Below are 129,180 nucleotides of genomic sequence, written 5' to 3'. Positions count from 1 at the left end.
TACGAGGAAAGTAATATTTAAGTCTTGTTTGACCAATAGGGGTTTTTTTTTTTATTCATTTCTACATAATAAATTCATGAAGCATATAATATTATTCAAAACAATGTTTTTTTTTCTGTTAATTTGTACATTTAAAAAAGAAAAGAAAAAAGTTAAACTGACTGTTTTTTATATGATATTTAAATATTTTACCTGCTTTTCCTAAAGTTTTAATTTTACTGTGTAATATGTATCATATTTTGATACGATTAAATAAATGTTCATAGAGTATGTAATTGTGTTATTTATTGGGCATTTCTTTGTTATTGATTTTAGATTACTATATTATGCAATTTTTATTTTTATTTTTTTCATACTTATTAACGTTAATAGTTTATACAGCCACTTAGAAATGTTTTCATAATATTATAAACCTTATGAATATCAATTTATATTTTATTATTTTTAACTTATTTATTAATAATCCTCAATATTTACATAAAAACACTTAATATAAAAATAAACAACTTAATTGCAGTCTTGTGTATATTTAATAACGTTTTTTGAAATAAAATTTCAAATTGTAAAGGAAAATTAGTTGTACAAATGAATCCATAATAAATATATTTATCTAAATTGATTGAATAATATATAATATTTATTATTTTTAGCTTAATACCATTGATTAAATAATATTATTAATATATTAATAATATTAATTAATGATAATTCTACAAAGTGTATAAGAGTATTGACAATGTAACATATTAGTGTACTAAAGCTTAAGTAAAAAGTAGCAAGTAGCTACAACTGTACTTTTACATTAAGAAATTATTTTTTTCTAGTTTAATAATTAGGCTTGAGTTTATGTTTGCAGAAACTAAAGAAATGTTATCTAATACAAAGATATTATTTTGTCTTATTATTTAGTAAAGCATTTTATTTTATTTTTTATGTGTATATTTATAGAAATAATTCCAACAGTCCCAGGGGGCGGGGGAAGATTCAGATGTTCAGACACTGCTGATAAAATTAATATTTTTTTTAAATACTTATGTATTTGTCAAATTATTATTACACAATGATATTGGAAAAATTGAAAATTATATTGTAATGATATTATTATTATTATTGGTTTAATTGTAGAAATTCAAGGTGAAGTAAATCGTAATCATTTTGTAGAAATAATTTTAGAAATTCTTTTCAAATAAACTTAAAATTACTATAAAGAACTTCTTTTCAATGCATTTAAACACCCAACAATGAAAGAGTTGATTCATTAGACATAAATTCCTGAATATTCATTGGAATATTGAAAAATCTATTGATTATAAAAATTATTGATGAATTTAGTAAAAAGCGCACAAGAAAGTTATAGTTGTATTATGTAGGGAATTCAAAATTAATAGACAATAGTTCTATAGTACTAATCAAAAGAGAATAAATATTTATTGTTGATTTTTTTTATCTTGGTATTAAATTTTGTACTCTAATTCTAAATGTATTTGTATAACAGTTCTGTTTTGAATTAGTTATAACTTATAATCTAACCAACAAATATTATTTATATGTTGATAATAAGCTATTTGAACATTACCTAATATCAAGAAAAAAATGTTTACATTAATTAAAATAGAAAAGATTATCACTTATTAGTGAAGCATTTTAAATGCATTTTTTGCATTATAAGTTACATTTTATTGCATTTTTAAGATTTTTTAGTGCATTAAATTCACATCCCTACTTATCACCAATTCACCTACCTTTTATTTTATTTGAGTCTTTTCTACGTGTATTCGCACCTATAAATCACTGTCAACAATTAAATAATCAATAGTTTTTTTGAAATATTCAATAAATTAATTTGAAATCGTTTTTTATTTTAGCTGAATATTGCCATGAAAATGTCATTGATATTTGGTATTCTGGGTCCTGGCTTAATGGCTTTATATAGTAAAACTCTAAAAATGTCCAATTTAATCGATGCATTTGATTTAAACAATCTGTTTATTATATTAATAAAATGCATTAATTGTATATTTGTATACATCAATTCAATATTTCAACATACCAAACATAATATTAAATTTAATTTGAATTAACGACAATATATTAGGTACATTCAAATATTGCTTTTCAACGTGTAAGATAGGCAACACCAACGCTGTAGTGTAAACTAAGTGGCAGACAGCTGTATATAGCTATTAGCCGGACTAAAAAAATAAATCTATACGAAATAAGTTTTATTCTATCAATAACACGTGTGGAAATTTGGAATGTATGAAACCTTAGCTATAACTAACTTAAGTCAATATCAAAAGCCATGTTTTCGTTCAATACTTAAATTTCTATAAAACATACACATGTATAATGAATGGTGATAGCCGATAGGTATCTATCTTTAAACCTTGGATACGAGGTAGTCGAAGTACCTACATATTTATAATTACCAACGTACCGAAATTCAAACAAAATAATCAGTAGGCAGTAAGCCAGTAATTACTGCGTGCTAATAACAAATTTGAAAAATATATTATTATACAAAATTATTCCGAAGAAATTTTCTGTGGCAAGCGTTCAGGTCTAGTGCACACTGTTAAGTTATGGTTGGTAGATATACGGTATATATATATACTATTAAACTGTGTACCGATATCATTTTTAAAACTACAATTAAAATAAAAATATCAAAAAAAACTCCATGGAACGCTAAATAATATTTTATTATATGTATTATCGTATATTTTATTTTAATAACTGATCAATTTATTTTAATATTAAACGCAATAGAGCAAAATTGCTAAATAATTTATATGTATATGTGCATAATGTATTCATGTAAAAACTAAAAATTGTGTTATGATTAATCTAATTAAAAAATTTTTGCCCAGAAAAATTAACTAAGACGTTTTTTAAAATATATAAGTTTCGTTTATTGTCTCCACCCTTACAGACGCCTCTCTCTTCTTAAAACTCATCGTTCAAGATTTTCCAATAGAATTTGTATTCCATGTAATTTCATGAACAATTAAACATATTCAACAGAATTGAAAAATAACATTTTTGAAGACAACTGTGTACGCTAGATGGCCATATGTCGGTAATTACTAATTTTAGATGTTAAATTAACTTAATTAATATATAAAATGTATTGTTCACACTTCGGACTTAAATCGGTTACATGTAGATTTACAAAGGAACGTACTGCAGAACTTGGCAACCAAATATGTAATTCCTTCGATAACAATGTTACTTATTATATCACTTATATCACTATTTGTTAATTACTGAAAAATTTAAGATTTGCGTTTTGGACTATGGGTCCCCCCCCCAAATTAAATCCTGGATCCACCACTGACTTCTAGAATAATATAGAAAATAAAATATACACAAAAATGCACGTAAGTGTGTGTGTGTTTGTTGGGAAAACGTTTCTCTTACACAGTTACACATACATACTAAAATAAACTTTCTCGTGTTCGAAGAGGTAAATACATATTTTTTTTTATAAAAAAAATTGTACACAAAAAGTACATACTACTGTCAAGTTTTGATATTAAAATTTAAAGCTGGCAATACTGGTAAAAACGGAACTATTTGTGAAGCATATAATATATAATATATTAATATAACAGTATACCAAATTTGTATATTATGTCGAATTGAGCTATATTTTTAACCCTCCTCATATAATCAGCCACATTGCCACCGTGTGTAAGTAATGTTCGATACAAAGGGTCGTTCCCCTCGGTATACGACACTGAGTCATGCCATTCGTTCATCGCCCTTTTGCTAACAGTAATGTCTTTTGAAAGACTCACGTCCTCACGATGTCGTCACTCGTTACATCTCGGGATCTCGAGTTTTCAGTACCCATAATATACTATATCACCGAGGCACTGAATTTCACGCATGTATCTGCATTAAAACAACTTTGTTTATAGGAATTATGGACAAAACATTTATGTTGCAAAAATTAAAACCTTGGATGCGATTTGAGAAAAAGAAATCGTAATGGAATGTTGAAAACATTCTCTGCTCATAACAGGTGTTTTCTATGTAACAACCTTGATTGTATTTTACAAATTTTTGTGGTTAAATTATTCTATGTGAACTATTTTTAACGTGCTTTTACCTTTTTGTTCAAGTTCATTGACATTTTATTATATTCACACGTAAATATGTTTACAATGAATTGGTCTAAATTTCAAAGGTATTCTACGCTAATTGTTTATTTACGTAATGATTCAATTAAAAATATGTTCAGAATCTGTTGAAAATTGCATACATTATAATATGTACGATTTAATGAATTTATACAGGTTTGTAATGTTTGTATAATACTAATGTTCAACTTTTTACGTTTTTCTTAGGGTTTATAATGTATTGTATACGCAAGTTACTTTTTATAATTAAAAAATGTTATAGTTGTGCTGAAGTCAATATCGATATTAAAATAGTAAATACAACTATACAAGCGTTGGTGCCGGGCTTGCTTCTCTGTACCGTAGAATCCTTGATTCGTACTTAGTAAGTATTTATTCATTAATCAATATATAAATAACAATGTTGTTAGAAATTTAGAATGCATAATAAAGTATTATTGTATTTTTTAATTCCAAGTAATTGCATTATTTTTGATTTGTAAAACAAATGTTAAAATGATTTCAATAATACTAATATTATTATTATTTTTAAATTATCAACAACTCTAGAATCAAGTTTTAAAAACGACAACTCAATTTTTTTATGCATATATGAATATTAAATAATGTTTATATTTACTATTTATATAGGTGCTTACAAAAGAAAGTATTTAAATTAACAGGATTGATTTTTAAATTATTAAATAAAATAGTAATAATAATATAAATTAATTAAAAAATATTATCCTTTGATATAGATGCTAATAATTCTAAAAGTCCCCGATTAGAATCATTTTTCATATGCAATGATTTATGAATGAATTCAAATTTTTAACTTGCGTTACAATTACTATGGGTACACTTGAAATCTACTAAACAGTAAATGAGTAAAACCATTTCCCCGGTTTTAATCTTGTTTTAATTAATTTACACATTTTTGTACTTACATAAATAGTTAATGCATATATTATTTGTATATCTATATAAGATTTCGTTTTCGTTTTTAAAACTTGATTCTAGAGTTTCTTATAATCTGAAAATAATATTAATATTAGAATTACTGAAACCATTTCAACGAGTTAATTTATAAACTTTTGTTTATAAATTTGTTTCACAAATCAAAAATAATAAAAACCGGTGAAATGGTTCTGCTGTTAAGAAATAGATTTCAAATGTATCTACTTATAGTCATTGCGAGTGTATCGTTGTAATGCAAGTGTAAAATTTGAGTTCATTAATAAATCATTATTGCGCATATGAAAAACGATTCTTATCGGAGACTTCGTAAAACCGTCAAACGGAGTGAATATATTTGTGCCGTTTGTGGTGTACTAATGTCTGATAAAAAATTATTTTATAAATAAATATAATTTAAAATAGTTGTTGAAGTGTACAAAAATAACAGTTCAAGTAATTTCTGAATGTTTGAAGTTTCTATATTATATAATTAATATTTTTTGAATAATAACGAAAAAAACAGAAATCGTTCGAAGATAAAACGTTATTACACATTTAAATATCCTGCCACAAAAAAACAAAAAATCATGTCTATGTATTTTTATTTCTTAAAATTATTAAATTATTATTAGGATAAATTTTAAAGAATCTCGTATAAAGTTTTCAAACCTTATACTCTATATATTTTAAAATTGATAAATGTTATGCATTTTACATTACAAAATAATAGCGCATTTTCGTGATTTTGTTGAAGTTTGTAAAATTTGAATTTAAAACGATTAAAAAATAAAAATTGTGAATATTTTTTAATTGCTGTAAGAACAACTTATGTTGAACTTTGAATCAAATTTTTAGACTTTTTTACTCGCTATCGTTATATCATACGCCATATCTAAATTAAAAAAATACTTAAAAATTAAAAATTTCAAAGTCTATGCCCTCTTAAAATAATAATAAATACAAATAATAAAATATTTATAGGTTTTAAATTGCCGTGGTGTGTCGTATTCGACAGTAACGGTCTATGGTGGAATAAATTCTGTATAGAAGATCACCTCACTGCCCATAATACTCGCGCGTATATATTATACTAGTCAACAATTGTGTATTTATGCGTTTATAGGGATGGCTAAGGGGAATACAAATTTTACTATGAAATATTTGAGAATATTTTTAATATTTTTAAAAGTAATCGAAAAAACAGAAATTAAGAAAAAAACGTGAATTGCTATATTATAAAGTTTCCAAAATATTTTCTGCTATTTTTATAGATATTTGAAATGTTTGATTTATTTGAGGTATTTTTTTCTATTCATGTTTAATTACATAATTGTGAGTTACAAGTCCGGATTTAGATAATTTTGGGCCCGGGGCCAAATAATTTTAGGGGCCCATAACCATAATCAAAATATTGGTGACCCAAAAATAAAAATATTTCAGACAAAATAAATTATAATTATAAATTTATTTCTTATACTTTTTTAAATACAAAAATAAAAATGTTACTTGTATAAATAGTTGTACATGTTTCTTTTGATATACGGAAATACCAAACATACTATTATTATTATATCCAGATATTTCTGATTTAATAATAAAAAAAAAATGTAATATTCACCAGGGGCCCACTGTTGTTTGATATCAATGAATCAGTAGTGGACCCGGGGCCATGGCGGATCTCTTAATCAGGGCTTGCGTGAGTAATAAATATTGAAAACTTAATTCGAGGTTCTTTATATGCTGTTGTTGTTCTTACTGTTTATAAAAAGAGAGATATTATTAATCGGCAGGGATAAAAAGATAGGTAAGAACGATCGAGGAAGAGGGTTATGGATTTATAATCTATGATGGTGTGACAATAAGTGAAGGAAAATGAGACAACAGTTTTCCTTGGAAGGCTTGATTGATAAGCTGAAGCATAGACCTTATATATTAGTATAAGATCCATGAGCCGAAGAGTTACGATTTTTACGGGTATTAAAAGTACACGTGTAGACAGATTCCTTTAACCGTGTATTTTTTTACGTAAGTATAATTACACGAGTTCTTCTTAATTTTGTGTGGATTTAGAAAATACAAAATTTAATTTATAATTCACAAAATATTTTAATAATCTTTTTAAACATTAATATCAGAAATTAAAAACCGCTTTACTTTCAAATGCTTTTTATCCAACATTGTAAGCGTAAGCCAAATATCATCTCTTCTCAATCCAATAAGCCCCAAGGTATAAGAATTTACACCATGAGGCATTGAGTCAAGAGATAAAATTCGTCCAAAGTTTCAAAATATACGAGTACTATAGAAACTTTACATGTATTTTTTCCAACGACTAAACAAAAACTTCACATAAAAGTGCTATGGAGATTATTCTTTTCGGCGATGAAATAATTGACGTAAACGATCCAAAAGTGCAATCTAGTAGGTACTTACTAGTTGCTACTTAACCAAGTTTTTATTAATATATCATGACTTTGAAAGTATCAAGTGTTATATACGTGTATTTAAAAATATCCGAAAAATTCGTGTATTATTAAATACACAGGTTAATAGGTTATAACACGTGTTTCATAATTACACGTAAATCTTTGTATTTAAGTACACGCGAAATAGTAAGCCTTAGAAGAGACTTCAAGAATTATATTACCCTAAATAGTTATTTTATTTTTTTATTATAAAAACACAAAAAACAATAAATTTCATAAATAATAAATATTGATGAAATATTTAAGTTAAATTGTATTAAAACAATATTTTAATTATTAAATATTCTAAATTTATTAAAATTTACAAATTTAAATAATTTTACTGTCTGAAAAATTATAATAAATACAGTTTTAAGTGTTGTTATCTATAAACATTTTTATAAAAATTATGGGTATCGAATTATTTAAGTGTTAAATTAAGCAAGTACCTATCATCTATATGGGTTTAGTGTGTACAATGTCATACTACACACTGCAGTAATTTAGTACATAATTCGTTACTATTATATTTGTTGCTGGCAACAAGCGAGCCTCGAGATTGACCTAGTTATATTTGATAATAATAATAACAACAATGGTCAAAGAGTATGGACATATTGTGGTTCCATAGCATACATAGGTAATTAGAAATAATTAACGCAACCGGATATATAAAAAAGGATTTAAGGAAGTTTTAGTTTTAAAATAAATATATATAAAACTATAAAAGATAACGATCCTGTACACTTATTATTTATGAAAAAAAATATAATTGGCTTAATAATATTAAAAAACAATTAAAAGAGCATTTTTATATTCATTATAAATTATAATTAATAATAATTATATATATATATATATATCATATATAGATGTATTTGGTCATTTTTACTAAAAACTAGTATACTAGAAAAAAGATTTTATATAGTAGATATAATATATACGAAATAGAGAAATACATTTTTCATCTTTCACCTTTCAAGGTCAAATTCCTAAATATTTATTATAATGAGCTATTGCCTATTGCTCTATTGATATATACAATACACGCAGTATAAATATAAAGTAGTATAGTACAAGACATTATATATGTATTATGCTTAAATGTGTAATACATACATAATTATACATATATACGAGTATATTATATAACTTCATTTAACAATTTATAGGTAACACTTTTTTGGTCTCAAATACTTCGAATTTTCAATACCTACGACAGTACGACATAGTGAATAGATTGTGATTTTTGTGTAATGTATATTACACACTTTTACTAATTTTACTGTATATTGTATATACATAACATACTACATACATAGTATACGACTGCTTATTATTATTATAAAGGTCATATTATATCGTGTATTAACAATAATATTTTAATAACATTATTGATGCAAGGTAATCAGTGATTTGAAAAATATTATAAATGTACATAATTATAATATTGTATCTACAATAAATTTAAATTATTGAAAATGATTCAAAAGTCAAAACTAATATAATATTAATAATATTATATAGTAATAGTCTACAGTGGTGTGTATAGAAATTAATTTCAGAGGAGGTTAAAAAAAAATTCCATTCTTAAATTCTAATTACTTATACAGTCAAAATCAATGCCCGTACCGACCATACATTTCAAGGGGGGTTTGAACCCCTCCCCCTATATACGCCACTGATAAAAGTGGTTTAATGAAAATTTAAAATATTCATCCAGGATATTTTATTGCGAAAGCTTGTACACAAAAATAAATTTATTAATATACCATTAGCAATTATTATACCCACTTTGAAAATTAAGCTATTACATTGATTCACATTATTAATATTCATGTAAGTACAATGGAATTCGTTAAATTAATAATACAAAACTATATCAACTTGCAGTAGGTATCTACATTATTTGGCGATTAATTGATTCAATGGATTTTCGATGGATATTTTTTGTTATCAGAAATAGTATGACCGTATATTAAGTTTTTGTCTGGTAAATGATAATTTATAACTAAAACATCCCATAAATAAAAAATGTAACTCAATAAATATAAATTACTTTAGCATTATTTATTACGCTATGGTTAAATACTTTAACTTGTATTTTTTATTATTTTTGTCGGAACAATGTAATGTTGAATGTAATGACTTTAAACATTAATATAATATAATATTAGTAATATTACTATACCTATACATTATGTTTGTGGGTAAAGAGTTTAATTTAGTTGGCTTTTTTTTAAATTGCTTTGTTGTTTCTTAAATTATGCGTATGAATAATGCGTGCAATCTATAGGAGCATATTGTTTCTTCTAAAATTGTATACAGCATACGAGAAAAGTTGTTGAATATGAGACGTGACGATTAACGTAATATAATCGGGATCTATTATTAATATACCTAATATTTGTGTAAATACATAAATATATCTTACTATATATCTATACTCATATACATATATATTTATTGTTTTTAAGTTTTTAACATTAACTTTTAAAAAAAATTCTTCGTTAACGTAACAGTAAGTCTGCATATACTATTGCAGTACACTGCATTATATAGTCATATTTGTATAACAGGCGGATACGGTCTTATAAAAATCCATCATTGTGAAATGTTAAAAATTTCCCGCCCGCAAATACGAGCGCGCCAACAAATTGTCGTGCGTACTGTCGGCGTTCTCTCTAAAATCCGGGTGGCATACGTATGCACTATACATATCACATACCTACATACAATATATATATATACATGATCACGTGAAGAATTTCTAGAACGCGCGACCCGATGTTGTCGTCATCGTCATCTTCGCACAAATTTCATTGACCCATTCCTTTTCATAACGTTCGTATAGTTCGTATACAATATACTACATCGTACGATCAGCCGGTCATTCTATATACTCGTGACCGCAGTAGTGGATAACTATATAGTATTATAGTCTATATTATACTATAGTCTATAACATATTAAAACCACGAGATCACATAAATTATATTACCATTATATAAAATGGTGTACAGACGGTGTTCAGTACTAAATATTTATTGCGAACGCGCGCCAATACGATATACTACGACTATATTACTGTCTGTATTGTATTTGCACTTTAAGCATGGAAATCATTTTGTATAGAAAGAAGTAGAGAGATCTCTGTGATCATATATTTAACAGTTAACTACTATATGATAACATGGTTTATAATATATTATATACTATTATACCAACTGGCAACTATATTTTATTATAATTCACCGTACTATATATAGTTTCCAAGTCGCGAACATTCAACGGAGTGCACATATTATTTTAAAATTGTAACGTACGCGCCTAGAAAAGGCACTATACGACTACGCAGCGGCACACTTATATTGGTGCTTGACTATTTGAATGACTTTATAGTTTTTAAACGTCGTGACAACTCGCGGGATCTTATCGTACATTGTACTCGGGTTTCTTTGGAACTGGAAATTTATACAGATACTACGCGGACCGTGAGTGGCACTTGATCGAAAATCAATCGACCTACCCGCAAAAGCTGAGCAGATTTCAAGTCCACCAGCTATTTTATATTCGACACGATCTCACTCCCTTCGTCTTGTTGGTCGTCACTATTTTCAATGCGATTTACGCGAATCGCCTATTGTAAAAACCAGTCGCGTCAAATCATCGATATGAGCGAAATATTATTATAGGTATCTAACTATGTGTGGCGCGAGCTTTTTGTTTATGTTTTTCGCGACGACGTTGACCGACGACCATAATAATATAGTATAAAAAAAAATAGTAGTATTATTATAGTATACGCTCGAGCGGTGGACCGATTCTCTGCGGGCGGCGAGGTGCGCGGGAGAACGGTTGTGACCTCGCCACGGTCGGCGACGGCGGTGATGTCGCGCGTATTTGCCACCAGGCAGCGCGCCGGTCGCGAGTCCCCGGCCCGACACCACCGCTGTCGAACCGTGCCGGGCGAAAACGCGTTTTTAAAAAACTCAATTCCGATCATTCCTGACATTCCGATCCGCGCTGTCGAAACCGCAGCACGCACACTCTCTCGCTCACACACACACACACACATACACACGCAAACACATACACTGACACACACACTGTCATGAGCGGATATTATACACGCAGCGTAGAGCGCGAGCGCGCGCGCGCGCGCACGTATATGCCGCAGTGACGTTCCCCAGCCCCGCGGGACACCACAACCGAATCCGTTTGAGAACAGGTAAGTCCTCTGGTCGGGATCTCGTGCTCGTCGCGTAGTTAAACCTATTCGTCAAAACTGCACTGTCGTTCGGTACAATAATTGTAGTATTGTCATTATTATTGCCACTGTCATTTGTCGCCGACATTTATTTTTTCCGCGATCGTCGTACGATCATAATATTTCTACCTATTGCGGTGTATAACGTAACCATACGATCGACTTAATATTATACCACTAGCGTCGTCGCGTTGTTCATCTCGGTCGTCTCTCTGCAGCAGACGACGAAGACTACGACACGCGGAAATGGAAAGCGAATCGCCGTTAGAAGTACTGTCCAGAGCGGCCACGATGTTGCACAGGGAGGAGACTGCGGCGGCGGCTGCTGCGGCCGTGGTGGAGTCGTCTTACGCCACCAGTGAGTAACCTAACTACCTACATACATACTCAGACCATTCTTGTCGCACATCCCTGTCGATATCGTATCATTGTTGTTATTAAGTTATTTATGTATTGATGTATGTATACAATATATATCTATATCAATATCATGTACCGGCCCGAGCGATAAATATTATGTTATTCCGATAAAAACATGACGTCCTTTCGGAGAGAAGCGACTAGACGACATGCACGCGTGCTGTGGGTTTCCCCAGTTTTCAACGCATGAGAAGCGTGCGCGCGTATTGACGGAGTTGAATGCGGCTTACGGGGTCGCTGACGTATCGAGCGAAGGTTTTTATTATTTTTATTCACGGCATCCGACGACGACGAGCGCTCGCGCCGGTATCCCCGATCGTTATCGGTCGGGTCGATTTCTCCGGCGGGCCGTCGGTTGAGTTGCCTATGCCGCGCGCCCCGGCCGACCGATTCCCCTATACGAGGCCAGTAAACTCCGACCGCCATCACCCACACCATCAGTTTTTGCGACTAGGGTGTGATCCTACACTCGCGCCTGATTCGTTTTAGCTAAGCCTATTCAGACTATCGCCATGGCGGAGAGCCCGTTATAGTATTTACTAATGGCCTGTATAGTTTTCAATATTATATACGATGTACCTACATTGTTATATAATATTATTATTATTTATTATATAATGTATAGGCAGGTACTGGCTATTAAAAGTAAATAATATGTTTAGTATTTCCATAGGAAGATAAGCAAATAACAAGTAAAAAAAGTTTTTATTGATGTGTGTTTTTTAATTTTTGTCTATGAAGATATTTTTTCTTGTAGAAAAAATTATCTAATTATTAACATAAAAGGAGGTTTTTGGTAGCAAATTGGATCTAGTTGATAATTTTTGGAGATAAAAATTGAAAATAATTAGTATTTTAAAAATAATCTGAAAAAATTAAAAAAAAAAAAAAATTGAACATTTGTAACATTTTAATGTTATTATTAAAATAATTGCTTGGTATGACTTTTTTAAATTGTATTTTCGATAAACATATACGTAACAATTTACATCTATTTAAATTCAATATTGTTGATGTCATACCTAATATAGCTGTCAATAAAAACAAATACTCTATAGCAGGTCATCGGTCAAATATTAATCAATAATGACAATAATATATTCACGTGGGAATGTATATACTTTTTATACAGGTATCTGTATGAGAATATTGACGATAACTAAATCAATTTGTTCAACATTTAGTTTAATAATATGTCATATTATGTGTTTTGTGTTTACATTACAAATACATGAAAATTATAAGTTGAATTGTTTTTCAATGCGCAACGTAAATATAATATTCAAATTTTGTTTTTAATAATTTTCGTTTTATGAAAAATAATCTATTTATAATTAATAATCTAAAAATGATTAGTTTTTACAATAACTCAATATTCATCGATATCTATATGGCGTAAGTTGAACTAATTATTGGTAAAAACACCTGATTTATTATACGTAATTATATTCTAATTTATTAAATACCTATGGATTTCCATCATAGCCCAAAGGTACATTATTGTTATTAACTTTTGAATCTGTAATACTGAAAATTTAATTGTATAGTTATAGTAAAAAACGTAAAAGTATCTATTCCTCCTCCTCTAGGCCCTCATTAATAATGTTTTTGAATTATAATAAAATAACTGAAATCGTTATTTATCGTAACTACATTTTCAAGGTACAAATATTAAAATTAAAATGTTATACATTTTTAACTATTAAATTGTTTGCAAATGTCTATGAAAAATGTTATATTTAAACCTTTAGGTTTTTATTAATTTTTAATTTAAAAAATGTATTGTATAAAAATTGTATTTTCCGAGCTTAAAAAGTTTTATCGATAAAAATTCAATAATTTAAAATGTTTACATGTAGTTTAAATTTAGTCTAAATATTTTGAAGTTCATCGTGGGTAGAAAAAAGAAATTATTTAAATAATAGTGAAATGTTTCAAGTTTCTATGATAATATTTTTTAATTCCAATAAGGAAATAAATAACTATAATAAAATTACTAAAATTGTTAAGAGGTATGAGGATAAATCATTATTACTTATTACACTTTGAATATCCAATGTAGTAAAAATGTGCATTTAAATACCTCGCACAAAATATATGTGACTACATTAAACTCTCAAGTAGTCTTGTTCTAAAGTGTTGAAATTATAAAGTATTAATGTTTTCACAACAAAATAATTTTCAAAGTTTCGTGATTTTAATGCATTTCTTGAAAATTTAAAGTTTTTACACTTTATAATAAACATGTGTTGAAATTTCAAGCAATTTATTGATGCTTAAATTATTAGTTAGATATTTTAATATATATTATATATGTTGTTTGAAAATTTACTATTTAGCATTGTTCTATTAGTGGCAACTTGTTTTTCATTATAAATAGTTGAGTATAGGTTATAAGCTTATAACTGTTATAACTGTTTTAATTTTATTAAATTATAAAATATAGATTTTTATACATACGCAGTTTCGTATAACATTAAACCTCAATTGAATAATCTTTGTATAACTAACAAACTAATAACTATATAGATATTGTAATTTAGTATACTCTTAATAACACTTAAACTGATTAGTGACTATTGTATTGTGTTGCCGTTACTATTTTACCAAAACGTATAGTTAATACTAAATAAATAATAATTAATGTTTGTTTGTACGTAATAACAGAAGGAATTATGTAATTAAAATTTTTCAAAACACAGGTTTTAAGCAATTAAGTTGTAACTATACATTTTACGCAAAACTAAATTAGCTAATTATAATCTATGTCTATCTGTTAATATTAATAGATAGAATTATTAATTTCAAAAATTGTTAAAACACTAGTGCATACATAATGGCGCATAACAATTTTAGTTTGTTCCTATAATTAATTTGATTTTTTTTAAATATTTAGGTACATTCAAGCTATAATTGATACAAATTATAATGCAAATTAATTAATCATGTATAGAATATACCTACCTATAAAGCATATAGTTCTATCAACTTTGCATTCTTATTAATCTTGATTTCATTAAAAGTATTCGTACCTCTATACCAAAAATACTTTAAGTTCTATTCATTATATTATTATTGATAAACATAAATCGCTTATAATGTTTACTTCAGTGACATATAGATTGCGTTGTGTTATTCAAAAATTAACATTAAACCGTTTTTAGAGGGGATACTGAACTTGTGTTAGATGGGACGGGGTCAGACTGTTAGAGCATTTAGCACTTATTGCAGTCGTCGAAGGACACGCTTTAATTTCGTTATTCTGTATTCAGTATTGTTTTATGTGTTGAGCAAAGATATGTTCATTACATTGAACTACTTAACCACTGTGCTTAAATTTATTTAAAAATTATAAATAAATAAAAAATGTAATTCTATTTTTTTTTATTTTTTAAATAAAATATCTTAGATATTAGTAATACTTATTACATATAAGTACACTAAACAAACATTAATTATTATGGATTTAGCCATGTAGGATACAAATATATTAATCCCATATTTATGTATTATCTACTTTATTATAAGTAAAATTGGGTGTTATAGTTTAGATTTTAAAAGTTAATTAAAATATAAATAATGCTACTATGCTAGCAACACTAAAAAAAAAATTTTTTTTGACGCTAACTTTGTCTATTTATTATAAGTTTTAATTTTCATTCTACATTTTCCTATTTTTGTGTTTGTAATTTTAATACTTAATTCAATATGTATGTAGTACGTGATATACAAATAATTTTATTCAATATAATTTATTGATAATGGTAAATTTCAATCATTGGCGCTGTTATACCAATGATTTTGTTTTATTATATAAACTTATATATTGTATACCTACTTTCTTACTGCACTATAATAAAACAATTGTTTTTAGTTGTATTTAAAAAAATATTAATATTATGGTGTATACTTACACTAAAAGTATTAAAATTACGTTAGTTAATAATAATATCTTAATAATTCAATTTTTTTTTAACTTTTATTTAGTAAAAAGAGTATTTAATAAATAATACATTTTCATAAAATTAAATAATATGATATTGACCACAAATCTGAAATAATCAAACAAATATTACGGAATATACAATATCTAAATTTATGTAAAAATGTTTAATTTGTCATATTGTTAGTAAAACTAGTACAAGTACACGATGACACGATGTAAACAATAACAGAACATACAGGGTGTGAGAACATTTGTTTTACATCATAAGTAGTTATATGTTTTTAGTGATTGTTTCTGTACAGTTTAAGAAATTCACTTCTTTGTTATAATTTTTATTTTGATACGGTGTAATACTCTATAGGCAAATCGTAATAAATATATTGGTAAGTGTCGATAATTTTCAATTAGTTGATTTTTTATTTTCAATTCAGACGCTGGTAAGTGGTAACTGGTAATACAATAATACTTTATGATTCAAATTTATTTAATTAGCCCGATTTTCCTGGAAATACAAATGATTGCAGGTACTTGTCACGTCATTAAAACATCAATTGGTCACACTTAAAAAACCAAAATTGCCAACGATTTAATAAAAATATTTAACATTAATTAAATGTGACAAATTTTTTCATTAGTTACTTTTTTTTTAATTTTATAATATTATTATAAATTTATAAATAGGCAAATGTAGTTAAACTTCTACAATATCAATGCATTAATATTGTAATATCTACTATTAATTTCGATTTTGATGAAATTAATGATGGATAAGAATAATATAATATAAAATACATTTAATATTTATACAAAAATACAAAATACGTATACATATATAAATATATAATGGATAATTAATAATTATTTGAACAATACATTTACGCAGTTACGTATATACCAACGTATTACATTTACATAAAAGTGAATTAATATGTATAACTTATTCTTAATTTCCAGTCATATTATAAATTATTTATTAATAAAATATGTAGATATTATGTATAAATGTATATGTATAATTATGTTTGTATAATGTATACGCTATACGTTATTAACACAAAATATCGTAAGAAATGAGATTATGATATTATTCGAATATCCGAGTATCACGATATAAAAATTTAATCATTTTTATATTTAAAAATAAAAAATGAATTAATGATATTAATTAGGTATATGTGATTTATTTAATTTAATTTCTAAAACATACAAATAAATCAAAACTAAATTAAAAAATGATGGTTTCTTAAGACCTCTGACCTAAGATCTATTACATAATTATATTATAACTGTATGGTGTATGGACAAATAAAACTATAATTCCTTTAAAAACAAAAAAAAAACGTGAAACTCTACAGTTTCCATTTTAGTAATATGGAAACTGTAGATATTACATATAGTATATAGGTATATACATTTTGAAAAACTTAACAAAGTTATACTTAATGTCCTAATGTTAATTCGCCCCTTTCGAATTAACTGATATCTTTACATTTCAATAACTAGAGCTAGGTAGTATAAAACTTACTATGTATAAAAGAATATTATTTGATGAAATAAATGAGATTATAATAAGCACGTCTATTATTTTAAAAAATATGTCATGTCAGTTGTTAGTTACACTTGAATATTGGTGGATGTTTTCTTTGTTTTTTTTTTTTAGTCGTTGTTTTATCTATTTTAATGATTACGAGACGGATAATAGTATTTCATCCTACAGTTTCCGATCGACCGGCTTTTCTCGGGTGAAAGCGTTAGAATATTCCGATGTAGCTGTTACGTTTTTTTATTTTTTTGTTTGCACTCCCAGTAGTTATAACTGTTTTCTCGCTGATTTCCTCGGGGAGTAGCAATTTATGTGCGCCCACCGAGTACAGATTTTTCGCTGATTAACGATGACTATAATCTGTAAGCAAAAAAAAAAAATGTAAAAATAAAGTACTCGATCGAACGAAAATTACTGATTTCTAGGTTTTTAATATATATCAATTCAACCGGCTTATTTCTAACGTGATTTTTACTCGGATATATATTATATTGTGGGTTTGTAGTTGGTACACATTTATAGCTTTCTAAAATATATATGATTTTTTTTTTTATTTTTACAAAGGGCTACAAGTATTCGAAATATTTTGAGGTCAAAGCCTCGCGTATAGATAATATAGATATATATATAAAATACAAAATAGAATGCCAAATATTTTGGTCTTTCCATTGTGGAAAATGTATTTGTTTAAAGTCTATGCCAAACTACTAAGACAATTATGTATGTAAACGCCTACCCACTAACATAATCGCCCTGTCTGTTTTCAAGTTTAAAAGTGCACACCGCTACCTCCTGTGTAATAAGTACATATTCGCGCACGACGGCAAAATTATTTTGGACAAGTTCCAAATCATCGAAGAGATGTTATAAACAAAATGTTTATACGCTGTATTACAATGCAGACAGTGTTTTGCTTAGTCACACATGCGAGGCCGTCAAGGAATATAATATTGTTTATATTATTATCATTATTAAATCAATATTAATAACGTTTATGTAATTTAACTATTAAATAGATGCACGACTTAATAGTGTGCTCCTGTTTAAAAATTTCGAAAACTATAAAGCTATGAAAATAAAATGAACCAACTTCAATTTAATCATTCAATTTCAGTATTTTGAAATGTGTTTTGTCGATCCCTTAAATTATAGTTACTGTGTACTGTGTCAAATTCAGATTTGTTAAAAATATACACATTTTTCTCACATGTGGTGGCGTTAATAGATTATACACCTATAATAATATATTTTTTTTAGCTATATACAGTTTTTAGTTAATCTTAAATCTATAGCCTATAGGTAATACCTTGCTATAGAGGTACATTTTCTATTTTTTTTAAAATATTTTATTAAAAACTACTTTTGAATTATAAAATAACACCGTTGAAGAATTGAATATATTGAACATTGAATAATGTACACAATTGATATTTATGACAACAGAATAAATTAATATCATGTAGAAATAGCACACATTTTTTTCGGACAAGAGATAAGTATTGTATGTTTGACATCTCTAATTTTAAGTTTAGCAAAATTGCTCTGTATTATGTTGCCTTTATATTCCTTTAAAATGATTCACCCATTAGTCATGTCTATTAGCGTTTTCTTCGTATTTATCTATTAGAGAATAACGATACCACAGCTTAAAATTTAAATTATACTTATTTTCATTACAAGAAATAATTAAGCCCATTATTGTAATTTTTAATTATAAAAATAATTATATTTAATAATATATAATTGTAGGTATGTATAATGTATGGATTGTATGGTTACATTTTAAGTTCTTAACCGATTACGAATAAAAGTAGTAATCATTTAAAAATATTTAGCTCTAATGATATGAAGTTAAACAAACATAACTTAAATTCCTAGTCAATAATTTAGTAAATATGAATATATCCTTGCGGGAATTCTTCCATTGATTCGATTATTTGAATATTAATATATTATCTATTTACATTATTTTCTTGAATATATAAATTGAATTAAATCCGCGTATTTTCATAATGTTGAAATTAGTAAATTGTTAAAAAAATAATACCCAACTATTAAACTTAAATAACAATTAATGAGAGTTTATTATATTTATATTTATATTATACGCATATAACACTTTCTCAGACACATACACACGCATTACATGTAACGTAGCTTATTTATTATAGGTAGATATATTCGCACATTAATTTGTAGTTCACTACACATGGATCGTGCATTAATTATTAAAATATGTATCAATTTTGGAGCTTGATCCCGATAATTTTATATTGATATACAGTACTACAGTATACCGTAATTTAGGTACGTATTTTATCTTGTGGCCTGTGGACACTTGCAATTTTGCATCAGTTATTGTATAGTTGATACATAGTATTTAATATTTATTGCTTATTGGTCGAAGTGTATTCAATACGTATAAGATTAATAATTACTTACCTATAAATTATATAGTTGATAAATAGATACATAATGAGTGGTGACCAATAGCTATAAACTTCAACTAACGACTTTGTTGTTGTTTTCTTGGAACTTGAAATTAATGAATGGATCTTATATTTACGTGATTTATTAAAAACGTTAGTCAATTAAACAATCGTTAGTTTCATATTAAGCACATCTTTGCGTTAACGAAAAAATAACTCTAATTATAGGATTTTAGAACAATATAGACAGGTATGACATTATTTGTATTAATGTATAATTATTAATTAATATTAAACTTTGCACAAATATGAAGTTCTTATATGATTCGCGCATAGAATAAAACGATCGAAAACTGATAAATATATACTATATACCTATATACATAATATTACATTACCTTAAGTCGTTTCTCGTCAATTTGCTTATTAGTTATGTCATTATGTGTATATTTATGTGACCTTATCCTATTTGTGTCTGACGTCTGTGCCGATGAACAGAATAAAAATATTTCCGTATATTATAATATATATCGTGTATAGCTGTACAGGGTGCCTAATAGGGTGTTACTGTGTCAGTGTATGTACATTATAACTCTCATTATTTTTAGTAAAATTTTATTAACATCGGACGTCGTTACAGGTCTTACGATTGCTGTTATAGACAACCGCGGAAGAATTCTTTGGTTTTTGTAAAATATGTTCGTCAAGCTTTGTTGGAAATATATGGAAATGTATCCTATTTCCATAATATTATTATTATATATTTTTCGCCCGAAGCGTTCAAAAACTACGTTTTCCGATCGTCTGTTCTTTGCGCCGAATACGTACGTATATTACGTGTACCTTTATTTTATAATGTTATATAATATATCGGACGTCCACGTCTCGATTGTAAAAATCTCTGGGCGTTGTATACCACTATAGCAGTTATATACACGCACAAAGAGCTAACAAGTACGCGTTTCCGAATTTGGTTCCCACACTGATTTACGATGACGACGCGGACCACCTTATCTTAATCGTATTTTGCTACCGTCGCTACCGCGTAACCCGTACGACTAATAAACGTACATATTATAATAACATAGTACATCGCGTGTACACGACGGTCGCCTGGGGCTCCGTGGCGCAGGTACCATCAGACTCGGTGATGGTAGTCGGTCCATTGCGCTTAGTGCTGTCCGGAGCTATTAACTCGTGGTGTGTACTGGTCATCAACACATCATTTAATTGTCTTATTTTGTGAAATGATATTACCTACAACAACAACAACAACAACAACAATAATACTAATAATAATAATAACAAGCCGCAGCGTGCGTATCTTTTATTATATTGTAATCCCGAGTGTTATTATTGTCGTCGTCGTTGCTGTTGTTGTTGTTGTTTGTCGTTCCCGTTCGAGAGGGGAGGAAGACGATTTATAATAATATATAATAACACGGTAGAATATTATAATAATATAACATTTCTATACGGTCGCGAGCGTGTGTGTGTGTCTTATAAACGCGTATACGTGTACGAGAATGATGTATGTACATAATAAATGGGTACGTTTAAGCCGGAGGCGTTGTAGTTTCCGGTGAACCCTTTTTACATTATTTATCGTGCGTGCGTGTGCGCACCTGTGGAGCACGGGTCGGGGTGCCCATTAATGAATACGGCGGAGGACGCGTTCGCGTTGTACTAGCGCGAGCCCGCGCGGGCCCTCTGCGCCTGGCCGAACGCCGCACGAACGCTTCCTGGCCGTAGCGGCGCGCAACCGGTTTCCCGCAGCCGCACCATGAATGAACCACGGCGGCGGTGGCGGCGCGGACAATCTTTAAAAGCGGCGGCGGCGGCGGCGCGACGACGACGACGCCACCGCCGGGCCGCAGCCGCCATTCATCGTTCGCGACGCGCACGGCTCTGACACGCACTGTCTACGCCAACGGATTGTCACACACTATTACTGTTTCTTGTATTATTATTCGGTTTGCCGTTTTAGTTTCTCGCGTTTTTCGGTTACGATCTATCGGTCGTCCGTTCCATAATATAATAGTATACGCGATAGATCAGGTTATGAGCCTGTGCGTCATGTTCTCAAGATATGAACAACACAATCGGCACCGGGACGGTCGGAACAACAAGGCGGACCGGACCAGACACCTTTGGCAGCCGTGGGTGGAGAGGGCTGTCGACTACTTTGACGGTGAGAAAAGGATCACGCGATTTTTTAATGATTTTGTAATTCCTATTTATTGTACTAAGTATTATTGTTTACGCGTTATGTATCATATGAAAGTGAGTATAGAACTCCACAACTTAAAATACCGAGGGAGCTAAGAAAATTCAAAGTTTTTTACGTATTAAGCTGTGTCGAAGTTCTTACTTAATTGCTGTATATGTACATATTCGATGTCGCGTGGTGCACGCGCTTTATTATTATAACGGGTGATATACCTATTTCGTTGTGCAACACAATTATGTCACATAATATCACACTATAGTGCGTGTTATTGTACCTATTATTATATTTTTGAAATTAATCGATCGCCTTAAGTAATAGTTTCGTTAATAGGGTTCTTTCTGCACACACTGGCTTTTTAATTTATTAGACGAGACTGTCATAATATAATATGATCTTTTTCGTACGTCTGCTTGTGTTTTCGATGTTGAAATCGCAATTTATTTTCAACACAGTGTCATATTATTGTAGAATGGACAATGAATGTTAGGTATATAGGTAGTTTTGGAGTCTAACAACTAACCTGGTGTCCTGGTTACGATAGTAATTTTTCATTGACGGAAAATTAATTTCTGACTGTTGAAATCTACTCATTGACGAATATCGTGTATGCTACTTCGCTACAAACAGGATAAGTAATTAATGTAATGTAACAATTCGGCCTATACTACAATGAGTAAACGCCAAGTACACATTTTGTCCTCGATTTAGTAGTTTATTTAAATTTACAAGACGTGAAAATTGAAATTATGAATATCAAATTGTCGACATTATGTCAAGTTACATCGTTATAATAATGGACTGGTGTTTGTTTCTCGGATAATATTATTTTAACTGTTGGAAAACAATAAATTTGTAAATTGTAAACACGAGTGTGTTGTACACGCACGTGAAAATATTTTCAATAATCGTACACAAAGTTCACTTTCAACTCAATTTATGCAAATTAAATTCATTGTAATTACACACTTTAACGTTTAAGTCTTTACTAATCCAATTAGGCGTTTGGTCGTACGGGTATTGTGGTGCAAACTCATATTCAATATGTTTTACGTACCTACAAATAATAAGCTATAATATTTGTAAACTGTGTGTGATTTGAGAAGAGTTAAATTATGAACCCGATTTCGATTAAAATATATTGTATATGTTGTTATTCACTTGTACCAGACAATTTTCTAATATGGTAAAATATCAAAAGGGATGATTCTATTGTATATACCAAAAATTAATTCATTCCACATCCTATGGGCGTGTACCTATCTAACTAGTTGTACTGAGAGTGTCCTTACACTATAGACGACTGTCTAATGTTGCGTGATAATCAGATTATAAAATATATTGTTATAATAACGTTTGAATATTATACATTCATCAACATTATATATGATTCAATTCTTGCATTATCGAATTGGGTAGTTAAACAATTTCAATTATACTTTACAATAAATATAGATACATGTGCCTATATCATACTCGCGTGAAATTAATGATACATTTATTGCACTTTAATACATATAAAGAAATACAAATATCTGTACTTGATTGAAGTATTAATCGTTCTTATACCAGTCGAAAAAAACGTCAATTCGCGTGTAACAATGATCGATAACTCTTAATTTAGTCCTATAAAGAAGCGTTAAAAATACAATTGGACAAAATAACGATATACAATTACGGTTATTAATTATTTGAAACGGTGAAAATTGAAATAAAATAAAATAAATTAAGTAACGCAGAAACCAAAAGGCGTGCTTGAAGTGTGGAGCTATTATATAATTTGTTTATACGATTTATATTTATTTTTCCTTGCTCACGCTATAACAATAGTGTAATATAGAAACTGGAAATTGCAATATGAGGTTAGGTTAAGTTTTTTTAAAGTTTACGTTTAATGTTGTTAATTGGTATAATATGTGTATATTTTAATAATCAATTCCGATGAATTGATGCAATGGATAATCTCCGTATGTATGTATGTGTATATATATAACTATATAAGTATTTATATAAAGTATAGTATAGCACTATGTGTGCATAACCCTTGTGTTTAATAAACGTTATCAATTATGATTTATTGCGATAGTTGTTTGAATTAATAATTGTGCTGCACAGCCGACGAATTGGTCATTCGATTTCAAAGAAATCTATTGTTTATAGCAAATTATAAACTGACGTAAAAAAAAAAAAATCCATAAATTTATTTTTATTTTCGATAATTGGTTCAATGACAGGTTGTATATACAAATTATCTAATACACGAGAGCTGTGGACTATGTATACAACTTTGAATTAAATAACAAAAGTCCTTCTTAGATTAACGCGAGTCACCTGGTGTAGCGTTCAACACGCTATGTTTGAAAGACGATGGCGTTATAGACTTATAGTATAATAACAATAATAATATTTAATATTATTGTAATATATATTTAATGTTAATCACGAACAGGAAACGTGCACTTTGTTCGTATGCCAAGTGTGCGTGTATATTATGGTCGTCGTCGTCCTTCCGTTCTCCTGCGTCGACCCGGACGGGAAAACGGATATAATATAACGACAACAACCATAATAATGTTGTAAGACTACGTGTGTATATCATATAATAGTGATGTACCTGTATACATACACACACCGGACACACAACACTCATCGGTATACCATATATTGTACATGGGCAGTATTCACGTATATAGTTTGTATTATTCATGCATAGTGGAGAACAAATATAAGGCGTATAGCTAGACCATAAGAATATTATTGAGGATTTTACGGTTGGTCGCTATTAAACCGTAATAATCAAATAAAAATATAATATTTAATCAAATCGTTAAATCCTCCACAGACTGTACACTCTGACACCTTATGTACACGGGTGTAATATGCGGGAGTGCGGGATATACCTACCAACTACACGTGACGTGTAACGATATACGTAATAATAATATATTATTATACCGTGTATGTTTAAAAAGTTGTATTGGCGCTGCAACATCAGTTGTCGTCGGCAACTCTTCTAACGTTAATTTTTTTACATCATAATTGACATTATGTCGGGTTGCATTACGTAGGTGTGAATGTATGATGTGCGGGGCGCGGCGTAACAGTGCAGGAAATCTCAAGAACGCTAGGAATTCAGCAAGAATCCGGCAGATATAATAATAATGCTATATGCATTCAAGATATTTATCGTGTATATGTAGGGTTTTGGTACGCCGTCACGTGTCGTATTACTGTGGATCGTAATGGTACATTTTGTATTTTTATTATTATTATTTACCATTATTTATAACCGGTTGGATTAAAAACGCATAAATTCTGAATACTGAATGATACGGCTACAGTTTAACAGCACACATGATATACGACTAGATTTCGTCCGGTTACGTGTAAAATTTTTCTGAATAAGATTTTTTCGTTTTGTGCAGATCATTCGAGGGCGCTGTCGCTGAGATGTTCGGCGATGGAGGGAACCGTCGGAACTGTTGGAAAATGGAAAAGAGAGAGAAGACACAGGGCCGTCTGCACATCACCCGTATCGCCCACTCCACCGCTGTAAGTATACTTAAATCTACCGATAATATAATCAAACTCATCCGGGTGACCGGATCGTAGCCACGGGATGCAGACAGGAAAACTCGAATATCCTCTATTTATGGTGAAGTGGAAGGACAAAAAGGATGAGAGCTACTATAATACTATAATAGGTTCTAAAAGTTTAAAGTAATATCTTAATAATATGCATTGTCGCATTGCAGATAAAAACCTTTAAAATATTTGTTTTATATAATTCCATTAAAACTTATAAAAAATGCTTAATCTCAAAAATATTACATATTCCTCAAAATAATATGTCAAGTATTTAATTAGTAATTACAAACAAGTTTTGGATATTTTAAATTAATAGTTTTTTATCATATGAATTTATTTTTTGTTAACAAAAAAATTCTCGAATAGCCCAAGAAATGATCAAATATAGGTTAAATATTCAGTTATCTTTAAAATATGTTCAAATATGCAAAATACATTTTTCGCTATATAAATTCTATGTATAGCTCAACAAATTTCTAACATTTCTTACCCCTGCTAAGCTGCAAAACCCAACAAATACACCTATTATTCTCTACATTTATTACAATTACATATTTACATTATTTAAATATTATCTATGAAAGCACATAATTATACTGTAGTGTAGCCCGATGATTATACAAACATAAAACAAAAATAATAAAATGTGTAGTATGTAGTAAACAAATGATAAATCGTATACAATAGTGTATAACCCAAGAATGAAAAAATAATATAAAATTCTCGACGTATCTAGTGTTACAAAGGCATTAGTTATAATAGTTATATTATCAACGTTGAAGCGGTAGCGACGTTTAAACATATAGCTTCAACTTTCCACTTTCCACAGGGTTCAGGGTTACCTATACTACAGTACAGGAGATAAAATAAAATATCTAAAATCGTTGCACTATTAAACCGGTTTATGCGGTATCTCGTGTTACTGTGTTGCCTTCAGATTATGGACAGTAAGGCACACAGGATTTTTCTTCGTAGGGGCATTTTTCAAAAATAATAATAATAATTTCATGAAGGAGACATTTTTGCTTTCACTCCCGGGTGCGCTACACGACATCGGTTAAATGACCTGCAGTGTTATATTTGACCACGATTAATATATTATATAGTTTCAGAAACTCTCAAGAACCACTGGACATGACGACGACGGCCGGTTCCAGGGCGATGCCCAAAGAACGGGCTTCGGTGATCATGGCGTCGCCGGCCACCGGACAGAGGACACTGTCAGCGGCGGCGGCGACAGGCGGAATTAGCGACCCAGTCATCGACGAACATTTCAGGCGGTCTTTGGGTAAAGACTATATAAGCGTGTTCGCGCCGGCCGTCGCGCAACGACAACAGCAACAGACTCCGGCTACAGCCGCCGCCGCACCATCGACCGACGGTGACGACGACGACGACGCGGGATTATCAGGTATACCTTAAAGTTATTATACCTACATCATGGCTATATGCCTATTGTCCACGGTACCCCGGCCCAGTTATTTCGATTATTGAGCTTACAGATTCTTATAGAGTAGATCCAGAGGTTCCCAACCTTTTTTGACTTACGGCGCCCTTATAGTCATTTTTTAAAAATCCGGTGGCACCCTATGCTTTATGGCCTACGGGTATAGACGATATAAAATTGTCATTAGATATTTATCTTTCTAATTGGTTCATTACACAGTACAATACAGCATAAGTACATCGTAGATGTGGCAGTCAATGATGAACGATGCTATCAAATAGTTACATTTATAGGTGGTACCTGAATGTACAATATGTCATTTATTTTCATTATTTTTAAAATCGTAATTTCGTAATATAAATTGTAATTTTGTGCAGTTAACTACTATAGTCTATCAACTCTAAAATGTAGTTTTGAACGCAGTTGGTGAATTTGGTGAAATTGTAACTTGTAAGTGCGATTGAGAAACTCTCCCCGCCCTCCCCACCCCTGGATCAAGATTCAGGTATTACAACCGTTGGGGATATGTATTTAAGTCGGGAGCACAGTTTGATAATAATGTATACTTAATCGGACAAAGATAGCGACGAGGAAACGACTAAATTGCGTTCTGACTACGAAATAACTCTACTACACTACTATGCACAATAATATTAAAATATATACGTTCAAAAGTGTTAAAAATTAATATTAAAAAAATATATGATTTTCAGCGGTTGACGATCATTTTGCCAAAGCTCTGGGCGACACGTGGGTAAAGCTGCAAAAAGAAGAATACCAAAAAAAGAGAAAAGAGACGGCGACCGCCGCCACTGATGGCAGGCAAAAAGTGAACGTATATGCGGCGTGAGGGAGAAAACCAACCGGAAAAACAGAACAAAATATGAGATAATTTTAGGGGATTTGTGTTATATTTATATTATAAGTGCAGCAGGAACGGCCGGATGTGCGCCCGGCTTCGGGGCGGTGGGCTAAACTGCGTAGACTATTATTTTATGTATATGATTTATTCTTTGTACACTTTAAACTTTGTAAATAATAATAATAATAATAATAAAAAAAATAGGTATTTATGAAAACGTTTTTATTGAAAAGTATCAAATGTTATTATTAATTAACAAAGGAATGTGCCCATAAACCTTTGGAAATAATCGAATCTTCGATTATTCAACAACGAAAAACATTTAAAATTATAAAACTGAAGAAAACATTAATTAATTTCAACAATATATAAATACATAAAATGTTTTTTTAAATCCTAATAAGAATTATTTGTCGATTTATATTCGTTTGATTGTCCATCGAACGACGAACCACGAGTAACAGCAGTAAATAAAAATATGTGATATTTTTATCAACAGCAAAATAAAAAAAAATTATAATAAAAACAAATATACTTATAGAGGTAATAATAAGCTGACTTTTGTTTGCAGATCACAAAATTTAAAATTACGCATGGTCTTCTTAATATAGTATATGGTTGACCTTACCATACAATACCGACCGCGAGTACTTATATTATTTTATAATATATAGCTACTACATTTCTCTGTAGGTTATATAATTTCAATAAATCAATAAAATTGTCTTTTAACTAAATCTTAATTATGTACAAACGTGCGTTTATATCGGACGAGCTACAAATTAAAAACGCATCATGCGAGAGTTAGTAATTTGGCGTCAATCAGCGGTTGGTATGCAATTTCTTCTTTGCTATTATACAACTCCACGCCGACGATGTCGTTGTCCGAATCGCTCTGTAAATCAAATGTTTTCGACTTTCGTTAATTACAATTCATAATGGATTATACGAACGGGCACGATTACGAATTTAAAAACAATATCATTAATAACGACGTACGATTCCGACGATCTTTAAATTGATACCCCTCAACGTTTTCGACAATTTATTAACGACTTCTTCGGCATCGACGTCGTCGCCCAGTCTGACATTTTCCAGTTGACAGTCGATCGTGAACATCGGGAATTGGAAAAGATCAGCGATACACGGTCTCAGACTGTCGAAAGCGTAAAGAACCAATGTCATTACACAATAATATTATATTGTTAGTCGAACAGACTTGTAATATATAATTAACTTCAATAATAATATTTAGCAGCAAACGCGGCGCTTACTTTTTTTTTATCAACTTGATGGATACGCCGAAGTCGACCAACAATACCGAGTTTCCGCCATCTCCAATGATACCACGTTTCCACAGCCCGTTGTGAATAACAGTGACAGCATGTCCTGGACAAAAAAAAACCGCACGATAATTATTATTGTTGTCGATACAACCATTAATCGGAAAATTAATATGCACTGCCTCCAATATTTTGACGAGATTGGTCGGCAACACTAGGTATAGCTATTTACAGATATACATACGGTTTTATTTCAATTTTTACATCTATAAGACGCCGATGAAGATTTAAACGCTTCCTAGGTACACACAACGATACGATAGAAACGACAGACAATCTGAATTACGGTTGTATAAAGGTAATGTAATCAAAAAATAAATTATCGACTGTCACAAGTTTAATCGTTATCGCGAAGGATTAAAAACGAATGTAATTTTTAGTGAAACTCTGTTACCTGCACTCTGCAGTGAGTTTTCAAAATTATTCGTTTAAAGAAAATGGAAATATTAATGTCGAGAGTCGGGAGTTCTCAGTCACCAACTGGTAGCAGAATTAATCGAGGCCTAGTTGCCATAGTGCGGACTAACCTTACGGGTGTGGGGAGCAATACTATGTGCGTGTCGTATTTTATCGATTTCCAAAAACAAACATTCTAAAATTTACCTGTGTGGCAGAATCTACCGGGGGGGGGATTGCCCCATTTGCCTCCTCTAGGATCTGCGCCTGCATGACGAATGGTCAATAGTCAGGGGACGACAAGGTCGTTGCTTTCGACAGATGAACTATTATAGTAATAATTTATAATTAAAAAGAAATGTATTTAAACATCCCTCACTATGAAAGACTAATGAAAAATAAGTGTTACATTTATGCATTATGCTTATGTGCCTAAATGGTTTAGAGTTATGAATATTGAGTATCGACCATCGAGGGACACCTCTGATCGGTAAATAACTTGCTAGACTTTATATTTTTGTGTTTGCTATATACTATTAAGAATGACTATAAAGAATTTTATGCTATTGTACTTCATAAATATTTTAACAGGCTTTACATAACTTATCTTAGTAAAATTTAGCGTGATTATTAAAATTAAAAAATAATAATTAATTAACATATTTTCTATCTAATATCAACTTAGGACCGTAATAGGTTTAATTTTCAATAATGGGGGTAGTTTCTGATAAAAAATAGTTGGTACTTTGAAAGATCAAAAGAAAAAAAAATTTAAGGAAAAACGGGAATATTTGCAATTTTTGATAAGACTGATTTTTTTTTTTAAAAAAACCCAAAGACGAATAGATATTTGAAATTTTCATAAAATTTTTATAAGTTCATTTTATATTTACAAAATACAATTTTCAAAATTTTTTGACTATTATTTGAACTATTTCTTGGCATAAATAATTTTCATTAATATGGTATTTATAGAAAGATTCAATGAATGTTTGAGATATAAAGTTGATATAGTATAAACATATATTATTATAATGATCAAATACTAATAATACAATAAATGCAATTTTTTCGGAAAAATAATATCAACCAACCGTAATACTAAAAGTAAAATAAATTACTTTAATAACTATACTAAAAAATCATATCACGATATAGGCTGATGGGCTGTACATTCTGTATGTTCAGAATCATTTTTCGTACACAATGATATATTATCATTGAATTCAAATTTAATACACTCATAAGACATTAACAGTGATGATCTACTCAATAATTAATACACAGCAACAGGTTACTCGCTCACCTACCTTTTTTAACACATTATTTAAATAAAAAAGGAAATATGTATATATATATATGTATACATTGATTATTTTAAGTAATTGTATTTTTTATATTAAAATTTTATTTTACGGACTCGAGTTCATTGAACTCAGCTACATTATTAAAATAATTTTAATAAAATATTTATTTTTATTATTTTTTATTTATTATCATTTTTCTTAAATAAAATAGCGCTTAATCGTTCTTGATCTTTCCTACGTCTTAAGTGAACTTCCAACTTACAGAAAGACTTTAGTTTTATACCATTATAAATCTAGTCTAGAGATGAATATAGGTATATAAATCTAATCATTCTAATCGAAAATAGTTACAAAAACCTATTACAGGCAATATGGATGTCCCTCTTATAGAAGATAATTTTTAGGTAACCGCTGATTATTTAAAAGTTATTGTAACCCGTGGCCCAATATAAAGTGTACGAATTGGTTCCCGAAAAAATTACTTTTCGGTATACAACTGTTATAAAATATGTACAAATCGATAATTTTACAATATTTTATTAAGTTTTATGATGTCTAGGAAAATTTATAAATATAATTTTATTTCTAGTTGTATTTAGTACCTGGTAAAATATTAATGACCAATACGTATGTAGCGTATAATATATGAATATATTATACTAAGCAACATTTTTAACGATACCTAGATATTCTAGATAGTGTTTGAACTGTTTAAAGTATGAAATATTTTATGGATCTATAATAATTCTATACAGTCCTAAGTTTGCATAAAATGGGAAGGAAATTTTTGCTGCTTGAATAAATCATAATAATTTTAAAACTTGACAAGATTGTATTATCATGAAAACTCGCCGAAACCAATTCGTATATATTACCTGCAGAAGACAACCCGGGAATTAATTCCACAATTAGGAACCAACTCGAAGTCATCTCCCGTACCCTAGGTCAGTGTTTCCCAACTGGTGTTCCACGGGACCTAAGGGTTCCGTGAGAAATTTGAAAAATATAAATTAATTAACAATATTTTTGATTTGAATTATGATTCTAACATAGAATAGCGCCAACAATTATATGGGGGTTCCACAAAACATTCAAGTTCCTACAAAGGTTCCGCGAGTAAAAGAAGTTGGGAAACACTGCTCTAGGTCAATCTGTCCCCCTTGTGGAGTCTAGAAGTCTTATAATATTCTATACCTAGAAATGCACATCACGAGTAAATGAGTAATATACGTGTACGTTACATACCTGGTACGATGTGGTCGAGCGGTGGCAGGGTGCCACATTTATCGTATATTATGTTGTACATCTGGTCCTTGGCGACGCTAAGGTCGGCACCGCCGATCTTCGTGATCATTAACGTGAGGCTAGTTGGTCCGGTAACGCGGCACATGGTACCCTCGACCACTTCATTGACTTCCAAACAGAATTTCGAGTAACCGGATTCCTCATCGCCGTCCGGCATCGTCGCCGAAGCGTTTTCCGCACCAACACTGCTTCTCGGCTCATCATCTACCGAATACGCTGCCATCATCCCGTTGTCATAGGTCGATTCGTACTCGTCGTAGGTCTGTCCACCGTCGTAGCAGGTCTGTTCACCGTCGTCGCAGATCTGCCTACTATCGTCGAAGGTCTGTTCATCGCTGTCGTCGTAGGTCTTTACATCGCCGTCGTTATAGATTTCAACATCGTTATCGTAGTAATAATTTTTTTCAGAAGCGTCACCGATATTTTCTTCGTCCGTCTCCACCAATTCAAGGTTCGACGGCGATACATACTCGAAGTACGCTATTTTGTTCGTCACTAGGTATTGACACACTTCCACCTGGTTTTGAACTTCTCTCATAAACTTGATCTAAGAGTTAAAAGTGCACACTATTATTACGAAAACTGTACGTGTTGGTGAATGGGAATTTTTTAAGAGGTGGAACATGTTATTTTTATAGTTTCTGTCCATGTTTGATCAATATTTTAGCGCATTTTAAAAATTCTACTAGGTATATACATATACGAATATGATATTGATTTTGTTATGGGCGATTAAAACTATAATAAGCAAATTGAGGAATAAATTATTTATTATAGGAAATTAATTATTTAAATTTATGAAAAATATCAACTATAGGTATATCGTGGTTTAATTATCAATTTATTACCACCGAAATGTTCGAACTTCGCTCGCTATTCATTTCAATAATTGTAATACAACCTTTCTTTTAAGCCAATCTAATTTTGGTTTTATCCATTTAGTGGAATTAATGCAATTTATATAATACAGTTTTTAAAGACAAACAGATTTTAATCAACACCTATTAACATATTAATATTAACATTTTTTTTATTGGAAATTATATTTATCAACATGACATATAAGTGTATAACTGATACAGATAGTTATATATAGTTTTAGAAGGAAAAGTCAAAACCAATATTAAAATTAAACACATTCAAGAAAAATAACAAAGATCATGATTTGTGAAAGACATCGGAAAACATTATGTACACACCAAAAGGAAAATCATTTTAAAAATTGGCCCGGAATGAATATTAGTATAATATAATATAAGGTGATTATTTTATAATAAATTTATCATTATTTCAGTAACTATTAAATCTATTTTAAATATTTTTTTATTGTTTCATATTCTGAGGCAAAATATTTTATCGGAATATTTCGATACATACAAATCGAAATTCGATCGAGTAGTTTTTGAGTTATAAGCATTTAAAGGTGGTACGGGGGATACTCAGCAAAACGTCTGCCTACTACTATGTATGTTGTTATCCAAAAAAGTAAAAACTTATACTTTGTTTATTTCGACTAAATTATATTCGAGAAATATTTTCAAAAATGTTAATAGTTTTTAAAATGATGAGTAGCTCATACAAAAGAATCATCGTGTATTCAATAATCAAAATTCCCTTTTCAATCTAAATAAATTTGGTTGAAATATTCCGTGTTACTATTTAAATACAACACACTGTACAGTTCATAAAACTCAAAAGTATTACGTAAAATGCACCCATTATGCCCATAATCATAATTGTTTCTATCTCATCGTTAACCGGTTCTACGATGAATTATGTCCGGTATTCCCATTTAAAACTTATCATTTGTTAATCAAATAAAGGGAAGATTCATTTTACTATAGTTCTTAGTTAATTTACCTATCTAATTATCTACATTAAAATACAAAACATATCAAAACGTACAGAAAGAACACGACTTACCGCACAGATGTCGTCGGTTGTCCGACTCTCGTCAATAACCACTACACATGTTTTTTCAACAATCATACTGTGTATAAAATCGAGTGACGATATCGGCCATTTCCTGCTTTTCGTTATCTAAATCAATCGAATAATTTAGTATGATGATTGTCTTGGACAAAGGCTTCAATTACGAATAGAAAAATCGTACACGTACCGGTAAAATAGTGCTGAAGTATCCCTTGACGCACAGTTGGGGGACGTCGGTCATGTACAAGGTTGATCTGAGTTTTTCGTGCGTACATGTCTCGACATTGCCGTAATCATAAAACTGTACGGAAAACTCTCCTTTTTCATCTTTCTGGAACATACATTTTAACAATAAGTTATTACGCAGTCGTTTATTCGTACATACTAATTAAAGATATGATTCAGATAATAACGTTAATGACAATTTACAAGGCATTAATAGTCAATATAAGTAATATCGTAAAAATTAAATATTTTGTTAATAATATAAATAAACAACCATGACTATAGGGAATATCTACTACTGGCAGATAATTTTAATAATTTTATTTAAACAAATAAATTAATTGGGTTAAAAATTTAAAATGATGCTGCACAGTGTAGAGGATTGTTTGCCAACTAAATTAGCTGAGGGACGCCCATGGCTGTATGCTCCCACCTGGAATTTATTTTGGTGATGTTTTAATCACGGTTATAGCATGTATAGGTAATAAAATAATAATTGGAAAAAATTGAATTCCTTTCGATATTTTGTGGTGTATTACAATTTTTAAATACCCCTCTCTTAGATTGAGCTCCAGCTACGCTACTGTGCGTATGTGCTATAAATATTGTAATAAATACGCTATAAATTTCGTCTCATATAAAGTTATAAATGTTCAATATTAATTGCACGTTTGAATTGCGACCAATAGTGATATCTAAAATGTTTAACAGTGTGATTATTGATTATTATCAATTATTTTTCTATTACCGATTTAGTATAAACGATTACATTTAATCTTGGTGTGTTGCGTAGTTACATTATGTAGACAAACACAATTATTGTCTCAGTTTATGTTAACGGTTCACTAATTATTACTCTATACGCATGTTACTTATTTTGAACCAAGTTTTTAACTTTTTACTATGGTGAGTGAAGTTGATGGGTACTAATTTCAATTTAAAAGTGACTTAAAAAGTAATATTGAACGATAGAACTTTGTGTTGTAAGAAAATGTGTATATTTTGAATTAAATTAAATTCTAATAATGATTAAGTAAAAAAAGTTATTGAACATAGTCACTACAAAGAAAAATAATATTAAGCCGTCAAAAATTGTGAATAATAAATTGAAAAGTTTTTACCGATATTTCTGATAAATCAAGTAAAATAATTAATAGCGAATTACTTACACATGATGTAGATACGTTAACTACATTTGATTTACAATTGATTAGAAAAAATATGTAATTAGTAGTACGTACGATCGCCCGTTTTACCTAAATGACCTACAAATTTGGAGGAATTGCATACTTCATTAGAATTAAACAATTTAAGCGATTTTTTTTTATCAACGTACCACAATGAAAACGTTTTGTTGGTAAATTATAAGGATTCAAATATTTTATTATTTTCTACTAAAACTAACTTAAGTTTTTTAAGCAATGGTGAAGTAATTTTTAATGATGGAACTTTCAAAAGTTTCCTAAATATTTTTACCCAATTCTTCACCGTTGATGGTTGACAAAATGGTAATTATATCTCACTAGTATTTTTCTACTTCCTGATAAGGAATCAAAAACCTATAAAAAACCGTTTTTGCATATTTTGAAAAGGCAATATATTTAGCTATTTTATCAATTTGGCCTTCTATAACTGAAACGATGTTGATTTGATTTGGATCAAAGTTGATGTAGGAAAATACAAGCAATTGACCCAAGTTCTGAGTATAAAATTCATAACAATATAAATAAATATTTGAACTATTGTTTTGGATTACAGTTTCTCCATCCTAAGAACGTGATCAACTGTTTCATAGACGATTTATTCATCCGTTAGATCCAACCTTCACTGATATTACAATAGCAACATATATGTATACAACTTACCGGAATCTAGTTTTCCGTCTTCGTAGGGCAGAATACACGGATACTACTACACGAAATACTAATTTTGTGAAGTTTTTCTTTCAAAGGTCAACCCAATTTTTTATAATGTCACTTTAAACATTTTTCAGTTCATTGATGCTCTGAAGAGGTTACAAACCTATCTTCATATAAGATAAAGAAGAATTCATTTAAACAACCGTAATACCATTCAAATTAATAAAGAACAATTTTATAACAAACAATAACAGATTTCCAATCAACATAAATGAACAGATTCGAATTTATTAATTTTTCCATAGTTATCATTTAAATTTTTACCGACACGGCGACACCATAATATTTTTTATTTATTAGTTTATTATAACTAGAAAATACATGCACAAAATAATACACAAATAATATAATAAGCAAAAAACATATTTTTAACCTGTAAAAATAATTTTTATTGCAGACAATCCTAAGTTGTATAAAAATGGGAAAGAAAAAATGTTTTAGTTCATATAATTTACGGGATGTAATTGGTATGTAATCAAAAAACCTTTTGGGACACAACAACTGACTAGTATGACCCAAAAAATAACTGGGACGCAATTCAAAAGAAAATATTACCACGGGACGCAATTTGTATGCAACCAACAAAAGTCATCTGTTGTTATGATTTATATTGCATAAAGGTAACCTATACTATTCAAATTCAAATGTAACCGAATTACCAGCTAACTTTTAATTAATAAAATATACTAGCGATGATAGGCATACTACTGAGATTAAACGTATGTTGTTGACAGTTGCGTATATAGATTTTCATTTCGAAGGAGGAAGATTATATATAATTGGATTTTTTTAGGGAAATAAGAGAGGAGACACTATTTTAAATAGTTGTGTTTTTAATTTTGAGGGGAGGGTCCCTCCAGAAATATGCCACTGACTGTTGATAGTACTGATTAGATACACTGATTTTATATTTTTATAACTTAAGCCTATTTTTCTAATTCAATAAATATTTTTTATCCATTATGGTTAAAAAAAAAAAGGCAGAATATCGTCATTACTCTTACTTAGAAATTATTGCTAAATGCATCATTGCCTGAAAATAATGCGAACATTAATGTTATTTCCAAATCAATATTACATACAGTCTAATAATTTGATATCAAAACGTAGATAAACTTGAGAATGGTAAATGGAATTATAATTGTTAAATTTCATTATTTACCATTTTTTAGTTTTAAATTAAAATTAGTATTATCAGTAGTAACCTTTTTAAGGTTGATTAACAAAGGATAAATATGAACAAATTTTATGGTTAATATAGTTTTAAAATATTACTTTTAGACTTGCTTTTAGATTAAAAAAAAATTTTAAAAACCAAAATAAAATTAGCTATAAAAAAAAAAAAAACTAACTAATTAAAAAAATAGTACAAACTTTTAATATTGTTCCTCGGTACCACATATTGTCTAAATGGTATTGAACTATAACTGATTGTCCTTCACTCCATTTCATATTTATTGGTTCTGGTTGGCTATTAGAAAACAATTCATTTAATTCGCTTGAAACAAGTTGTAATAATTGAGGAGTTTCTGGAACAATAGTAACAAAATTAAAATTAATATTATTTTAACTATATTTTTTATTCATACCATCATCCAAATTTTGTAAGTAGATGTGACACTCCATATCAACATATGACACAACAGCATTAAATTGAGATTTAACCAAACGGGCAGGAGGCAGCCAAGAGTTAACACATTTATCATTTTCATTAGATACAATAGAGTAATTGAATTCTGATTCTGATTGGGAGTCTGAATATTCACCATCCTGTTGGAAAACATTTTGATGGCAAGCTCTCCACAAAAGTATAAGATAAATAAGAGGTATATAAATACCTTAAAAGAAGAAAACTTATATAGGTGTAAGTTGAATAGAAGTAGGTGTAAAAAAGTAAAACATAGTGAAAAACATTTGTAACAAATAACGATTCAAAATATTTTTTCTAAGTTGTGTACTAAAACCATAATATTGTAATAAAATGGTCAATTTTGAATATTGATCTTTAATTGAGTTTGATTGTTTGTAATATTAAAGTAAATTTATTTGTTATAATTAAAAAATAACATTATCAAGATTTCAAGTTAGTTTTAATCAATATTTTAAATTATAAATATTGTATCTTCTATTGTTAATAGCTGTTAAACTAACATCAAATTGAAAATTACCAATTATAATGTTATTATAATTAAATTTACTCAAAAATATATTGAAAATATAAAATAAAAATGTTGAAAGTTAAGAATTTGTAAGATAGAGAAAACAATAAGATTCATTATTATACAATTTTTTTAAGCACCTAAGCACCTTAATTTATAATACATTTTAATTTTTGTTTTTTAATTCAGATAAGGATCTTAAGTTGAATAAAATACGCAATTCTATAAATTAAATTATAAAATATTATTTTTTTTATCATAAACTTACATGGTATAACATAAAACATAAGGTTTTTTTAAGATACATATATGAACACTTAATGAGTAACAAATATAAAACTTAATGTATTATTGTTAAAAATTTGTTAAGCTTTAATGTTTATTTTTTGGTTTTCTTAACATGAATTTTTGCTTTAAGTTTACTTACCATTTTATCTCTGAAAAATAAAGAAAATATAAAATTAAAATTTTATAGTATACTAAAAAAATATTTAAAATAATTATTTTTATATAGCAAAAAATGTCTGGTCATTATAATGATAAAATATTAATTAACTATTGAAATTATTGATACTATTTATAAAATGAACATGAACTATAAGCTAACAATTTTGTATCACATCTGCATCGAAAATGTAATTTTCAATGCCAGTTAAAGTATATAAAATGTGGACAATAAATGTTTTTTTTCAACTGACAGTAAAAGAATCTCCGAGTTGAGAATTAATTTAAACATTGATAACCAGTATTGTTAATTTTATACAACTAAAGAATGTATTATTTGAATTATAACCAACTTTTTAGATTTTTAAAATAATTATTGCTTTATGTTATTACTTTAGTTTGATGTTAAATAACTTACTGTTTATTACTTAAAGCAAAACCTTGTTCTATCATAAATCTGTTCATATTTATCCAACGTTCACGTAATGGTTCCAAAGCTCGTGGCATTGCTATTTCTTTAACCCATATATCTCCTAAAGCAATATCGTGTGTCTTTGCCTAGAAGTAAGACATAATAACAACATTAATATATATAATTAATAGTAAATATTAATTAGAGGGTTTACATTCATTCTTGAAAAATATACTACAGGATATTTTTTTAATTCTTCAATCAGACGATCACAACTAAATTTAGGCCAAATTCCATCTAAAGCACCTAATGGAACTAAATTGTTCAAACCACAATGCAAAATTCTACATTTTTCTTTAGCACAATTTTCTTCAAGTATATGTAAGGTTTTGATAGATATTTTGTCAATTGTTTCATTTAAGTCATATAAGTAAACCTGAAAAAATAATAAATAAATCAAATAATTACAAAACTAAACATTTGATTTCTACAAAATTGTAATTATAAAAAACATTTTAGTTTTAAAATTAATAATTGATTATCTTTTAGAAAAAAATAATTTCAACAGTCAATAAAAAATATTCCTAAGCAACTTTTTCTTTTTTAAATAAGCAGAAGTCATTAAGGACAGGTTGAGTCTGCACATAGTCTAGAACAGTGTTTACCAACTTCTTTTACTCGCGTAACCTTTGTAGGAGCTTGAACCTTTTGTGAAACCCCATTTAATTTTTGGAGCTATTCTATGTTAGAATTATAATTCAAATTGAAAATATTATTAATTAATTTATATTTTCCCAAATTTCTCACGGAACCCTTAGCACCGGCTGACGGAACTCTTAGGTTCCGTGGAACACCAGTTGTGGAACACCAGTTGTAGAACACCAGTTGGGAAACACTGGTCTAGAACAACTTGACAACATTCCATTTATATACTCTTCTTAAACAAGATATAAATGTTTATACTTAAAGCTACTGACATGTAATATTATTGGTTCTTCTCATAATTTCGCATACTATTTTTATCTTGAAATTTAAATTTTTTAATCTGCTACATAGTTTGAACAAGGAAATGTAATTTATGAAATTAAGTATTTGCATGAATTATTGGCATATAATATTATTTACATTTGTTTTTTTATTTTGTTAGGTTTTCATGATATTAACGTCTTTTTAACAACATTTAACTAACTTTTGAAATTAATTTTGTAAATATACCAATCTAACAACGCATTGAAACTTACTGTAACCATTTGTTTATTATATCTATGTTTTTAACTTTTCCTCTATACCAATTTCCATACTTATTAATAAATATTGCACATAAATCATTTATTTTCCAATCTAATTTTTGTGTGTTTTTTTTTTTTTTATTAGCATAAATTGTGTTCATATTTTCAGTCAATCTGAAATCAGATAAAAAAAATATATTTAAAAAGCAACTTATTTTAATATAAATTTAATACGAGTGCATTTACAGCATAATATTTTAAATCACTACCAGCAGTTATATGTGTATAATATATTTGGTTAGATTAGCTTAAATCATTTATGAACAATATTTTTTAAGAGAGAATACCTAGATGTATTGTCTTAGTCTTACAAATCAGTAACGTGCGGTGGTAAAACATTATGGGCAAGCGCTAAAATAAGAATACCTATCTATCTAAAATCCAATAAAAATGTACTCATGTTTATATTTGACTGAATATTATATTTACTACCAAACAAGTTGATTGTTAAATATAATATAATAAATAAACAAGTATCATAAGTATTGTAAATTTAAATAAAATCAAAATTAAAATTATTTATGAACAAAATCCAGTTAAAACGTCTGTTTTGATTCTAATTTGGATTTTTAGATAAGAATTAAGGCATTGCCGATGACCGGTTTTACCGATTACCACGAACCATGCCATAGTTAAGAATGCGCTGATATAATGTGACGGTGGCTAATCAAATTGCGTCAGAAGCGTTTCTCTGAGGGCCATATAAAATTGTCATGACCCCCCACCCCTCTACCACACCCAGTAATTCTAATACTAAAGCATAGGTCGAGTCTGGAAAAAACTGAGCGCTTAACTATATAATTAAGTTGCCTATACAGTAAAACATTTTCTTGATTTTTATTTTACAAATTATATTATTGTTTGTATTTATTGTATTTGTAAATTCTTCTGATTAAATCATGAGCAATGACATTTAATATTACCTAACCCTTTCTTTTTACTTTTATCTGGGCATGCGTCGCTTACTTCACTTGCCCTGATTGCACGCCACTATTACAAATTTAAAACATAATCAATTTAAGTTCAGTAAAATCAATTTTGTGTTGTTAGCTTAAATAATTGAATTAATTGATCAATTATCAAGCTTAAAAGTTAGAATATTTCTGTTTTCTTGATGCTTTGTTTACAATATTAAAATTTTTAAAAGGATATTATATACATTTTAAAGGTCAGTTGTACTGTCTCAGATTAAACTCCGAATACGCTTAATCACTGATAACAGATTTTATAACCGGCCTAATTCGGCCGATTAAACTATGATTAACTTTAATCTTTAAACTGGCCCTTAATGTACTTTACATACTCATAACTCGTTTAAATTTAAAATATCCTAAAAACAAATGAAACAACACAAAAAAATTCTTACATTTAAATTTGATTAGAAGTTAATTCACTATAATATTTTAACCTAGCAATACTAAATTGATTCTTATTGACTATTTTGTATTTTGTACATTTGTAAGACGAAGACATTACATACACAGATGTGTTGTTCTCTTATCATGTTCAAAGGTGGTGACAAATATACTTCATTATGACAATTAGCTATGTTTAGCTGAGGGCAGCAACTAATATTTGTCAAATATATTGAGTTTTTAACAATATTGGGAAGACAGTAAAAGGAAAATACCAAAATAATTTTGGTTTTAAATATATTAAACATAAAATAAAATAGAGAACAAAAATTAAAACATGAAATCTTTAAACCATCATATATATAAATATTAGCTGTAATGCAACATCAATTATTTTTAATTTAAATATAAACCAATTTTTCAATATATTGTTATATACTTACTTCTCAGTATTACAATTCACTTTTTTTAGTATTATTTCATCAGGACTGACAACTTTCAAGATTGACATTGGGACACCAGGAAATTTCTTTAACTTCTTATTTTTCCAGTCATGGTTTTCATTTTCAGTAACTGACCATGGCTTAACAAACAATAAAGGGTCATCGTTTGGTAATATAACTTCTTTCTGTAAGCAATTACATTTAATTTAATGATATAAATTAACAAAGGTTTTTTTTTTTTTTAATGTTATGTTTGCATAATATAAACCAGTATACATAGGTTAACTTGACGTCAAGACCCAGACATATGAATTTTAGTATGGACCTACTTAAATTGGGCTTTAGTCCAATTTTTTAGTGAAAAAAGTAAAGTCGGAACTATGAATATAATTCATTAATAAACAAATTTTTTAAAGAAAAGTTCTACTTGCATTTCTAGAATTTTTAGGTAAAATTGGTTGCTTTATTTTTCTTGAATTTGTTTTCTTGAATACACATGATCCAGGATCCATTGTTGTAGCATATCCTTGAGATACAAGTTTACTGTTCAAGCAAAACTCAGTTCTTGAAGTATGATTATATAAAACGATTTTATGTGTATCGCCATCAACTTCATGTATGAAAGCTATTAAGTTATCCTCAGCATAATTAACTTTTGAAAATTTTAAAAATGCAGCATAAGCATTGTCACTCCATTTAGTGCATTCTACACCATCTACAGCGGGATAAACATCTGCCAATGATGCTTTTATTGCCTATAAACAATAAGGTATTAAAACAAAATTTTAAACACATACAATTGAAAGCAACTAAAAAAACAAAAAACCATTATGAGTTTAGGATTTGTAGTTTTTTACATAAAATAGGATGAACTCAAATAAATAGTAACCATCTTATATAGAGTAATAACAGTTATATTAATTTATTTTAGTACTGAGTTATCGCCACCTACAACACGCATGCAAATTTTAATAAATATTAATGAATTTAATAACTTGATAGTCATGGAAAAAATATACAATTACTATAAAGGCATTATAGGTATTTTAGTATTTATTCCATATGGTTAGTTTAAAAACCAATAATCTATTATCAAATAAACACATTAATAAATCAAAAAATGATCAAACATTAAATGCTATAAAAAATAAGCACTTGAGTCTTAGTATGTTATTAATCATAGAAATGTATTTATTGTGTGTATGTGATGAATGTAATCAATGAAAATTTCTTATCTCATTTTAATTTATTTATTTTAATACTTTTTTATGTTGTTATAATATTAATTAATATCAAAGGATATTAATTTATAAAAAAATGTCATATTCTATTTTTTCAGTTCAAAAATAATCATACAAATAGTCACAAAATGTAATACAAAGCATTAAGATTTCGATATCAATGAAAAACAGATATTACAGTTGATAATTGACTTAAGGATTCAAGATAAATAATTTATGTTATTGTATATTTTATTAATATACTCTTAAGCTCACCAACTTTAGTAGTATACTGAAAACGTGCGAAAATATATGAATTTGTTAATATTTGTGTGTTAATGGTTAACATCGGTAAAATTTAAAACAAATATTTAAACATATTACAAATTATTAGGAGTTGTCTACGATTAAATCATCAACTGACACAGAAACCACTAACATAATTGGAAAAAATTTTACAGAAAAATTTTTTAAATGATTTAATACAAAATACTAACGCAGAACCTACAGCATGACACTATATTGATTAAGTTAAAAAGTTTGTCATAACAATTTATTTTTACTCTCATAAAGCTTACAGTTATATAAAGTATATACTATGACTAAAAATTGTAAGTAAAGTACATAATTTTCAGTAATAATTTGATTTAAAGATCTTCGATTAACATATTAAACCCTAGTGCTATTAGAAATTGGATTTCTGAATGATGACTTATTTTTTTTATTTATATGTAAAACTAAAAATATCTAATTGTTGATTAACATTATTATTATTATACATATTTGTGTCTTGAAATAAATAATAATATTAATGATAATGCTTATCAGTTAAAATTTATCAATTTACCATCTAAATGTAGTAAGAAAAATTTCTAAAAATAATTTTAAATTATATCATAGTAAGGTTATATTCTGTGGTTAAACGTACAAGTGGTGGTGTTTTAATGAGTTCTTTATCAAGTACTCTTAACTCATCCCATGGCAATGTTTCTGAATTTCCAAAATCTATATAAAAAACAGTAACTAAGCGTACTTCAGGCAAACTTGTTATCTTTGCACGATACCAATGACCGTCAATAGAATATCTAGCTGCGACTGCCATACCTAAAAATAAAATAAATATTAAGTTTATAGTAACAGTACTATAAGTTTAGTTTTAATCAAGGTGATAAAAATATTTAAGTACCAATTTGTGGCGTATATAATAAATAGCTCTTATATTTATTTTTTGCAGTAGGTACGTATATTGTTTTCAGCGTATTCATAACTTCTTCTAATTGAGCGGTATCATCATTCTATTATTTATAAAACAAAATGTAAATTAATAAAATTTTTATTTAATACAAATATGTATGTATAATTACTATTCGCATATAAAACTCTGTCGGTGAGATGACATGACACAAGACTACAGTATATCTTTTTTTTTCTTCCAGTTTTAAATTATTTGACAATGTTATCATTTTTACAAGTTGTTCATGCTAAAAATAATATAATTTTAAAACTAATAAAAATTATTTAACAATTTAATAAAATTTAAAACACTCACCAATGCTTTGTTCACATAATACTCATAAGAACCATATCCCAAAAAAAACATAGCATCACGTATGGATAGTGGATAAAGGTTTTCATTCCAAACTACATCAACTTCAATACGTTCGCCTTTTAATTCCAAAGGGTACACAAAATATGAACCAGTTTTTGCTAACATTAAATCATTGAATAATATGTATGCTTCATTTGACCATCCAGTTGTTGATTTTGGCTTCAAATCGTATAAAGCACAATTAAAGGCTAACGATGGTATTGAAACCACACTTGGTGGTACACTTCTAATTCTGGAAAGTAAAAAAATATAAGCAATTTTAATTACTATATTATCTTATTTATGAAAAAAATGACATATGTGAGATTTTTTTTGACATTTACTACTTTGTATTTTTAATTTTATTTTAATTTCAATGATTTGAAAATGTATCACATAATGTGAAAGTGCTACTATTATAGCATAAATAAAATATAATAAAATTGTTGTAAAAAGAGGGTTGGTAATTATTTCATCTTAAATTAAAAACTGTTACTTGTCTCAAGTTAGCCAATCAATATTCATGTTTAAATAACATACATTCGGTTGACATATTTTCATAGACCTTATACAGTAGTCACACTACTTCAGACTAGATGTGACAGGACTCTATCCGGACTAAACGGAATGACATTTTTTTTAACTTACTAATAAATTTACAATTTTACATTACACTTTATTATTGTTATTATTGTGATATATTATGTATTACATATGTACATATATCAATACAAATTTATAGAAAATTAAAGAAAACATTATACATGAGTACTAAAGTACAAAATATAAATTGTCCGGATTAGCATTAACCGGATTAACGAGACTCTACTGTACTAAGGTATAAGGTCTATACTCTATACATAATTTATAAAGAAACATTTTTGCATTTTTTGTTTAAGCCTCTTTCTGAATAATTTTAGTTTTTTTTTTTAAGGATTAATACAACCATGAAAATTGAATTAACCAATAAGTCATAATAAAAAGTGATTACCTGTTGGCTGTTAAGATTTCCATGAAACCATAATCAATAAAGTGAACTCTGAACAAATTGTTACCATCTTCGTTGTAGGAATGGAGAACAACACCTCGGTGCCATTCATCAGCTGATGTTTGTACAGCGTACACAGTGTTATCTGTAAAACACATACATTGTCAGTAAATCACAGTCGTCTATAATGTTATAAATTAATAAAGAGTGAATATTTTTTTGATTGAAGTCAGAAGGTTCGGTTATTAGGTAAACAATTTCAATTAATTTTATATATATATATCTAGTATGCCAATGTTTAAGTTAAACTGATAAATTTAAAGGAATTTATGTGGGTAAAACATTAGTTGTTTTACATACCTCAATCATTTAACGTTCAAATATATTCTCTACAAAATCAAAAATAGTTTGAAAATTTTTAATTTTGGGTTTTATATTTTTAAATAATACAATATAGCAATTATTAACCATTTTCCCATGAAATTTGTTATAAAAATTGTTATGACAGTGAAAGTATGAACCAACTATTTAGGGTAGCCAAAGTAACAAAACAATATAAAATGTTTTAAGGACTGGTAGTTTATATTTAATTTTGTCTAATAGGATTTAATTAATTCACAATTATTTAGTAACTTGGTAAAATTACACAATTATATTTGTTTATGTAAAATGACTATTAAAATTTTAAAATTTCCCTGGATAATCAACTAAAAGGGTAAAATATATTTAAAAAATCAAACAGCTATTAATGCAATAGTCCGTTTGAATATAAGAAAAAAAGTCTGAAAGCAAAAAGAACATTCATGACTTATAAAAGTCGTGTATATCCTAAAAAAAACCTCAATGTTTATTTGAGCTAATACTTGTGACAGGGCTTTGTATTAATAACTTGATATTTTCTCTGCTACACGCAAAAACATAGAATTATTTATGTTTTTAAGATTATGATAAATTAATGTACCTATACTCTATAGTAGTAATTATACTGATCATCAGTCACTAGGGGCAACTTTGTGAAAATTCCGATTAAAATAAAATAATAATAACAACAGGCGTGGTCTAAATATAAATGTAACGAATTTAGATGATGTTACGAAATTGGTAAAAACAAATTTATCAGCCTAAAAATATTAAAACGTTAAAATGAACGCATTTTATAGTTAGGGCCTCTGGTTCTGATTGACTTTGAACAATGGTTGTTATTTTACCGATGTAAATGATTGGTTTAATAATAGATTTTCTACAAAATTTTTTACAATTACATTATATGAGTAAAAAAAAGACGTATTAATGACTGCTGTTTATTGTTTAAGGTAAAGTTAAGTATAAAACATTACACATTCGGTGAATAGTTCGCGCGCGATGTGATTTTAAATCGTCCCGAATTTTTTTTGTTAAAACATAAAACTTACACACTATAAAATTCAGTTGAAATTTACGCAAAATTATCATTATCTCGTGCGAAACGCACCCATGAATGTTTATTCATCCCGTGTGAATAGAACCAGACAAAACAACGTATTTAAGTTTAGCCGTCTAAGGTGAATGTTCGAATGCGCTATCAGTCGCGGACGATATGGATGGATTTATCCGATCGCTTTACATAATGTGAATGGTCTAATATAATAATAATACAAGCTAATTAATTAATTTATTTAATTTAGTTAATTAATAATAATGACTAAAAATTCATTTTTTTTAGTAAAAACAATTCTGTGGATAATTTATAGAGAAAAATATTATTTTTAATAATTTTATCTTGAACTTTTTAACTGTTAACTGGTCGTTTGTAGTCTGTTAGAGGTGGGGTCTTCTACACCCTGAAAATAAAAACCTAAATACCACCTCTAAATATCCACTATATATATTCCTCCTCATTTGTATCTCGGGTTAAAAAAATTATTTGGATAATAAGAATTATTGATACGTTTTCTCTATCCGACGACATGATGACATTCGTAAGCAGACTTACCCATTTCAACGTGATCCACCGGTACAGCACCGTGTTCTGATTTCACGTGTTTGTCCAGTTCATCGTTAACCATATTTAACACTGCTTTGTTAGCGACAAGTTGCAAAAAGAAGTCAGACGGACTGTTGACGTGCGACACGATCACGGGCTCAACCTCGGTTTTCACGATCTCCTTGATGGCTTGTGATTGTGCCGGGCTGTTGATGATGGAAGTAAAAGTGGAATCATTAGAAGCAAAAGCATTATCGGAATTGGCGATGGCGTCAGCAGAAGCGGAGTTGGAGTCACCGGAAAAGGCCGAAAAATTGCTGCTGCTAGAAAACATGCTAGAAACGGACGACGGCGGTCTTTCGCCCAGCACTATAACATATTATAAAACGAAAAAAATCAGTATAACGTATACTTACCTAGCCACGTAATTTATAGATTAACCCACACCAAATTATTTTAATTGATATTTACATATAATATTATGCACATGATACGCACTTTTAAGAGGTAGTTAAAAACCTTAAGTTAAGACCCTTCAAGGGGATTAATATTGGAAATGTTAACAACAATATTAAATAGATTAAAAAATCTCAATTAAAAGTACTTTTTAGTTATAATCATCGTATCGTTGTCACGAGTGTCATTACGATTGCATACGGTTTATGTCAGCGGTATACCCTCCCTCCATGATTGTGTGAACTACGTATCTTTTTTATTTTCATGCAACGTTATCAAATATCTACATAGACATACAGTAAACGTCCACATGGGATGTGGTAAACCACAATTCTATAATAGGTTATAAACATTGAGATAGATAACATTATGTACTGGAGCGCGGACTCGACCATAAAAACGAGCTGTCGTGTTTGACATTAACCCTACCCCTACCAACGGAAGGAAAAACATTTCATTTTCAAATTCTAAAAATAATTAAAAAATAATTAATTTTATCGTATATAATTCTTTAAACTTTGATTATTTAATTACTTTTTTACACATAGAACATGTAGTAGGTATACTAGTATCAATTTATAATCTCATCATTTTTTCTTTTAATTTGGTGATTTCTAACGTTATTAATTATTAATATAGTTAGTTTGCGAGTTGTGACATTCTTCAATACGGTTGTCTCATTCGGATGTACTAATTGGCCTCAAAGATAAATAAAATTCAAAGTCCTTTAAAGTTTATTCTTACGTAATAACTATAAAGTATTCAAAGATTATTTGGAACTATTTTTTGCTGGTGTAGAAAAGTATACAATTGTTAAGTCGTTTATTTTTTTACCTGGCTCACATTTGTTAAATTTCGATTTAGGAACCTAGCCATAAACAATGAATATATGTATTGTTTAAACTAATAAGTAAAACATTTATTAAAGCAAGAATACACCATTACCAGAGATAATACAATTTGCGAGAGGATTTAACAATGAATCTTGTCTCAGCAAGAAACCCTTTAAAATAATTTTATTCAAAAATTTGTTTTTAGATTATTTGTGTACCTATATTTTTATATTATTATATTTATTTTATTAATAAAATTATTTTGTATTTTTGTAAAAATAATAAACATACTGTTATAAATTATGTACGTTATTTTTTTTTAAAATCATGATTTATCTATAGGTTTTTCTAAGTGATTTTAATTTATGCTAAATTTAATATTTTTTCATATCTTTAGGAATATTGGTAATCATGGTAATAAAATAAGGTAACTGATTATCACTACATTCAACGTGTAAAAGAAATAAGAAAATAATTGAAATAAATTAAGAATTATAAACGAAAATAAACTATTATTTACACGTCTATCGTATATTTGTATGCAAAAATGAAACGTTTTCTCTCCAACGACAGGGTTAACGTCAAACGCGACGGCCCATTTTTTCTATCATTGGGTCTTCAGTGAGTTCACGCTCCAGTATATGTATTTCTCAGTGGTTATAAATTACTTTTTACTATCGATACAAAATAAACTTTTTATAAATAAGATATTATAATTATATTTTTAAATTGGTTCAGAGTTGTCAATTATTGTAAATTCCCATATTATTATACGAATAAATAATAATAGTACTTAATGCTTATATCTACTGCCAGTCGGTTATTAAACCTAATTATTTACGTTTTAAATGTATTTACTAAAATGAAAAATAAAATTTACAATATAAGCTGGGAAAAAGAAAGAAATTTGTTAGTAGTATGTAATAGACACAAATATACAAATATCGAATAGTGGGCTGGCTGATGAATATGTTAGATAGAACTGATAATAGAAGTACTGTTTAAAGACAGTGTACAGATTGAGACTGATTGAGACTGATTAATTGAGACTGATCTAATATCTAAATTAGCAATGAAATATAATAACCATGCCCGTAACATTAAATATAATTTTGAAATTTACCGTTTAAAATATATTTATAATAATTATAGTTAAGAATTTGACACTCGGTTCCAATTTTACGCGGAATTGTACGCTTTTGAAAAATCAAAATTTAAAGTACAAATTGTTATTTTTAAAATATCTATAAGGGAAGAGAATTCGTAAAATTAGAATAAATTTCTACTTATAATTACATATAAAGCGATAATGTCGAAAGCCTTACTATTGTCATCTGAATTCAATCCGATTTTCGCGCTTAGGGTGTATTCGGGCAAAAGGTCGGGCGAACATTCCAGTACGTAACTATCAGATATATCGATATTGAAAATCACGCACTGCTGAATAGTTTTAAAAATATCGAAATTGAACTGGATCGCCGGTTCAGTTATTTTTTTCTTCGCCAAGTAATAGGTCGTGTCCAACATGCTTTCAATGTCGGCAATGTGATCCATCATCGCAGCGGACGAATACTGATTGTTCTTCAACAGCACATCCACAATGTTTAATTTGGTTTGCAGTTTCTAAAATCATCATCCAAGTCAAGGAACCACAAATAAAAAAATAAAATAATAATATTGTATAGGTATAATTATAAAATAATAGGCGTGTGGGATCCAGTTAAAATAAATGGACTTGGGCGCATAATAAAGTTTTTTAAGAGAAAGCCACTTAAATTTTAACTCGATGATTTAAATAATTACATGCAAAAAATGATTCTAAAAAAATACTTGGTCAATAAGCTTATATTTCTAAAGATATTTTATTATACATTTATATTGATATTAGTAATCTATTATTTTACTACACTTAATTAGGTTGAATTTGTTTTTTCCAATAATAAATCACTATTATTTCACATAATATACTCTACCTATCTGTTAAAAAGTTATAAGACAATATCGAGGAATCGTGTGATTAGGTTCTTAGCATAAAAAGTTAAAAAATTATTTTGAAAATCGCATTGTATCGTTATATTAAGGTATGAGTAAAAATTACAATTCTCTACTAATAATATTTATTGAATAGGTACTGAACAAAAAATAATTAAATTCATTTAATTATCTAATTTCAATTTTTAAGTTACTATAAGAAAAAAAATGAAATTTTATATTAAATTGTCAAGGCTAGATATTAAAATTTCTAATTAACTTAATTTCAAATGTGTCTAGAAAAACAAAAATAAAAATGGTGCTTTTATATTTTTTAATCGCTATAAGCACAAAATAATCTTGTTTTAAATTTTCAAATTTTAAAGCTAACATAATCATTCCTATACATTAAAATGTATAGAGTTAAAAACAAATCGAAAACTATTAATGTCATGTATAAATAGTACAAAAAAAGTCGAAATATTTTTATCATGTACAAAAACTGCTAATATAAATTTCATGAAAAAGTCAAGTCTTTACAGTTATTAATTTTTGAATAATAAAATCAAATCATAATACACTTTGTTAAACTGGTTTTGTGTAAAATTTCCAGTTTATCCCTAATATTTTTATTTCACAATTATTTTAAAAAGAACCAAGAATTTTTATAAAAAATCAACTAACTCTAATTTGCGAGTACTACCAGAAAACACCCTCAAAGTTAGAGATTTTACTGCTCAAAAAGCTGGTGACAGACAAAAACACATTACTGTAAACTTATTACTTATATATTAATCGCTCTCCTCAGAATTCAAAAATTGGGTTTTCAAATTACTTAAATATTATAAAGGAAAAAGTAAAAAGTAATATTAACATTAGAAGAACATTATATTATTATTATTGTTATCATTTCATTCTAGGCCTATAGGATACATTTTGATGTAATTGGTAGTCATTGGATAATTTGTATTTAAATATTTGTTTGAACTTAAATTAATCACATAATTTAATATGTGAGGAAAAATTCACACACGGGAGAAAATGTTCTAGTTGTCGCAGTATCGTGCTATACACTTAAATCGAAAATACTGTAGGACACTATATATTAAAATATTATCCTTACTTCTATGAAACTGTTTAATTGGCAGATCACTTGGATCATAGAGTTGGTGGAAGACTGTTCGGCTTGATCCATTATATTAAATAACTGTTGTTCTAAACACTGTAGAGCACCAATTACAGAAGATATGTACGTTGATATAAGTCGTTTCTTTTGATCAAAGCTCTTATTTTTTTTCAAATTATGACATCGGTGTTTTTGCACTTTTTCATTAAATTTCTAAAACAAAATTACAATAATTATGATTAATTAAAAATTAATACGTGTTTGTGGAACATTTTTATAGCTTAATATTATTGTAATTATTAAATTAAAATAAACACAGGAACTTAAGTGACATAAATACAACATTATAGCCTGTAGGTAAAATAAGTATCATTGTAGCCGTAGAACATTTCAATTTATGGGTAAGCGCTTACGACAAAATTAACGTCGAGTGAGATAACTATTACTTAGAGGCTTCATCCAAATTGCATGTCATCTCTTAAAGGGGTCTGTCTTGATTGCATGCCGCCTACTCACAAGTCAATTTATTATGTGCTTGGGTACACAACTTAAACTTTTTTTTTAGACTTTTTTTTTTTTAAAAACCTCATGTATAGAAATGCTTTATGATATGGTTATTACAATTGATTATTTTTTTAATTGGAACATTTTTATAACCAAGTAAGCATTTCAATAAACTGGGCCTATTGTAGCGTATCGTCATCTGTTTCACAGATATAGGTACGTATCGGTTTGTTTGTAGCTTAATTTTATAAGCATTACTATATTAATCTGGAATAATTAAGACATAATTAAATAGTAATCATAAAGTTATTTACAGTGTTCAAAATCATAACTATAGGATATTACTTTTTTTTACTAACGGGAAAAATAAAACAAATTTATGTAGATGCCTTTACTAATTTATTAATGAAGATAAACGATTTGAACTTAAATTTAGTGCCAAGAATATTTTACATTGAATATTCATTCTGAACTTCTAGTTGTTTTTCCAAATGCAATAAGCAATACAACTCCACTATATTTTATAATATTGTTATTTATTTGAAATACTATGCAAAAATATAAAATAAATTTACTTGATTACTTTAAATTATTATCGTTTTATTTAATACTCACAGTGTCTCCTTCTCCAATATTTATATATTTTATTGTAATGTAACAAAAGCCAGTTCTTTCAACATAAAAGTAAGTTAAATTATTTTATTTAATAAAATTATACCATCTGGGTATGCAATTCGGACAGATCCTTCTAAGAGATGGCATGCAATTCGGATGCATTTAGCTGATGGTCAGGTAAACCATACATTTTAATCAATAGCAGATATAGAAACATTTTAAAACTACATTTGTATTTTATTATTATTATTTTTTTTTTTAAAACTTATTCGCATTATATTTAACAATACGTTTACCTCCGCAGTAATTGATCAACTACATCTTAGTAGTAATAGTAAAATTAACATTCATTTTATATATCAAGTCAGACACGTATATACCTACCTTATGTATATTATTTTAATACATTTTCTTTACTCGACCATATGATTTCCATTAATATGTTAACCTGTAACTAGTTAATAGTTTCGATCCGTAGCTAACCTCATCTACGATATACGTTAAAAGAGTAAACGTATTATATAATCATACATGTTTTGATTTTTTTTTTTTAATATATGCGTAGGTAACAAAATATTTTTTGTTACAAACCATTACCACCTATATGTTTATATTATTATAATGATATTGATACAAAATAATGTATTATATTATGTTTATAGGGTATCAATACCCTTCCACTCTACTTCCCCTTCCGGATCTTTTCTGATTGCTCTTTCGAGTTGCCGAGGCCACGTTAAAGCAGTCTCATGACCGGTCATGGGCCTAGCACGAGTGAGCCGTCAACCGGCTTCCTTGTATGTTCTCGATAGACATGCGTATGATTCTTTTCTCGATGAAATTTAATCACTACATGTTCATTTAGAACAATTTTATATAACTTAAATTATTAAATTTAATAATTAAACTATGTATTTTTCACATTTTTTTAATATAGTTTTATTATGTTCAATGCTCTCGGTCATCTTCATACCAAATATTGGTAAGTGATACATTTTTATAATATAATTGTATTATATGCTTATGGTAATTAAACAAATTATTAATTGAGAATCCGTGATTTTAATTCAATTCAAAAATTAAATTAAAAACAGACGGTTACAATTAAGTGTATTATGATAATATAATGAATATTTCAAATTATTCTTATATACTAGATTTTAATTTAATTTAAATTAATCTAATATTATTTTATTGATGCTCTTATAATTTAAAATTTTTTTAGTAGAACGCGCAATTAATATTTTAACTTTAAAAATACTTACAATTTCTTTTTAATATTTTAATGTTTGAATAATATGAAACATTTAATCTACTATAATACATATAGCAGATAGTATAGTCACTATAGAAACTAAAAACCAATTGTCACTTATAAATAATATAATACAATTTTATATGATATATAATACATTTTTATACAATAAAAACGACATCTATAACTGTAAAAATTATTTGACAATTTGATGTATTTACCAAGTCTTAGTTAAATCAATCTGTATAAGTATATAAAGAGGTAAGCATACGCTGTGCATTTAGGAAGGGAGAATTTAAATCAGAGTGTCATATAATAAGAATTATAATATGTACTTAATATAACTTTAAAGTCCACCATTAGACGTGTTTGTTTCTGAATGAACGACGCACAAAGAAACAGGTTTCCAGTATAATCAGTACCTATATAGTTATTATTTGGAATATCGCCAGTCAAAGTGGGGTGGGAGATAACGAAACCTGTTCTTTGGAGATCGAGCACCCTATATCGAATGCAGAAATAAAAAGGATGAAAATAAATAGGCCTTTTTGTCAATTCAAACATAATTCGCCAATTTTGAGTACAAGGTCTCGTAAGTGTAGGTGGAGGTAGCTTTTTTCGAAAGGTTTTTGCCACGCCCCCGAGTCACGTATCTAGAACACTCGGTAAACAGCTTCGGGGCAAGCACGACTTCGTTATTAATAACGATTGTGATAAAATAAGAAAGAATAATAAAATAAAAACGCCCACCGGTCGCGCACGGACGAAAAACAGGAGTTTATAAATTTGAGTCCCCAAATAATGTTAAGGTCGAAACTATAAACAACACTGCGACTATTATATACAAGATACTAAAGTTCCAAGAAACAATTTTATTGCATGCGATCGATTATTATATCATTGATCGTTTCCTCAAAAGTTATTAATCTCGCCAACTGCACACATGTTTAACACATTAATAAACTTGAATCGTCATTGACCTACCGATTACGATGTACAGCTTCTTCGGATTGATTGCACCTATAACAGCATAACCTATGATGCACAAATGCACAATTCCCACACGCGCGCTCACATTTTAGGGATAATAAAATATATTATTATTATATTATATATTTCCATTAATACACAAGCTCATATTATACATGTTCGTAAAGTAGGTATCATTCAGGTTATAATAATAAATATGACCCGTGAGGTCATGTTCGGGCGCACACCAACGCGTGCCTAAGAATTATTATGAAACGTAGAAAATAAAAACGTTACGGAGCCACTTTCAAATGGGTCTATTATTCAACGTTTGACCCAAGTCTCAGTGTCGATTTGAATTGACAATGTAAATACGTATAAGTGGCATAACACATATAATATAAAACGTGTACAATATTTTGATATGATAAAAATGCAATGCCTTGTTGTTTGTTGTTGTGTATATACAGGTGGTTCAGAAGATGGCAAAAAATCGAAGAGCGCCCGAGCGTTGGAGACACGAAACGCCGGAGAAGATGACGATGCAGACGGTTTGAACCAAAGAGATAACCTCGAGGACGATGACGAGGAAACGACCAAAGTACCACCGGGATTTCTGAGTCCGTCAGTGAGGGAATACTTGGAACTAGGAAGGTCAATTCCAGGTATAGTTGTCATGCTATTTACGCGGTTGAGTTAACTAATCGAATTACGGTTATACTCAAAACAGAATTAGTTGTGATATTATGTCATACATTTTATTAATATTAATACCTAATTATTATAATATGGTAACGGCGATTAATCTCTGCGAGAGATGAATCGGTACTCGGTACAACTGACGCATACGAAATATAATAATATGATATAATATGTCACCGTTGCCCTGCTGCCAAATAATTGATATGGCAGCCAGCACGCTCGCAAATATTACCTAATGGAGTATTGTTAACACGTTATTCAATGGGATATATATATCCGAGAGAAAGCTAATTGAAGATCCTTGATCAGTGGTTCAAAAATTGTAGTTAACCGAAATCCTAGGCCTTTGAATCAGCTATACATGTTAATGAAAAATAACAAAAAACACAAAGTAAAATTCAATAGAAGTTTTTGTACAATTTATGATATTCAGGCATGTGTGCAATTATCGAAAACCAATAATTATCTTATTTTATTTTTAAATCTGACAGCTATATAAATTATAATAATATTAATAATAATAATAATTATTTTATTGATTTAAAAAAAAAACATTTTAATAAACAATACGCGGCTTTACTTTTATTCTGTTGATTCATTTTGTCATTGTATCTATACATATTATAATATAGTAGTTCGCATATTTAAAACACATTCCAAAAATAAGTAGACAAATCCTCATTATAAAACAATTTAATGTCAAAAATGAGTAATGCTTTTATTGTATTAATATATAGTTAATTTAAAAAAAAATTAAGTCCTCAAATTCTACTAAAGATGACGGCAATAGTTGTTGTTATTAATAAACAATTGAACATTATAATACAAGTAACAAGTAGGTTTTTGATAAGTTATGCAACTAATCGAATGCGAATGAATGTGATGCCCATATAGATTAAGCTTCATACGTAATAATATTTAACACGCGCAGAATATTAAAATGAATAAACACTTTCTAAGTTCTTCTGACGATACGCATTCGATAAATTTCGACAAAACGTGGATGTAAACTAGGTTTGAGAGATTAAGAAAAAAATTTTGTTGACAAAATATTAACGACACGGCCATTAAAAAAAGATTTGTACTCGTCGCTTGCATTGAGCTTGAGGACATCGGATAATATATTTTTTTTTAACAAACACACGCGAAGGTGCACATGATAATATACATTAAAATATGCGATGCGATGACAAATATTTTACACCGTATAATAATAAGAACAATAGACGTGAGGCGGTATCGTAACGCCATATTATTGCACTCGACAGAACCGATGACCGATTTTTATTTTAGAAAGGACACAAAACACGCGGGCTTATAAGAATGATAAACCAATTTCATATTTCGTGTACATTAACGAATTGTAATACAGCCGATGTACAGAATATAAACACTGCAGCGGCAGAAGGACACAATTGATGATTTTCGGTACAAATATTTCAAGGTCCGCGTCGGCGTCGGCGTTGCAAATGTATATTTCGCGGCGATATAATATTTAATATAGTGAAATGTATATACATATATAATACACGATACGCGCCAAAATTCGTATATAATAATTCGTCTAGGAAGTTTTAATATGGATCATTATTGTCGTAATAACCTTAGAATCCGATCAACGAGCGAATGTAGATCGTATATAATCGCGGGGCTTATAATTAACTATAGCATCAAAACACCATAACCACTGTATTGGCTTTTTGTGGTGTCCTCATCCCTCAGACTTCCGAGAATTGACATGTCAAACCGACAATCTATGATTATAATAATTATTTTTTTTATTATTATACACAGATCGATTTGCATATTTATTAGTAATCTATATACGAGTTGACCATTGAGCTCGTTTTGCAACTAGGAAATGTATTTTAACGAGTACTTACCTACCTATAATAGTAGTCGTATCGGTCTTTCACCAGCTAACTACAGCTGTTATTAGAACAATAACAAAATTATATAATCTACTAATAAATGTACACATATTATAACCTATTAAATTGTATGTTATTATGTTTGATGTGATATACGGGGTACAAATCGCAAGTACCCCGGCGGTGTTTTCTTATTATAATTTTAAAAAAGTAAATAAATAAACAAAATTATAACAGATAAAAATAAAAAATAATCCATACTAGATTAAACGTTAAGCAAAATACGAAACGCGACCGCCACCACCGCGAATAATTGAAATCGGAGTGGTATTGATTATTATTAGGGCTGAGATTTATATGTAAATACATATTTTTACTAAAACATAATAAATTAAGTATTGCAAATTCATTTCACGTGATTTGCAATAAAATAAAATATATTTTATTTTACATGATTTTACATATTTCATAAATTTTTAAAATTTTGGTGGTTAGTAGTATTTAGTATTATACATTTATACTTTGATAATAGTACTCGTAAAAATTGTAAGTGTATGCATATGTGAAATAAGTATTAGTTAAATATTAATAACTTGATTATAGTTTATCTTATTTGTTTCTGTTCGATAACCATACATTAATGATCTTAGATTATACTTTATATTCAACAATTATTAGACAAAATATATTTACGAATTTTCAACAGTGTCAGTACTTGCGTTTGCATGGTTGTGAAAATATCTTAATATTTTATATTTTTAAAATGAAATTGATTATAAATTAAAAACAATTAATGGGATATTATTCAAAAATTATTTAGAATTTTATTTTTATTTAAAACACGTTAACATAATTTAAAATTTTTCTTATTACATATTTTCTATTTTATACTACACATTTTGGCCATTTTAACTACATATATATATATATATATTCTATTTTTTTATTTTTTATTACATATTAATCCCAGTTCTAATTATTATTATGAATATTATAATATATTGCTTTCGATTTAGTGTTCGAAATATTTGCAAACGCCTTACGGGTATTTAACACGTGCGTACCTTTTGCAATACGTGACATGGGTGATAATTAGTAGCGCCGATTGTATTTATTCATATACATTCTAAAAGAATTATTTTAATGTTATCATATTTTAAAATTAAAATTAAATAAATATCGTGAACCTAAAACAAGACGTAAGGTACATGGAAACAGTGCGTTTTAAAGTATCTAATATTACAGTACAACGTTCGTTCTGTCTAGTAGTAATCCTATTGATCACTTGCCTACTCCGTATGCAGATGAAGACGACATTCATGTACTTATATGTTTTTACGGCGCAAAAAATGTTGAATATACACATGATCGAGGAGTTTTTTGATTTTTTTCTTCTAAAAAACATTTTTTATATAAAATGTTTATAGAATATTTATGACAGTTAATACCCACGGCTTGCTTCAATGTCGCTTTGAAGTTATTTATTGTTACTTTAAAAAATTAACCAACAATATGACAATTAACGTTTATTTTAGAACCAGTGGCGTATTTAGGATTTCTTTAAGGGAGAAAATATAGTTAAAATTGTCGATGCCAAAGGCTCAGAATTTTATTTTCTACTGTTAGAGCGATAAATGAAAAAATCACAACTATAACCATATAAAAATAGCTAAAAATAAAAGGTGGGTCAAGAGGGGAGATATATCTCCCTAATCTTCCTCCGCGCGTAAATACACCACTGTTTAGAACTAATGTTTTTACAATACATTTTTAGTCGTTTAATAACTTGGGTCATAGCTGTTATTACCTAGCTAGTTATTATTTATTATTATACATTATTATCAACGAATTTTTGTCATTACATCACTCCTTTTCCAAAGTCAATATTAAACACTAATAGCTTCACAATGTTTTTATGAGTTGGTGCAATTAATTATTATTTATTGCAACTATAATATTATGGGGTGTGTGTGGTACTTGATCGAATTAAGCCTAGTACTAATGGAACACATCGTACCTAAATTACATACGTGACCAATTATTCTGTGGTACCCATAACTCATAAACGACTTTTTCGGGGAATAATAATCAAAACTTCATATTAAAATTCTGAGCAAATCATAAATTGAGAAAATAATTTTAGTCATTACACACAGACGTATCACTCACGTCTGACACTTTGTATAATACTTATTTAAAACACAAATTGGCACATAGTCACACCAATATCAACGAAAAATGAAATATATGCAACGACTTCTACCACCGTATTACGCTGTTATTATATAATATATATTGCTATTATTATATTAATATGTCGGTTGATATTTTGTAACGTTGAACTATCACCTCCGTACAGCAATCGACTTGGAGGTGACCAACTTTTGTTTCGACCGTATTATATTTCCAGTTTAAAATGAAGTAAACGGTCGGAAATCGGTTACAATTCAAAACTCAAAAATTCAAATTTACTAATATCTCGTCTCGGTTGTTGCAGGCAAACCGGGCACGGACTATCCCGTGCTGGCCGTTGTGCCGTACACAGACTTCTATTGCGACGATCAACCGTATCCGGGATTCTTCGCGGACGTGGACACCAGGTGTCAGGCGTGGCACTATTGCGACATCGACGGCCGGCAAGCGTCGTTCCTGTGCCCGAACGGCACACAGTTCAGCCAGGCCGTGTTCGTGTGCGACTGGTGGTTCAACGTGCGGTGCGACCTCAGCAAGGAGCTGTACCACATCAACGAGCGGCTGTACCGGACCACACCGCGACCGGACAGGCCGCACAGGGTGCTCACCAAAGAGCTGCTCGACCAGATATTCCTCTGATCGACCACTATACAATTTACATACATATCATAATTGTGTTTAACGCCTATACATACGTACAGGATTAACGATTTAAAATTTTTAAATACGACATAACAAGATGACCCCGCGGTCGTTCGATTGATAAGTACACATGGAATATATCTGGAAGCTTCCAAAGGCAAATTTAAATGTAATTTCTGTCTATAAAACTAATCAATTTCTCCAGATGCACCCCCCTCATCATACAGTGATGTCTTCTCTCTCTCCTTCCCCACGGCCTTTATATTATATATTACTTTTCTCGTGTAAATTGCTATCATTTGATCCGGCAACAAATTTAGCAATTCGTGGTCGCAATATCAAGCAGTTTATAAATAAACGCGTAACGTTTAATTTGGTTTTAGCTCCTGCGTAAATTTTTGTAATCTATATAAGTATTGAAAATCAAGTCAACTTTAGAAAGTGACCATGACGCCTGAGGCTTAAACTATGCAACCTGTCAACAAAACGTCCACCGCCGCCACCAACATATATAATATTAATATAACGCGGACTAGTCGACAAGACCTTTGTACCTACATATTTTCTAGAATTCCTCGTACGCTCGCGGCGATATAATTTTTACAACCTGCGAACGTCACACGACTAAAACCGAATAAAATTTAATTTGCACATTTAACTCGTATAATACGCTATATAATAACGCATTACACACCGCGGCAAGTGACCTTATGTATCGTGACGACAACCGCCCACCAATCGTACCTCGGTTGACATCCCGACCGGGGGGTCCACGGCACTCATATCGCCAATAATATCCCGACACGATATTACATTCCAGTAGGTTCACGAAATATTACACCGCGACCGAGTTAAAATATGTTTGGCCACCGAAAGTTGTATACAACTAAATTATACAATAAATTGGTCGGTAGCAATTATATAGTTATTAGTTAATATATTATTCAATTTCGACACTATAGACACAGCATAAATACTCCTATGTTCGCGATAATCTTTCCAGCTAAATAATATGACCAGAAAAAAAATTACAATTTGCGCGGTACACAATGGAATATTATTATACGCACGTCAAAGAGAATAATCGTTTAAACTCAAGACGGTGTGTCCGTACACACCGCACATTAGTGCTGTATGTAAATCGGACGTTTGCGCACACCGCGTTTGCATCATTCGTTGTGTACAACACACATACTTACATCTATACGCTATTGTCTAAAGGTCACTGCTTGTAAATATATTCGTTTTGTTCGCTACAGAAACTACATGTGTAAATATAATATTATCGTCATATTTAAAAACTAATGATTTCCGAGACGATTGCATTTGAATCGTTACCATATAAATCTATAATCTCATATACCCATTTAACATCTTAGGTATGTATAGATGTTATACACGTTATGTTCGCGATTGTTATGCGAATAAAGGTCGATGACTATATTATAATTTATAACCTGTCATATATAAATAATATCTATATATATTAAAACTTCTATTATCTAATAGGCAAATCGCCTTTCTAAGTAGGTGACATTTTTTTTCATTATATAACTTGTTTTTTTACGTAATTTTATACATATACCATATTATATTTATTATTATTTAAGTACTAAATTAATAATTTAAACGAGAAATCCACCGAATACTGTATTTTAATACTAACTATAAATATTTTTGTGTTAATAGATAGGTACGTTATAATACCAATTATAGCAAACATAATATTATATATATTTATTTCATTATTAGTAAAATAATAAAATATATGAAATAGTTTGATTTTATTATTCAAAACTTACTAAATATATTTAAAAAAATTATAGCTGAATAATTGCTAAATAATGCATGAATTATAACCAAACAGCTAAAAATAGATTTTAACATGTTTTATGTCTATATTTCGATTCATATAGTAAAATGTATTATATTATCATGATAAATTTAATCTATAGAACCTTACTACTAAATTATATCAGACTTTATAATAGCACATTGTGATCAAACGCACCACGAATTATATAGTATAAGCTCAAATATCAATAACATAATTTGTAATTGCATTTTTTTTTTTTTGTTAAATACGTAAAATTTAGAAATATAATATACATACAAAAAAGTAAAGTATTTAAGAATTTTAATTTTTAAGCACACTATATACATTTTTAGATTATTAAACATCAATATCGAGGATAATTAAAATACTCTTAACAAAAAAGATAAATGTAGAAATTTTTAATTTTTATTAAAAATAACGAATATATTTAATTTATTTTTGAAAAGTATATGAAGTTATTTAAGTTTTTTTTTTAATATTATTAAGATAAACAAAACATACAGAGTAATAAGTGTTTTGAGTTTAAATACTAAAATTGTTCTATACATTTTATAATTACGAAATTCAATAAGTTAATCGTATTTTAATCGGCAATATACATTTTATTATTTCAAAGTTATTATTAGTATAGATATATATATAATCCAAACAAACAGTTGCTAACAATTATCAAGTTTATTGAATAATAATACTTTCCATATTATTTTAAATTTACACATTTTTTGATTAGGGCAACCTCAACATATATTTAACTATAGTTTAGGAGTTAAGACATATAATAATGTATTTTAACAATTGAACAAATATATTTTGTTTTGTAGAAATAGAACGGAATTTTCAATGTTTAAAAATTGTCAAAAACAAGTAAAATATAACAAAAAAATTGTTTAATTTGTATTTTTATGTATTTTACTTAATTAAATGTAATCGATTATCCATTTTAAAAATATTTATTATGTAATACCGTGGATAATGTTACCAAATTATAATACATATTATTACAACTATTTGTATTATTTTAAAATAATAATTATTTAATTACATTTATGTACAATTTATAAACATTTCACAAAATGATTCTATAAAAAATTATACAATAATTGAATATAAATTAACATTGATACTGAAAGAATAGTAAAACTATTTTATACATACATCATACATGCAATAGTCATGTATAAAGAAAAAGTATGACTTGATTAAACATCTAAAAAAAATAAGGCCAGAAACTATTATAATAATTTATCAACAATTAGGTTTAAATTGGTCGTAAAATATATGCATATTTTTAGGTAATCAATCTTTTACAGATTGTTTAAAAATAATAAGTGTTTACAAAATTGCATAATTGCGAATAAAATTTACTTATTAATACTTGTACTACAGCAAGCTGTATACTAACAACTAGCGTATAATACTAGCATATATAGTCATTAATTAATACATATACAATATACTATGGGAGAAGCGTTTTACGTTCCACACGATTGCGTTCTCACCGACCACCTGCAGCAGACCACAAACCCATGGCCAGTAATCTTTTTTGCTGAGGTCACTGATATAAAATAACATTAACTTTATTTGAAATTTTTTTTAATCCTAATAAAACGATACTCAAGAAATCGATATACTATCGTGGTGCACTCATTATAATATTATGTTAATCGTTGCTGTGTCTTCATTTGGTCGTGTTTACTGGTGATATCGAGTTATCTTATAAATATAGGTATACAAAGAAAACACATAAGTATACTGATTACTTTGCAAGGCTACTACATATGCGTGTAAAAGTAAGTGTAGGCAAAGGCCGTGGATCTAGCTCGAGAAACAGTTCATATTTAGTGTGATATTTTATCCACAAACACCCTACAGGTTTTTTAATTGTAAATTAACAATGAAAAAAATATATATATATATATATATATCAGAATTGACGTGCTAAGCTAATATATTAAATACAATTCTTTGCAATTTAAGAACTCTCGAAGACGTCACCACGTATGTTGGATTATATACTCAGAAAAGTTATATCCAATTATACGAGGCTACACAATTTAAAGTTTTTACCAAAGATGAATAAAAAAAACGTTATATTGACTAACGCGTTAATGACTTTCAAACTATGAGTTTGATATTAATTTATGTAATATAGAATACAAAGTGGTGTTCGGTCACATCAGTCTTATGGAATTTTTATTTTATAAGAATACGATGGTAAATAATTCCACTCTCTCCAATAAACATACAAGCCTATTTGATTTATAATAATATATTGTATAATATAAAGTTAGTGGGTTATAGTCGATTTAAAAGTCCCACAGAACATCCCACGCTCAACATTTTGGCGCTCCGGGCAAACGCACCTACTTTGACTGCATGTGTGTGTTCAATCCCGGTTATATAAGTCCATATAGCACAAAAAAACAATAATTCAAAAACTATGTAATTTTTTTTAAGAAGAAGAAGAATTTATGGAGATCCAATAATTAAGTCTAGAGACTCATATATATCATACAGTTATCTACTGCATTGTATATTATTCCTTAAGGATAACGAGTATTTCAAAATTCAAGATGAAACATAAACTAAATCAGTGATGAACTTAATAATGGAGAATTAATCCGATAACATATGTATCGATAAAACAAGTGAACAAGACATTTAAAGTATAACGATATATAAACCTAAAAAACACAATGACATATTGAGATGATAATATAATGAATAAATTAATTGTTCTAAACCCATTTATTAAATTGACCAATTCTATTCGTGTTTATACATGTGCAGCACATACACTTATTATTATGTGAGTCACGGTCAGATCTAGTCAGCCAATAACAATAATAATAATAATAAAAATTCAAAAAATAATAATTTTACCTTCGCATCTATTTATACGCATTAGTTAGGTCTGGATATTATTTTGCCGACAGTACAAATCACATTAGGATTATTAAAGTTCATAAAATCAGTATGTATTATATATAATAAAATACTAATTTTCAATAAGACTTAATGTACTGTATGTTTGTGCGCACATATTATAAATGCCAAGGTAAAGTTCAAATAGTTATTTTTAGTGAAATTATCAGGACAAAGAAATATCATGGAAAAGTTTCATTGAGTCTCATTAATGTGCAATTAATGGCCATCAATCATATCTAAAACATTACATTTATTTGATTTCGATTTTTCTACACTAAAACCATAATCCAACCAGTAAAATGGTATAATAATAAACAAAATATAATATGAATGCAATTATATCGATCTAAAATAAAATTTATTAGCTTTATCATTTCGTTTTTCTTTCGAAAAACTGTATCGTATTTTAGAATTTAAGAAGTTATCTATATTACATAATTATATAAAATATCTAAATTACTAAATACGAGTAAAAATATAAATAAAAAAAACAAATTACTATAAAATTAAAATAATCATATAATATTTAGAATAGGTGTGTCATGCCTCAAAGGACTTCAAAAAGATTATATCTATTCTATCTTGTATAGTAATTGTATACCTACCTCTCAACGAATGATTGACCTTATACGTTTAAAAGTATTTAATTTCTTATTCACATGCAATATGCTGTTTATTCGATTACAATTCTAAGTCAACTTAACAGCAACATGATATTAAAGACTTTTATAACACCTTGTACACGAATACACAGTATAACATTATAATTTTAAGACCTAGCCGTATTTCACAAGTGATACGCAGAACACGGACATAATTTCACAAATGTACATTGGGTGGTATATAGGTGTGGTTATTATTTAGTACATTAAGTACACGTTACGACGTACAATATTATTGAACGACACTAAACGATTATATATTTAAAAGTTCAAACGTATAATTATTTTCGAATTAAAGTTTACAATTCAGATGAACAGGAAATAATCAAAATCTATTCAAATAATTTATTCTATTCATGTTTATATGATGATAGGACGTGTTGAGAAGGAGAAGAAATACGTATATAAACAACTATTATAATCACAGTTTTTTAAAAATGAGTATTATTCTTAAAAATAAGAAATGGTTTTCCTGCCTAATCTGAACAAATCCACTAGCGAATTTGAAGGGTGAGGGAAATTTCTCCATGGACTGTATACACAATACATTTTTAAACATTAAATATATAATGTGAGATATTGGAGAAAATTTGTTTTCATAATTTTTTTCTAGCATTATAAATAATGGTATATTACAAAGCTAATTAAATAAGTTTTAAAACCATACTGTTAAGTCTTGAAAGCGACTATATTTAAAATAAATGTAATTATTTCAGGAATTTCAATATTTTACTTTTAATATATAATTTGTACATTTTTATTCAATAATACAAACAATTTGCACTATATATATATATTTTTTTTTATAACACATCTAACACTGGATTTCATTAAATTTATTTGCTTATATTTGCTTTATTTGCGCTATTAATGCTTGAACGCTTGTAGATTTAAAAAATGGTTGCGCTCAAAAAATAGGCCAAGAACGACGCATGTGTGGATTAAAATTATTGCATATTATTATATTAATAAGGAAATACCAGTGAATGATGATATTAAGAGGTTAACAAAAATAAATTTTGTTTAATAATTTATGTCTTTATGAGATATGTGAAGTTAGCTTTCCCCAGGCCCCAACTTAGTTTAATTTATACTGGATAGACTTTAAGTTGTAAAGATTAATTTGTAAATATACATGTAAATTGGTTTACAAAGTTTGTAAGTTATCGGAGCAAGGTTGTGATAATAATTATAATAAAAAAATTATATACTATATTAAATATTTATTATGTAAAATTGGTTAATGTTTAAAAATGTCATACTTAATAATAAATAATATTTCAGTAATTGATACATTGAGTATTGTTTTATAATAAAAGTTGAATTATGAAAATGATTCAGATTAAAAAATATTTATTTTAAAAGCAGTCAATAGGTATTGAACAAATCACGAAATAGTAAGTATTTTCTAAGAATTTACCCGTATATTGTACATAAATATAATAACGCGTTGTATAGCCCCAGCCTAACGCGGCGATGCCAGTAAGGAAGGGTAAGAATAAAATTAATTCGAACATAATATATAGTACCTGCTTCAATTATAATACTATAATAACAACTAAGACAAATGGTGGGTGTGGGGCCTCCTAAACAAATAAGCCCAGCCAATCAGAATATTTCCTGATTTCCATTTTCAATTAATTGTATTGGCTAACTACGCTAATAATAAACATTATCTCGGGCCCCCGCCGTTATTTACATATTGAAAATGGGCATAACGTCAATGATTTAAAAAATTCAGTCGATCCGAGAGATACAAACCTACAACAATCAATTTTCTGAGCAGAAGTACGAACTGAGAAACTATATAATAAGGTAAATAACTTTCTTATAGTTACGTAGCATTTTATTTTAGAATTTGATACCTCAGTTTTTTTAAGCGTAATTAATGAGAAATATTTAAACTTTTAAACAAACAATAATATGTTTAATGTTTATTAATACGTATTAAATTATTTTTAAAACTTTTATTTAGATTATTATTTGGATATCGATATTATTTTAATTAAAAATAATATACACAGTTATATAAAATATACATCTTTTTTTATGGATTATATGACTACTTTGGCTTTTGCGGTCTTATTCTTATAAGTATTTTCGTAATATGTGACGGTCGATTCTAAAATTGATTTTCGTGTATGACTTAGTTTAGTTTACAATATAGTATAAATATTGTCTACTCTGTTATACCATTGATTAAATATAGCAATATATTAAGTATATTTAAACAATGGTTACATGTAGGAGTCGTAACAACCACTTTTAAAGATAGATATTTATTTAATAATTTATTAATTATATTATGTATTTAATTAGGTAACGTAAATTATTCCCAGCTGAACAGTTGTTTTATTCAATTTCTACTTTCTATAGGTACATCAATAACCAACACATTTTCCCATACACACGAAAAGAAATGTCAAACGATAAAAATTGGTTAAAAACTGACTATATAATATAATAATATCCAAGAATACATATACACTTAGCTACTCAGACACTGCGATTGTACAATAATTATAACCAGAATTGTTATTAGGTAGCACCGATCAATACAATAAACGAAAAACCGGTGAAAAAAATCAAATAAATTAACAATAATTATAATTTAACTATAGGCGATTACTTTCACCGTTTAAGCACCTCAAGGGCGCAATTCTAATAATAGTGACCAGAAATCAATGTCAAGACCAGTTTTGAGAATAATGAAAAATAAATAAATAACGAACAAATATAATTACTATATACATATATATTACTTTCGCTCTAATATATAGTCAATTTGTCTTCCTGTATGATACAACACGAGGAAGTATTTTTATCTAGTTGAAAAATGATAACCCGCGAAGACAATATAATACCCATGTAGATTATGCGAACCCGTAGCAATCGCATCATTCTTCATTCGTTTATAATAATATATATCTTATACTATATCTAGAAATGTTGTTTGTGTACTTTTTATTTAAAAAACGCGTGATTAGATTGGAATTTTTTTGCTTGGACACCATGGACTAGACGCGGTTATGTAAAATAATAACATCAACATAATATGTGTATATTAAATTAATTGTGAAAAACGAAAGTAGACGGGTCATTAACTGAGTCGTAGAATTCGGTTCACACACACATCACAGATCATTCTATCTGGCCATTTTTACGTGAAAGTTAACTCTCGGCTACATACATATAATAATTTCGTTTAATTATCACAATTCATGATATATTCGTCAATTTCTGGAATACACGTAAATGAAACACACAAAAAACGAATGGGAATACTTTTAATGTATTTTTATATTTAATGCGCCCACGCATTGCAATTTCATTTTACACGCGATAATATTAAACGATTTTATTTCTCATATTCAGCGAGATGACACCCCAAGAGCAATTTTTACACGGTTTCTTCTTCTTTCCCGGTCACGAGTAGTCGGGATCGAAGACCGTCGAGTGAAATATTACGCAATAAAACACTCAATGCAACAAGAACCTATTAACTTTATAATATTTTGCTGTCGTATAAAAAAAAAGTCGTCGGAATATTAATTTTTATGTCGGATTTATTCAGGTAGGTAGTAGTGCATATCTCTCTAATGCACACTCATCTCTCACAAATATATTATTCATATAACCGCGTAACATATACATACATTTAACATCGCTGTGACTTACTCAATACATATAAGCATACACACATGTTATGACATAATATTATACATTTATAATATACACAAAACGTTCACTTATCGGCTATTTCGATTCACCACAATTAATATCCATTCCAGAAACGAGCACGGCGTGTGCGCACAGAGACGACGTCCGGTTTACGGTTAGGTAATTTTTAGTGTTATTCTATCGGGATGTTCAAATAAACACGCGATACAACGCATAACATTGCAAGAGTAATGTGATTAATGAAATTATTTATTTAAAAAAAAAAAGTCCATCGATCTTACGAAACGAAATAGACGGATTTGCGGAGCTATCGATGTAATAATCGTATTATATTGATAATATATAACACGCGCGAACGCACGGGAGTGCTGATTTATTTGTAACACAAATGCGATTCAGAGCCTAAAGCTCACGACGCGACGTGGCAGCGTTAAGAAAAAAAAACACGGCACACGAAGGTGAAATAATAAAACGTATAATAAGTAAACTCCGACTTTCTACGCACTGCACAGATCGGCGCCGCGGACGAGATCAATATTTTAAGAAAAACAATTTTGTACGATATCCTGCAGTCACGATTCGGTATATTCGTTGTCTGCACGTGCCGAATCTCATCGAATGGGTCTTCTCATGTATGAGTTTTCAAAGCGTGACGAAAACGTCATATACTATTATTATTATATTGCCGTTTGATGATCAGTTGTCAATCATTAATCATTATACACGGTCTCAATTCAATAATATATGATATTGCTATCGGAAAATTGTCAAAAATATAGAGGGACGTTGAACTTTGTAACCGTACATCGTATAATATAATAATAATAATACATAGGTATACACTTGAATTGCGGACCACCCGTGTTATGACAATATATTCATTATATATGATTCATATGTGATTCGATCGAACTGATTTTCGCTCAAATGTTTTGTATACTTCGTCCGTTCGATACAAGTACGCACAATTGTTGAATTGTTAGGGACTATCGGTTTTACCTCGAATGCATATTGTCACAATGCAATATAAAACCTAGTCGTCCTTGTTCTTATTTTTATACAACTCGATCACACGATACACCATAGTAATAATCATAATAATAATATTATACTCTTGTATTTTTACAAGGCATTAAGGCACATCGCGCGGTGATCCGTGCATGACGTATAACATCTATTGTTTTCTCCGTGGGTTAACCTTTGCTCCGACGGAGGACAAACGGATGATCATAATATTATATTCCTATATGGCTATATATACGGTTGAATGATCCCTTCAATATGGTAGTATGTTCAACAGACATTTTATTGTGATTGAAATGCACATAATCGTCTAAGTACCTATATTATATTTAAACATGAATATGCGTTCAGGTTTTGATGTAATGTTTTTCTAGGTGTAAGAAAATAAATGATTAATTCAAATAATCAATACATATAGAGACGTTTCACTTTAATACATACTTTCCTTGTAAACGTGTAGGAGGCACGACTTTGAATACTGCGACTACAGCTATACATATTGACATTAACAACTTGATATATTTTATATTTGATATTATGATCCATCTCTTAGACTTTTATAATTGACAGTTAAAATAAAGCGAGACGAGTACATAAATATTTATGAACCACAAGTGTGTAGAAGAAAAAAGTAATCTTATATAAGGGTTTTTTAAAGTTCAACTAAGCATTAAGTATTATATGAACACATTCTCGTTAAGATCCGTTGACATACAAACAGGTTGTTATAAAATAAGTTTATTTATTTTTACCATGGAATTTAACAATAAATTATACAGTTAAATAGGTATTAATATAAATAAAACATAATTAAGCAAATGCGTGATGTTGTGAAAGGAAGTAAGATTTTTTTTTAAGAAAGAAGATTTATAGAGAAGAGCATAGACGTAAATGGCCCAAAAATATTATGTGAGCTTAAGCACCAAACAAATTTTAGAGGAAATTGACCCATTTATGTCTCTATTATAATATAATACAATTAATCATAGATTTAAATCTATTAAAACATTTTATGCAAAATAAATTATTTTTATTTATTAATAAGTAAAAAATAATAATCATATTCAGCATATTTATTTAAAATAGTTTCATTATTGAAGACTATAATATATATGTTTCAACATGGATAATTAATAAGTCATTTAGTTTATAGCTTATCTTGACCCAATGACCCATAATAATACGTGTCTTAAATTGGTAATTAAAAAGATGATCACCGAATCCGGGGTGGTACTAAGCATTAAAATCTAGGGAACTAAGCATCCTAACTAAGCACCCCTATGATTTTAGCCAATGAGTCTAGAAGAATAGTAGAAGGATGACGGAAACGAAATTGAGAAAAATTAAATTTCGAAAAACTGAAAAAGGAAAATTGAATAGTACGTCGTAAAAGAATGTTTTAAATTTCTATGTATTGACAATTAAAACTGAATATTTATCTACCGTTGTTATGTTAAATACCTATTTTAACAATTGAATAAATGTATATAAATATTATAAATAATAACCATTCCTATTTTCTTATACTTATACTTACAAAGTACAAATGTAAGCCAATTATGTATCCAACAAGATTGTGATGCAAATTCATTAGTCATTGACTTTTAAGTAGAATTATATAAAAAGAAAGAAAGAGTTCTTGCGCTTATAAAATAATTAATACTTTATTTTATCGAAAATACAAATGTATTTACGTACATTTATTATATATATATGATAATTTTAATGCATTATTATACTTGAAATCTTCATACACTTGTTATATAGCTACTGTGCTATTCACTGTCAACAACTACTTTCGTTTTAGTATCGTAAAAATGATTGTGTTTTGTAAGGAAATGGACGCTTAGATATCAGAGTGAAATCCACTAGGTATACAACTATTAACTTGTAATACCGGAACTAATAACAAAACTATGTATTTTACATCAAATATGTGTAAAAGACAATATTTATCGTTTATTTAACGAAGTACGTTAAAATAGCACATTATGAATTAAAAAAATTACATAATAGCAATAGCTTCTTAAATGTATTGGTAAAATGTATGATCACTGAATGTTATATTTTGAGTTATAATTTAACTATTGAATTCATTTCAAAGTTATATGTTTTAAAAATAATATAAATTAAAATTTTTGGTTATTATATTATTACATATTTATCATGAATAATAAATTGTAAAAATGTGGTGCATGTTTTTCATAATTATTCTAATATAAAATATTTATAAGTTCATTAATATAATAATAAAAATATAATATATTAATATTTCCCCATAATTTTTTAACAGTCTACAAAATTTTCTAATTCATAATATATTGTATTTATTATTTATCATTATATGGCATAGTGCATAATGAATCAGTGTTAAAAAAGAACATTTTTGGAAAATTAAATTTTAAAATAGGCTAATTAAAAATATATACATATTATACATATTACACATATATATATATATATATATATATATATATATATATTACAAATATTAGTTATATGTTAAAGTTTTAGAATGTCAATGGTTACTTTGTCTTACATTCTTAATTTAACGAAATATTTGTATTTTGAAAATCTGAAAATGTATTCATTTTATTTTCACATTAGCCTTCTTGATGGATAATATAAATATTATTAATATCTGACATAGACCGAAAACTAAAATATAAAGTGTGTCTTTCTAATAATTAAATGATTAAATTTTTTTATTAAAATCTAATAATAACATTCAATTGCTCAAAATATTATCAACTTATATTATAAGCTTTATTGATTGATTTCGAAATGGCAAATATGACTATATAATACAAAGGCAATGTCGAAATAGGCCCTAATATATACTGATATATTTCTATCCATTAACATTAAAATAACCAATGTATATACTATAAGTAGATCATACTACATCAGATACATTGTCCATCTAACATAAGTAACATAATAAAATATTTATGACATTAGTCAAATAATCACAAATTGTATACTTATACTTGTATACGTATACTTACCATATATGGTTATTACTTACTACAACCTATACCATCTATTATTGATAATAAATACATTTAAAACTATTGTTAATTCCTAAATTATATACATGTTAAATGTTGTACTTAAGAAAATTACCGAAACGCACATTTACTAAATTAATATGAAATAAAAAAAAACATATTAGAAATTACTTTTACAAAATAATATTATGTCCGCCACACTATGTTTTACAAATATATAATTGCATAGATCCATTATTCATTAAAATGTTGAATTTATCATACTTTTAAAATCTCTATGTTTCAATGGAAACATACAGGTACTAGTGATTATAACACAAATAACAAGCGTTTTAATTTTTTGTTAAAGATTCACAAAATCATATTTAAAAAAATAAACCGTTACCATATATTGTTATATATGTATATTCAATTTTCGTAACAAAATAATAATGAATCATAATTTTTTTTTTATACACATATATTTTTTTATTATTACGGTTTTTCTCCGTGTGATAGCCTTTAAAGCATTTAATGTTAATATTTATATATTGTTCTGACTCAGTTTAAAATTTTAAAAATATGAATTTATATATTTAATGAAAAATATCAAGTTGTTATTATAATTTATAATGTGACTACTTTTATAATATTTTTAGAAACGAAAGATATAAATGACGAAAAACGCTCTATAAATAAATAAAATGTTAAATAACAGTATCCGAAATAAAATAATAAGACTTCATACTAATATTTATTTATATTATTCATACTAATAACGACTTCAACAACAGCATAGATTACATCTTAACAAATAATTCGATCAAACTGTTAAACACATACTTATATTTAATTGACCAAAAAAATATTAAAAATATCCACAAAAAAAAAAATGATTGTATACGATCAATTTGTATAATCTCAAATATAAATATATGTATATGAGATGTAACAGTATAACACCATCAGCGCATATTTAAAAAAAAAAAAAAAATAAGATAATTCCGTAATAATCGCACGCCAGTGGTCACGATGTCAAGGTGCAGGTTTGTACTTCAATATAAAATAAAAATAGTTTAACGAAATATTTTTGCGTAATAACCGTAATAATATGTATGTATACGCGTAAAAATAAAAATACATAAACAAATATTAAATTTATAAAATAAATAGAAGAATATTACGTCGCTTATGTATATAATATAATAAATAAAATATATTTTTATAACGAATGATTTATCGAACGTTAAGTTAGTTTAGCAAATTCTATACCTACGGTATTATATTGTATTCTGAGTTAATACTTAATAACACGCATAATTACATAACTATGTGTATACATTTCTATTGGCTGTTTATTATTTTCGAATTTGCCATTTCCCGTCCACTAGAGCCGCAGCCTATACTGCAACGAAGCTTCGAGGAGGAGGACCTCTGCGCAGTTCTTGGACAGTGGTTATTCCGATCGAATGCAGCGGCGTGTACAGCAGTGTTGTGTTCACGATGGACACGCTTAGTAGTATCGCGTTTTACAGTATTCTGTTATTGAGTTACAACGAAGTGCACGGTATCGACACAGGTATGTAAAATTTTAATATTTATTATTGTATAATAATTTTTAACAAATTATAATACGTAGATTATAATTTAGGTACAATATATAAGGTAGCAACGGTAGCATATACATGTTTACATAAACATATATATACATATAACCATAAACTATTTAAGCACGCCTGTTTTTAACAAATTTTATTTATACGATTTTAGAGTCTATTATAACCACGGTAGATTATAATAATATTACTATTATTATTATGTTACTATAATCTACCGTGATTATAACAATCACGTGTTAAATAATAATAATTTTAATAAAATAAATGTTAAAAATTGTTTTTTATGCTCAAAATCATAACTTGATAGAATACGATAATTATTGTCTATCAAAACTATACATTTTTAAATAATTTTAATTTTAATAATTGTAATAATAATATAGTTTCAGTAAAAATCATTCATGATAGTGGAAATAATGAATTTTGCATGAAAAAAACAATAGAATGTAAGAACACAAGAATAAACAACACAACACTATTGTAGGTGTATAAAATGAAAATCTAGGACATACCTAAGAAAACTAAAAATAATATAAATGTTTAAAAACAAATGTGATTGAGGAATGATTTATTGCAAAACCAAATTTGTATAGTAGTTGGGTTATCTATGATTAAAGTCATGATCGTGACACAGTATCAAAGGACTTAATCTCACGCCGATACCAATTATTTATTATAAACAATATAAAATAACGATTAAACTGTATAATATACTTAAAAACCGGTTAATAGTTAAATGATTTTTAGAGCGTAAAAGTATAAGTAAAAGTAGTGACAGATAAAACACAATAGAAATAAAGTTTAATACGAGTATACAGGGATAACATTTACATCTCCCGCTGGAATCGGAATCGTAATACCGATGTAACAATTAAAACTAGAAAGTAAATGGGTATCAGGGTAATATGTAATGAAAAATGATACATTTCTCATGCACTTATTTTAAGGTACAACAATTATTCAGTATACATATTTATTATTTAAGTTACGTGTGAAATAAATCGCTCCCGAAAGTGCTTTATTATACTATGCATAATTCAACATATTATACTAGTATCTTCATAAATTTATAATTTATAATCTATAAAATTTAATATTGATTTAAAAATTACATTGATAATTGAACATTTCACTCCGAAAGTTTTACAGTCACAGACTCATTTGAAATACTTATATTTAAACAGAAATATAGCATTTTTTTTTTTTTAAATTTTACAGCACCTATCACCTAGTTAAATGTTGACTATATTAATATTATATTTTCATATGTAGTTTTAACCAACATATTTTTTAAATCAGTCAAAAAAGTTTAAGCAATAACAATCAAATCCCAAATCGAAGCTTATTGATTTCGCAGTACTCACATGCAGTTAATATTTTTATTGATCTATTTAATACACAAGTAAGTGTGCCCCTTAGAAAATGAAGAGCGTTCAGACATTACATTTATTTTGTACAGTAACCCTGCGGTAGAAAATTTTACTCGGACCATTATTATGTAGTATAAAACACAAATTGTATAACGTTGAACTTGTTTATCCGATATGTAATACGTATATCTACACACTGAAAAACAAGTGAAATGTGTTTCTTCTAGTATAATAATATATCACTAAACTATAACCCCACCATCCTTAAAAAAAGAAAAGAAAAATTAAACAAATCTGACACTGTCTATTTTATACTACAGATGTATTATATTTGAACATCAATAAATAGAATTGCGTTTTTTTGAAAAAAATAACTTGCTATATCATTGAAAATTATATGCTTAAATGCGTGTATAAAACATTAAACTGAAAAAATTGATACTCTAAAATCGTAAAGATAAATATACATTATTACGAAAACAAATCTAAAAAAATTAACTATTATATACGCCGATGATTCAGTAAAGATTAAACAAAGACTATTTTATAAGTCAAAATGCATTTTAATTTGTTAAGAATCTTAAAATATGACATGATTATAAACAATAATTATTCATTTTTATTCTTTAATAGGTTTTTAAAATCGTTAGATGTACAAATATACAACTAACTATAAATGGATAACAACTATTATATAAGAAAAACATTCGAATCATATTAACAACTAAATGTTTGGAGGCCCTAAAAGTAAATTTTCTGTTTTTATACGTTACACTCTAACGGAAAACATATATCATCGTTCCCTTTCCCGTTGATTTTACATATGACTCCAATCAAATTCGTCTATGAATTGATTTTAATAAATAATATTAGGTATATAAAAGTGTAGGTACGATTGAAAAAAAGGAAATTTACTATCAACGCGCAATGAAGTTATTAATTATTCAGAATAATGTAAAACAAATTTAAAATGATAACTCGTGGGAAAAAATGGTCATAATATAATGTAATATAATTATACATATCAATAATTAAAATAAAAAACTTATTTCTATAAAATATATTCATAGAATGGATTTACAATAAAAGACGACTAGAATTTATAATATAATAGACTACATACAACTACAGCACTTATAATATATTTAAACATTCTCATAATAATTTTAATTCTATCAATAAATATATAAACAACGTGTACGTGAAACACCTAATAATAAGATGAATTATACATTGCTCAATATGCTTTTGTTTAAAGAGTTACACAAGAAGAATACCACGGTGCGAAAATAAGAGAATTACACCGAAAAATAATATTACATATAAAGTGTGTTAAACCTATTCACAAATGTAATTTGTAGTTATGCAAGGTCCAATATAGGAAGACACCTATATATTATTATACATTACTAGTTATATTTCCAGTTCGACGTGTATTTTTTTCATTACTTATGAAATGATATATGAATATCATTCCATAACAAAAAATTGAATTGTACGTAAAAAAAATGACCAGAAACCATCACTCTAGTATATATGCAGTAGTCGTGATTAATTACAAATTCAAGACACATATAGACAAATCAACTGTACTTTCTCTGGAAACCATATTTTGTGATATAATAAAAAATATTAGACTTGATTATATAGACATAACTATTGAAATCGTAAACAATATTTACTTACGGTTTATAACACATATATAATTTGAATATAAATAATAAACAAATCAAAGCTAGATATATAACGTAACAATATAATAATAATATAACTCTTAGTGATGGTGACCATAATATAGTTTAATTAAAAATAATTCCTTAAGATCGATACGGTTCGTTGAAGTTACTTCCATTCGTAATCATAATACCATAAAGTACACAAACAATGTGATTTCCCTTTTACATCTTGTTAAAAACGTCTCACAAGGTTAATTTTAAGAGCATAATAATAGATACACTTAAATATTACATGTGTCAGCTGTCGGACTTACAAATACTTAAATTTAAATAATATATATAATATATTATACATCACGCCTTAAATAGGCATTTGCGTTTGGCATATGTGGCAATGGATAAATATAAGATATTTTCTAATCACGATTTGCGTTTCGTGGACAATAGCGAATAGCGAGTGACTCGAAATTCCTTTCGTGAACCAATTGTGAAATGGTCACCTATAATAATAGTAATAAATGTAGATGCTGAGTGCTAATGCCTTATTTAGATAGATTTATTATTTGTTTGTGTAAGGTATTTGAAAAAAAAACATTATATTATATTTAAGAATGACCAATATTACTACAAATTTAAATTATTAAGCCACATTGCCAAAATAAAATATTAATACCCGAAACAAACATTTAAGTAATAGTTAGTTTATAAGTGAATTAATGTCAACTACAGGTTACAATATTGAAACACATTTTTCTTACACTTCTTTTACAGAATAATCATAACTTTTAAATTAATTTTATTGTATTACAGACTCGATAAATCAAAATGTGTTGAACAAGAGCCAAAATGCAAATGAAACATCATTGTCAACTGCCGAACGTTTTCGACGCCTAATACCTTACGTGACGTACTACGTAGTCGGTAATAACGACCAAAACGACGTGCCATATCAATATCAATATCAAAATCCTAATCCAAATTCAAACACGCCCAGACCTTTGCAAAAAAATAACTTTTATTTTCAAAATGAAAGAAAACCGCAACAAGTACAACAGCCCGCCACCCAGTACCAAGAACATAATTATCAGATATCAAATCAACAATTCCGTCAACAACAACAACATGCTACGTCGGCAGGATATCTGCGATTTCCAAGCTCTCCAAAAACTAAAAGGCCTATTGCAGTAATAACAACGACGACTGAAATGCCATACATCATCCACCAGACAGAAACCCCATATAATTATTATTACGATTATAGTCAAACGAGCCCTAAACCAATTGCTATTAAACACAGCAATCATCCTGCATTTTTACCGACAATACCATCAACTCTAAATTCGTTTTCAGAACAAGAACATCTGCAATTTTCGACCAAAGTGAAAAAACAAAGAAGACCCAAGCCGAAAAGACCAACAACTCCTGTAACTACAACCACGACAACAGATAAATACGGTGCACTTAACGAATTGTTGAACGGTTATGATTTGGGAAATCGTCTTTCAAACAAAATCACAGCCGAAAACATAGGTTCAAGTATACAGACACTGTCGGCTGTGTTACAATTATTGCAAAATGAGGCGGACGAACAACAGGCGCGACCATTGCGACCGAAGAAACCTAAGCCAGAATATCGTCCAGATCCAATCGACGAATATGATACTGGTGACGTAGGAAATCCAGGAAGGCCAGGCGTGGATTATCCGACGCTCTCAGTTATACCAAAGACTAGCTTCGATTGCAAAACCCAAAGATACAAGGGGTTCTTCGGAGATCCAGAAACACTGTGCCAAGTATTTAACTTCATTTTATATCATAAATTTTTTATTCTACATCGGATCACATAATATAGATTACTACATTGGGAATACTTTTACACATAGAGTTGTCTTTATTAAATAAACATATTATACAGCACTTATATGTATTGAATATTTCAAACTTGCTCAACAAACAAAATATTTAAAAATGAAAATTTGTCCGATTGTACCTACCACGGAACATTGAAAGAAATTGATGGGTGGGTGGATGGGCGGTTGGTTATTATTTTTGTATGATATTTTGTATACCTACCTATAAGAATTTTCAGTAACGTAAAGAAAATGTTCTATAACTTTTATAATTTTCAATTCTCAGACTCGTGATTTTTTTTTTTAAATATCCAAAAAGGACTTTCTTAAAGTTTAAATTCTTAAATAATTGAATTACATAATAATGGACTAGATAAAATGTTTATATTTTGAGCGTAAAAAGGTACCTACTAGTTAGGTAATACATCTTTGCACATAACAATGTTTTGTCTATGTAATAACATTATAAAAGAATAAAAAACAATATAACAATTTAAAAAATGAGTTACCACATAATGTTAATTATATTTTAAAAATTACAAATGCATTGTTTTTTTTTTAGGTGTGGCATTACTGTGACTTAAACGGTGGCCAAGCATCATTTTTGTGCCCAAATGGAACTATATTCAATCAAGTTTCACTGACATGTGATTGGTGGTTTAATGTAAAATGTGATACAACTGCTCAACTCTACGTACTTAATGAACGCTTATACAAATATATTATACCATCTAAACCTAGTTTTCCAGAAGATTATGAAGGACCATTGGTAGATAGATATTTAGAAGATAAATTTAAGGAAACCGAAAAAAAAAGAGGCCAACAAAAAGTACCAATGCCACCAGTAATAAATGTCACTACTGTTGAACCTGAATCAGTTAGAACACCATATCAACAATTACTTGACGTAGATGTATAAATGTTAATAGTAACCAATTTGGTCAACACACATGATTTATGAGGAAAATTGATAACAAATAATAGAAATAAAATGAATAATAGGTAGGTGTAAATAGAAAAACAAATTTTTTAAAGAAAAAACTTAAATTGACCTAGTTTTTAAAACAAGTGGGCCTAAAAAAATGTGCCATTTTTAATATGAAGCCAACACTATATTTTAAGGAATATTTTATTTATTAATAAATAGTATGATACTATGTTTTAAAGAGCTCAAATTAAAATAGTATTGATAATTAAAAATAATTAGGTTATATCATTTTTCTTTTATAAAAAATAAAAACCAATTTAAAACAAAAATATTAATTAAATATTAATTTAAATATATTAAACCTGGGTAATCTTTGTTTCATAATTGGTTTATTATGTAAACAAGAAATTTCAATACAGTTTTTTTTTTTTAATTAGTTATAAATTAAATCACATTTCTAATTATCCACTAAAATGTAAATCAATAATTAGCTTTATTTTTATTTAATATACTAGACATATATTAATATTTTAAAAGCGTTATTTGTGCCAAAATGAATTTTACAATATAAAATTTGTTAGCATAATTGATATTAAAATTTATAATTTATAGAACATGAAATAAAATTTTACTTAAAAACATGTGCAATAATAGTTTATAATATTATTATTAAGATGTAAATATGATCATTGATTATTTATTAAGCAAACAATCCTATTATTTATTGTCAAAATGTATGGTTTATTTTTTAATACTTATCTTTAAGAAGTCTTATTTAAAAAACCAAAGTTTAAAACTGTAGTTATATTTTGTAATTTTAATAGCCATAGAGTTATTATTTTTTTTTTTTTTTTAATAAACATTATCTACTTGGAACATTAAATTTAGTATACATTTTTTATTTAATAAATATTATTGTTAAAAATATATAATTTACATAATTTTTGTTATTGTGGATGTATATTTAAATATGTATAAGCTTTATGCTAATACACAAAATAAAGCAATAGTTCTGGTAACCAAGAAATATTTAACATGTTATTCCACACTAATGTGCGTGTGCAAAGGACAAACTAGATTGTGCATATTGCATAGAATGTAAATATTATTTTTATAGTAGTATTATCAATATACCTTTTCAAAAATCAAAATTATTATATACAAGTAACACCAAACCACATTGTACCTGGATGCTACCTAAGCCATAAGGTCTATGGAAATAAGTGAAATATAATGGTAAACTGATAGATTATTGGAAATAAAAATAAATTGTATTATCATAAAAAATAATTATTAATTACATACAATTTGTTTTAAACACTTGTTTATTTGATTAAATGGATTTAAAATTCATAATAAACTTAGATTATTTATTTAAAACTGAAAAACTAAATATAAAATTGTATTAAATAAAAACTTTATACTTATCATTAGATTTCAAATAGAATATGCCTCATTAATATGGCATACTGACGATATCAGTCAAATTATAAGCCTTTTATCGATTCAAAATAATTTATTAAGATATTTATATTATAAAAATAATGTTGAAAGATCCCCTCGTTCAGGATATAATACAATAGGTGATTTTTTTTGTAATTGATTCTTTAAAAAACAGATATCTTACATTGAATTTTAGGTTCTTATTAAAATTATTGCATTAACATTATGACTGATTGTATAGAACTGCATGACCAATTAAACATTAAAATGTATCCAATTAACTCCAGAAATAAACCTACATTTTATCAGCTGTTAAATGTTAACACTAAATATTTGTTATTTAGCCTTGCTAACATTTTAATGTCTGCGGGTAAAACTTACTAAATTTTAATTGTATACAATTTTTACTTAGATAGGCGTATGTTACTTAATATTATATTACATTATATTTTACTTTATCATTAAAAAAAAAAATGTACATTTGCATTACTCTACAATCACGATGCTTCGTGAAATATTTGTAATTGGAATTTATTCCATTAATAAAAAATTATTATTATTTAATCTATTATCTATTTGTATACATGCACCTTAATCTATATTATTTTAAATAATCATATAACTTTCTTACATAATTAATATATAAATAAGGCATTTTTTCCCATAACATACAATATGAAATAGGTATAACTAAAATATATTACATTATTTAAAAAACTTATCAACACTAATAAAAAAATTATTCAATTTTTATTGCATTTATAATAATTAGTTTTCTCTTGTATTTTATCAATTTGAAATATATAGTTATCCACCACTAATAAATTGTGATTTTATTTAGATTTAATTTTCAACCATTCTATTATAAAAAACACTTTTAAATAATTATTAAATAACAAACTACAACACTAAACAGTAACTTGGTAAATAGCAAGAATTAATTAAAGTCACCAATATTAAGATTCTATTTTCAATAAAAGGAAAAATATTATAGACATTGAACTTAGTTTTATTGATGTTAACATCATTATTTTAAGATCATATCAGTTTTTATTAATATTATTGTCACCAATGTCACCTGTAGGTGTCAAATTTAATAAAACAAATGTATTTATAAGAGAAATCGGTAAAATGGAAATGATTTTAAAATATTATAAAATCAGTATATTGGTCAGCAAAATTGGATGTCAACAAATTAAGATGTAATCCATGAAAATAATTACAACCCATTAAAAGTGAAATGGGTGTCCAACACATAATAACTTCTAAGTAAATCAATGGTTGACCAGCGGATTAAAATATCAAATTAATAAAATCTCTACCATAAGATATTATTTAATACAAAATAAATATATAAAAATATACATTTATAAAGAGGATATGAGGAAAGCTCTTTGTGGAGATAATATAATATTGTCGAGTTATATCGTTAAAAAACTTATAATTTATAGTTTACTCATATATATAATTACTAACGATAACAAAAGGATAGTACTTACATCTCTGTAATGTTTCAACCTTTTAAGTAAAATGTCTCCTTTTAATAAATGTTCATTTAATCGTTGCACTTGGCTCAAATTCTAAAAAAAAAAAACTGAGTTAAAATGGTATCTATTAAGTTTAAATATTTTGAATACAAATTCTTTATTTATGTTTATACTAAATATTTATATTCACAATACATATCTAGTTATTAATTGTATAAAACAATACATAGGTAGTTTATAAGCATAAATGTTTCAAAATATAAATTGATTTGATAAAACATTAAGATATTAAAATTATTTTGTTACTTATATTATAGTATGTCAACTGTAATTTAATGTTTACTTGGGTATTAATTTAATTCAAGGATTTTTTATAAATAAAAATTAATACAAAGATTAATATTTAAAATAAAATTAATGAATTATTTAATTCTATAACTTTATTGCAGATAATAATCTAAGTTTATTTCATATAAAATTTTACATTTATTTAGAATTTATATATACTATATTATATTATGAATATTTAATATTATATCAGTACATATAATATATAAATTTACACAAAAACATTAAATAAATATAAATACAACAACCAAATTAAATATTGTTGAAAACTAAATAAAAAAATAAAATTTTAATAAGTGAATAACGGCTGCTCTGCATAGGTGTTTAGTATGTTGAAATACTTTAATTTAACAAGTTTTTTTTCTTACAATGACTTTATGGCGTTATTAAATTAATATTTTAAATTATTATATATAATTATGATATCAAATTTGAAATAAATAAATATTCAAGATCCTTACATATTTTTCCAAATCTTGAATATCATGATTTCGGTGATTATCAATAGCACAATTTGAACACATTTGTTTTTTGCATGTAATACAAATAAAATCAATTAATTTCAAATGAATATTACATTTAGATGCTTGGACAAATTCTAGGTGTGTGGTATCTACTTTTTTTATATCATGTTGTGACATTATTTGATTTTCCATATGAATCTATAAAAAGTATTAACATTATAGTAATAAATTTAAGTTAAAGTTGTAAATAATTACCTCTTGAAAACAATCTTCACAAAATACCTCATTACATTGTAGACAAAATAATGATGCATATTTTTGACAAATTTGACAATTTTCTATAATAATTATTGTAAAATAAATGTAATTTATTCATGAAAAATTCAAATTAATAATAAGTAATAACTAACCTTTAGTTTTGATTAAAGAGTCTGAAGGTAAATTTGTCATCATTAAATTAGAAATATCTTGATACATTTTAATTTTTCTGTTATATAAAAAGTACCAAACTTTACCAACTAAGAAATAGTGTATTGGTATATTTGATAATTCGTCATCACATTTAATCCTATAAATTACAATACAGTAAGCTCTCAATTATTTACGGTCTTTTATGGAACCGAGTCATTTAAAAAAATACAAATTATGTACATGCACGATAACGATACTACATAATATGAAAATATATAAATAAATAAAAATAATAAATGTATATAAATATATATATATAAATTATAATAATGTAATACAGTGTACTCTCAATTAACCGCGAGCGGACTATTCATTGTCTTATGCGGAATCATCTAAATACCTATATGTATAAAAAAAAATATATAAATATCTTTACATTAAACATCATTATCGGTTTGATTAGGTTGTGATAGACGATACTCAATAATGACGTAAAATATAATATGTTTGTTTAATACATATAAATACTTTTTAGTAATTGCTGATACTTTTAATTCGTAATTTTAATTTTGCGGATTATCCACGGAATCTGCTTATTTGTGGATGCTCTGCCACCCTATTCCGCAAATAATCAAGAGTACACTGTAATTTAATATTAGTAAAACATGTTAAAAAGCATTTTGATGTTAATTTAAAAAATAAATCAATGTAAATTGAAACCAATTATGAAATAATTTGATATTTAAATGTTTCATACATGCTATTAGCTTGACAACATTCACAAATAACTTGTTTGTTCTTCCTGTACATGGACTTAATGCAACTTCTACACATGTCATGTCCACAAGCTAACAACATCGGAACCTTGGATCCATTTACATCTATAATAAATAACAAATATAACTATTATATTTTATAATTTTTGTACAACTTAAACTAATATGTTTTTTTCCAAGCAAGAAATAAATTTAATATGTTATATAATTTAATAACAAAACCTAAAATTAATTTAACAGAAATAACTTCTAAATTATCAACATTAAAACAGTCTGGATAAGATATGGCCCAGAATACTTAAGAAGACGTTTTAACTGTATGTGTTGTCTCTGTTTTATTAATGTAGATCATAGTAAATTTTCGTTCAGCAGAACACATTTTGTGATGTTAGCTTTAAAATTAGAGTAAATTTACCTATTATTAAATTTAAAGGTAAGAATATTGTCTAAAAAATGTCATATGCTTTTATTGATACTATTATTTTAAAGTGAGTTATGAATATTTTAAAGTTGTAATATTTTACACACCTATAACTCACTTTAAAATGATAATATCAATAAAAGCATATGACATTTTCTTGACAATATTCTTACCTTTAAATTTAATAATAGGTAAGTTTACTCTAATTTTAAAGCTAACATCACAAAATGTGTTCTGCTGAACGCAAATTAGCTATGATCTACATTAATAAGACAGAGACAACACATGCGGGTATAACGTCTTCTTAATAGAGTATTTTATTGTCTTGCTCTAAGAACCTATTTGTGATATAATGATCTCTTTATTTTTATAATATGCATAAAAATAATAATAAACCATTAAATTACAAAAATGATTTTAAGTTACCTAGACCTCAGATCTCAAGACCATACTATTGTTATACAATTTTCTGAGTGATGCCTTACCAATATTGTTATAATAGATGTTAATTAGATATCTCTAATTGTCACCTAACTGGAAAAACTAAAAATTAGAGAAGCATTTATTTTATTTTTACCACTGTAATGGTACGATCATTAAATTTTAAATAAAGGAATTGGATTAAGCAATAATGTTGAAAAAGTGACAAAAAAATGATATGGTAGGATAGATAGTAAGACTTAACATAAATATTATGTTAAATCAACTTAAGGCATTTCTAATTTTACCAAGCTACACAAATATTTATTTTTATAGTTAAAATTAAAAAAAGTCTACACTACTTATAAAAAATATATGATATTTTTAATTGTTCGAAAAAAAATTAGGAAGATATATATATAAATATACATATACATTATACAACCTATGTTAAAAAACTAACTCTTAAGTCTATAGGTACATACAACTATAACACAACTACTATAACTTATTAAGTAATATTAACATAATATAATTACCTCCAATATGATAATTTGTATTGCATCGAGAACAACAAGGAATCTTATTAGTACGATTCATGGTGTCAGATAAATATTAAAGCAATGGTCTATGACTGTAAAAGAAACCAATATTTGAATATTCAAGTTTAAACATACACAATGATCACAAAATTAGTAATTACATTATTTATTTTAAAGCGTTTAAAAGTTATTAGTTAAAATGTCATATTATTTTACTATGATGGGCATTAACCGTATAATCCTGAAATCTATAAAAGTAGTAAAACATAAATCGACCATTATGGCATTATGCCGTTCAGCCGATGTATACAAACTATAAGTAATAATAATACATGGAAAAATGTATAAAAATAGAATGATTCCTACCCAAACAGTGGTATTTAGTGGATAATTGATACTAAAATTACTCAATCAAATCATTCTGAACGAGTAAACAAGGAATACCTACATAATATCATAATATTATAAATATTAAATTTTGTTTGAAAAGCATGTTCACCGTTCGGTTATATAATGTTATCAGTGTTATCTCAACCTTATCGCTCTGCGATTGGGCCGATCCACAGGCGTTTTATATTATGAACACATACTAAAACGAAACGGACATGAATATTATACCTAATTTATAAAAATATGAGTCAATCAAAATTTCCAATGTTAAATTCACAGATATCTGTGAATGACAATATAATATAATAATAATCAGGTGATAAAAATTTTAATTTTTTTTAATGTTTCTATGATTTTTCCTTTCTTAATTATAACAAAAAATAAATAAATAAATTTTGGTCAACATCTAATTTTAGATTGTGAATATAGTAGCGATGAATGTATTGATAAATAATTTTACCATAATGACAATTATATGTAATTTTTGTATGTGTGTACTGTGTAGTGTAATTAGTGTATACACAATTAGTAATTACCTATTAAAATTCTTCCATCATCATCTTGAAGGGTGGTTACTAATTCCAAATAAGTGTCTAGTTAGTACTTTGGAAAAGCCAAAATTCCTATTATTTATATCGGGTGAAAAAAAAGAAAAATGAAAATTTTTTAAATCAAATTTGTTTTTAGATACCATTATTTAGAACCAATTTTCCAAAAGAAATATCTTCCAAAGTTAAAATTAAAGTTTTTTAACTGCCTCGATGGAACAATATATGATTACTAATTATAAAACAAAAAACAAAAAAATTGAGCTATTGAAGAAACATAAGCACAATTATTATTTATAAGCATTTGAAGTTCAAATTTCTTTAAATCACTAAAATTTAAAAATTATTTTGTAGTTAGATAAGTAGGTACTTAATAAAAATGTTCAATTTTTAAAGTTGATTATCAAAATTTCTATTAATGGTAATAAATAAAAATATCATTTAGGCCTATATCTTCTTTCTTCCATTTTCATTTAGAACCGTTCTTCGTATACCTATCATATGTTATGATTTATCGTTGAATTCAAATATAATAGGTGCATTACTGCATTAAACTATTATAGTGGTTAAATACTTAAAATGACAATGTCCATTTGACATCTACTGTAGAGCAGAACTCACTTTTCCCTATATTTTTGATCTTAAATTTTATTTTAATTCCCTGCATATTAGAGTACCTATTAATTATTATTACAGTATTAGTATAACTTATAAAGTTATACTTATAACCTATTATAATTTATAACCCTAAGTTATAAATATTATAATAATACAAAACAGGTATTAAAGGAGTAGGTTATTAGTGTAAATAATACTATTAATACTTCCATATTAAATTGATACTTTTAAATAAGTTGTATGAAACATCGGTAATTACGGTAATAAAATGAAATGAAAGAAAATATATTTTGTCACAATATTTCACCACTCAACCATTGAAAGTTTAATTTACGTTGACGATTAAATCGTTGTCAAATACCTTTTTCAGTTCAGCAGACAATAATAAATGGCAAGTGCTTTATTCTTTTGCTGCAGTCGGATAAGTTGAAATCTCGCTACGCAGCAAGTGACAAATTTACTGTCCAAATCAGATCATATCGATACGTTTTGGCAATATATCAAACCCTGAAATAATAGAGTTTAATGGAGAAGTTGTGCCGGCTATTATAATTTAAACTGATTATATTATAGACGATGATTTGATTTGTCTGATTTGGTTCATTTAGAAAATCAAAAAGAATATTTTCAAAACATTATTTTTGGTTAGGTTCACACCGTGTTTTTAACGATTTAACGATAGTCGATAATCAATCAATCTTAAAAAACTATTCACATTTATTAAATTGATTATTATTTATTTTGTTTTATAGCCAAAGCCTAATGAATTATAAATATTATAAAAGTAAATATCTCGATCTACCGTCGAAATATTCTACTGCTACTAACTTTATTCCCTAGATTGCAATAAAGTTTATACAATAAAATTTGTAATCACGCTGGTTAATTGCGACAAAATTAAAAAAAAAAACAATAATTTTGGATTAGATATTTGGTAGATTATGGTGACCATATTTGTGAAAATAAAAAAAACCGGTCAAACAATATAAGTTTGATTAAAAAAAAAAGACCTTCAAAAATTGTTTTAAACGTTAAAGATGTTTTGAAACAATGTTTTCTTGTTAAAAATCCTGTAAGCTGTGACTGTGAGTTGAAGAAATAATAGAATGTGTGAAATGTGAATTCATAATAATTACACATTTACACTGTATTTTATAATATGTGAGATATACCAATACAGGATCCCCAAACAAATGTCCGGAGTAAAAAAGTCCGATGGAATAAAAGTCCCAAATTGAATAGTTATTAAGTTAAGTCACCTAATAATATTTACTTAGGTCTAAGGACTAACCATATTTATATTATGTTAGATAATATATATTAATATTGACTACAGATTATCACTTTAATTCGAAAGTCGTAAATTATAAATTTATTACACACATTAGGTATCTTTACTTATCTTTTTTTAATTTTAAAAGTGAATTCTCTGGATAATAATTTGGTTATTTTGGCAAACGCTTAGTCTGTGTCATCTGCTTATCTGTCATCTGTGTCTGTAAAATCCTTATAGTATTTTCAATAATTTTTATTCGTGGACTTTTATATCATAATGTATGTACTTAATATTTTTATTTCTTATTGTATTATTATTGTGTAAATTCCAACTAGATTTGTTATTATAAGTAAACGAAACATAAGTTCCAATTTCACATTGAAAATAAATGTAAAGCATATTTATTTTATAGATATTTTATTATTATTATATTTTTGGGATATTTAAAAGAATTCATAAATTAACAAAAATCGTATTTTGTAATAATTATGCTGTTTTTTGAATATTTTGTTTTATTTATGTATGTAAAAATGTAAATAATTTTTAAAAAAATCTATAATCGTAAATACAATATTATAATTTATAGGTAAGAAAATATTTGTAAATGTTTATTCTTATTTCATTAATTATTATTGTAAATCGAATTAGTGTTCATTAATATATATATAAATATATTAATATAATTTTTAAAAATAAATTTTTACCGGATTTTTATTCCGAAGGACTTTTTTTTGTTGGACTTTTAAGTATAATACCACTTAAATAACATGTCTTATATTTATTGCTCACAATTGTTCGTCGGAACTCGAGGCTCATTATGCAAATCATGTTTTTCATAAGTTATTATATCTAACTATTAACTTTGATTTCAATATTCAACGGTAAAAATATTACTTTATATTTTTTTCGTGTATAGGTTTTTTTTCTTTTCACACGTATTAATACGGAGATAACGGGACTTTGGACCATTATGGGTATCATAGGCGTAATTCAAAGACTAATTGTGTCCTGTGGATGCTAATGATGCTATGCAGTATGCACCTATATACCATATTGATTTTTTTCTACTGCTTATCATATTTTTCAACATATACTTGTTAAAGAATAATAAAATAAGTGAAGTAAAATATATATACACACTATACGTCTATACATAATACATATATAAAATATTTTCGTTTTTATTATTTACAATATTTTTATTTCATAATTCGTAACACATTGAAGTATATTATTTTTATATTAGTTATTATTTATTGTTATTACCTACACGTCTGTTTTCAAGAAAGTAGGGAAAGCCTTCAAAATTCAAAACAGAGGTAAATGAGTGCTATTACTTAGGTATTAAGCTATAAAGCCTAAAAGTTATGATTGTTTTAAATTCACTTTATATTTATTGAAATGGATGATCTGATTTGATATTTATGAATAAATGATATTATCAAGTAAAATATAATATAACATACGTTGATATAATAATTATTATCTACATAATATAGTTTATAATGTTTATATATATATATATATATATATATATATATATATGTGTGTGTGTGTGTGTACAAATGTCAAATATAAAGGTATATATACTACGTTAATCAAATCAAAATACAATAAAATATTGGAAATTAAAATATTATGGCCACATGGATATTGATATATTATAATATTATGTAGGACGTAGGTACACAGTACATAGAATACCTATAATTTATAATTGTAATTATTTTTGTATTATTTTATATGGTACTTACCTCCTTTTTTTTATCTTTACGAGTTTATAGGTAGCCATCAATTTTAAAATTTCAATATTATGTTTGTAATATAATATTAATTTAAACTAACATTAGGTTCTATCACCGGATGGCCTCCCTAATCGTGTGTATCACATTATTGTGTATTTATTTTTTGTATTTTTTAATTTGTTTATTATACGTTGTAGCATAGATTGAAAATATTCTTTAAAAATAAAAATAAATTAGCAGTTAAAATATAAATATATATATATATTAATAGATATGTGCCTGCTTTTGTTAACTTTAATTTTTTTACTGTACTTAGTACTTAGTACTTACATTTAGCTTTATTATATACCTACCTACTCTATATTTAAAGGGGCCAGCAATGACTCATACAGTCAATAGTCATTACTTATTATACACCATATTATCGAGGGGCCGAAATATATAATAGGAGAGACCCGCAGACTGAAATATCAGAGCACCACATGACGAGAAGTCATGAGATAAGCGTATAGCATGGTTCAAAAGTGACAGCAATTGGAATTAATAATTACTATATAGCATAACCAAAATTAATTTTTCTGTTATCCCATAGTGGAATGTGCTCATTACGATTAATACATTAATGTTAGAGTTGAATAAAATCAATTTCATGTAGATTTTGATATACTACATATTATTATATAGTCAATAATTTATACATAATGCTATCTTACACTTTATCTGGCTATATAAACCGATAGATTGATGACAAGAATTTCTTTTTAACATTCTATGATAGTAATATATAGATAATATACACTATTACTCTATTAGACAATAGATTTAGCTATTTCATATGTAATAAAATTACAATCCTTTGAAGCCTGAAATTGAATAATATAGGTCACTATTTTTAATGGATAATGGATTCATTCAATTATTAATAAGTTGGTAATGACCTACTTTACTGATGTGGTATATATACTATGTATTATTATTTTACTAAATAAAGTTTATATACCTATATATTGTAGGTATGTAAATAAATAAATTATTAAATAAAAATAATGATGATTATTATATATTTATATATTACTAATGCATTATTATATTCTTATCGGGGTACATGGTACATATATAAAAATGATTGTACTACGTTTGTATTGGACTTATAGAATGGAAACTAATGAACCAAACTGAATTTTGCACACATAATCCTAACTTCGGGGTATATTTTTGCTTCGTTTTCAATTTGTATGGGCTAGATTAGGTTCACACACGAATAACCTAGCTACCTAACATCTATTAATTAATTTAAATTTTATTTTTACTTTTTAAAGAGAATTAGATGCCTATACAGGTATTAGGTATCCGGTAACACCTAACTTAATCACTTTTTATAACTATAAAAATAATACATAGTTAGAAGTACTGTAAAATTATAAGAAAAACTTATGAGGAATCTTACAATAAAGTTTTAAAGTTTTTGACTAATAAAAAAGAAATTTTTATCATAAATAAATCGAAAAAAATTAAGAAAATTCGAAAATGTCGTTTGTTTATATATAATACAAAAAAATAATTATTTAATAATAATTTATTAAAATAATGTATTTACATCGGATGCAATTAGTATAGAACTGTAGTTGTTAAATACATTAAGACGCAATTCGTATGAAAAAGGGATCTTGTTATCTTGGAACACAATTCGTTTGATGCGATATTAAATACTGTTATAAACTTATGAATAAAAGGTATAGTAGTTTAACAATCTCAAGTAGGTATCAAAGAATTCGGTGTAGGTATCCTATTGGCTATTAATAGTATAACTATTAAATATACCTATTATGCAAAAATGATTATGGTTACTAAATTTTTAATTACAACAAAATAATAAAAGCGATTTTGCCAAAAATCCTATTTTCTTTAGGTACATTTTTTTTTTTTTGAAGATCAGATAAATTCTGAAAATTATTGACTAATTTTGACCCTCCACAATATTATTAGTACCAAGTATCAATACTTAACCAAAATTGCTATCAGAAATTAACCTTAAAATTGAAAATTGAAACAGCTTTACTTTTTAGTTTTTACATCTTTATTATAAAATTGCTAAACTTCATGACGAATAAAAAATTGTTTAAAAAAAAAAACACCTTGTAAAACCAATAATCGATGTACTTATCGTTTTACTCAAAATCTAAAATTAAAGATTTATTGGTAATTTATAGCTAAATTAAGATCAGTTCAGATTCATTTTTTGATTTATCTCGTTAACAATTGTTAATCCCTATAGGCTCTGAGCATTCTTTTATTTTTATACCTAGATTTTTAAAATATATATTCAACTATTTAGGTGTGCTTACTACTTAATTGACGTCTTAAACAAATACATTAATACGTCATTAGTAATTTATTACATTATTTATATTATTTTATAATTTATTAATAGTAACTATTATAAGAATAGGATGTTCACTGATAAAAAGTTACTCAAAACAAAAATATTTATTATTTTAATACAATATACATTTTAAAGTTTAATCAATGTCATTACCTATATTATTCTAATTTAAAAATTTAAATAACGCATTGTTTTATTTTTTAGTAAATAAAGTATATTATTAGCATATTATAATTATTATGTTTATTAGATTATTTATCATATTTGGAATTATTGTATTTTAATTTATTTTAGTCTATTGATTTGAATGATAGCACTGATAGCAGGTCAGGTGTGAGTAGGTATATAGATTTAAGGTCACATATATAAATAAAAATGAAGACGTGATATGTACTGATGTCATACTGAAAAATAATGAAAACGTCCTACTAATTTTTATAACCATTAACCAAAATATTTTGTTTTCATTTTTAATATTGCACTATACAGTCGTCAGTTACAGTGTGTGACTCGTCTATTTGACATTATTGAATTTGCAGTATGATTGTATTTACCAAATAGATGAGTTACATTCTACATAGTAACGTAATATTATAAATGTTACGAATAAAGTTCAAAATTAGCTAATGAAACATTAGCCTTACTAATTGGATAAAGTGAAAACATAGTTTTTATAATTATTTTTTCGTACTTTAGCCAATTATTGTGTACCTACTCTACAGAATGATTAAAGTTAAAATGCATTAGAAATTAGAGAAATTTCATATTATAAGGATGCATATGTAAAATCTAAGTATCTTATACTTATTTAGGTTTATAACTGACATTAGATACATTTAATGGCCATGAATCATGATTCATGAATATCACGTTTTCACAACTATCTGTTATAGGTATACGTATACTCTAAAGTAGTATATTACACCAGGTTTCAAATACGATTCAAAGGAGGTGCCCAGACAAACTAAATCGACTATTTTATCACATTTTAATTGCTTGGTCCAGTTTACAGATATTAATTATAAAATTTTAAAATTAAAATTAAACATAATTTTAATTTTTTGGGAAAAATATTAGAATTATACATTTATAGTTTATATATTCCCAACGTCCGAGAACAAAAAAATGTCATCAACTTGCCGTTATAGTAATTACTCATTAGTCATTATTAACATTATTTAGATAACATTACTAATATTATAGAGTTAATATATCTATGGATGTATTATTTTTTTTCTTACAATTTGTGTTACAAGTAACAAGTAATATGATCGTGTAGACCCTGGAGGCTGGGAAAATTGAAACACATTTTAAGGTTTTAATTTTTTGAAAGTGTCTCTATAAGAACACTGGTCAACATTAAATATATATAATAATAATAAACATAATAAATTTCTTGTACAATAATGATAAAATGATATAACAATTCTGGATAAAAATAAAAGCATAGTTTTAAATTTTTCTTTGATCAATATTACCGATTTTTCAAATTTCAGTTTTTTTTTCGAGGTTTCAATGTAACAAATATACTGCAATAGGTAATTCTATATAGGCATACGGTAATACGGTATACCAGCTACTTCATATATATTATGTAAATAGTAATAGTAAATAGCATATGATGAAGACTAAAAAGTGAGGTTAATAAGTCAGTTCAATTTTTATTATTGTTCAAAAAATATTTTAAATGTTTATAGTTTATAACTTTTATTACACAATAATTATTTAAGTGAACAATATTATCTATGACCTCATTAATACATTCTAATGTATAAATAACATTATATAGGTAATATCAAATATTAATGAAAAAGACTATAGGTACCTAGTGCCAATATTAATATTATAATATTTATTCTGTGTATATAAATAATATAGGCTATATCTACCTAAAGTTTATGTCAAAAAGTCCTGAAGTAGGTATAATAAATGCGTAGATTAGAATATCAATATAATCTCAAAAGTAAAGAAGAATAAATAAAAAAAAATTCAAGTATCAAGATAATGAGATTGAGACAACTTTTCTAGGAAAATAATTATTAATTAATATAACAAAAATTCGAAAACATTTTTATTTATTTTTTTAATAACTTCCAATAACTAAGTTTTATTTTTATTTATTGTTGAGCTGTATTAACATTCCCTACAAAATATACATAGTGTATATATACATATAAAATAAAAATAAAATTGAAAACGTAATTTCTCAAAGAAAGCAAATTCAAAAAATTTTAATATTTTATTAACAACAAGTCTGGAAGAAAAACGTTTGACTTATTCTTTTATAATTTTACTCTAGTAGAATACTAGAGTCTACTGTAGGTACCTGTGTCCGTGTATCAACTATATCAACATAATTCACAATCTTGTAATACTTTTTAAAATTAAAATATAATTATTAAGACATGATTTTTTTTAACTCAATAATTATATATTTAAATGTTTGCATATATATAATCATTATAAGTTATACGTATTGTGTTAATTATCAATACCAAATATTAGCATTTACTTTTGGTACGGAGTACCGAGTGGCGACTACTAGCGAGTACCTATATCAAGTCCTTATGATCAAGTTTTTAAGAAAATAATGCTAACAAAATATATAACAGGCACTTATTGTAAGTTAAGATATTAACAAATGTCAAATATACAATTATACAATTCAAACAATTATTTGTAAATAATGTATTAATTAATCTCATTAAATTAATCCAGTCATTAAGACCAGCTTTTTTAAATTATTTCATTGACTTAGTGTATAACATTTCGAATAAAAATGGAAATAAGAAAATTGTTTCATATTGAATTTCTTTTCTTCAAAAACGTGATATGTATTGCCAACTTTGCCAAGACGTTTACAACATTTTTTTAATTAAATATGAATAGTTTATAATGTTCATAAACTAAATATTAACATAAACTTAAACCTAAAAATATATACAACTATTACAGCCAGTGGTGGATCTAGGATACTTTTTTTTTTGTGGGAGGGGAAACATTTTTCATATTACTATATATGATATCATATAATTTTTAAACACAATATTTAGGATTTGATGCTAAGCCTTAAGACTAACAAACATAATATGAGGGGGTGGGTCGAGTCCCTCGCTTCCCTTGAATCCGCCACTTATTACAACCTTTATTGTTTATACAATGGGCAATGGGCATATATGATTTGTAATATCTTACTATACATCACGGTATTAGGAATTTACTCAAATCATATAATAGGTAGTATAATATATATTTGTGGCCTCGTGGGTTAAACAAACAAAAACAATAAATATTTAATGAAGGAACTTACCATACAATTTTGTTTTTTTTTGTTTTCTGCAAAAAATTCTAGAAAAGACAAAAAGGAGTTTTGAACGATTTAAATTCACGTCGTGATAGATCACAATGCTGTTGATTACGTCTATATACCTACATAAACTATATAATTGACTTATTAACTACAGTTATTCCATAAAACCGTTAGAAAACACATGATGTTGCAGACCGGGTTTATATTGGCTCATTATTTTAAACATTTTACGATAGTAAAAAATATTGAATAATTGTTTGAATTCCTAAAACCTAAATTTTAACGACTTAAAATCGTAACAGTTATACCTATGTATAGATACCATATTACCATATAATATATATCTGCTAATACTTAAAACATTAAGACATAAAATACTCAATAAATAAGTTTTAATATTAAACAATAAGAATTAAAATTAAAAACTTAAAAATATAAGGTTAAATAAGCCTTATTGAAACTAACCTTAATAAGACTTTCCTTATTATTACTGCAATATTGTTATAACCTAATTATTTAGTCACTGCAGAGTGCAGGCTAATATAGTATATATTATATTCGTTAGCCCGTATAATAGGTATACAATATTAATTTAAACAATGTATGCGTGCAGCAGTCGTAGTTGTATCAATAATACTACGACCCTTAAGTACGATGGTTATTCGAATATAAAATTATAGAGGGAATCTCGTCTGGCGCAGACAACCCGAGAAACCGCATCCTCTTTCCCATCGGACGTTGGCGGTGGTTCATTTTTCGGTTCACCACACTATACCACGATGACTTCATGACATCGCGACATTACAATAATTGAATAATTCCGTATTATCGCTATAAGCTATATAAGTTACAATTTAAAATAAGCATTAGCAAAATTGTTTTCTCTTCTTTTACGCGCCCATAAATACGTAGATCCGCCGAATAACGAAATAATAATAATAAATGTAATTAAATGTCATTCTCCAATCTCCGCTGACTGAATTTTCATTATCTTAATATTTATATATATAGGTACCTACTGCCGTTATTATCCAGTTTTATATTCGCTTGCTATAAATCTTTAATGATTCGTGTGTAGTTAGTTATATTATTACTCCGATATGGCGATGTACATAACACCGAATAGCTTATTTTGTCACGCCACCCACGAAATACAAATATAATAATATGTACCTATATACTTATTACGGGCTGGCTTTTTATCAATTATTCTTCTATGTTTTTATTAAATGACCGCGTTACTGTTAGTGAATTACAGTATTACAACTATTACATATACATTTATGTTTAGAATTGTATAGCCCTTGGGCCTTGAGTGACAAACTTGAGCCTCCCAATATAAAAAATAAACAGACACATTATTTATTTAATTTAAAATAATTCGCTTTGACTACTCAGTCATTAGTACTCTAAACTCTACAGTCCACTACTAACTCATTACTCATTTCTTATTGACGTCAATATTGCTTACATTAGGTATATTTTAGACTCTTTATTGTTACGCGCAGTGTGCAAGTATTAATAAAAATAATAATTTACAATACAAATGATATATTTTTGTTTGGTATAAATATAGTTGAGCACCTCCTTAAAGCCTCAATTTGCTGTTTTTTTTTTTCAGAAATCCATAACACAATAAAAACGTGTGAAAAAAAATTGTAGAAATCATTGGTTTTTGAGTCAGGTATATTATTAATAATATTATTTTCACAAAAAAAAAAAACTAAATAAAATCAAGTTCTTAGAATGATGAAGTAAAAAATAAAAATATTAAGCTAGATTTGTTCTTTTTAGGCATTGACTCTTTATTTAAATACTTTTCATAAAAATAAGATTTAGTTTTATTTAATTTGAGTGATTTGACAACATATTTTCCAAGACAGTAAATAGGTATTTACCGTTCATTTAAAATCTCCGCAACGAAAAATGTATTATTGCTCATCTCTAAATTCGACCCTGATGAATGATGGCCTGACTTCAGTAATCAATACGATGCGTCATAAAGATATGACAAAATGACAATTTTATTTTAAAAATACATTTGAATGAGTCAGATCATTGTGATATACTCTATATAATATAGTTCACGTCGTTCACGGTTTTATGCGTTCACACGACACAGTTTCCTGCTAAACTATACTATATTGTTATTGTTATTCAAATTTTTCTACAGCGAGAACACGGTACATCATTCTACGGTACAACGGTACGCCCCACGTGCAGACAGATGGCGCTGGGCCATCGGACGTCTCGTCGCCGCCCACTGTCCGCGAGACGATCATCTGTTCGTGATTACTTATCTGACGCGAAATTCAGCCTTTTGTGTGTTGTCGTTTCGCGATAGGTATTGGGTACTGCTGCTCGTTGTCCGACGATTTTTTTTGCTACAAACAAATAAACAACGAATAAACAATAAAAACATACAAGATCCTCTCCAATTGGGGTTGTTTTATTGTTTTCCAGCCATGGATGCTTCACCGTCTACCCCTAACCTATCGTTGCAAGGACCTATGTCGAAATGCTGGCGTTAGTCTGGCAATTATAATGTATATAGTCATGCAATCATGACGTCTGAGTGAGTAGAAAAACGTTCTCGTCCGTGTTCTGTCGGGCATTGCAATTCAAATGGCAATCTGTTTCGATCTAGTGACAGTAGCATTAGACGTCGCGGTTTTCTTTTTAAGGTCAACCGGTTGTTGAAACAATTGATTAGTTTCGGTCCAACACTCTCTATTGATCTGAAAAGAAATCCGCGCGATCTGAGAAATTCACTTTAGCTCTGAGTACCATACCTGGTTTCGCATAATGTTTTGCACCTGTTGGCACTTGACATTGATTTAGTTTTGTAGGGATTCTTTATTTTTATTGAATTCTCGAGGCAATAAAGCTCAAGGTTATTTCCTGCTTTTGTTACAGGATCCAGTTTGTACGTGGAAAAATTAAATTGCATGTAAGTGTTGGAATCATATTATTTAGGTACTTGAATAATTCATTTTTGTTATCATTTTTAGAGATGAGTACAGTGAAATACAATTTTTATGGATGCATTGACGCCTGACATTAGAATATCAAAGTCTAGTCGGAGTTTTTCTCCTTCACAAAATCCAATGCCTAAAATGGCTAATAAACCATGGAATGCTGCTACGTATGTATACAATTTCCAGAAATATTTACTGCTAAAATTTATCTTAAAATACACAATTTAGTAATTTTATTGCTTGTTGTCATTATCAAATTGATACTACATATATTTTTAAACATAAACAAACAACACTTTTTATTGCTAAAAATCCCAAATCATGTATGTACTAGTCTAATAAAAATTAAAAAAGTGATAAAATAATAAAGGACTTTAGCCAGTCTTAAAATAGTTAAATTTAAATTATAGATAACTAATTTATCTAATACTAAATATTGTACAAAACATTTCAGCTGCCTTTTTATTAATGAAATAATGTCTTATCTGTTTGTTGTTCAATAAAAATTCCATTGGTATGATAACCATTATCCAGTAACTTTGATCCCATGTTATCTTGTGCAATAGTTTTTTTAGATTACCATTCACGTTATTTACCTATTGTTAGTCAGTTGTAAACGTCTAGTGTTATTTCAACTATTGAGCTGAATGTGTTAAGTGATTGTTTTGCGATCAATAGTTTTGCACAAAATAAATATTACTTATAAATTAAAGTATAATATCATAATTACAATTTTAAATGGAGCCTTAATATTCATTAAATTACCTTGGTTAAAATGAATATGTTAATTTAATTGTAATTGTTAAAAGTCTGCAGAGTAAACGAAATACAATATTGAAGTTAATTTATTTAAAATAATTTAAATATGGTCTAAAAAATTATTCTGTGTCAAGTTTACATGATTAATTTGCATGGACTATGAACCTAGCTTTAACATATCTAGTTTTTATTTTATTAAATAAACAATAATAAATTATTATTTACTTTTATATAATATTTAAAATATACATATTTTTTTTTAATATGTTAATAATTGCATTTTCAAAACAAATTAAAAACAGTTATTTTAAACCTATTTTTTAATTATAAAAATATATTAAACTATTTTTTTTTTTGTTCCTGCAAAATTCAAAACTATTTTTACTAAATTTTATAAATACTATTAATAAATTATTATTTTAATTTTTAATGAGGTATCTTTATTATAAAGTACTTATAATTTGCAATATATAAATATATTTTTACTATCTATAAATTTATAATCCCAGAAAAAAATGGTAGTATATATTTATAAATGTAACCACAACTTTTCAATTAGTTTTTCGGCTGATGAAATTGCTATGAGCCGATGTAAATCACCTGTGGGGTCATCGGGAAGTATTCGAGTGGTCCGTCATGAACGGGGAGGATCTGCAGATACTGGACTTATTAGACCTGATAATTTATCAAGTTATGCGTCCAGCGAAGAACCTAACCCATCTGGTAACAACGAAGATGATGGTGTATGTAAAATAGATAAATACTACTACTAGCTACTTATATAAAATTAGAAGAATGACATTTTTATATTTATAGGATTTATTTTATTCGTATGGTGGATACAATGGTGCTGAACTTGCTGATGATTCCGATGGTACAAAGACCAGAGCAGCTATGGATCATGTCAGATCCAAAATTGTGCGTACTAAAGATTTGATACGAAGTGAACAAACTGCAAGAGATGGTATAAAATTATTATAAAGATTAATACTTATTGTTGATAAATTTATATTTGAATAGTTCTTATCAATCAAACATAAAAGTTCAAAAGTTATGATAAAAAAATGTTGTTTTACTTAAGCATTTTCAAAACTATAGTATATTTGTTTTATAATAATAACTAATTTTATTTTAAACATATTTTCTTGTAGATAATGTCAATGAGTATTTAAAATTAGCATCAAATGCAGATAAACAACAACTGGCTCGTATTAAATCAATATTTGAAAAAAAAAATCAAAAATCCGCTGTTGGTATATCACAATTACAAAAAAAACTTGAAGGTTACAATAAACGATTAAAAGACTTAGAAACACATGGGCTCACAACATCACATCATTTAAAACAACCAAAAGAGATGTTGAGAGATGTTGGACATGGCCTAAGGTAAATATTTTGCATAGGCACTATGTATAATTTATAATATAAATTTTTTTTCTAGACATGTTGGCGGTAATATAAGAGATGGAATTTCTGGTTTATCTGGGTAAATATAAATTTTTTACCATAATAAATTAGTTTTCTTAGTTTTTATTAATTGTGTTTTCATTTGTTTTTTTGCTTGGGGGCCAACATAATTCTAATATAATATATGATCAAAATTTAAGCTAGATTACAATGTTGAGATAATAATGAAACATTTATTTTAAACACATTTATTATAATTTAATTTTAACTATCTCATGATTCAATAATTGTTAGTTTATATTATTGAAAAAAATTATTTGTTTAAAAATTATTAGATAAGTAATTACTAATTAGTGTAGGTAATATTAAAATATTATGTTTGAAGACAATTTAATATTTTGAAATTTGTATATGTTTTATTTCGATTCATAATCTAATATTACTATTCGTTCATAGTATTTTTCTTTAATTATAGATACAAGTAATTTAGGATCTCGACAATAAATAAATTCTTCATATGATTAAAAAAAAAATTATATTTCCAATCAATTATCAAAACCCTAATAATTATTATGTTAATAATCTAAAATTAATTTAAAATATTTATTTTATAGTTGATGTATATAAATGTATATTAATCACCATCACAACTTACTATAGTTATTTATCGTTAAATATGTACGGATTATAAATCAATTAAAGTATTTATTTTATCAAGGTCTGTAGATTAGTAAAACATAAAGTACATTAGAATACCAAGATAACCAACATATTTTAACTATAATTTATTTGTTGAATAAAAAATTATCTTTATTGATGGTGCTAAAGAATTAAAATTGTTCTATAATATTAAAATTTTAGTTAGATTAAAGACTTAGACTTGTAAACATTTACATTTTTTTTTATTAATTTTATTTTTGTATTTTAAATAATTATTAAAATATTATTTTATTTTAAATAAATAATACATTGTATGTATGATACATTTTAAATTGATAATTATTCTATGTATATTTTATATGATTATCCTTTATAAACATTTAAATTCCTAATTTTTATTTTAGTGTAATGGCTTGGACTTGTCTTATTTTAGTTTTAATACATTGAAAATAAATCTGATTTAAACTTTTTACGTTTGAACATACATAGAACTAATTGTCAGTGTCAAAATATAATATCAAATTAAACGTAACAGAATCTAAAGCTGTACAGTTATCTTTCTAAAATAGCATGTTTCTGTTGTAAAATGGTTTTCCATGAATCTTAAAATTTTTGTGGAATTTAAAAGATTTCATTTAATTAAAATTTGTAAAAAATTACAAAGCTATAATGCATACAAAGTATTTTTCTTAATTATTTAGTTTTTATCGTGTATTTTTTTACAAATATTAATAGTATATTGTATAATTTTAGGTAAACAGGCAGTATAAAATAATAAAATATTTTTGATATTATAATGATCTCCTATTTTGGTCTTTAAGCAGCCAATCAATTTAAAATTATTTAATATTATCAAAATATTAATCTTTGGTTTTAATTGTTGTTATATTTATGATTTAGATCGGTTATGTCAAAACCACGAGAATTTGCTCATCTAATACGTAATAAGTTTGGTAGTGCTGACAATATCAATTCAATATCAAGTAAATATTATAATTTTATTTTATACAACTTTTGGCTATAGGAATGTTAAATTATAAACTATTTAATTAAGGATCAAGTGAAGCTGATCTAACTGAAGATAATAGTGATAAACAGAGTGGTCGTAACCATCATGGTAGTGCTACTTTGCCAGGTGGTGTTGGACTTCATGTATCAACTGCTGGTGCTGCTGCATCACGTAGCGAAGATGGTGCTTCAGAATGCAGGTAATTATTTTGTTTTTAACTTTCACTCATTTGGATCACAATTAAAATAAATACAATATTTTTGGATATTTGTCTCATTTTAAAAATATTGGAATAATATTGACTGTATAACAATTGGTCATAAACTTATAAATATAATATTTAATTATTATCACATACTGTTTTCTAGTTCTGTGACTAGTGAATCAATTCCACCACGAACAGGTCCCGGGGCGCCTCCACCTCCTGCATCAGCAACTACTTCTTTGGAACCAGTTTGGGCTGAATTAGATCATTTACGCTCAAAAATGGATCACATTAAACAGTTAGTATCCAAAGATATTGCATCTCTAAACCATTCACTTCAGGAAGAACGATTTCGTACTGAGCGGCTTGAAGAGCAAATAAATGATCTTACTGAGTTACATCAGAACGAAGTGGAAAATCTTAAACAAACCATCACAGATATGGAAGAAAAAGTGCAGTACCAGAGTGAAGAGAGACTTCGTGATATTCATGAAATGCTTGAAGCATGTCAAACAAAAATGTCTAAAATGGAACATCAGCAAGCACAGCACCAACAATATGTCACATTAGAGGGATTAGATAATTCTAATGCTCGTGCGTTAGTAGTCAAATTAATAAACGTGTTACTCACTGTACTCCAAGTAGTGTTACTTTTAGTTGCCACGTTTGCTGGTATTCTAATGCCATTTTTAAGAACGCGTTTAAGAATTATTACCACAACTGCTGTTGTTGCTGGTTTATTCATTGCAGTAAAACAATGGCCAGACAGTGTTAGCCTGAGTGATTACCTCATTAAACATGGCAAACAAGCTCTGTTATCCGTTAAATAGTTTCCTTTTTATTTTTTTTCACAATGATATATACATCTATGTAAACTGGTGTGATAATTTTCTCAATTTAAGGCCAATTACCATGACAGTTTGTAAAATAATATTGTGACAGTATTAGAGAGAAAAACAATAATGAGCATATCATCTTTACATTGTAATATTATTCTTTATAAACTAATAGACAATTTAAATAGTATTTAACTTACTCTATCCTTCTCAACCTGCCATGACTATTGTTGTTATTAAAACCATAATTTAATGTAATTGTTTTTTTTTATACATAAAATATATTATTTAACTTGTTTTATAATTGATTGGATTTGAGGGTTCAATGACACCCGCGGTGATAGTGAATACAACGAAATGGTAGCACTGAAATTTATGTTAAGTCATAATGATAATTTTTTTATTATACCATATTTTTTTATTTACTTTTATATCTATTACATGTAATATTATTTTGCTTGATCCTCCTCCCTTTCCCCACGAATTGATGTAATTTAGGAAGTCTTGTGATTTGTATTATTATTGATATTTGTGTATATAAAATAAATTGTGTATAATAATTATATATTTCATATTATATAGAGTATCTATGCCTTTTGCGATTTAAATTTTTAGTCATTTTTATTGTGTAACAAATAGTATTACAGCTAATAAGTAAATTATGATTTATACATTTTATCAATATTTTTCAAACTTAATATTGAAATATTTATGTATATGCTATAAATATTTAAGTACTCACTACTTTGCTGTATTTAATTTAAAGTCATAATTTGACTTTATATGTTATAATTTAATAGGCCATTTTTAAAAATTTGTTTTTATTTTTTTATCTAAAAATTTAATTTATTTTTTTTGTATTATAAATATAGTCATATTCTTTTATTTCTATAGCCCAGCTTACATAAATAATTTTAAAAGTTATAAAGTTTTTATAAAACTATCAAATCTTCTAGATTTCTGTACAGTAGAGTCTTGACAATCCGATATATAGGGGGACCATTAATACTGCCAGACCATTGTAAAAATAACAAATGTAATTTATTTATTTTCATTAAAATTGAAAATTTAACTGGTAAAAATAGCAACAATAATACCCGCAGACTAAATTATATCATATATCAATTAATTGACAAACAATACATTAAAAAATAATTATAAAATTGAACCTGGCAGTCATTACAAATGCCGGATTACTGAGTAATGGCGTTTGATGAGAACATTTATCATGATTCTACTGTATTTTACCTTTCGTTTAAATTAATTAAAATTTCTTTTATTGCTTCAATATTTTTTTTTTGATACAAATTGTAGTTTGGATAGTTTAGGTATACTTAATATGATTCAATATATTTTTTAATTTCATAATATGATTGAAAAATACTGGTTGATTTATTATTATTATTTATTATTTCTATGAAATGTGTTAAACATTTAAATATTTCTAAAAATTCAACTGCATTTGTACAAATCATATCGCACATTAAAAGTTACCCTATAATATTGTATTATTTATCTGTTCTATATTTTTTGCTCATTTATCATATTATCCCCGTCCAATGCTTCTGTAAGTCTGAGATAGTATGTTTAGATTTGAGATAGCAACATTAATTTCTGTACTCCTAACAATATCTAGTGTTCTGTATTGACTTGAAATTTATTCATTGTTGGCAAGTTCCTGTTTTATTTTTTTTTTTTTTAAAGTTAAATTATTGACTTTCTGAGTTAACATTAATATGATATAATATAAATGTGATATTACCCAATGAAAATTTGTTGTTAAGTCCATTTTATTTTTTTGGTTCAATTTTCAATGTTAATTTTATATATTCATTACAAATATGTAAACCAATGTTACTTGAAATTATTACTGTATGATCTGATAACTAAATATCTAACTGATGTATATATTAAACATTTTCAGTTTGAAAAGTTGATTGTTTGATTATTTATTTTTGTTTTTATCTTTATTGTACCTATATCTTTCTAAATATGCACTTAACGACTCGTAAAATAATAGGTTAAATTATAAAATATTTTCCATGTAAATTTCAGTGCCATGCAAGTTTTTTTTTTTTATAGTTTATTTATATGATTATTATGGTATGTCAAAATCAAACAATGTAAATTATTATAATTTCTGGGCTACCATACATAAACTCGATTTGTATTAAATATTAATATGAGCTATAATATACCTAGTGTCAAATTTAAATGGATTTAGGAACTCCTGAATAATCATTTTAAACTTATAATTTTTAGCTACCTACTTATCATGATGAGTGCAGTTATAAAAAGTGCCGTTTCGTGAATTTTAAAGTATCTAATATTATAATGTTGGAATAGATATTTAATTAATATAATATTAAAATAGCTAATAAATAATAATATAGGTAATGCTACTATAAATGTTACGTGTACTATGTATTGTACGTATAATGTATCATTTTATTCACTCACAAGGATGGAGGTTATTAAAACAATATGTTTTATGTGTCATACCTATAAAAATTTATCTATTTTATTAGGTAGGTACTTCAAAAAATATATCAACTAACCTAACGGAAATTGACTCTTCGACTGTGCCACACTGTCATTAATCATTATAATATTATAGTATTGTACATTTATAATTGCGTATTAATTATTATATTATGTTATCTATAGGATATTAATATATTATACTATAGAATATAGATTACCTATTCCTATCTTTATTGTAATTGATAATAGTCGGTTATTAATAGCGATGTGCTGATAGATATTGCGTGGTACACTAATAATAATCGATGTGAAAATAATATTATATTATTATATTCGTATAGCGTGTTAGTAATTATTATAGTAGCCAGTAGGTACTTATTATAGCTCACCACAATTTAATTTTTCGATAGTGTTTTATATTTTGAATACATTTTTAAACTATTATTTGCTCGTTTCGATTTAAATCATTAAATCCATAGAGACATGATGTTATAAAAATACGCTTCAATAGCTGACTTTTTTGACTCGTAGACTGAAATAAAAACTATTCATAGTTTATAGATAGGTACCTACCTATACATGTCTTTGCAAGTCTTTGGATCATTACATTTTGTTTATACTTAATGCTTAATGCATATAAATATATATAATATAGTATAGAATCTGCTATTGGTTAATCCTAATCAATTCGTGCTTCCATTATACAGGTCTCGAAATTATTTGTAATACGTAGTTATAAATTATAATAATATGGTACATATATATTATGCACATTTTAAAAATATTTAATATTATTAATCATTAAACTATACACCTTTCTTATCAAATATGCGTTTTAAACTTTTCTACAGTTTATAGGTTATTGGGTTATAAGTGTTATACTTATAACGTATAACCAATAGGTAGGTAGTTATATCTTATGTAATAATTACAGTGTATATAATTCCCATTTTTTAGAAACATAATCAATTAATTAGAACTAATACCAAATATAACATTATGTAAATTTCTATTGAACAAATTTCTCTGTAATAATAGTTTTTCATTGCCCATGAGACTTCGTAATAGGTATCTATGGAAGTTGTTTCGTTGTACTTCATTTGTCATGACTGCATTCTGCAAATGACACATAGTATAAAGGAGCTAAATAAGTATTTTATTTGATGTAATTATATTTATGTTTGCCAATAGTTTGAGACATTTGAGGAATGTGCGCACCTCACAGGTGTTCTTGGGTTATGTCACGACCTCAGGCAAGGCTGATGTAAATGACGTCATAATTACATGTAGATCAGGTGGGCGAGCCATCGTCCAGTCGGGCGCCAACCGCGTGGTGTGCGATTAAACAATTATTGTTGTTAAATTTGTTGTGTGTGTTTTTTATTGAAAAAAAGAAACAACAACGTAATTTATACGATAAATAAAATATAAATAACTAAACCGGTTTTAATTTAAAAAATAATATCTTAACGTCGACCCGATCGAAACATTGAGCGTGCGAAAAAACGACCGCGTGAGAGTGAGAAAGAGAAAAATATTTTCCCTAATACCCTAACCTTCTATATAATATATAGTAGATACATTAAAGGATTAGAGAATTGCAAATCGAAACTCTACGAATGACATATTATTATTACACCCAACATAAAAACAAGGAGATATAATAAATAATAATATTAATAATTTCTAATTTCGTTACGCATCTTAGCACTTATAATTAATTTATAATTATACATTTATTTTATAGTATATATTATATTTAGGTACCAGCCTAAACAATAACTATATACATATATACATATAGGTACAGATATTATAATATATATATTAAATGCATAATATATTGTATTAAGAGCAATGGTCAGTGAGTACATTCCTCTGCGTTTTATTAATATATTATTTACTATAAGGCCGGCCGCGAAAGTAATATTATTAAATAATTAAATATGCTCAAGGGCGCACGACAAGGAGAGAGGGGGTGAGAAACAAGACCTCTCCCTTTTTTATAGTTTTTGTGCACTGCACATTTAATGTAAAATCATTAACTGCACTCTAAAGCACGGCACGGCTGATTTTTGAAATGAAACAGCCACCACCAACATCGTGATCTAGAATTCGATATCATTTCTAGGAGAAAGAAATGCGAAATTAGTTCTTCGACCCTTCTACAGTCAATCGTCAAACATTATTAACATATTTATTTAAAAAAATGTTTAGGACGTATCATTTTTTTTTCTCAAATATAATTATGTATTTATGTTTATTCGTTTATGAATAAATAGTTTAAATATTTTAAGTTTGAATAACTACTGTAATTATAATATTGAAATTCAAGGTTAAATAATTATCATAATTTAAGTGAAATTGTAAAAATAAATTATGAAAAAACTGATAAATAGATAACAGACAGTAGTGAGATGGTAAGCGATTTTGAATTTTCGAATATTTCATAATATTATAAATTACCTATTCAATAATAAAATGTAATTTAATTTACATGGAATTATAAATAAAATAATATAATCATATTATATAGGTGTGTTCACACGTTGTATAATATACTTAGTTTTTACAATTTATTTCATATTATACGTGGTACCTACATAATATAATCAATGATAAATTATCCAATTATATAAAATCAAAAATAATATACGATGAATATTACAAAATCGTAAGCTATAGATTAAATTTATTTATTTACTTGTAATTTATTAATATTTCAATATTTTTATTATTACAACAATACAGCAATTAATTTGACCATCAAACAAAATTACTCGTGTGTGTTAAATTGTAACTTTCAGAGCGGAGAAACTAGGGAAATACAATTTTGTTTCTCCAGATAGTCATTAGTATCTAGCTATGAATTTCATAAATAAAAAACTCTTTCAACTTTGTTCTATTAAAATTATTAAACAATTTACAACAGCTGTTCTCAATCTTTTAACGTTCGAGTACCAAAATGTGTAGATTTTGAAACGTTCACGTTCCTCTTAACTTAGTAAACTCTGCTTATGTATACATTATTGGTTATGTACGGAGCGTTTTATAAGATTTGATTAGGAACTACCTAGATGCGTTTTTTCCACGTACCACCTTTGAGCTTTCTGCGTACTATAGATTAAGAAACTCTGATTTACAATATAATATAAAATATAAATCTGGTGTTACATAGTTATCGTAATGATGTTAAATTTGAATTAATTGATAAACTATATTACATTACATACGATGAACAATAATTCTAAGTGGTGACAGACTGTCAGCTATTATAAGTTATAACTAGATATATTATATGTAATAATCTACGATTTTTGCTAAATTTCCTTAACATTTTAACTTAAAAAAAATGTGTATAGACTGATATTGAACTTATTTATTTAAATTATTGCAAGGAAATCTTCTGAGAAACCTCATATTCAATTTTCGAATTTGATGAAGATTTTGATGGAAATTAAAAATATAATACATTTTAACTACAAAATAGTTTGTGTATTTTCTCAATTTGGAAGAATTTCATCAATATTTGAAATTCAAACCTTTATAAAAAAATTGTAATTATGTATTTTCGATATTTAATAATAATTGTAAAAAAATCGTTTCATCTACGTTAAACTTTTTTATTCACAAACAAAAATGCTATCATAGTTAAGTCAAATAATCGTGGAATGCTTCAAGTTTCTTCGATTAATATTTTTAAAATAAAAAATAAAATCACCTGAAATTAAATCGTTATTTTACGTTTAAATATTTAGTTTTTAATGTTTATAAATCTCTCAGACAGAGCTAAAATAAATATTTGATAAGAATTTCAAGTTTCTTTAGTTATTAGTTTTTCAAGAAAAAATTAATTTTTTTAAAAACTGGTTTTGCATAAATATTTTTGTTTCTTTGAAAATTGTCTTTTGCTCCCGATAATTTTGAAAAGTACAGACAAATTTCTATATTTGACCCTCTCGGGCTGTCCTATTTGGGATAGGTGCAAATTAAATTCGATTTTCTACTGCAGGAACCTTCTTCAGCAACCTGGTGTTGAAGATTAGAGCATTTTTATTTACCATTAAATCTTTAGGCACACAAAAAAATACCCATTATTATGAACTCGTTCTGCTCAGAATCTTCAATATTTTACATTTTTAATATTTTAGAATAAAGTACTTATTTAACATTTATTATTATACTCATAAATATAAATTACAAATAATTAATAATTAATATTCATTGCCGAGTTAAAAAAAAATTTGTGTAGGTATAAAATTACTAATATTAGACAAGCGTATTAGTATTTATGTATTATACATTAATACGTTAGGAGAAATACAGATATTATAATAATATAATCATGTAAATATGTAATATATATTTTGTAGTAGGTATATAAATATAGTGATATATAATTGAATTTATGATACTTATGTACGTAATACAGGTAGGTACTTAAGTATTCTAGTTTACGCCATTGGATATTATGCTTAGGGTGCAGACAGTACAATAATGTCCACTGTAGAATCCACCCACAACCCACCGGTCACCACTAACGAAAAACAATTTAATTTCAAAAAATTTACTAGAGCATAACTGATATCGTTATGGATTCTGAATTTTTATTATACTCATATAATATAATATAGTACACTTGTCCACACATTCTCCTGAATAATATTCATTAATATTTTTTTTTTTAAATCTAATAATAATATATATATTCAATTTAATTAGTTTTTTGTTTGTCGAAAGTCGCAACTGCAATCAATCTCCTATCCAACATGTCACGGTGCACAGGGACAATCCACGATTGACTCATATATACGCCGTATTAACAATATGGATGTAATACATGACATTTTTTTTTATTATGTTTGATATCGTTAACTAGAGTAGTAGTAGTGCATTGGTTTTAATAAAAAAATAGACAATTGATTACCAACTTTCAATAAAGCTTCCATAGTCTGTAATACAGAATTCCGTTATCATCTCAGACATAATTTACCTGCCTTACTGGTTCAAACAATGGCTGCCAAATGCCAGTAACGCGTGGCCAGTATTGACGCAGAGCGTCACGTTCATTGTGAATTTTTGATAGGGGCATTTCAGCATTTGTGTCACTTTTTTATTCAAAAATATTTTTTCTTCTCGAAATAACTTTTTAATACTACATGTTTTTCTCGGTTAATTAATTGTATAATAATACTTACATATACATAATACTTTATAATATTACAATCTTGCATATTATGTGAATATATAGATATATAACTATATTTAGTGCTTAAGCATATTAGTAGAGTAATCATTAATAATAAATAAGTATTTCAATTTATTCTTGAATTTTGTCCCAACAACTATTCGGGAGGTAGGTATAAGTGGTTATCTTTTTAACCGCTATTGAATATATTTCTATTACTATCAAACGCACATACTCGTATCAACCCCATGATGAGATTATGCATTGCAATATCATATAAAATAAAATAATATTCAATATTAATATATCATAAAACATATTTACTACTTATTATCGTAAATACCACTGGTTATACTTGCATTCCCACACCAAGGAATTAACATAAGGGTATAATAAGGATACTCATACTCTCCCCCCTCCCCGGCGGACTGTGCCGCCAACAAAATTATGCCCGGGTAAATAAAAGTCATGCGGTGTTTACCCTGCAGTACCTTGTATTTACCTATATATATTGATTATTTGCTTTATATTTTGTAATTTTTTAATTTTGTGACATAAAAAAAAATGTTTCTTCATGTCTAAAAAAAAATAGGTCTCACGATTTAAAAATTTGTTGTACCCCCTCAGCCACCAAATCCAAATTTAACATTAACGATTATCATTGAGTATTTTAGTCAGTGCTGTAAAAACTGGGTGTGTAGAGTGTGCACCACACACGTGGGGCCATAGGCCTCATATTATATTGCAGGGCCTTAAAAATGTGTATAACATGGCCACACGAAGTCTCGAGATTTGGGTTTGTACATAGACCTCAAGTAGTCTAGTTACGGCCCTGATTATAATACAATATGTTACTTTTATTTCACGTACCAACATCTAATAATATAGTAATATAAAATATCTATTATATCTATTTATTTAAATATATATTTTTAAATTACTTTGCTGGTTATGTGTAATATATTAATAATATTGTATATTTATAAGTTTTATTGTTTTGATATTATTTTTTTTGTCTAAGTAAATTTGTCAAAAATTAAAAGTATAAATTTATCTTTGTACATACTGTAATACTTACGCCTGTGTACCACGGTATTCGATGTAAGTTATATACATATTATTGCATTATGCAGTGTCTAATATATACCAATATACAGTGAAACTTCCATTTTGCGAAATTTTTTATTTAACAAAATATTTTTAAGTACTATGAACTTCATTATTAATGAATACATAATTCTATTTAACGAATTTTATACTACGAATTTTTGGTTGCTTATTTGACTTTGTTATAATATGGAAGTTTTACTGTATTATAATATATTAAATTGATCGCGATAACTCGAAACATGACTCTACAAAATCAATATAATCTATAAATTCGCACACGCGAAAGAAACGGACGAAAATTCAAATGTATTTTGTCTATTTACTATTACCTATATGGCTATATAATATAATATTATATGCCAATATATTATTATCGTACATAAATGAGACAATAGACGTGTCACGGAAGTCGACGTTTTTTATACAGGCGTGATTCGACGCGGTTAAGCAGTTTTCATATACACACACATACCATACCGGTAAATCGTATACTTTTATATGTACGCATATATTTACATACATAACAAATTATTATCGTGAATAATATTATAATAATACGCCTTACATATAAGCGCACTTGAACGGTATATGTACCTATATTATATAGAGATGCGCGTCGGTCACGTCCCTACGTCGCGAGATTCGTATTATACGGTACACAAGCATAATATGATTTTATATTATAAATAATGATGCGTAGGTAAATTGTGTAGTTGAGTAGTCGTCCTGCGATGTCCACTGATCATCATCGTGTGATCTATTACTAGAATATCGTCGGAAGAATTATTTTTTGTACCTGTAGCCTATATTGATGCGTATTATATCATAACGATATGCAGAATACACCGGAAGCGGTGAGTCGCGATTTTTTTCCTTGCCGAGTGTGCAAATATACATACGATAATAATAATATGATATAGGTTTATTTTTCAACAATTTCAGGCGATCATTTAATATTTGTTTATATCTACACTCTAAAGTATGTAAATAAATTAATATTGTTTATCTATTTTAGTATTGTATACCTGTGTACAGCATAATATTATGATCGTCGGTTTCCAGGAAAATAACAATCTACGTGTGAACATTTCCATTGTGGCACATATAAAACGTACGTTTTCCCAGCCGGGAAGGGGGAAGAGGCACCCAATTATTAGTATTTTTTCACGCAAATATATTTAGTATGAAGTTTGTAAGGAATTCGAAAATGAGTGTGAGGGGCTAGAGTAGAAACGTTTTTTCAGCACTCTTAAAAATAAAAATATTTGTACAGGTTTTTTATTCAAATATTTAGTACATTATTTATACGAACTTGTACGATCACTCGCGAAATTCTTTCAGTCCGAAAAAAAAAGTTTTTTTAAACATTGTTGGACCTAGGTTAACGTACGTATAAGTTGTAATGTATCGTGTATGTATTAATGTATTAAAATATATTATATGTACCATTGCATGGGAACATCCCGGATTATAATCGTCGCGATTTACACCCCGCGCCGCATACCCACGGTGCTGCAGCAGAAGAATATTCTATTCCTCGTTCAAAAGAATTCGGATTTATCACGCAATTTTTCTCCTTCGGCTGCTGCACGCTGTTCCGCGCGCGTCCTCACTACTGACCGGCGTCTATTTTTAGCGATTGTTATTAACGGGCGATTTGCACAAGTGGTATAGTGCTGCTGCAACGAAAACTATACATATTATATAAATACACACACGAACACACACCAATGTGCATCATATATATGGTATAAATAAAATCGCGATACCGTCTTCGCGCGGTCGTCCGATGGTCCGCGGGGGTGGCGGCGGTGGTAGTGGTTGCGGGGCGAGGGAAGGGTGTATATAATACGAGATCGCGAAGAGGAGATCGAGATAGACGATATGAACGGTAAGGACATGTGGTGAGGAGAAGTAGAGAAAAATGATCGCAATAACTTACCGTATACGCGCGCGTGCTGCGGACGCTGAGAGGAGAAGAAATGTTTGAAATTCCCGCGTGTACTCGGGTCCGTTACCCCGGACATCGTATTGTGTATATATATATACGCACACATATTCTATGCGTATATTGTACAAGGATATAGGCATCTACAGTGTACGTAGACGGAGTCGTTTACACGTCGGCCGTTGTCGGTGGAGAAGAAGAAAAAAAATTGCAATTATATAAGTACCGGGGGCCGTATACATGTATATAAGACGCCTTGCAGACGCGGACGCGATTGTTATCATCGACGTTTGTCGCCTCTATAGGTATTTGTTTTTTTTATTTTTTTGTGCACATGGGTATCTGTTTGCCCGGCCGTAAATCGACGCAACAGCATCACGCGCGCCACCGCGAGTGCTGCAGCAAATCCTCCGTAGCCGTGCAGTGAAACGACAATCAGGACCCGTAAGTCCGTGGTGCACGGTAGTACTCTGCACCAAAACATCAGCTGAATAATGCAATACATGTACGTTTATATGTTGCAAAGATGTTACCAAAAAAAACACATATTTTATGTCAACTGAATTTTATTCATACAATAACGAAGTTTTTATCGTTCTTAAATATTTGTCTGATAATATAATAATGCCTGTTTTGATTTTGATTTTTTACACACTAAATACTAATATATAGTACCTAAGAGCTAATTATTATAAAAAGCGATCAATATGGTTTAATCATCGAGATTTATTATTTATCTACTACATGGATAGTTTGTAATTAAATTTGTAATCTTGGTCATTTTGGTCCGCTCAAACTGTGATGTATTGATAAACATAGTTAGATAAAATTGATAATTAATATGTACCTAATGTATTACAAATCAGATTTAAGCTGTTTAACCCAAGAATACACAATACACAGAAAGTAGGTTAGGGACTTAAGGTATTATTGTATTATACATTATAATATACTTGATTTACGACTTACATAATTAAATAATATAAATTATAATAACTCAACCATAAAAAAAAAATCTTGTGTATATTTTACATCAACTGGAAATTTAAGAATATTTTATGGGTTTTGTAGAGCATATTAGCATCATATTTTAAACTGTACAATTATTGAAATTATAATTTATATTTATTAATTTATTAATATAATATTTATATTATAAATATAATTAAGTATAATAACTATAATATTTAAAATATATTTATTTTATTAATATTATTTATGTAGATACATATCCGATACTCAAGCGTACATTCGTATCGACTTAAACGATCACTAGAATATAATAAAAATAATATAATGCAGGTAAAGGATTGAAAAAAATCTTTTCAAAACGATTCTCACATGGCGGTGTATAGTTAGTGACCAGTGCTGCAGGGGTGGTATATTTTCAATGCAGGAACGTTTCCTGGAAGAGCACTCTCTCGCCGACTATTATTATAATATAATAGAACATTATTATCGTCTCATTTAATATCGCTAGACATCAATTTTTATATTTTAGTTATCGATTGTACCTGGCTTGTGGCGACATACATATACCTTAATAGCGCCGCCACACATCGTGTAGGTAGATAAAACTATATTTACTGTTATTGTGTTCTGATTTCGATCGTACACAAAAAGGGATGCATTTTCAACTAGAATAATCTGGAATCGTTCATCACACGTCTCAAACCGTATTTCTGCGAAAGACGCCATAAAATTAGAATTGCCGACACCGATCGCCGCTGCAGCTAAGCATATACACATAGAGAGAAAAAATAACCGATATAATAAGTAGGAAGTACCTAATTTGTATTATATTATATTGATTGATGGCATATATCATTATCATTATTATACCTTCTTTTGTACGAAATGTACTTATCCGGTGAATTCACATTAGTCGCAAATATGAGATAATTTAAAATATAATAGCGAAGAATAGTATAAAAGAAGGGTTAATGGGATTAGGAAGTTTATTAAGTAGGGAATGCTTGCCCAATTTTGTTCTTCTTCAAAAATAAAATAAATGAAAAAATAATTTTATCGACGCGTCGCTCGTTTTTATATAACATATTATTATCGTTACAAACTTTATTATATAGTACGTTTTTATATATGTATAATAAGTTTTAAAATGAAGTCTCTTTATACGGAGGTTGTGAGTTTATTACTTACAATTAATTCAATATTTTTTTTTGTATATGATGTAACTATGTATTATAGTACTGGTAAGTACCCGTATATATAACTTTTGCCAATAGTTACCTACTATATATTATTGCCATATGAAATATGACTTCAATGCGAACACAATATTATGTTATTGTAATATTGTGTGTTATTAATTGTATTTTTTTCAATTCGAAATTCGAATAGTTGGTGCATAAATTTATCACGCGTCGAGGCGGATTCGGAATAATATAATTGAAACGTTCTTAATGTCGTACAGTCAGAGGAATTTATCATTTTCGTATGTTTGTTTTGAGTTGTTGATTATGCTATATAATAAATTATAATATAATACGAGTATATACAGAACATAGATGAATAAACTAACGACAATTATATTATCTAATAACTATGTTTATATTAAATATATGATTTTACTGGTGAAATAAATCATTTTTTTTTAGTTTAATCTTATATTTTGAAATCAGGTTTTATCAGACACTCAGACCAGCTAGCCCTAACGTTTTAGAGAGCAGTTTAAACACTTTAAAAAGAACAATATAAAAAATGTATACATATATAATTATAATTTAAATACATAACATATGTTATGTAAAAGACGCGTATATGATATATAACGATTAATATTATTTTAAAATTATTTTATTAATTTATAAGGAAACAAAAAGTAGGTACCTATAATAATATGTAGTAGGTATCTATTACTCGTACATTACTACATAGATTTTGTTCCCCGTGGCTCCGGGCCTGTTTCTACACAATCAATTATAATTTGAACAAATTGTTTATTTTAATTTCGTTTTAAATAATGATTTATGTTTCATAATAGAATATAATGGTCACATAATTAAATAACCATAGGGAAAACTTACATTTTGCTATAATAATAGTGATATATACGTATTTATAATTTTATGAATATTTTATTGATGATATAGGTAACTAAATTGAAATGGCAAAAAATCAAGAAATTATGTTTATTTTATTTCACAATAATATAATATAGATACCAATCTTTTTTTGGAAAATATTTGTTTAATTGACATATTTTACTGCACCTATTAATAAGTAATAACTATTTACTATTTAGTATTTTATGCAACCTATATGGCTATAATTTTATGGCTTGAAGATATTATTTTATTTTATTTATAAGCTAAAATTTAATATATATATATATAGCGTTACATTTTTTTTACTCAATTTTTGTGAATGATAAGAATTATTCAATTTTATAATATGTACATTCGTTTAAAGTAATTGTAAGTTGTTAGACTATATTTTTGGAAAAAAATAGTATTATAATATACAACATAGGTAATACAAATAGTATGAACATTTAACTAAATTATTATTTGAAAACATCACAAAAATTAACTAAGAACATGTGTGTGGCATGTATTTGTAACTTGATCAAAATTATATAATATAATATGGAAATATATTGATATATTAATATATCGTTATATTATAACATATTTAATTTTCATAATATAGACTATTTCAAAAGAGACTTCAAAATTACAATAGTAATCGAATAGAAGAAGAATTTTAGTTGTGTATCTCTAACACGTTTAACACATTATAAACAAATTATACACTTTAAAAACGAAAACCTAGTAATAAAATGTATTCTTACGAATAAATTTTCGCGTTGTGTTGTCATCGTTGAAAAAAAATTTATGGTAGTACTGAACAAAACAAAAAGGTCAAATGATTTACCAAATTTTAAGTACAAAATTAATGGTTTCTCGTAAAGGGTTTTATAATTCGCCGATACCGCGGGGATGGTTTAATATTATTTAGTATAAAGTATAATATATAATATCACTGCAATATTTCATAGTCTACAGATTTTTTATTTTTTATGTGTCTGTGGATTTATTAAAAGGACGCGTACCGGCGTACCTATTCGAGTATAATATATACCACTACATTATAACGCGTTTTGATGTTTACGCGTTATTCGTGTACAACGAAAATTTATTCGAAAAAGAGTGTACGATTGTGTATACATAATATACATATTATTATACGTACCTACATAATAAATGTAATATGTACATATATACACATAGGACGTGTGATCCGCAAACCGAGGATTTAACAGTTTGTACGGCTTGGATGTCACCGATGTATATATACAATAAAGAAACATGAAAATCATAAATTCACGGTTACATAAAAACAAAAAAAAAAAATTCACAGACTCCGGGACATTCCAGCCGAAATATATAATACTATGTAGGTGCAGGACGGCGGAGACCCACATTGTCGCATTCCTAAATGCGAGATCACGCACGTTACAAATATTCGGTATATACTATCGCGTCTGCGCGAAGTGAACACGGAAAACGCATAATATTATTATAGGTATAATAGCCAATAGGTACATAAACAATTAGACATGTTTTTATACGATATGTGTGAAATAGACTTATGCATGCCATCACATGATATTAAATGCGGGCGAAAATCGAAGAGACGTACGGACCGTGCGGGAAATGATTTTCGATAGAGATCAGTGATCACTAATCAGCATAGAAATCAGTCTCCGTTCCCCCAATCCATTTACATTATCTAACCGATAAATCGAAAACCGAAAGCCCCGCGAAAATATTTAGTTGATATTAGAATTGGTTATAGAATCATATCATAATAGTAAGTATATCATAGGGTTGCCTATTCGCCGTGAGTACATGTGAATACGTTAATATAAATGTGAATATTTGGATAAATTTATTTACTGAAGTATATAAATATATAGTTGATGGATACAAGAGTGTAATAGACTATAAGTGTGAAACATAAACCTTCTTGAGAATTATTTATAAATCAGAGTGGTTATGGGAGCGTACGACGAGGGGCGAAGTCCCAAAGGGTATGCGCATCACACAAAGTCTATATCAAATGAACTCATAAGCATCTTTGTTATACAGGATGATTCTTTTATCGAACAACACTCATTATTAAAAAATTTATAAACGTTTTGGTAAATATTCTTTTTATATAATTTTTAGTCAAAATAAAACAAAATTTTAAGTTTTTTACTTTTTTGAAAGACAACATACATTTTTAATTTCATATTTTGAAGCAAAATATTTTTGGAAATATTTTTATACGTAAAATCAAAATTTGGACAAGTAGTTTATAAGTCAAAAGTATTTAAAGTTTAAATGAACGGAGTGGAGTAGTACGGTAAAATGTTAGTCTACCTACTACTCCGCTCACTAAAACTTTAAATACTTATAACAGTTATAATTCATAAACTACTTGGGAAATTTTCAATTTTTATGTATTGAATGATTCCCAATTCCCAATTCCCAAATCTGATTCTGAATAAAAAATTAAAATGTATGATGTCATTAAAAAAAAAATTTAAAAACATATTTTCAATAATATAATATATTTTGAAATAATGAGTGTTGTTTGATAACACACAGTATATAATAATGCTATATGATCTCGATTATAGCGTTTATTTTCAATGTATATAGTCGTATTATATCGTTGTTCAGTATCTTGCGCCGTTTAAGCTTTAGACATCACAACTCCAATTAATGTACCTATTATATTTCCACACCGAATGTGTATCTGCAGTTTGCATTTAAGTCTAAAATTTACATAATTATTGAACGAAATTTCAGAATAATACGTTTTCAATCATATTAAACGATAGCTAGCTTATATTATTCACACAACTTTTTTTTTTTATAAACAACTTAACTATATAATACATTAATTTTATTGGATATATTATGATCATAAAAGATCATTTGAATACGTTATTATAAAACATTATAAATCGATTGGTCACAAATAATATTCATGATATGTTGAGTATAAAAATTATACATGTTGGCATGCAAAGACTATACATAGAGAGCCTCGGGATATGCGCAAATAAATATAACTCGTAAGGAACAATTATACAAACCCTGTGTAATTTTTTTTTTTGTTTCAAAAGAATCCTGGTATTTTTTAAAAGATTATGTTCACGCAAACGAAGAGAAAAAATTATTATAATCCCGAGCAATATTCAACTTTACCATAATATATACAATATATACATAAATAGTGAGAATATAGAAATTAAATTATTATTAACTAAAAAATATTCTTTCTTCAACGAGTTAAATGACCTTCGGGAAGTTTTAGGGTCTGCATAATATATACTGTATATATACTGTATTATCTAAAATATTTATTTATACGTATCAAGATCGTTTTTATGTTAAAAAATAGTCATATAATTTAAGTACTTATGTGATTTTGAAATTGTATTGATACTAGAGTAGATGGTGTATCGTACTAATTTAAACGTTTTTCTATGTAAAATACTCAATAGTTTTCATATTATTATATAATACAAAATATTAGGATCTACTTATCTGTACATCACATATTAGACAATTTTAGCATCAATTATAAAATTATATTGCTCTCGTCTTGTAATGGCCGATAAGCCAGTTATTGTAATGAATGCAATATTATGGTCTACATTAGTATAACGTATAAGTAATATCTACATCCTCTGTTTAGGTTTAATTGTATATGTTTTTCTTGTGTAGTAAGTAGGAAGGTAAATTCTACAATACTAATTTTGTACATACATATGTTAATATATATTATGAATATACGCTATATTATTATCTAGTTTGAAAACAATTTTAAACTTTTTTCCTATTCATTTTAGTACCTATGTAATTGTATCGCTGTTTATAAGTAGCCATTCCCCGGATCTGTCAGATCCGCACTCGATGACGATAATTATACGATCCGGACACGGATCGTTATGTTGATTGCAAAAAAAAAAAAAAATCGCTTGATAAAACGCATTGGTATTATTATAACGTAGCGCAAATACCAAACGATTAAACGAACAAAACAAGGTGCTCGCAATAGCCACGGATGAGAGTACAAGGTAGGTAGGTAGGTAGGTATAATATGTATAAATATAAATTATAACACATCGTAGCCCGCGGACTTTTCGCTATGATGAGTCAATTCAATATTTTATGTTATTCTATATGCACTACCAATGACACCGAACTCATATGTCATGAAAGCGATCGCTTTGGGTGGGTGGAACAAAAATTTTAGATTTCGTTTCACAAAAAAAGTGAATTCGGCGTCATTGTATACTATACCTACTTGTAGTTTATTCGATTATGACTTTTTGTCAAATGCACGCACTATTATTATACCATATAGATCACAATAAAATATATATTAAAAGTAAGTATAATAAAAAGTGTATCGCGCGAAGGATGTCGTCGTTGAGTAAATATTTTCGAAACGAAAAAATTCCTCTTAAGAGGTCAAGATACGATAGAAAATAATATTTATGGTAGGTAAACTGCTATTAATAACGCGGTCGGCGCGTATCTCGGCTGCAGCAGCAATGTCTCCAAATGGCCACGGTCAGATATATAATATTATATTATTGTAATAAGATCGGAATTTGCCGACGGCCAACGCCACCGCCGCCGCCGGAGCAACGGTTAATAAAATATGCACACGCACGCGTAACACATACTCCCAGTGATGCCGTGGAGGTGGTGGCGGCGGCGGTGATGGTGGAGAAGGCAGAGTAGGAATAACGCGATCAGACGTGTTGGTGCAGATGTCACCGAGATCGTCGCCGCCTTCGGAAAACCCAGTCACCGCGGGAGGCGTCGAGTGACCCGCGATAGTTGTACTGTTGTACTTGGTACGCGTACCCATAATATATGTTCGATTATAATTTATATTATTTATGGCGCATCAGTAGAAAAACTGTACACCACACGCCGCACACAGGACACAGGTGCGGATAACACTATTCTTGTATTTCATTGGTATACCGCGGAAGACGTCCAGCGATTTATAATATCAAAAATGACATATTGGCGTTATAATATTGTGCGCGCGCGACAGCTGTGTTTGCAAAGTTTGCATATATGTATTATATATTATTATATACGTGTCGTTTCGGTCGCCGAGGCGCCAGACCACGGAATTCCGTCTCTGCATAAACATAAAACTCATAGACATCGTGATAAATCTAATGGTTTATAAAACGCGTTTTTTTATAAATATTTTTTTTTCACCAATAATAATAATATTACGCTAGGCGGCAAAGTCTCAACCCCGCGCTGCCCACTACCGTATCACGCTCATCAAGGTCTCGGTCTATTACCATCGCCTCCGGTCGCCGCCGACACGATCACCGCCACCACCCATCACCGCTGCCGTCACCGGCCGTACAGCGTCATCGCGATAACGTCCCGTTTTTGTTTTCGTTACTTTTTTTTCCCGTTTTCTCGCCCCGCGGCCATCCAGCGGCGGTTTGGCGCGGCGTGCACTTATCGCGAGCGCGCGCGCACGGCCACCACCACTGTCGCCGTCGCCGTCGTTGTCGAGCGCGTCGGCCTCGTTGCGGCCAGTGTAACCCGCGACGTCCGACCATGCGCAGACGCCAGGACCACAGCTGCAGCCGGCACGTCGCGACGACACCGTGAAGAGACGAGATATGCGCGGCACTGCGCTCTTCGCCACCGTCACCGTCCTCCTAACCCTTTTGGTCAGTATAATACATAGAATGACATTACCACTCGTGCCCACCGTTCCTAAATCTTAATTTATTATGGTATTATATACTATTGCTGATCCGGCAAACTTTGTTTGTCTGCAAAAATTTTTTAAAATATTTTAAACATTTTTTTTTTTTGTAACACCTAACAAGAACGAATTTCAATGACCTTTACCGAATATGTAAATATGACTTCGATAGCTTTTGTGATTTCTGAGATTACCTAGTATTTAACAAACAATCAATAAATTTTTTTTTTTTTTGATAGACATATATAGAGTATTTACGTGCACTTATCTTTGTAATTGTAAAATAATCGGAAGCATTTAAGTTTTAGTAAACGACAGAAGTCGTCCGGAAACATACGCGCGACGACGATGATAATAATATAACGGTATTCTCGGTGTCAGCAAAGCTTCTCCTGAAAGACAGTATATCGCGCGTAAGCATATATATAACAAATTATATTTTTCCGCAAAACTTTTTTGCACAGCTTTTACCAAAGTTTTAAATTTGGTCAAACGGTTGCATATCAATCTCTAAGGCGTCATATAATTACCTAGTTATATTATATATTATATGTTTTCCCATCAGAAAATCCGTCGCTGTAGCCATATTTGGTATCTTCGCGCGTATCTTTCGCACATAATTTGACTGCACGGCTGCAGCTAATAAACATAATACTTTGTATATTATAATATTTTGTATGTAGGTATCACACAATATTAAGCTCCTTCGGAATCCGGTTATACGTAGGTGAGTTACATATTATTGTTTAGTACACAGTTTGTCGCGTGTGACCATAAGATGGTTTAACGACCCAAACAATATCATTGCCGATAATCAAATGACCAATTGTATTATGCATAGTATTATATTATGGATATTATATTTTGAACGTGTTATTCGCGTCATTTCGCATTCATCATACCTCGTAAATCATGCACGTAACAACAACTTTTCACGGTTCACCCTTATCCGCAACATATTTTATGTTTTTATTATAATATCGCACTCATCGTAAATGATAAACATTACTGTAAGTTAGCCAAGTTCTTATGTATAGGAGGTACCTGTATATAGTCGATAGGGGAATCGTCTCGTATATTATATTATAATAACATATTGGCGATAGCGGTACATCCGACGGGATTCCTCTCACCAAAGGGTAATCAAAATGTAAAATTTTATGGCTGATTAAATGGTACTAATAACAACATGAACTATATATAAATACATATGCTTAGTAGTTAGTGTGGATGGCATACATTTTGTATATTTTGTATATGATTGTAGTCAGAAACTCAGAACGCAGAAGGTCCCGTCTATACCTTCATAAGAATTAAAAATAATTATAATAAACGTAAAAACATCACTAAACTTCTACATTATTGTGATCGATAACGTTGTTATTCGGTAAGTGTATTTTTAACATTGTTTTTGCACAGTCAAAAATTAATATCTAATGAGTTACTAAGTTAAAAAATTAAAATAATAATAAGTTTTAGATTAAAATGATGATTTAATTATAGATTTTATAAAATATATTAATTTTTACTTTTTGAAATTATGATACATGATATTATATATTTTTTAAATTGCAAAGTCCAAAACATAATATTTTTCGGGAAACTAAGATTTAAAAAATTATTTTTCATTTATGCATATTTTAGATATTATTTTTAAGATTTGAGTAACTAATACTTAGTCCTTTGAAGTCAAGGATTATCACCAATACCCTGCAATAGTCAATAAATGAATTTTTCACGCATGTTTTCATTATGATATAAATAAACTCGGTGTCCAAATACTTATTGCAAAACAAATTTACAGATTATATATTACCAACTAAATATATAAAGTATAATCAACTTCGCGAGGAATTTATTATTTTAGCGAGCAACGAGCGTAATAGCTGTGAGCACTATAATTTGTGTAATACATCTCTGCCATTTCAAATCTAATAAAAATTTTAAATGCTTAAAAATAAAAAAAATATTTATATCCATATAATATATTATGCATAATTCAATGTTCTCAAAATCATACTTTTCCCAAGAATATGAGATCAAATAAAAAATATAATAAAAAAAAATTGTATTTTCCGAGAATATATAGCGTACTACGAGTTCTTTTAAAATTTAAAATTTTTTAGGTGTATAAATAATCTTGAAATAGTGAAAAGCATTTTATATTTTAAATAGTTTATTCCAATATGTTCAAAAATACGAACTCGATATAAATTATAAAGGCTTAAAATTATAATTATAAAATTTGAAAAATAATTGTACAAAAATATTTTTGCGATAAATGATATAATTATACGATATTAAACAAACACGCTTTTATGTCAAAACGATTGAATATAATATTTGTGAACACATCGTAAGACATTAATTCAGTATGCTGTGTATTTTATTACATGTAAAAATTATAAAGCTCGTTATATTATAAATTATAAATAGGTGTACTCGTATATTTTTTATATTATTATGATGTACGTGTATATTGCGGTTCGTTTAAAAAATTGTAGAACATTTTTTCGATTTTTAAAAATTAAAAAGCGAATGTCCTTCATTCTCAAGAAACAGATTTATGATAGTAATTAGTAATATAATAAATATTTATTTATTATGAAATTGCAGTTTTTCGTCGATTAATAGCGTATACAATTTACCTACATTATAATATCTAATATTTGATTACAAATAATATAAGCATGATACGTGCATTCATATTATTAACATTGGCTGGAGGCACTTGCGAAGATTTGCGAATAGCGATCGAAGCATATTAAAGTACAAAATCATAGGGGTTTGAGTGTTGACTTGTATATTATTATAAGTACATATATTTAATTTGCACAATGGCACTTTTTGGTACATTAATTCCTCCGAGTTAGATATTCTAACTTATAATGTTATACCTATACATCTATATTTATATACACGAAAAAACGTGATTATGTTTTTCTTTAAAGCAAATTTATAAACGATTT

General features: G+C 27.7%; 6 protein-coding genes across 9 annotated transcripts in view; 5 read left to right on the top strand and 1 right to left on the bottom strand.

Moving 5' to 3' along the window:
* Nucleotides 1–11,566: 11,566 nt before the first annotated feature.
* LOC113560121 (transcription cofactor vestigial-like protein 4) lies at nt 11,567–28,495 on the top strand. 4 transcript variants are annotated; one of them, XM_026965905.1, is made up of 4 exons: nt 11,567–12,174; nt 25,807–25,933; nt 27,082–27,380; nt 28,130–28,495. In XM_026965905.1, the coding sequence occupies exons 1-4, from the start codon at nt 12,063–12,065 to the stop codon at nt 28,264–28,266; spliced, it is 675 nt and encodes a 224-aa protein (XP_026821706.1). In that variant the 5' UTR covers nt 11,567–12,062; the 3' UTR covers nt 28,267–28,495. The 4 variants fall into 4 exon arrangements, with proteins under 4 accessions (XP_026821706.1, XP_026821699.1, XP_026821695.1 ...); XM_026965898.1 differs by having other exon boundaries at nt 27,076–27,380; XM_026965894.1 differs by lacking the exon at nt 11,567–12,174 and adding an exon at nt 22,023–22,345.
* A 60-nt stretch (nt 28,496–28,555) lies between these two features.
* Nucleotides 28,556–89,084, bottom strand: LOC113560154 (RING finger protein 17). The gene is given in 29 exon segments (XM_026965918.1): nt 28,556–29,173; nt 29,278–29,434; nt 29,553–29,667; nt 32,570–33,176; nt 34,553–34,669; nt 34,749–34,892; nt 38,080–38,234; nt 38,295–38,475; nt 39,292–39,301; nt 39,727–39,866; nt 39,935–40,156; nt 40,958–41,123; nt 42,808–42,992; nt 43,239–43,562; nt 44,956–45,131; nt 45,214–45,322; nt 45,392–45,508; nt 45,577–45,868; nt 46,607–46,748; nt 48,576–48,935; nt 51,181–51,478; nt 52,950–53,165; nt 85,210–85,290; nt 86,007–86,207; nt 86,265–86,347; nt 86,420–86,577; nt 87,178–87,301; nt 88,577–88,671; nt 88,946–89,084. Coding segments are annotated over 28 exon segments (5,043 nt in total). The 5' UTR covers nt 88,638–88,671; nt 88,946–89,084; the 3' UTR covers nt 28,556–29,071.
* On the top strand, nt 54,838–63,339 carry LOC113560145. Its single transcript, XM_026965910.1, has 3 exons — nt 54,838–55,053; nt 56,766–56,960; nt 61,366–63,339. The coding sequence occupies exons 1-3, from the start codon at nt 54,981–54,983 to the stop codon at nt 61,698–61,700; spliced, it is 603 nt and encodes a 200-aa protein (XP_026821711.1). The 5' UTR covers nt 54,838–54,980; the 3' UTR covers nt 61,701–63,339.
* Nucleotides 68,807–82,605, top strand: LOC113560112. Its single transcript, XM_026965885.1, has 4 exons — nt 68,807–68,945; nt 76,216–76,403; nt 80,300–81,282; nt 81,902–82,605. The coding sequence occupies exons 2-4, from the start codon at nt 76,328–76,330 to the stop codon at nt 82,256–82,258; spliced, it is 1,416 nt and encodes a 471-aa protein (XP_026821686.1). The 5' UTR covers nt 68,807–68,945; nt 76,216–76,327; the 3' UTR covers nt 82,259–82,605.
* A 12,072-nt stretch (nt 89,085–101,156) lies between the features above and the next one.
* Nucleotides 101,157–107,280, top strand: LOC113560290 (transmembrane and coiled-coil domains protein 2). Its single transcript, XM_026966065.1, has 10 exons — nt 101,157–101,424; nt 101,766–101,799; nt 101,861–101,994; nt 103,146–103,329; nt 103,403–103,550; nt 103,738–103,972; nt 104,028–104,072; nt 105,554–105,636; nt 105,708–105,861; nt 106,031–107,280. The coding sequence occupies exons 3-10, from the start codon at nt 101,888–101,890 to the stop codon at nt 106,695–106,697; spliced, it is 1,623 nt and encodes a 540-aa protein (XP_026821866.1). The 5' UTR covers nt 101,157–101,424; nt 101,766–101,799; nt 101,861–101,887; the 3' UTR covers nt 106,698–107,280.
* Nucleotides 107,281–126,021: 18,741 nt separating this feature from the next.
* The window catches only part of LOC113561035, a 7,946-nt gene continuing 4,787 nt past the window's right edge, over nt 126,022–129,180 (top strand). The window contains exon 1 of the mRNA XM_026967217.1: nt 126,022–126,173. Within this exon, the coding sequence (XP_026823018.1) occupies nt 126,123–126,173 (51 nt within the window). The 5' untranslated portion in view covers nt 126,022–126,122. The remainder of the gene's footprint in view (nt 126,174–129,180) is intronic.

The sequence above is a fragment of the Rhopalosiphum maidis genome, chromosome 1 (assembly GCF_003676215.2).
Source record: "Rhopalosiphum maidis isolate BTI-1 chromosome 1, ASM367621v3, whole genome shotgun sequence".
NCBI classification, from domain to species: domain Eukaryota; kingdom Metazoa; phylum Arthropoda; class Insecta; order Hemiptera; family Aphididae; genus Rhopalosiphum; species Rhopalosiphum maidis.
This window is presented reverse-complemented; position numbering and strand designations above follow the sequence as displayed.

What these genes read in the sequence shown, in the direction of transcription:
- LOC113560121 (XM_026965889.1), top strand. Translation starts at nt 22,216, where the DNA reads ATGAGCCTGTGCGTCATGTTCTCAAGATATGAACAACACAATCGGCAC. An exon ending in GGCTGTCGACTACTTTGACG is followed by an intron (nt 22,346 to 25,806) that starts GTGAGAAAAGGA and finishes CGTTTTGTGCAG; the next exon opens with ATCATTCGAGGGCGCTGTCG. An exon ending in GTATCGCCCACTCCACCGCT is followed by an intron (nt 25,934 to 27,075) that starts GTAAGTATACTT and finishes TATATTATATAG; the next exon opens with TTTCAGAAACTCTCAAGAAC.
- LOC113560145 (XM_026965910.1), top strand. Translation starts at nt 54,981, where the DNA reads ATGTATTTTTCACATTTTTTTAATATAGTTTTATTATGTTCAATGCTC. An exon ending in CATCTTCATACCAAATATTG is followed by an intron (nt 55,054 to 56,765) that starts GTAAGTGATACA and finishes GTGTATATACAG; the next exon opens with GTGGTTCAGAAGATGGCAAA. An exon ending in ACTAGGAAGGTCAATTCCAG is followed by an intron (nt 56,961 to 61,365) that starts GTATAGTTGTCA and finishes CGGTTGTTGCAG; the next exon opens with GCAAACCGGGCACGGACTAT.
- LOC113560112 (XM_026965885.1), top strand. Translation starts at nt 76,328, where the DNA reads ATGGACACGCTTAGTAGTATCGCGTTTTACAGTATTCTGTTATTGAGT. An exon ending in AGTGCACGGTATCGACACAG is followed by an intron (nt 76,404 to 80,299) that starts GTATGTAAAATT and finishes ATTGTATTACAG; the next exon opens with ACTCGATAAATCAAAATGTG. An exon ending in ATCCAGAAACACTGTGCCAA is followed by an intron (nt 81,283 to 81,901) that starts GTATTTAACTTC and finishes TTTTTTTTTTAG; the next exon opens with GTGTGGCATTACTGTGACTT.
- LOC113560290 (XM_026966065.1), top strand. Translation starts at nt 101,888, where the DNA reads ATGGATGCATTGACGCCTGACATTAGAATATCAAAGTCTAGTCGGAGT. An exon ending in TGAACAAACTGCAAGAGATG is followed by an intron (nt 103,551 to 103,737) that starts GTATAAAATTAT and finishes ATTTTCTTGTAG; the next exon opens with ATAATGTCAATGAGTATTTA. An exon ending in GATGGTGCTTCAGAATGCAG is followed by an intron (nt 105,862 to 106,030) that starts GTAATTATTTTG and finishes ACTGTTTTCTAG; the next exon opens with TTCTGTGACTAGTGAATCAA.